This window comes from Littorina saxatilis, linkage group LG2 (genome assembly GCF_037325665.1).
Source record: "Littorina saxatilis isolate snail1 linkage group LG2, US_GU_Lsax_2.0, whole genome shotgun sequence".
Taxonomy (NCBI): domain Eukaryota; kingdom Metazoa; phylum Mollusca; class Gastropoda; order Littorinimorpha; family Littorinidae; genus Littorina; species Littorina saxatilis.
Genome location: NC_090246.1, coordinates 74,718,174 through 74,857,404, shown reverse-complemented (window position 1 = coordinate 74,857,404; position 139,231 = coordinate 74,718,174). Strand labels below are relative to the sequence as shown.

At 42.6% G+C, this 139,231-nt stretch overlaps 2 protein-coding genes and 1 long non-coding RNA gene across 8 annotated transcripts; 1 reads left to right on the top strand and 2 right to left on the bottom strand.

Annotated features, from left to right (window-relative positions):
* Positions 1 to 17,773: 17,773 nt before the first annotated feature.
* Positions 17,774 to 64,446, bottom strand: LOC138959720 (DNA polymerase delta subunit 2-like). Its single transcript, XM_070331315.1, has 10 exons — positions 64,091 to 64,446; positions 62,956 to 63,077; positions 62,464 to 62,593; positions 60,701 to 60,821; positions 60,007 to 60,202; positions 43,432 to 43,512; positions 42,442 to 42,599; positions 40,563 to 40,690; positions 40,014 to 40,115; positions 17,774 to 18,984 (listed from the first exon to the last, which is right to left on the bottom strand). Exons 1-10 carry the CDS (start codon positions 64,314 to 64,316, stop codon positions 18,827 to 18,829), a joined length of 1,422 nt encoding a protein of 473 aa, XP_070187416.1. The 5' UTR covers positions 64,317 to 64,446; the 3' UTR covers positions 17,774 to 18,826.
* On the top strand, positions 44,068 to 45,346 carry LOC138959719 (uncharacterized). Its single transcript, XR_011453789.1, has 2 exons — positions 44,068 to 44,849; positions 44,908 to 45,346. It is a non-coding gene; the product is annotated as an uncharacterized lncRNA (long non-coding RNA).
* Positions 64,447 to 69,351: 4,905 nt separating the features above from the next.
* Positions 69,352 to 86,534, bottom strand: LOC138959718 (nuclear distribution protein nudE-like 1). 6 transcript variants are annotated; one of them, XM_070331308.1, is made up of 11 exons: positions 85,703 to 86,534; positions 84,303 to 84,456; positions 83,429 to 83,577; positions 83,042 to 83,087; positions 82,647 to 82,737; positions 79,562 to 79,741; positions 78,969 to 79,063; positions 77,642 to 77,674; positions 76,388 to 76,482; positions 75,641 to 75,673; positions 69,352 to 73,200 (listed from the first exon to the last, which is right to left on the bottom strand). In XM_070331308.1, exons 1-11 carry the CDS (start codon positions 85,780 to 85,782, stop codon positions 73,137 to 73,139), a joined length of 1,020 nt encoding a protein of 339 aa, XP_070187409.1. In that variant the 5' UTR covers positions 85,783 to 86,534; the 3' UTR covers positions 69,352 to 73,136. The 6 variants fall into 6 exon arrangements, with proteins under 6 accessions (XP_070187409.1, XP_070187414.1, XP_070187412.1 ...); XM_070331313.1 differs by lacking the exon at positions 75,641 to 75,673 and adding an exon at positions 75,674 to 75,723 and having other exon boundaries at positions 85,703 to 86,533; XM_070331311.1 differs by lacking the exon at positions 75,641 to 75,673 and having other exon boundaries at positions 85,703 to 86,531.
* Positions 86,535 to 139,231: the final 52,697 nt, after the last annotated feature.

The window sequence follows — 139,231 nt, the reverse complement described above, 5'->3', positions numbered from 1 at the left end:
TCTGAGAAGTCAAAAGGACGGTACTTTTCCGTAGACAATCGCTCATTCGACACATACCAAATTCGATCTTGATAAGAAGACCCTTTCATTGGTCTCAATTTGAAATTAAGTATGAATAAAGCAAACAAAACAATCTTTTTTTTTCAAATATATCCCTGACCCTTATCACCGCTTTGGCACCACTACTCTTACCCTAATGCCATTAAACCTCACTCTGGCACTTGGTCTTGCACCACCATTCTCACTCTGGCACAGGTACGGCACCATTATTCTCAGTCTGGCACGACCATTATCCCACTAATACACTCCAAGTCCTATCACATGTACACTCCTATTCATGTCATATATACACTCCAGGTCCTGTCACATGTTCACTGTGACAAATGGATTTGTACATAATTTAGTCTAAAAAGTATTTAACACATGTGTACAGATTGGCTTGCCATACTTGTGGTTCACATGAGTGCAGAAATCACCTGTTGAGATGAGGTGACCTATTTTTGTAAAGTATATCTCCATTGGCTGCTATTGACCAATGAGAGAGAAGATTGTTAACAGGAGGAAGCCATTTTGGATTGTGAAAGACAGAGCATTACAGACATTTGGGGAGAGCAGACGTGTCTCTGGGTGTCTCCACGTTTAGTTGTAATGTTGCTCACCAAACATTGAGGTCGAATGCTGTACGACTCGTGTTGTGGAAGAATCATGTGTGATTCTATGCTGTGAATATACAGGTATTTATTGAATTGTATTTTGCTCAGTAATATTGACTTGTGAAATGACTGTGAGAGTCATGTTGTAAATTGGGTTAGAAAGCGTGAGCTGTTGTCAGCCATTGTTGAAAAGAGAATGTTTGTATGTTCTTTTGTAATGAAGTCATTTGTGAATGAGCTGTTGTACATACTGTAACAGCATAAGCTAGTTGACGGATAAATGAATAGTATTGAGAAAGAATGGCAGTATTATTTTGTGGAAAAGTTTATCTAAGAATTGAGACTTATGGTAGCATAAACTTTTTACGCAGCACCCCGGTCGGAGTGACGAATGCACCACTCGGCGGCGGGAGAGAAAGAAGAGACGGGCATTCCCTCCTTGGCGCCACGGATCCGTGGATTGTGGGCGCAAGGTTGTATCAGCGCAGGAGTTCTGGAAACCGGTGGAACCCCACCCCATATTCACCACGAGCTGTATTCTGTCGTGGGTGATTTGGATCCAGAGTATGTACCCGCTGAATAGTGAGTAGTCATTGTATGTGTGAATTACCACTGAAGAAACATAATCGTCAGAAGGATTACTCTCTTAATCTTAGACAACATGTGATAACCGGCAAGGTGCTGACTTTCTTTTGTGCATTGTTGATGGTGAATGCATGTTAATTTATTTTTAATATACTTTCTTATGTGATAACCAATGTGCTATATTTTCTCAGGACAAAGAACAAATGTTTATTTTGAATGTTTTATGTATGTTATTATTACGGACACAAACGCTCAGCAATGTAATTTCTCTTTTAGAGATTAATAAAGTTATTGTATTGTATTGTATTGTATTGTATTGTGTGAGACGAGGACGTCGTCAACTAAGAATTACGTGACATGTGAAATGTGCGTAAAGTGAAACTGTGTTAAACAGGAAACATAATCGTCAGAAGGATTGTGTGAGACGAGGACTTCGTCAATCATGAGACAGTTAGTCTCCCACGCGTTTTCAAGCTATTCTTCTTATACATGAATGCAAGTGATTTGTAGACTGCATGAGAGATAACATATTTGTATTTTTGTGTTAATGTTACAATATAGGTACGAGGGCAAAGGGCATTAATTGTGTTCAGTCTTTGTGCCTTGTTTGAGTGTTGTGTGTGTGTGAGACGGGAGTTTGTAAACAGAGTAGCACACGCATTTTTCTGATAGGAGCATAAATACACACAGACACTTACACGAAAAACCATCCGTAACATTTGGTGACCCCGATTTTCTCTGTGTTAGGTAAAATTGTAGTTGTTTCCCTTGCATTGCTAAATTGAATTTTTTCCCCAGTGTTAGTCTTTGAGATAATTTTTGGGTAGGTCACGCACAAAAGAAATTTCATACATTTTAGGTTTGAGTGATTGTGTTTAGTGTTTAGACCGTTTAACATGTCTCGTTATGTGTTTAGACCGTCTCCAGTTTTACGGTAGTGCTTATTGTACAGTTCTGAGCACTGGGGGCTTAACTTCATTACATTTAGTCAAGTTATGACTAAATATTTTAACATCGAGGGGGGAATCGAGACGAGGGTCGTGGTGTATGTGTGTGTGTGTGTGTGTGTGTGTGTGTGTGTGTGTGTGTGTGTGTGTGTGTGTGTGTGCGTGCGTGTAGAGCGATTCAGACCAAACTACTCGACCGATCTTTATGAAATTTGACATGAAAGTTCCTGGGTATGATATCCCCATACTTTTTTTCATTTTTTGGATAAATGTCTTTGATGACGTCATATCCGGCTTTTCGTGAAAGTTGAGGCGGCACTGTCACGCCCTCATTTTTCAACCAAATTGGTTGAAATTTTGGTCAAGTATTGTTCGACGAACCCCGGACTTCGGTATTGCATTTCAGCGTGGTGGCTTAAAAATTAATTAATGACTTTGGTCATTAAAAATCTGAAAATTGTAAAAAAAATATTTCTTTTATAAAACGATCCAAATTTACGTTCATCTTATTTTCCATCATTTGCTGATTCCAAAAACATATAAATATGTTATATTTGGATTGATTCGTTGATGACACAACCATTTGTCGAGGATAGCGTAGGCACCCGGTCTGCTCCCCGCCTAAAAAAGGCCAGTGCCGTTCCGTCTTCGAGGGACTGCGTGGGTTTCATTTCGGAGTTTTCCTTCTCCTAGACGAGTTTCCTTCCATGGATGATGAGCCTCCTCTACCCTCGTTTTGAATTCAGAGTGGTCTTCTCTTAGGATAGCTGCCTGCCAGGGTTGACGAGCCTATCCTGCCCGGCTATTTGACCCATAGCTGGAGGTTGGTTCGTGGGCACCTGGGCGTTTCCACACACCGGTGGGCCCGCATGCCGCACCTCTAGGGGCCAACCTCCTCCGAGTCCTTGTAGTCTAGCCTGGGGCCTTGCGGTACCCAGTTTACGCCTGTCGCCGCGATGGAGGCACTACATAGGGCTTGTTGTGGAGAGGTTATTGTACTGGCAGGAGAGACTGACGCATTCTGCTCTCTTTTCGCATTGTCCTAAAAAGGACAGACGGTGCTAGCCAGCGGTGAGGGCTGAAAGCGAGAAGTGACAAGCACAAGACACTTCGCCAACACACTAGACACGTCACACAACCGTTTGGCAGGCTTATATTTGGATTAAAAACAAGCACTGAAAATTAAATATATAAAAATTATTATCAAAATTAAATTGTCGAAATCAATTTAAAAACACTTTCATCTTATTCCTTGTCGGTTCCTGATTCCAAAAACATATAGATATGATATGTTTGGATTAAAAACACGCTCAGAAAGTTAAAACGAAGAGAGGTACAGAAAAGCGTGCTATCCTTCTCAGCGCAACTACTACCCCGCTCTTCTTGTCAATTTCACTGCCTTTGCCGTGAGCGGTGGACTGACGATGTTACGAGTATACGGTCTTGCTGCGTTGCATTGCGTTTAGTTTCATTCTGTGAGTTCGACAGCTACTTGACTAAATGTTGTATTTTCGCCTTACGCGACTTGTTTTTCTTCCTGTGGGGTCTTTCAAATTCTTTTTCACTGCTCTTTTCTGTGCTTTACTTAATATTTTTGTAAAAAAATTTTTGCTTTGGAATTGGGAACTATCTTTCGTTTGTAAACCCTTTGCCCTTATTTTAAATTGTGGATTGTTCGCCTTTGATAAAAAATTTTCATTTAAGTTGTTTGGCTGTGCTGACTTTGAAAATTTTTTTAATTTTTTTTTTATTATTTTTATTTTATTTTGTTGACTTTGTAAGTTTAATGTATTTAATTAAAGTGATTTAATTAGTTGTGGTATATTGAGATATACTTTAATTAGTTAAAGTTTTTTACATTTTGATTTGTTATTTGAGACTTAAACTGTTGTAGATTTTGTACTTAGGATATTTTGGGTTTAATTTATTGTGCTGTTTGGAGTGATTGTTTCACTTCATAATTTTTTTTGGAATTTGTTTTTTATTTGCCTCCAACTAAAAAAATGTTTTTGGTCGGTTGGACTTCATTTAGTTAAGTTTTCTAGCGTTGTATTTGGATTGTTTTGATATCATTCCTGGACATTTAGTTGTTTTTTTTAAGTGGCTGGAACTTTGTTATATTTTTTTGAATTCCTTTTACAAATTAAGGTTTGTGTTTATGTTTGTACTTGTATACATATTTTGAAACAAGCTTCATTTGACTTTATTTGACTTGGGTATTTGACTTTGATCAGACTTTCTGGATTTGTGCGTGAGATTTGCGCCAAAGCGTGTTTTGATATGGTTTTGTATTGACTAATCTACTTTGGGCCAGATTTTGTGTGGTACGTGACAGTTTTCAAGTAGATTGTTTGGACTTGCATCATTGTTTGAAACTTTTTCAATTTTTTTTTCTAAACTTGGACATTGTTAGTGTGACTTTGATAGTTCAAAGCTTGCACTATGGAGAACGATGATGATTATGATGTGTTGTTTGACAAGTTTGTTGAACAGGCAGAGACTCTGGGTCTTGCTGCAGAAAAACGTGAGAAATACGTTAAAGAATGTTTTGACCGTTTGGAGAGAAAACGAGAAAAAGATGACAAGCAAAAAGAATTAGATAGACAAAGGGAAGAAAGACAAAAAGAAGCAGATAGACAAAAAGAAAGGGAAGATGTACAAATGGAAGAAAGACGAAGTGAAAAAGAAAGGGAACAAAAAAAATGGAATTAGAACACCAGTTGAAGCAAAGAGAACTTGAGATTAGGCAGGCGGAAATTAATGCTGGGTCGCGTACACCGCAAAATGGTCGGGATTCATACCCTAGTGTTGGTGCTCGCCCTGTTTATCCCAGGCTTCCTACGTTCAGAGAACAACATGATGACATTGATTCATACTTGTTCAGGTTTGAAACACATGCAAAAACTCTGGGCTGGGAAGAATCAAAATGGATCACTTACTTGACAGCACTGTTAGAAGGTAATGCGTTGAACCTGTACCATAGCCTTGCTGCTTCAGATGATCTGACATACGAGTGTCTTAAAGAGAACTTGCTGAAAAAATGTCAGTGTACGTCTGAAACTTTCAGACAAAAACTCAGAAATATTCGACCAAGCGAGAAAGAACCATTCCAGACTTTTGGAATAGAGTTGCAAAGGTTGTTTGACCGTTGGGTTGCGCTATCAGGAATACCAAAAGATATTGATGGTTTGACAAACTTGATTTTGGGAGAACAGTTTCTTGAAAGTGTATCAGCCGACTTGGCAACGTTCATACGTGAAAGAGGTCTGGTTACTCTTGATGAAATGGTCAAAGCTGCCGAAAGTTACCGTTTAGCGAGACCGGGAAAAAACTTATCACGCAAGTCTGGACCTACCATTTTCTCTGCGGGTTCTTGTGTTCAGGGAGAGTATGCTGCCGCTGCTTTCTCACAGGACAATAATCACAGAGGTGGTCAGCAGTCGCGTAGGTTTGGCTCTGGTTTTGCTGGACGTGGTGGTAACCGGAATAACTGGAGTTATGGAAGAGGAACTTCTGATGCTCAGACACATTCACAAGGGGATGCGTATAGTCCTCGTGGAAGTAGACGTAGTCGTGCAGGTGTACGTAGAGGTGGTTCATTCCGACAGAGTGGAGATACTTGTATGTTGTGTTTTGAGAAAGGACATTGGTCAGTACAGTGTCCATGGCGGAACAGTACAAACCCTTGCCTGAGATGTGGTGTTGGGGGTCATGACAAGAGAACTTGTCCGTTTCTGATAGCAAGATCGGGTATTAAAAACAAGCATGAAGAGTCAGGGAATGCGGCTGTTGCAGAGGTCGTTTCTCCAGTTACACAGGTTGTTGGAAGTTTGCATTTGGAACATGGTTGTGTCAACGACAGTGCATGTTCAGTTCTTCGAGACACAGGTTCTACGGTTTGTGGAGTTCGTGGTCGTTTAGTGACTAAAGATCAGTCTGTAGGTGGAACTGTCACCTGTAAAACGTTTGGTGGGGAAGTACTTACGTATCCTCAGGCGAAAGTTGTGGTTGAGTCGCCTTATATTTCGGGAGAGTTGGTTTGTTGTGTCCTGAATGACCCTGTGGCTGATCTGATCATAGGCAACATTCCGGGAATTTCAGAGGCTGCAGAGTGTTCTCCTGTTGTTGAGGTGGTTGAAGCCGTTGCTGATCGTGCGCAGGAAAAGGGAAGAGATCTTCCTCATGAACCGTTGGTTCAGGTACTTGAGGATTTGACAGTTATACGTGAAGAACTCAGTCAGTTAAAGGCAGACGTTAGCAGTTTGAAAGATGGTTTGTCACTAGCTACGAGTGGAGAGTCTAAGTCAGTTGAGACTACTGCTGCTGTAGTCAAGTTTGATCATGGTGGCATTAGCAGAACTTTCTCAGGAATTTTTTGCATGATTTTTTGGCTACTTACGGGCTTAGCATCAGAAAGCACGGATTTCAGTACTTGTGAACTCATGTTCGGTCGCTCACCGATGAGTCATATTACTATGTTGGAAGAGTCGTGGACTCAAGGTAAGAAAACTGATGATGCTGAAGAAAAACCTTACATGTTTGAGCTGGAAAGCATCATGACTGGAAATTGTGAGTTGAAAAGAAAACTCAGCGGAATCTTCCAAGAGAAGGGAGAAGTACTTTGACAGGCATAAAATAGTGTTTGCTACGTATTTGGGATTGTACCAGTGTATCAGAATGATTTTTGGTCTTGTGTTAGCTCTGACAGTTTTTGCTCGCAAGATGCGTATGTTGACGCTTCAAGAAGTTTCCAGCATGAACTTCTTTTATTTTTTTGTGACAGCAAGTCAGATTGGACAGTTATTGAAATGTATGTCACGTTCAGATCACGACCAGTTTGTTCCGTAGTGAAAATTGTATTGCAGTGATTTAGTTACCCTCATTCAGCTGTTATCCTAAAGAAAAAATAACCTCGGTCGGTCATTTTTTCCTGGGAGGAGGGGGTAATGTGACAAATGGATTTGTACATAATTTAGTCTCAAAAGTGTTTAACACATGTGTCCAGATTGGCTTGCCATACTTGTGGTTCACATGAGTGCAGAAATCACCTGTTGAGATGAGGTGACCTATTTTTGTAAAGTATATCTCCATTGGCTGCTATTGACCAATGAGAGAGAAGATTGTTAACAGGAGGAAGCCATTTTGGATTGTGAAAGACAGAGCATTACAGACATTTGGGGAGAGCAGACGTGTCTCTGGGTGTCTCCACGTTTAGTTGTAATGTTGCTCACCAAACATTGAGGTCGAATGCTGTACGACTCGTGTTGTGGAAGAATCATGTGTGATTCTATGCTGTGAATATACAGGTATTTATTGAATTGTATTTTGCTCAGTAATATTGACTTGTGAAATGACTGTGAGAGTCATGTTGTAAATTGGGTTGGAAAGCGTGAGCTGTTGTCAGCCATTGTTGAAAAGAGAATGTTTGTATGTTCTTTTGTAATGAAGTCATTTGTGAATGAGCTGTTGTACATACTGTAACAGCATAAGCTAGTTGACGGATAAATGAATAGTATTGAGAAAGAATGGCAGTATTATTTTGTGGACAAGTTTATCTAAGAATTGAGACTTATGGTAGCATAAACTTTTTACGCAGCACCCCGGTCGGAGTGACGAATGCACCACTCGGCGGCGGGAGAGAAAGAAGAGACGGGCATTCCCTCTTTGGCGCCACGGATCCGTGGATTGTGGGCGCAAGGTTGTATCAGCGCAGGAGTTCTGGAAACCGGTGGAACCCCACCCCATATTCACCACGAGCTGTATTCTATCGTGGGTGATTTGGATCCAGAGTATGTACCCGCTGAATAGTGAGTAGTCATTGTATGTGTGAATTACCACTGAAGAAACATAATCGTCAGAAGGATTGTGTGAGACGAGGACGTCGTCAACTAAGAATTACGTGACATGTGAAATGTGCGTAAAGTGAAACTGTGTTAAACAGGAAACATAATCGTCAGAAGGATTGTGTGAGAGGAGGACTTCGTCGATCGTGAGACAGTTAGTCTCCCACGCGTTTTCAAGCTATTCTTCTTATACATGAATGCAAGTGATTTGTAGACTGCATGAGAGATAACATATTTGTATTTTAATTTTTGTGTTGATGTTACAATATAGGTACGAGGGCAAAGGGCATTAATTGTGTTCAGTCTTTGTGCCTTGTTTGAGTGTTGTGTGTGTGTGAGACGGGAGTTTGTAAACAGAGTAGCACACGCATTTTTCTGATAGGAGCATAAATACACACAGACACTTACACGAAAAACCATCCGTAACATTCACTCAAAGTCCTGTCACATGTACACTCAAGGTCCTGTCACATGTACACTCAAGGTCCTGTCACATGTACACTCCAGGTCCTGTCATTTGTACACTGAAGGTCCTATCACATGTACACTCAAGGTCCTGTCACATGTACGCTCAAGGTCCTGTCACATGTACACTCAGGGTCCTGTCACATGTACACTCAAGGTCCTGTCACGTGTACACTCAAGGTCCTGTAACATGTACACTCAAGGTCCTGTCACATGTACACTCAAGGTCCTGTCACATGTACACTCAAGGTCCTGTCACATGTACACTCAGGGTCCTGTCACATGTACACTCAAGGTCCTGTCACGTGTACACTCAAGGTCCTGTAACATGTACACTCAAGGTCCTGTCACATGTACACTCAAGGTCCTGTCACATGTACACTCAAGGTCCTGTCACATGTACACTCAAGGTCCTGTCACATGTACACTCAAGGTCCTGTCACATGTACACTCAAGGTCCTGTCACATGCACACTCAAGGTCCTGTCACATGTACACTCAATGTCCTGTCACATGTACACTCAAGGTCCTGTCACATGTACACTCAGGGTCCTGTCACATGTACACTCAAGGTCCTGTCACATGTACACTCAAGGTCCTGTCACATGTACACTCAAGGTCCTGTCACATGTACACTCAATGTCCTGTCACATGTACACTCAAGGTCCTGTCACATGTACACTCAGGGTCCTGTCACATGTACACTCAAGGTCCTGTCACATGTACACTCAAGGTCCTGTCACATGTACACACTCTAGGTCCTGTCACATGTACACTCAATGTCCTGTCACATGTACACTCAAGGTCCTGTCACATGTACACTCAATGTCCTGTCACATGTACACTCAAGGTCCTGTCACATGTACACTCAAGGTCCTGTCACATGTACACTCAAGGTCCTGTCACATGTACACTCAAGGTCCTGTCACATGTACACTCAAGGTCCTGTCACATGTACACACTCCAGGTCCTGTCACATGTACACTCAATGTCCTGTCACATGTACACTCCAGGTCCTGTCACATGTACACTCAATGTCCTGTCACATGTACACTCAAGGTCCTGTCACATGTACACTCAAGGTCCTGTCACATGTACACTCAATGTCCTGTCACATGTACACTCAAGGTCCTGTCACATGTACACTCCAGGTCCTGTCACATGTACACTCAAGGTCCTGTCACATGTACACGCCAGGTCCTGTCACATGTACACTCAAGGTCCTGTCACATGTACACTCAAGGTCCTGTCACATGTACACTCAAGGTCCTGTCACGTGCACACTCAAGGTCCTGTCACATGTACACTCAATGTCCTGTCACATGTACACTCAAGGTCCTGTCACATGTACACTCCAGGTCCTGTCACATGTACACTCAAGGTCCTGTCACATGTACACGCCAGGTCCTGTCACATGTAATTCATGCTACCTGTCACATGAACGTCATGCTTCCTGTTACACTTGGTTTATGCTTTGAAACGAAATTATGCCACGTGACGAGGTTTGATCTATCAGAGGAGCAGAGACGTTAACCGTTCTGAGTTTGATCTGAAAACAAGATGGCGAACATGGATTCGATTTTCTTCTACGCAGATTGGCGAACTGTTTGACTTGTACAGAGGTCATGAGGCATTCTGGAACACATATTCAAAGTGGTAAGAAAAAGGACGCAAACATTTGCACCATGACGTAAGTCAAGCTGGCTGGTAGGAGAACCACATTACGACAAATGCCATGGATGTCACTCGTCAAAATCCCACTTTACAAAACAAAACAACATCAACAAAATATCGTCAGGAGATGGGGAAAAAACCACTTGAAACCTAATCCAAGTGTGGCTGGATCTCCAGGAAAGGGGTGATGGGGAACGTGAACCATGGTGTGGCCCTTCCCGCGGGACAGGACGTTGTCCAGCCAGCCTGCGGCCGCCAGATAATGGAAAAGGCTGGACGGAAGGTTAGAGTTGCACCAGTCCCCAGTCCTACAATATCCCCTTGGGGCTGTTCCTGTCACTGCTTTGATGCACTGTTTTTCCCTTCCTCTGTGTGCTGCTTTTGTGTCCAGCGTAGATACCTCCTGCTTCCCCACAGACTCATTTGCCAGGGTGGACCAACACGCAAGTAAAACGAATTGCGGCTTGAAGAAACAGACATTTTGACCACAGCATACATCTATATCTATACACGGCTTGTGGGTCTGTGTGTTCGCTGTGTTCGCGATGCACGGCCAAAGTTCTCAATGGATCGCTTCGCCGGGTAGCCGGCTTCGCCGGGAAGAAGTAGAGCCGAATACCGAATACCGCGCAAAACACTGGAGAAGATAAGGAAGAGTTACTGGGAATGGATGTACAGAAAAACCAAAATCGGTTCAGCGCTGCGCGCTGAGCGCACGTGTTGAAAATTTTCATCGACCAGATTGTGTCCGGGGTCTACCTGAATATGCCCACCAAATTTGAAGCAGATCCATCGAGAACTTTGGCCGTGCATCGCGAACACAGCGAACACACAGACACACACAAGCCGTATATAGATATAGATGTGTGAATAGAGATTTTTTTATTTCTTTCCCGTCTGTCCTCTTGTTTTTGGCTCACGTAAGTGTAGCCTATGCGATCGTAACTTTGTCTGTCTGTGCGTGCGTGCGTATGTGCGTGCGTGCGTGCGTGCGTGTGTATGTCTGTGGTAGAAACTCTAACATTTGAAGACGTCACATTACATTGACGTCACATTATGACGTAAGAGGGTTAGACGTCACGCGAAGGAAGTACTGAAAGTCTCGGTCATTATTATTTTGAGCGGGCCGAGACTGTACATGCAGACAGACAGATCTAGATCTAGTGTCTCGCTTTCTTGCACAGTTTCACCTATGCTCTTTCTGTGTGTGTGTGTGTGTGTGTGTGTGTGTGTGTGTGTGTGTGTGTGTGTGTGTGTGTGTGTGTGTGTGTGTGTGTGTGTGTTACTGTTTGTCGATTTCTTACGTGAGCCTTGATGGCTTCGCCTCTTGTTCTTGAATGAGTGCAAACGTTCCCACGCAGACACAGTTCGGGCGCACCATGTGACAACATTCATAAAGTTTTTTCTTGACGCAATTTACATCACAAGTTTGTTGATCAGCCTGGAACCTATATTTCGGCAGCTTTCGGATGGTTAATTCAAATACGTCAAAAGAGGAACACATATTAAGTAGATTTTACAAAGGACCCAAACAAAACCTGTACGACCCCCCCCCCCCCCCCCCCAAAAAAAAAAAAAAAAAAAAAAAAAAAACGAAAAATATACCCGACCGTGGCGTAACCCGAGATAAATTCATCCTGTTTCAGTGCATCAAAATGTGGAAGTTGTACAAATGGTGGATGTAGTCTTGTAGTCGGTTTTTTTTATATTGATAAGAATAGACATATGGATGAATGACAATTACAAGTTCATGTTCGAGATCCGCAGAGACTAACCACCTGGCAGTTATCCTCAGTTTTGCGTTCACACACACACACACACACACACACACACACACACACACACACACAGACACACACACACACACACACATCTATATATATATATACGACTTGTGTCTGTCTGTCTGTGTGTCTGTGTCTTCGCGATGCACGGCCAAAGTTCTTGATGGATCTGCTTCAAATTTGGTGGGCTTATTCACAGAGACCCCGGACACAACCTGATCGATGAGATATTTCAACACGTGCTCTCAGCGCGCAGCGCTGAACCGAATTTGGTTCCACCTCAGCTACCCGGGCCCCCATACTGACACACCAAAGCCGCTACACCACATCACAACGCCAAAGTTCTCGGTGGATCTTTTTCAAATTTGGACACCGTATTCAGCTACACCCCGGACACAATATCATCGATGAGATATTTCAACACGTGCTCTCAGCGCGCAGCGCTGAACCGATTTTGGTTTTTGTGTTCATTTCACCATTACAAGTAACTCTTCCTTATCTTCTCCAGGTTTTCAGCGTTTACCTCCCTTCCTTCGTATGGTGCACTATAGTATGAGGGGGCAACTTCGGATATTCCCGGCGTTCTGTTACTATTTTTAGAAGGTCACCGCAGTGTCCAGAACGTAAATTGGACCCGTAAATTATCCTCACTGTAAAAGTGCAAAGGTCGAATCAATTTATAGCCACGCGAAAAATACACTGTCATCTATCTCTCTATATATACGGCTTCTCTGTGTTTGTGTGTGTGTGTGTGTGTGTGTCTCTCTCTATGTGGGCAACACCTGTGGATTGTTCAGTTCTGTTTGTGATGTGGTCTGGCGGCTTTTGTGTATTTGTATGTACTGGCCTTCCTTTGAGAAGCCATAACAGATCAAAAGGGCTTAGAGATAAGCTCTAAATTGCTCAATCCTGTTTGAGTGGAGTTCGCCTCCAAAGGTGATTAACACGGTTACATTCGTCGACAAGGATGGGACTCGATATGGTCAGGAATGGCATTATGCCCACTGAATCATTTTCGTGCTGTTCCCATTCCACGAATCTGGGAGGGACCTAAGCTTGGCGGGTCCATTGTTCGGACCCGGCAAAGCCGGCGTACGGCTCTAAGTATTTCATCCCGGCGAAGCCGGCTACCCGGCGAAGCGGGTATTCCTCTAGTATATCTATATATATATACGACTTGTGTCTGTCTGTGTGTCTGTGTGTCTGTGTCTTCGCGATGCACGGCCAAAGTTCTCGATGGATCTGCTTCAAATTTGGTGGGCTTATTCACAGAGACCCCGGACACAACCTGATCGATGAGATATTTCAACACGTGCTCTCAGCGCGCAGCGCTGAACCGATTTTCGTTTTTCACTGCACGTTACTATTTTTAGATCTCCCTTCCTTCGTGCGCCGGCGTCAATCCATATTCCCGTTTGTACGTTACTATATTTAGAAGGTCACTGCACGTTACTATTTTTAGATCTCCCTTCCTTCGTGCGCCGGCGATGCCGGCGTACACCCGGCAAAGCCGGGTCCCCGGCGACGGCCGGGTATTCGGCTCTACTTCTTCCCGGCGAAGCGGGTAATCATCTAGTATATATATATATATATCGATACAAACACAGGAACGCACGCATGTACACACGAAAGCAAGCACACACGCACGCACGCACGTACGCACACACACCCTCTCTCTCTCTCTCTCTCTCTCTCTCTCTCTCTCTCTCAGTGTACCCAGCGCAAAGACCGTGAAGCACATAACCCTACGATCTCCAATGCATCATTTGAACATCATTTTTTCATTATGTTAGCAAGTCAACAATGCTGCGTGCACAGGAAAAACCAGACCACATCTCCCCAAGCGCGGTCGCAGGTGTTGAGTAGAACCGAGTGGTCATTACGCTGTGTCCAGATGAAAATGTATGGGCGGTCAAGCGGAGGGTATAGAGTGGGTGCGACGCTCATTAGCTGGCGACATTTCTAGTTCTGTACTCTCTCTCTCTCTCTCTCTCTCTCTCTCTCTCTCTCTCTCTCTCTCTCTCTCTCTCCTAGTTCATTGGGTTGATGGAGTAATTTTTTTTTTTTTTTTTTTTTTTTTTTTGCTTACCGCCCAGCCGACCACAAAGGGCCATATCAGGGCGGTGCTGCTTTGACATTTAACGTGCGCCACACACAAGACAGAAGTCCCAGCACAGGCTTCATGTCTCACCCAGTCACATTATTCTGACACCGGACCAAGTTAGCAAGTGTACACTACATTGGGGTGTGCACGTTAAAGATCCCACGATTGACAAAAGGGTCTTTCCTGGCAAAATTGTATAGGCATAGATAAAAAATGTCCACCAAAATACCCGTGGGACTTGGAATAATAGGCCGTGAAAAGTAGGATATGCGCCGAAATGGCTGCGATCTGCTGGTCGATGTGAATGCGTGATGTTTTGTGTAAAAAATTCCATCTCACACGGCATAAATAGATCCCTGCGCCTTGAGTCCGAGTCTGGAGATACGCGCGCGATATAAGACTTCATATAACATATGCATAACACCGGACCAACCGCCAGTCCTAGCACTAACCCCATAATGCCAGACGCCAGGCGGAGCAGCAACTAGATTGCCAATTTTAAAGTCTTAGGTATGACCCGGCCGGGGTTCGAACCCACGACCTCCCGATCACGGGGCGGACGCCTTACCACTAGGCCAACCGTGCCGGTTTTGATGGAGTAAGGGTTTTAGGAAAACGAGTAGAGTGTAGTGAGGGTGGTGGCGGAGTAAGGGAGTGGACAGTATATGAGGGAGTGGGGTAAGGGCAATGCCAGACTGTATACGTACATGTGTGCGAGCGCTCGTGTATGCAGAGTTCATGTTCCTGTGTCCGTAAGCGTGTGGTTTCGTCTCCCCTTTTTTTTCTGACCGCACCTGCGCACGCTCCAAAATGAATGTCTTCTTGTTGTATCGATTTTCTGTAGCCCAATTATAACCCTGCTAACACTGACACCAGGGACTCACACACACAAAAAGAGAGATAAGCTTCAGCCAGAAAATTACAGCTCCATTTCCTACTCCCATCTTCCCATAAGATGTACACCAGAGTGGCTACAAACCAATTTGTAGTCCTGGACAAGCGTACGGGGGGTCGTCCCAAAGTTTTGCTTCGCGTGCACCAAGATATAAACCCGGTCGCTGAAGTCTCCAAGAGTGCCTCCCCCTGAGGGTGGTGGCGCTAGCAAGGCGTGAAATCCAAAGCAGCGAGCTACAAACGAGTAATCCCGCGATTGGGTCAAATTTATCGCTATCAAATCATTCCCGTCTGGTGGGCTCTTAAAACACAAACCACTCCCCTATGTCTGAGTAAAAAGAGCCTTAACTAATTTGTTACGCCGTGCCCTTTCAATAAGCTGCAATCGAGCTTCTTGTCAGAGATGAGTTGGAGGGGTGTTCAGTAATAGATCGTTTTCCCAACAGAAACGGCATCGCCAACAGATCATGTGCCAAATCGTGTAGAGACTGTGCCTTGATCTGACGGTAGAGCTTTGCTATTCGGTTGTGCAACTTTCTTTCTATCGTTACTCAACATAATACAGGCCTCGGTAACATCCCGTTCTTGCAAAATTGTGAATATGTTTGAGCGCAGGAAATGTCTGCAATTGACTAAATATGCATTAACCCATATCGTATGTACAGACGGGAAAAAACCCACCGAGAGTCAGCTTCATTCAACACCCGTAAGTCAGTTTCGAAACTGAGCAAGACAAGTGTGTACAATAACCCGACAGATCATTTGCTATTCAAACATTCGAAAAAGGTCGAATACACTACCGCAATATTTAGTCCTTATGTCGGTAATTAAATTTCGTTTGGATCTGAACGACAGCGTATATGTGACAAACATGGTAACAAAAAAGAATAAAAACACCAAGAAACAAGTCGCGTGAAGCGATATAAAGACATTTAGTCAAGATCAACACCACAAACCAATCATCGCCGAGACTACATTCAGATAGTCTCGGCTAACCATACCGAAGACCGAGACGGGTCATCCTCGCCTCCGCGAACCACGCGTCCGTTTAGTACTTACTGAACCTACTTCCTTTCATTCTGAACATATCTTTAGAGTAAACATGACATATCTATATATTTTTGAATTCAGGAGAAGATGAGGAATACAACGCAATCAATTTTAAATCTATTTGCGAAAAATCAATTATAATGACAATTTTAATGAGCAAACTCATTAATATTTAAGCCTCCACGCTGAAATGCAATACCAAAGTCCGGTCATCGTCGAAGATTACTTGACCAAAATTTCAACCAATTTGGTTAAAAAATGAGAGCGTGACAGTGCTGCCTCAACTTTCACAAAAAGCCGGATATGACGTCATCAAAGACATTTATAAAAAAAAAATGAAAAAAACGTCTGGGAATATTATACTCAGGAAATGTCATGTAAAGTTTAATGAAAATCGGTCCGGTAGTTTTCTCTGAATCGCTGTACACACACACACATACACACACCACGACCCTCATCTCGATTCCCCCTCTATCAAGTTAAAACATTTAGTCAAAACTTGACTAAATGTAAAAAAAAGAAACATTTAATGAACACCCCTCCCCCCAAAAAATGAAAATTTGACATCCCTTATTTTTTGTCCGAGTGTTCCTTGCAGGAATATTTCAACATCAATGGCAAATGGAAATGGAACGAAAACACTCCGTTGCATCAAAAATACTCGCCACCTCGGCTGACAAGCCGATAACATTATAGCGACATGCGAATTTGATCAATTCTCCAAACGGAAAGGTTGCGCCAAAAATCCTGAGATTTCCTTGGCATCTTTTAGCCTCCGTCAAATCTCGAATTTGGCTGCCGGACAAGAGCTGTTTTCCGCTCTCTGATTATTATGATTTTTGTTCTCAATGAATGCAAAGAATGGGGACTCCTTTCTTCAAAGGAAACCGAGAAACCAGCAGGGAACTGAAAGACAGTTCCAGAAGAATCAGAAAGATGGCTTTTCGCGAGGTAAACAGAAACAACCAAACAAAACAGGCATACAAACCCGATTCAGACTGCACAGTTCCAGAAGAATCAGGAAGATGGCTTTTCGCGAGGTAAACAGAAACAACCAAACAAAACAGGCATACAAACCCGATTCAAACTGCACACGTTCCAGAAGAATCAGAAAGATGGCTTTTAGCGAGGTAAACAGAAACAACCAAACAAAACAGGCATACAAACCCGATTCAGACTGCACAGTTCCAGAAGAATCAGGAAGATGGCTTTTCGCGAGGTAAACAGAAACAACCAAACAAAACAGGCATACAAACCCAATTCAGACTGCACACGTTCCAAAACCAATACTGAAAATACCACACACAAAAAGGTATAAAAGAATGTTGCTTTCAAAATACCACACACAAAAAGGTATAAAAGAATGTTGCTTTCAAAATACCACACACAAAAAGGTATAAAAGAATGTTGCTTTCAAAATACCACACACACAAAGGTATAAAAGAATGTTGCTTTCAAAATACCATACCAAACAGTGACTGCTATGTATTGTGTTTTGAATCGCATATTCCATGAAAACACTTTTTAATTGTAGAGTCATAAATACAGATACTTTACAAACACAGAAGACGAAAAAAAAGTCAGAGAAAGATAGAAATGTCAGACGTTGTCATGCGATAACTAGCTGTGTACGTGTAAATCCACTTTTTTTCACACATTCTCAGGCGATGTTGGAAAGTCAAACACACACAACCGAAAAATGAACAGAGTACAATATAACACTTTTACGAATAGGAACAAAAGCAGAAAAAGCCACACACACACGTACCAAGATATTTACCTTGATGTAGTTTTTATTCTGTTCAAATATACACTCGATCCACCGTAAATACGCTTTGGAAACCTGACCAAAAACAATGATTTGCATTACCATCTTCACTTAGACAACTTAGCATTACAATTTCATGGACAAAAAAACCCACATGTTATCAATCTATATTTCACAAAATCTTGATTCTTAGAGCATTTCCACAATCGGCAGCTTGTTAACTAGGAAGAACAAGTCGCGTTAAGTGATATTAAAACATTTAATCAATCTGTTTGCATGGAATTAAAGGATTAATATTGAAAACCAGTCATCACCGAGACGACATGCAGGAAGGCTTGGCCAGCCCAAACCCGAAAACCTAGACGGGTGGCGCTTGTCTCCGTGAAGCATGCAAACTTACCGAATAAAGCAATTTTCTACAATTCTGAGCACATTTAAATGATTTTTAAAGTAAACATGACATATCTATATATTTTTGGATTTAAAAAATGATAAGAATTACAATGCAATCATTCTTGAATCTGTTAGTGGAAAATAGATTTAAATTATAACTTTAATTAACTAAGTAAGTTGTTTTTAAGCGTCTGAGCTGAAATGCAATCCCATAGTCCGGATAGACTCAGATAGCTTGACCAAAATTTCAGTCAATTTGGTTGAAAAATGAGGTCACCACAGGGCCGCTGCAACTTTCACTAAAAGCCGGCTATGACGCCATCAGACATTTAACGGGAAAAAATGAGAAACACTTCAGGGGATATCATCTGTAAGAATTCACGTGAGAAGTTTCATACAGATCTGTCTAGTAGTTTTCCTGTGAATTGCTACAAACATACGCACCACAACCCTCGTCTCGATTCCCAGTCTATCTATGTTTTTTTCTCCAAAAAAACCACTTTATTTTGTTAACAGCGTCGTCACCAGGAGAAAACAGAAGAAAAATATGAAGGGCGCACAACCTACTGCAGTCATTCTCTACCATCTCCTTCACACAATCCACTTTTGTGTCATAAAAACCGTTGGTCCACCAAGAATTTGACTGAAGCGAAGACAGAGGATCGAATCATTTGTCCACCTCGGGACTGGAGGAAGAGGCAGCGGGCAGCTTGGCGTGAAAGGTCAGCGGTGTGCACTCAAGCGTAGACAGGTTGACCATGACGGCCGTGGAGGTCTGGCAGAAGCGAGGAACCGTGACCAGTAGCACCTCCTGTCCTCCCGGCCCTGCAAAAAGAAAGAATGACCACAGAGGGGTTAAGAGGGCTGTCACACATGCGACTGAGTCGCGCGATTTACTCCGTCACACAGCCGACTCAGTCGTAGAAAACAGCTACGACAAGTCTGCGACTCAGTCTCATGCGATTCCCTCGTAGCTTTGAGGTTTAGAACATGTTCTATTCCTGCGATCCAGTCGTCGGTCAATCGCAGGGGCAGAGCCAACAGAGCCAATCAGAACGCGTTGCTGCGGCCTTGACGCCGTGACGTAAAATAATGGCGGAGAGTGGCGTACAGCGTCTCTTCGTCGATTCAAAACTTGTTGGAAGAACAGCTTTTTACTCAGATATAAAGGAGACGTTTTAGGCGTGTACAGCGGTCGGAAAACATTAATTGCAGCTGTCTGGGAACTTTATTTCTTGCAAAGGCGTAATGCTGAAAGGAATTTTTCAGAAAGGTAGAGCGACGTTCGAACATTTAGCGTCTGCTCTCGCAAAGCGCGTTTGCCGTGTTCACTATGACACATCACTTCCGCCCCGCTCGCGTGGAGTTATCGTTCGCCAGTCGTTCGTCTATCGTTCATCGTGTGACGGGTCAATGGCCTACGATGTGATGTGTGATCGGCCAAAGACTGAATCGCAAGACTGAATCGCAACGACTGAGTCGCCTGTATGACCGGTTTCGTCGTTTGTGCTCTCCTCTCTGCATTGTACATGTATGACTAAATAGTGTATTACAGGGGCGGACCTAGGGGGGGGTTCCTGGGTGCCCGGAACCCCCCCCCACCCCCCATCCGTTGTTTTTTTACCTTGTTATCTTCCACGAGAGGCCTCCGATTGACCTAAAAAAATAAAATTCCTTCAGCATCTGGGGGGCTTTGCCCCCCAGACCCCCCACCAGGGCTTTGCCCATGGACCCCACCGGGGCCTGAGCGGCCCCTGGACCCCTGCTCCAATTTGGAACCCCCCCCTTATCCACAACTAGGTCCGCCCCTGGTATTATGATGATTCTTCGGTAATGTTGTAAGGCGTGGAGAGTAGAGACTGAACTATTCTGTGGGTTCGCTGAAGAAGCTTCCATCGCTGTTATAACTCATTATAATTGGAGAGTATAATTCTGCATATGCTTACAAAAAAAGTGAAGTTCGGTCTTAATTAGACTTGCAACTGCAATATAATGCAAATTTCAAAGGTCGCGTGCGTCGTTTTCACCGTATGATCCCTGACTTAGCTCCTGCACAGTTTCTGCGAAATACACCGTTGATAAGCTGTCGAGCTAAGTTTCGGGTGAGACCTAAGCCGACCAAACAACAATAACAACTACAGCCACATGGGAAAGAGATGGTTGCAACAACAAAAAACTAAACAAAACAAGTCGCGTAAGGCGAAAATACTACATTTAGTCAAGCTGTCGAACTCACAGAATGAAACTGAACGCAATGCAATTTTTCAGCAAGACCGTATACTCGTAGAATCGTCAGTCCACCGCTCGTGGCAAAGGCAGTGAAATTGACAAGAAGAGCGGGGTAGTAGTTGCGCTGAGAAGGATAGCACGCTTTTCTGTACCTATCTTCGTTTTAACTTTCTGAGCGTGTTTTTAATCCAAACATATCATATCTATATGTTTTTGGAATCAGGAACCGACAAGGAATAAGATGAAAGTGTTTTTAAATTGATTTCGAAAATTTAATTTTGATCATAATTTTTATATTTTTAATTTTCAGAGCTTGTTTTTAATCCAAATATAACATATTTATTTGTTTTTGGAATCAGAAAATGATGAAGAATAAGATGAATGTAAATTTGGATCGTTTTATAAAAAAAAATTTTTTTTTTTTTACAATTTTCAGATTTTTAATGACCAAAGTCATTAATTAATTATTAAGCCACCAAGCTGAAATGCAATACCGAAGTCCGGCCTTCATCGAAGATTGCTTGGCCAAAATTTCAATCAATTTGATTGAAAAATGAGGGTGTGACAGTGCCGCCTCAACTTTTACAAAAAGCCGGATATGACGTCATCAAAGGTATTTATCGAAAAAAAGAAAAAAACGTCCGGGGATATCATTCACAGGAACTCTCATGTAAAATTTCATAAAGATCGGTCCAGTAGTTTGGTCTGAATCGCTCTACACACACACACACACACACACGCACAGACAGACAGACACACACATACACCACGACCCTCGTCTCGATTCCCCCTCTATGTTAAAACATTTAGTCAAAACTTGACTAAATGTAAAAAGCAACTCTAATTTCAGTAAAACCATCTCAACGCGGGGGGGAAAACAGTCTACACTCAGCCAAAAAAATGTGCGCAACCCATCGTAATTACCAATGCGGTGCAGATTTAAGTATCCTAAATTTAAAAAAGAGAGAGAGAGAGATAGAGAGAGAGAGAGAGAGAGAGAGAGAGAGAGAGAGAGAGAGAGAGAGAGAGAGAGAGAGAGAGAGAGAGAGAGAGAGGGGGGGGAGAGAGAGCAAAAAGAGCAACAATAAAGAAAGAAAAACATGGAAGATGAAAACTGTCCAGTCGAAACCAAAAGCAAAACATTTAATATCCCTGGCGAGGGCTTCGCGCATTCCAGTCTTTTGTGGCTACAGCTTGGTTCCCAGTCACTCGGGGGACCCCTGATTTTACTCCGGTCATATTTTGACAAATATTGCCTCAACATCAACATAATTCCTTTACAAGCTATTTAAAGTTTTTTGAGTGCTATATACATACAAGAATCACATATGCAAAATATAGAAAAATATTGTGGGGGAAAATCGTATTTTTTTGCATGTTTAGTATTATGTGCGTACATGATTTTTCCAAAATGGTCAAGCACTACAGAAAACGAATTGTGGGCTGTTACTGAGGCCGTGGTGTCTCATAAAGCTTCACATTAAAGGCGTTTTTGATAGTGGAAAAGGCAAAGTAGGAAATAGTTAGCTGCAACTCTTGTAAAGTCAGATTGTTTCCGTGCAAAACCAAAAAGACTAGTCACATTTTATACGAAAATTATCCGATTCGCCCATGCTATGCCACCGTGTGCAAATATAAAATAATACAAGGCATTTTTTCTTACTTACATATGTTTCCCCAAAGCAGAGTGAGCAGCTTCAAGAAAATGAGTGTTTTGAAAACATCGTTTTAGGCAAAGTCGCTTCATACCCCCCTAAATATGAAAGAGGCGATCAAATACTAAACTGAGGGTATGACACCCGACAGTTTGTTTATTTCATATGACGACGATACATAAGATAACAAAATACTGTCACTTGTTGATTCGTCTTTACACTGTTATTGTTAGGGGTTTAAGCCATTCCTTTTTTTGCAATTCAGTAGAAAACGTCACCACAGCTGATCGACGTCGTCCTCCTCGTCGTCACAGGGCTATGCAGACAAGAGCGTTTCGACGTCAAAACAACGCTGGCTTTGTGGTATCTTCGTCCAACGTAGTCCACGTAGCTTGCGATCAGCTGGTTGTATGTCACCCACCTTCCCCGTGCCAAACGGTGCAAAAGAAAACCGCCGTTGATGACGTAGTGTACGTCGTGGACGTTTTCCTCTTCATGTTTGGCGAGAAACCAAATGTGGGCAGCCAGAATGTGCTTTCTGGCTTCTCGTGGCAGATCTAAAGGCTCAAACAAAGATGTTGGAATGTTAGAGAGCTCAGTCATGTTCAAAGGCTGATGGCAGCAGCTCTGGAGTGGCCTCTAAAATCCTGACTAGTCGCTGGAACATTGTTGGGTCAACATTTATGGCCTCGCCTTGAGAGGACACCACAGACTCAAAGGCTAGGGTGACAGCCTGATCACTCTTCTTGAGTGTGAACGGTCGGCAAGCGAAGACCCTACTAACCATGTCTTGAATGACGATTTGTCCCAGTAGTTTTAGTGTGTCCACATTAACAGATTCGTTTGCGACTTTTCCGCTGAAGAGAGTTTTCCGTCTCCGCTAAATGAATTCCTCCTCTGGAAAAACTCCAGAATTTTCTTAATGTCCGCGTGTTCCCTTTTCTGTCTTGACTTGCTTGAATCCTTATGCTGGTCACTTGTAATGAAAGGCACACCTGTCTCACGCTGCATGCCAAGTATTCACACCAGTCTTTCACTTTCACCCATGCCTGTTCCCCTCGTCAAACCTCAATTTGTCTTTAAGCTGCGCATCAGAAGCTGTTCAATAACGAGGTCTGAGGACAGTCCTGCCCAGTATCGATCGCTGCGCCGGATGTTGTGGTGGCCTTTCATGAGCTGCTGATATACAGCAGGTTGTATTCTTTGTAGCTCAGACATGTGCTGAAGATACTGCCAAGCACATTTCAAGTAGTTGGTGTGTCCAGACGCAGCAAAGTGTGGCAACATTTTCAGGACACTCTGTACATGCAGACTTCTTCTTCTTCTTGGCGTTCGCAGAGGTTACACGATCAGTCCAGCACTGGTGATAAATGTTGTCGTTTTCTCCAACTCCTGTCGACTGCCGTATAGTTTGGTCTGCAAGGGAGTTGCCAGCTGGTGACGGCCACACTTCTTTTCGTTACTCATCTAGTAAGGGACATCGCTGTAAGATGTGTTCCGCTGTTTGGTCTTCTTGACCGCAGGCACAGGTTGGTAATGGCGCCAGCTTGAACTTTCGGTTCATGTGAGCATTGAGCCTGTTGTGGCCAGTACGCAGCCTGATGAGGTTGACTTGCAGCTCTCTGGACATTGTGTGGTAGTCATCTCTGTTTGTCCTTGGCCTCATCAATGCCTTGATGATTGTCTTCTGCTCACTAAAGCTGACACTGTTTTCAGGTTGGTCTTCCACGGCTCCTTCTTTCGCCAGCTCATCTGCCCTTTCATTTCCTGGTATCCCACAGTGTGCTGGTATCCACTGGAGGACAACTCTTCTGGTTTGTCTGACCATCTGTAATGCTTTGGCCAGTGGTGGGTGTTTGTCGTTCTCTAGGGCCTGAAGGACTGAAAGGGCGTCGTACATGCAGACGAAAGTTGCCTGTTCTCTCATCTTTGATGGACTGACAGAGAATGTCTACCATCATGTCAAGGTTCTGTAGCCACAGTTGACTGGTTCTGCATATTGACAACTTCTCTTTGTGTGCAAGTAGCTGATGTTTGATGTCTGAAAGAATATTCACGAATTCCTCCTCAGACGGAACACTATGATTTAATGTACCGTAAACTACCTTGTATATACCCAGTATCGAGTAAACGCACACCCCCTAGCCTGCTTTTGGTCAAATTTTGTGCACAGTGTACAGTACCTAGTAAACGCCCACCTCCCAGTTTCGATCAGTAGAGTAGACAAGGAAAAGGAAAAATATAAATGTCCATCATCGGAAATGTTTTGGGGAGTGGACAGAAAACGGGTTCTAGAGTTGTTACAGAATCGCTATACATTTTTGACTGGGAGGTAAAAGAAGAAACAAAAGCTTCATCTTGGGCGAAAAGTGATGTCTGAAGAGGTTGATTTACGTGTTCTTTGATTTCTTGAGTAAGAACGGGTAGAGGGCCGCGTCGTCAAAGATATTTTGAAGTTATGAACTTGTTAAACAGACACTAAAGCAATAAGATTATCTTCGTGGTTTGCTTGCAGAATTCCCTGTGTGAGTGTGCGTGTGTTTGTGTCTGTGTGTGTGTGTGTGAGAGAGAGAGAGAGAGAGAGAGAGAGAGAGAGAGAGAGAGAGAGAGTTTTGTGCAATAACGCATCCTTTGAACACTTCTATGCCAAATGACCAAATTATCGTTATTCTAGCTAAGGAACCGCTCCTGCAAAGGGTATAGTACCTAGGAAACGCCCACCCTCAACTTTTGGGCGAAATTGGTGCATAGGAGAGGGGGGAGGGGGGGCGCATACAAGGTAGTTTACGGTAATTGCGAATGAGCTTTGCCGCAGCCTTTAATAATCGGGTCTCGGGATCTGCGGATTTAGGTTGTTTGTAAAATTGGCGAAGAATTTCGCTGCCTGTTTTTTTTTTAAAAGAAACATTCGGCGTTCCTTTCTTCTCTGACAAAAACAATTTTAACGCCATAGTAGTCTTCCAATTGATTCTTCGTGTATTTAGAACCATATTCCTGGTCTTTATCAAAACCGAGTCAGCTTTCAATGAGCTGCAAGAGATCAGGCACTGTGACCTGCTCAATGTCGGCTTTGTCCAAGTACTCAATCTAGACAAAACAGCACTTATATCAAGTGAAGGAGTATATTCAAGAAGTGTTTAAACCATCTCATACAACATTACTTTACTTATTTTGAAAACTAGTAACTGAGAAGAAATACAGTTTTGCCATAGGTCGGCTTCCATACAAATGTTGTTTTCGGAATAATGATAAAAGCCTTAAATTACAGTTTAATGTCATCCATTTGTATAGCATTAAGATGAACAATCAATACCCATCTCAGAAGTATACACATTCAGTAACTCTGCTTCAGTTAGTTGTTTAAACAGACAGTTTTTTTGCAAAAATGAACCAGCAGCAGACGACGGTTTCGCGCCAGCGCGCGTAGTGCGGCGGTACAGTAACCTTGACCTAGATGTGTCAGATCGCCTTGTGTCGGCTATGGTCGGCGAAGTTGGTCACAATTTTTCAAAATGCAAATTTTATTTTCTTTGATTTAATTTTAGTACTTGTTTCCCCCATTATATAACTCTATATTCCTGATATGTGTAAACAACATATAACAATCTATTAAATTATTACATTAAACATTGAAAAGGTATTATGTTGAGGTTAAAACTAAATATGACCGGAGTATTTGGCAGGCGACACAAAATGAGGAAATACGACGAGAGTGCGTGAAAATATTGGGAGGTAACATGAGTACGCTCTCATTCCAACAGGGCTGCTGGCCGGGGAGAAATACTAATGATGAGGTTGCGAGCATGTTTCAAAGCCGAACAAACACGACTCGAAGCTTCAGTGTGAAACTTTCGCTGTTACAATTTTTGTTTATTCTCTCTCTCTCGGTCTCTCTCAGTATCTCATCATCCCTCGGTAATAGAGTTTTCGAGTTCGAGTTCTCTCTTTCAGTTCTCTCTCTCCTGGGTCGATGGCCTATCGTGTATGACACCCCTGTGTGAAGGAAATCACGAATAACATTGACAGGCAAAGTTGATAGTGATAGCCTCCACGCTTTGAGAGCGCTAACGAGAGATAGTAGCGTGACGTAGAGAATCGTCGCGATATACCCTTCGTGGTTGAAAACGACGTTAAACACCAAATAAAGAAAGAAAGAAAGAAAGACGTGGAGAAGTGTATGGCACGTAATGTGAATTCAGCTCACTCACCGAGAGAGTTGACTTTGTAAATCGCAACGAAGTTATCGTTGCACTTAACCACTGTCCAGCGACAGGGAGGGGTTGTCACGGGAATCGACCGGGAGAAAGGAAGCCCGAGTAAAGCACTTAACAGGTAAATGGAATAAGCATTTGAATATCGTTAATGTTTATCGCATAAGTCGAATCGACTAACACTGTAACTTTAAACATAGCAGACAGATATCTAAGACAAGATGTCCGCTATTTATGTTGTGCAGTGCGTCGTGTAACCGGTGTAAAGGACGATAGTGACCAGATGACAGAATGATGGATCTGAGAAGTCGCCGGAATATCAACCCTTTAGACTCGCATAGCTGAGATTCGACGGGATTTCTAGAAGCTAGTGCACGGTTATTTTTGTCCGTAGAGTTGGACCATAGTGGTCACAGGGCGGTAGAAACTGAGTAGACCGAGGTCACCAGTAGCAGGAATTAGTAGTAAAATACATTTCCTAGTGAACAGCAATAGAAGCTGTGTAATTCTGCGTATGACCAGAATTAAAATATGTCTACAATATCTTAACTTACTTAAGAGATAAGGAATATTTTAGTAGACAGAGCAGACGGTGTTTTAAGTCTGCCGTAGTAGAAACTATAACTGATTATTGTTGACTACACACGAGCCGTGAGTAGATACCTGTAAACTAGATATCGATGTGCCTGTGAGTACACGGACTGGTTGTGTAGTTTTATACCTAAGTAAAGGGTAGATAGTTTTGTCATTGCAATTTTGTACGAGATTGTCATCTCGAGTGTTTTTTGCCTACCAAAACTGTGAGTACTGGATTTTTGAGTACCTAACATTTATGTTCATGATTGTGTGTATTTGTGTGTATGTTGTCATAGCTGATTAATACAGTGGAGGGAACCTAAATTCGGAGTTGTGTTTGGTTTCTGTATGACAGCATATTAGCTCATTTGCATTCATTCACACCCTGTCGCTTTCTCTTACACACACACACACACACACACACACACACACACACACACACACACACACACACACACACACACACACACACACACACACACACACACACACACACACACACACTCACACAAACACACATACTCCCCATCTACCATCTGTCATAAAATGTAAGTATGCGTCAGTAAATAACATGTGATCCTTTTTTGATTGACCGATTGCCGATTGACAATAATAAGGAGGCTCTGCTAAAAAGACGACAACGCTTTCAGAGATTTGAAGGTTGGTTTGGGCGCTTCACCGACATCTTGGCTAGTGTTACATTATCCCAAATCGTCACTAAGAGAGACGATTCATTCTGGCGGGTTTGGCAGCAAGTAACGCGCAAATCAAGATCCGAACTAAAAATAAGATTTTACCTGCGTCATCGTTAAGGTGCTGAAGATATTCAAAACACAAGGTGAACTTCTACTTTTCAAAGCAAGAACTCAGCGATCGCTCTAGGGAATAATATGCTACTGCAAAATTAAATCTCAGTGAACCAAATTAACTCTCTCGCTGTCGAAAGTAAAACTATGTAGCAACTTCCCTTGAATGTAAATTAAGGTTCGCGGAAGCTTTCGAATTCATACGGCAAAATCATGCTTTTGATCCCAGTTTTGCTGTAGTTACAGTTAGAAACAGAGAACAGGACTGCGTTGTTTTTTTAGATTCTGATTGCTTTGAAACAATTGCGTGCACTGATTTTTTAACGAACAAAATGCGTTAATAGTTTGTTCACGCCTCCAGGGGTGCTTGTCACCTTTCATCTCTCCGATCCTTCTTTTTATATTTAGTCAAGTATTGACTAAATATTTTAACATCGAGGGGGAATCGAAACGAGGGTCGTGGTGTATGTGCGTGTGTGTGTGCGTGCGTGCGTGTGTGTGTGTGTGTAGAGCGATTCAGACTAAACTACTGGACCGATCTTTATGAAATTTGACATGAGAGTTCCTGGGTATGAAATCCCCGAACGTTTTTTTTCATTTTTTTGATAAATGTCTTTGATGACGTCATATCCGGCTTTTCGTGAAAGTTGAGGCGGCACTGTCACGCCCTCATTTTTCAACCAAATTGGTTGAAATTTTGGTCAAGTAATCTTCGACGAAGCCCGGGGTTCGGTATTGCATTTCAGCTAGGTGGCTTAAAAATTAATTAATGACTTTGGTCATTAAAAATCTGAAAATTGTAAAAAAAAAAATAAAAATTTATAAAACGATCCAAATTTACGTTTATCTTATTCTCCATCATTTGCTGATTCCAAAAACATATAAATATGTTATATTCGGATTAAAAACAAGCTCTGAAAATTAAATATATAAAAATTATTATCAAAATTAAATTGTCCAAATCAATTTAAAAACACTTTCATCTTATTCCTTGTCGGTTCCTGATTCCAAAAACATATAGATATGATATGTTTGGATTAAAAACACGCTCAGAAAGTTAAAACAAAGAGAGGTACAGAAAAGCGTGCTATCCTTCTTAGCGCAACTACTACCCCGCTCTTCTTGTCAATTTCACTGCCTTTGCCATGAGCGGTGGCCTGACGATGCTACGAGTAAAATGGCATTGCGTTTCATTCTGTGAGTTCGACAGCTACTTGACTAAATATTGTATTTTCGCCTTACGCGACTTGTTTTTTTTAAACTGTGTTTTAAATCTGTTACTATTTATTCATTTATTCCTTACGAAGCATCCTTGGCATCCATCACGAGTGGAGTTATCCACTCAGCTTGTCTCTCGATTTTTCGCTTTACTTGTTTAGCGTGATAATTGTCCAAGCGTCTGTCTCTCCGTCTCTGTCTCTCTCTCGTTTTGACTAATAAGAGGGAGAGAAAATCTCTCAAATGTTAGGCGGTATTTTTGTAATAAATGCTTTTATATGTTTTGTCTTGTTTTGTTATGTTCTTAGCAGAGGATTCATACACAACAGGACTCCAAGTGTCTTCAAATAGCCAGCTCCTTTTACGTCGGATGTCATTCCCAGCTTCCGTTTCTGATTACGAAGCGCACATTTACACGATGCGGGGCACAAAAACTGGCGTAACACGTCCCCGGTGTGAAGATAAATACTGCTATTCACGACTTTCCGGCCTTGAGTGAAAAGTAGACACAGGTCCAATCAATGCATCTAATTACACATCCCCTTAGAGCGGCCTTCAGGTTTTGCAGTTCCAGCCATATTCAGTCGAAACAGATTTAAATCTGATTTGACTATAGCGGCACAGTATTGCGAGACAAGGCGGTGGTTAGTGGAGGAACAAGCGCATACTTGCTATCCGCGCCCATGTAACATTTTCCCTTTTGAATCCACGCACAGTACTTTTGAGAGGATTTGAGAGGATTTGAGAGGATTTGCAGTCGTTTGTATCTTAAGCCTGAGGCAGGAGTGGTCCGACTGGACGAAGATTTCTGTTGTGCATCCTACGTGTCATTTATCGTCATCGTGTGCGCGCGAAAAGAACTTGGTTGTTCTTACTGGCGCATATCCATTATCGGTACACTAACAAACACGTGTAAAGAAAAAAAAAATTCAAGATTGTCCTTTACAATTTCTAATGCCAGCCCTCCTGCAGCTTTTGCGACTCATCTGATGCAGAATTGTTTTAAGTGGCTATGGTGGGTTTTGGTTTTTTTAACGCGTGAAAAATGTGACCGTTGGGAAATACGAGTGGCGACGGAGAACGGAAGAGCTGAAGACGAAGATAATGGCAGCCTACTCAGGTCCACCAAGGGTCAGACACAACAACAAAATCGTCAATATACACTTTCTTGCCATTTCCTCCCCTAAACCTCACGTTCCATTCCCGATAAAAAAAAAAAGCCTGTACTGTAGTCAAAGGACATTACAGACCAGTCAATTCGCAGCATCTCTTCGGGGAGGGATTATCCGCAGACCTGTCAATTCTGCTTCCTCTGGCGAAACCTTTTGGGAAAATGTGATTTTCTGCTATACAGCTACACGTGAGTACAAAAATGCCATTGTGATTTTTGTATAATTTACATACCGCAGTACCTGAAGAATACAAAATAAAAGGTCACTGTAGTTTTCGTTAGTGTAACATTTTAGGTGTTACACAAAGTAAAAAGAATTGTACGTACCAAGAAGAGGCTCTGTGGACACATACCAGTTTTGGGAAACCAGATACAAGGCGAATGTAGTTCAGCGGTAGATGTTGCAGTAAAAAAAATTTTAAAAATAAAAAGAAGAAATACAAGGACTAGACAGTTCAAATCCCGTATCAAGTGTCAAAATTGCTATCAACCGCAAAAAGTCTTTACCACGCGTTTCTTGTGACCTACGTGGTGCTAGATTCGCCTCCGTCGCCTTCTGGTATACTATTAGATTCGCAACTTGATAAATATAAAAAAAAGATTTGTTGTTTAAACAGAGAGAGAGAGAGAGAGAGAGAGAGAGAGAGAGAGAGAGAGAGAGAGAGAGAGGGAGAGGGAGAGGGAGAGACAGACAGAGAGACAGAGAGAGACAGAGAGAGACAGAGAGAGAGACAGACAGACAGACAGACAGACAGACAGACAGAATGGCCAATGAGCTTTACTGGCTATTGCAGAATCATCGATGTCGACGCCTGCATCCATAAATATTCATACAGTCACAATCTTCTTTTTCAATGTTGCTCGCTTTCTCCCTCAAAATCACAGCGACTTGTTTCTTCGTAGACGCGGGTACAGCCGCAAAAATACAGAGCGCAGCAGCCACCATTATTATAAGCAGATGATCTCTTTTTTAGGAAGACAAAAAGCCTGTAGTGACAAGACCCAGTATTACCCCAGATGCGCCCACAGAGACAAGATCCGTTTAACGGCACAAATTTAGCGCCGATTGATATTAAACGAATCTTTAGTAATGGGAGTGCAGGGCAAACGACAGCCTGGGAGAGCTTCTATTCAAATGCATGGTAATCGTGTGCGCAAAAAAAGGCAAACGCGTGCTATTTCAGTGCCCACTGACACACAGAGCAGCAAGCGGTTTGCAGATTATCATTGAAACCTTTGGGCGGTGGGAGGGAGGTGGACAGTGACGCATGTTCTGACGCATTTCACTCCCCCCCCCCCCCCCCCTTCCCCGTTATCTTTTTCACATTGTTCTTATCTCCAAGGTACAGACCGGGGACCTTTTGTTTCTCTCTCTCGCTCCCTGTGCCCCTCTCTCTCTCTCTCCCTCTTCTCAATTGTGCCCGTCCTCTCTCTCTTTCTCCCTTTCACTCTCTCTCTCTCTCTCTCTCTCTCTCTTTTCTCTCTCTCTCTTTTCTCTCTCTCTCTCTTTTCGGGCGGGTGTAACTTGAGACGGCCACGAGTAGTGCTTGAACGAAATTCGACAAGCGTAAGCACAGATAGCCTGAAGGAAATGTGTTTCTCAAACACAAAAGAAAGAAAGAAAGAAAAGAATGAAAGAAGAAAAAGAACAGGAGAGTGATGGACTGAACATACGTAGGACACAGGAGAAGTGGGTGGAGGGGAGGGGAGCGGGGGCGGGAGAGGAGTTTTATGAGGGGACATTTCACAATTTTGCTCAAAACTGTTCTTCCCTTGCCGATGGCAGAAAATCCTCCGCACTTGCACCGAGTTCTGAGTGTCATGTTAAACCACTGGTTGTTCACATCACGTTTACCCGGATATACAACATAACTGTTACACACTCTCACACACACACACACACACACACACACACACACACACACACACACACACACACAGAAATGAAAAAGAAAAAAAAGAAAGAAAAGGACTGTGGAGCCGTAACCTATGACACAACACCGTTTCAAATAAAAGAAATCAATCGACCCAGAAGTACCAGAGATCTATTATAAGCCTAGTGTGGACAAACAGACAGACACAGTGAAACCTATACACCACCGTATATTTGCAGATGGTGTAATAAACTATCGCTCGATCAATGCGCGTCTTTCTGTCTACATGTTTCAAACTAAGCGAGCAAATCAAAACTGTTTCACCTCATGCGCATGCTGTCTTTTCTCTTTCTCTGACAACCGAAATGCTTGCCTGCACTGATCGCTCTTCCATTTAACACAGTCAGAATGAGATTGTTGACAACATTTGTGATAGAAATATCGGTAATTGTAGCCCGAAATAACACTGTCGGTCGGTTCCGGTGTGAAGCTGACGCGTGTTTAGTTGAAAAGTTCCCGGCCTTGAGCATACAATTCATATTTGTCCTGAAACGTGTTTTTGTGTGTGTGGAAGAAATGAATATAGTGCTAAGATAAGAACTCTATCTCTTTTCCCCTCTTTTTGTCCCCCTCCCCACCACCTCTCTCTCTCTCTCTCTCTCTCTCTCTCTCTCTCTCTCTCTCTCTCTCTCTCTCTCTCTCTCTCTCTCACACACACACACCAGCCAACCCGTGTATAATTTGTCCTTCCGGAGCTTCCCCACTCTCCAAACCCCGGCCACGTCCCATAATGCTGTTCAAAGCCACTTTTGTATTTTATTAACATCGATCATAGTTTAACTCTCGTTTTCCTTTCAACACTTCCTCCCACTCTCCTCTCTCTCTCATTCTCTCTTCACCAGCAAACCTTGCCCCCACACCCACCACCACCACCACTCAGCCTAATACTCAGCAACTCACATCCCATACATCACCTACTTTTTTGATCCCTAACAATTTCCGAACACAAGCCCACAAATCAACACAAGCCACTCATTTCAGCCAGAAATGGCAAGTCCCAAAGAACGGCCGTTCTTTTCACGGACAACACAACACAACACAACACAACACAAATCAAACGGCACCGCAGACGCCGCGGGCGGCAAAGGAAAGTAATAAATGATTAGCAGTAATAGCCGCCACACACAGAGACAGGCGTCGTCATCATCATCACTCTCAACATTTCATTCTGCGACCGTTGTGTGCACACGTAGAAAGCCCTAGCCTGGGGGTGCACATTTTTCACATCAAACGGTTGGACTTCTAGGCTGCACTATCGAACAGTCCTTGATAACCTTCTCTTCTTTTTTTTTATTTTTTTTTTACATTTGTCAATTTTGACAAAATGGTTTCAAAAAGAATGGGATTGGGATTGGGAGGAGAGGGTGCATGTGGGCGTATGAGTGTGCGTGCGTGAAGAGCAATTACTAAAAACGACTGGACATATATTTATGAAACTTTACATATCATGGGAATTCTTCCAGATGATTTGCCAACACTGTTGTTGTTTTTGTTGTTGTTTTTTTTACTTATGTATTCATTTGAGTCAGCAGTGTCTCAGTGGAAGGGTTTCGGCCCATCAGGACTTTGTAGTTTCAGCGTTTTTAATTGGTACCATGGTTTTTTTCAGGTTAATATTCGGGGTACCTGGCGGTCACGTGACTCATATAACAGAAACCTTTAATCCGAAAAGTATGTAAGATAGCCAAGTTGAGTGCCTTAAATGGCATAGCAATAAGAAAAAGAACAACAGAGAGAAGAAATAAATCACAGGAAGGCCCGTAGATTACTGTACACAAGGTTCCACGGTCTTTCACTATGCTCGCACATATTTATGAAGATTGCACTAAACTTAGTCATTGTAAGCAAAGCCAAGACAATCAACTCGCCAAGAAAAAGTGAAGGTGTAGGTGTACACGCTAGAACAAACTGGTGAGAGACACACAGAGAGACAGACAAACAATCTCCATTGTAGTTCAATCAAGATGGGTTTAGAATGTAACAGATTCTGTGATTTGTCAGATTATGGGTGTTCAATTCGGATGAACACAGGAAATCTGCTCAATGAACACCTGCTGGCGAGGCGCATTGATACACACTCAACCTGTCTCTGTTAGTGGTGAGGGTCAATTCTAAGTAGTAGTTGCTTCGCTCAGTTGGGCTTCAAAGAGGCTTGAGTCGGGCATCAAACGACCATGATGACCTCGAAGTTTTACATGAAAGCCTATCAATGTGTAATTGACGTTTACAAGCTTTTTGCTCGTATCGACCAGGGTATGAAGCAATATACACCCATCTTTAGAGACAGGCAAATATCACAACAACCAAAAACAAGAGTGAGGATGACAAAAACTGCAAATATATGCAAACAAGCGCTAAATAGAACCCACCCAAAAGACAGAAAAAAAATACTTCTCTTTACATTTTAGCTCGCCTAACAGAGAAACCGACCACAAGGCCAGACCTCTTTGACAAAACATGCAACCGCTGACAAGTCAAGCTCTCTTCAAGACACGCTGCACTTATAGGATTCTTCACAAGACATTTTAATTACTCAGGGGAGTGAGATGGAGCATACTGAGCCGTGGCACAAAGAGATACTCAAAGCCCCTTTTGTCTGATGTGTATGAGATAATTAGTAACCTTATAGGGGTTCTTAGGCTGACGCTTTCAACGGCGAAACCTGTCAGGAACTTCGATTTCCCCCCCCCCCCCCCCCCCTTTTCAGAAAGTTAAAAACCTTTCACAGCATTTGTGCTGTGTCTTTCTCTCTCTCTACATATCCTTTTTGGGAACAGCAAAAATGTGTAGGTTTGTAGCATTGATGCTGACAAAACAAAAATATGTCTGTGAATGCATTCCTTATTTTTTTTATTAAAAAGAGTATAAAAGCAAAACAACAAAAACATGTAATTTGCTTGTATTTTCAGGTCTTCACAAATAAGAACAGAAATGCATTGCTGCTAAAGTTGATGTATCCCGAAAGCATGAAATTAAGAAACCATGAAATTTAAACCAGAGCAGGTTTCACAGTAACGGCTGATCTCACATTTTCACAAAAATATCAAACTTTAAGATAGAATCGCTTCAATTACTTTTTTCATTAGAACTATCATTAAAGAACACAAAGAAGTGACTTAAGAGATAGCAAATGCTTGGTTGATGATATTTGGTGGTACATTGTACCTACCCTGTGAGATCCCTCTGACATAGCTGCCAACTTTTCTGAGATAAAAATAGGGAGGAATGAGCCGAAAATTTGTTGAAAAAAAGGATGCAAAATGGTGCAATCTGGTGCATTCTGAGGATTATAATTGCCAGTTTCTGGCAGCAAATTTTGTCACAAAAAAGGAAGAATGAGCTGGAGAGAGAGTAGATGTAGTGACTTACCAATGCACGTCAAGCTTCCTTCTACAGTATTTCATACTACTTGACAGTCACATCTTCCAATGGTGTGGGGGAAGATATCTTTTGCTATCACAGTTCACAACAGCACCAAAATTATAGTTCATGTTAGTTACTTCCTTGAGTTTATTTCACAATCCAAAAGTCACAACACACTACACCTTCCAGGGGTATGAAGGAGATTGCTGTTGCCATCACAGTTCACAACAGCATAATTTTACAAGAACTTTCGGGCTGACTTTCGGCCGCTGGACCGTTGTTTTGTTCATTTTGTGGTCGTCTGCTGCTGCTTCTTCTTCTGCTTCTCATCCACATTCGATTGAAGCGCATGCGCTAGCCACAAATCTCGCCTATTCTCGTTTAGTTTCACAGCGTTTGTGTGACGAAGCCTCGCGCTGAACGAGATTTCAGAATGAAACTACGCCGAGTACAGGCGCTTGAAAATACACTCCAGTCATTATATAACTATACTCGAAAAAAATTTTAATCGTGAAACTTTTGCACTATTCGGGAAAATCCAGGACTGGACATAAAATCGGGAATTTCACGGTTTTGTAGGGAGGGTTGGCAGCTATGCTCTGATGAGAGGACACACAGAGAAAAGGGCAACTTCTTTTAATAATAATAATAATATGGGAGATTTATAGAGCGCTTGACGTTCTCTAAGCGCTTTACAATGAATTGGTGAGAGGTCAAGGCAGGTGAAGTAGCCCGCACGTTGAACATCTCTCATGCTGGGTATTTTCGTGTTTCTATAACCCACCGAACTCTGACATGGATTACAGGATCTTTTCCGTGCGCACTTGGTCTTGTGCTTGCGTGTACACACGAAGGGGATTAAGTCACTAGCAGGTCTGCACTTAAGTTGACCTGGGAGATCGGAAAAATCTCCACTTTTAACCCACCAGGCGGCAGCGACAGGGATTCGAACACACACCTTTTCTCCATAATTGATTTGTACACTTACCCTGGCATATTACAAAATTATGACGAGCTTACCTTAGTAAGTGAAGTCTAATTGTAGTTTTATCAACCATAATGTAGAGAGGAAAGGGATTACGTGAGAGCGAACGCAGGAAATCCTCGGAATTGTGGGAGATAAAATATGTATCATTAAAGAATGTATGCAGTGAAAGGACATTTGAGGTGGGTTGCAAGAGAATCTCTGACAGAACCAGGTACCACTGCATAAAAATACAAGAAAAGGAATCTCATTACAAAAAATACAACAACAAAAACAAACAAAAAACACAATGACATTGAGTGTAAATTTGTAGAATGCTTGTTCTACCATCATAAAAGTCCAAACTCGTTCAAGTCTTCAAAGAAAATGCTTCGACAGACAAATACAGCCTAACACACTTGACAATGGGAGACGATGAGGGGGAAGGGATGGACCTGGGGCAACCTTGAAAGACTTTCTGCAGACGCACCTCAGTGGCGGACTCTGCTGGCGGCCTTATGCATAGCCCCTTGCCAAGAGGAATAATAATTATGACACTTGATTTTCATAACAAGAAAACAACACTTCCATCAAGCTACAAGACAAAGGGGAACCTCCGTTTTAAGATCCCCAATTTAAGACTACCTCTATTTTAAGACCCTACTTTTTCACATGTTCTGTTCATAACCTCTGCAAATTTACCTCCATTTTAAGACTCCCTCCTTTTTAAGACCTGGTTTTGTCATATTTTTGGAGGTCTTAAAATGGGGGTCCCACTGAACAGTAATCCGTTTCATCCCAACAAACAAGACTGATAACTAAAACTATTCTTCAATCTGTATGCTAGCGACAAACAATACAGTCATCATATCATGCCATCTCAGCCAAAAGCATCAGTTTCCTCGCACTGTGAGCTACAGGCACGGACAGCCAGCGTCCTTGCACCGTCACAGGTTGCATTCTAATGGAGATTGATGGGTGTCATCTCCAAGTTCCAACACATCAGATTAACTGTACGCTGTTCAATTATGCATAGCAGACCAATTTATGTTATCTCAGCAGGATACACAGCCTTGGCTTCCATTAGAATGGGTTTTAGTCAGATGTACGACGAAGGTCATTTGTACATGTGTATGGGTTGAAGGTCATGCCACTGAAATTTTCAAAATTTGCAAAGCTGTTATATATAATATTTTTGTCTATTAGCAAATGTTCCATAAACTTAACCTTCTTGTTTTTTGGGGTCATAATAAGAATAACATCAGCTTTCTGCCATGTTTACAATCTGGTTTTTTTTATTCATCCTAGAACAGATGGTCTTTATAAGCAATATGCTTCTCATTGCTTTATTGTCCTGTAAAACATTGTACAGTCGAACCTGCCCTTGCCACCACCTGTCCGCAAGGGCCACTCCAACAGATCCCAGACATGTTTCTTCTACATGTTATGTTCAGGCATGGGAATTGAAAAAAGTAAAAAAGGCTGAAATTTTTTAAGTAATATCAAAATCGACGGCGCAATGCGCCCAGCCTTACTAAGGGTGTTTGGCGGCATGCCCCTCCCCCCCCCCCCCCCCCCCCCCAGAAAAAATTCTCCAAAGAGCCCAAATTGTCCAATTTGGTGTCATCTGAGCTCAAAGTTTGCCATTAAATTCAGTTTTCAGTACCATTTTCGCCTCCCCAGTTAATGTTTTCGGCGGACACTTTTGCTTTTTCGGCGGAACAACAAAAAAAACTCGGCGAAAATTTGCCTTTCGGCGGACAATTCCCATGCCTGATAATTCACCTTTTCCGAAGTGACCACCTGTCTATAACAACCACTTTTGGTCGGTCGCTTGGGTGGTTAAGGACTGGGTGGCCGAGTGGTAACGCACTTGCGCTCGGAAGCGAGAGGTTGCGAGTTCGACCCTGGGTCAGGGCGTTAGCAATTTTCTCCCCCCTTTCCTAACCTAGGTGGTGGGTTCAAGTGCTTATAAGTCTTTCGGATGAGACAAAAAACCGAGGTCCCTTCGTGTACACTACATTGGGGTGTTGCACGTTAAAGATCCCACGATGGACAAAAGGGTCTTTCCTGGCAAAATTGTATAGGCATAGATAAAAATGTCCACCAAAATACCTGTGTGACTTGGAATAATAGGCCGTGAAAAGTAGGATATGCGCCGAAATGGCTGCGATCTGCTGGTCGATGTGAATCTGTGATGTATTGTGTAAACAAGAAGGGCAAAGCCCACACGACTCACATGCTGAACAGACCTTGATCTTTCTTTCAGAAATGACAAATATCAGTTTAACTCAAACTGACTTGGAACTTGAAGATATGTAACCTAATGTGAGTTAGTATGAAAATATAATGTATTTCCCTCACACATATGTAGTTTTGGAAGAGTTATTTTCAATAGTTCAAGGTCAAGGTCACTTCAAAATATATACATTTCAAATTTGAAGGACCCTTGCGACCTTGACCTTGAAGCAAGGTCAACCAAACTGGTGTCCAAAGATAGGGCTTACTTTGCCCTGTATAGCATACATAGCTAAGGTTGCCATTCTCAATGACTTCAGAAAAAACTGTGAAAATGTGAAAAACAATCGTTTTTAAGACAACAATTATGGCCCCTGTGACCTTCACCTTGAAGTGAGGTCAAGTTGCCAAACATGTTTCTGAAGATCTTGTAACCATACACCATCAGGCCACAATTGGTGTTGATAGACTTAATAGTGTCCAAGAAATATACAATGTTAAAGGTTTCACAGACGGACGCCCGGAAGGACAGGCGGACGATGTCGGTGAGTATATAGACTCACTTTTGTAAGTATAATGTATTTCCCTCACACATATGTAGATTTGGAAGAGTTACCTTCCATAGTTCAAGGTCAAGGTCACTTCAAACTATGTATACAATCCAACTTTAAAGGACCCTTGCGACCTTGACCTTGAAGCAAGGTCAACCAAACTGGTGTCCAAAGATAGGGCTTACATTGCCCTGTATAGCATACATAGCTAAGGTTGCCATTCTCGATAACTTCAGAAAAAAATGCGAAAATGTGAAAAATGGTCGTTTTTAAGACAACAATTACGGCCCCTGTGACCTTGAACTTGAAGTGAGGTCAAGTTGCTGCACATGTTTTTTGAGATCTTGTAACCATACACCATCAGGCCACATCAGGTGTTGATAGACTTAATAGTGTCCAAGAAATATCCAACGTTAAAGTTTTCCGGACGGACGGACGGACGGACGGATGACTCGGGTGAGTACATAGACTCACTTTTGCTTCGCATGTGAGTCAAAAAATTCCATCTCACACGGCATAAATAAATCCCTGCGCCTTGAATATGTGCGCAATATAAATTGCATAAAATAAAAACATAAAAAAATAAAAATAAATCCCTGCGCTTAGAACTGTACCCACGGAATACACGCGATATAAGTCTCATATTGATTGATTGGTTGGCATAGACAGACTCGGCTGTAATTGGTCCAACCACAGAAAAAAACTTCATTAAATCAAAGAGCAGTACTGTGTGTGAATGTTTGTATGCAGACTCTGAGATAATTGTAAAAGTGCAGATGTGAATGTGGGACAGAGCATTTATGCTGCATTTGGTGCTTTGTGGGGCACAGCATAATATGAGCTCAAGTGTGTGTGTTCGCTAGTGCATGCGCATTATTTGTGTCGGTGCTTAGACAAAGTAATAAAACTCGTGCCACAGGACACAAGAAACTACTAACCTTTGTGCAGCTTGTGCTTAAACTCAGGCTGGTTTCCCACAAAATAAATGTGAGGGCACTCTTCCAGCAAAAAAGGGTCTTGTCCATAAAATGGATAGCAGCCTGTAAAAACAAAAGAACACATGGAATCAGGAGAAGAAGAAAAAATTCACCCCCCTCCCCCTCTCTTTGCATCCCCACCTCCTCCCTCCCTTCCTCCTTCATCCAAACCCTTGTTCATCAACTGCAGCATAAGAGAGGTAAGCAAGCATTTCACACAGTGTATTACTGTTGAAAGTCAGGGACCTTCTTGTCTCCCATATCTAATTCCGTGGCACCAGAATGACAAACTGTCACTGAAATCATAAGCTGACCTGTGGAGTTTTGTAAGCTCCTCTGTACAGTGGATCCTTCATTTTATGACCCTCAAATTTAAGACTTGCCCCTTATTAAGAGCTTTTTCTGTAAATAGCCTCTCTAAACTTAAAACCTTTTAAAGACTCCCTACTTTTTTGGACCTCATTTTCTCAGATTGTTGAGGTCCCTAAAGGGGGGTTCTACTGTACTCACTTAGTGTGTCAGGAGCAGTGGGAGCAAGGTGACCCCATTCCAGTGTTTTCTCCAGAATGTCCATAGAATCATCAATGTCACTGTAACGCTTGATGTCGTCCACTGGCTGTCCAGATGTGCCCAGAATCCTGTCACAGCGTGAAGAAAGAGCAAGGCATAACTACAGTGCCACCACCGTACTCTAAACGCCTACACTTGAACAAAAAATGGTGTTTGAGTATGGTTAAATATTGTCTTGAGTTTGATGCAAGCATGATTTTTCTCATCTGTTAAAAGAAGAAGCTGATATTAACAGCTATTGTGTTTTCAGCGTAGCAATAGGGTCCGATATTTAGACGAGACAAATATAATGCCGACGAGTCGAAGACGAGTCGCATTATACTTGTTTGAGTCTAAATATCGGACCCTATTGCTACGCTGAAAACACAATAGCGTTTATATGGCTATTCTGACATTATATTCTGTGTTAAAATCATGTTTTCGTCAGAATGGTCCATGTCGTTGATTGCAGACGACGGTTATAGTGCGCATATCCGTTTGCGCATGAAGCCACAAAAATAACCGAACATTGAAAAACCCACGGACATGTATTACGGAGAAGACTCGAGATAACCGGATGTTTAGCATTACCAGGCATGAAAACTGAAAAAAAAAAAATACTGAAAACCAAATTCGAAGGCGCGTAGCGCCAAGTTTCGCAGGCGCGAAGCGCCAAGAGTTCTAGGGGGGTCCGGGGGCATGCCGCCCCGGAATTTTTTTTTTTTCAAGGGTGCAATTTGGTGCAATCTGGGGCTATCTGAGCCTTAAAATTGGATTCAAACATGGCCCCAAAACTATTTTACTGTAACTAGGAAAAAAAAGGAAAAAAAATACGGAAAAATACGGAAATTAAAAAAAATACGGTTTATTTTTTTCAAAAATACGGAAAATATGGAAAATACGGAGAATTTTCATGCCTGCATTATGTCAATATGCTAGGAATCATATGACGTCATGACGTATCATGCTTGCTTGCGTATATTCTATGTTCGAAAGTCTGACTTCTGTTGGGGATTTGCGTGATGAAGACTGCGGTAAATCTGTAGATGATAAGAGAACAATGATTGTCTCAGAAGAAACGACTAAATGTTTCAGACCGGTAACTTCATTTCAACATTGCACTATACAATGGACGTTTTATGTGACAGGAGAGTTTGCTGATTTTGTGTTAAACATAGGAAAAATCGTCTGCTAGAATCAGAGATAGGTCGCTTGAGATTGCAGCTTCTTGAACTTTGCAAGGTTTGTTGCCTGTTAAAGAACTGGATTTTACACGTAATGTATGTCATGTACAGTAAGCAACAAAACACACACACACAAAGCAAATGGCATCGTCTGTCGACTAGTCACAGAAACAAACCTGGCGAGGTATGCGTGTACTTTATACACATGGAAGAAACCAGAACCATGCGTCTTTGTTATTGCCGATATCGTTTGGATATCGGCAAAATATTACCAACTTCCGTAGCGTTATCCTTTGATGATCGCAATAGGGATCTGTGAGACCATCCAATCACAGCCCCCGAATTTCCCCATGTGTCTATCAGAATAGCTATATAATATCATAACAGTATCACAATATCAACCAGATCAATGAAAATTAACAACAGGACTCATCAAAGATGGACATTGTCCATATCAGAGAAGTTTAAAGGGCAATGGGAAATAGAACAAGTCAACATTGTAGGTATACTTTACTAAATCCAACACCAATCCATCCATATCACTGTCGAGGTCTGTCCAACACAAGCGCCACCATTATGAATCATGACATCGCCAATGCCCGGAACCATTTCCTTTGTCAAACTCTTGTCAGCAATGCTACGGAACTTCAACTTACCTGACCCCGTCCACACTACAATCATGTGGATTTGTGACGCTGACAAATGTTGTGTTGACGGCCGACTGGGGGAACATGCAGCGATGAAGGGGCTGCTGCGGAAGGATGTGATTGGACGGATCAAACTCTCCTGCCATCAGAGCTACGTCCACATTACCCTGTGGGAAAACACAAACCAACAAGAAGAGCAAACGCTCGATCGAGTCACTTTCGCAGTTCTGAATATTATATGAGGCATCAGATGGACAGGAAGAAATTGCTATTCACAACACAATGAGTCACGTTCACATAAAATTTGAGCCCGGTCACTTTTATAGTTTCCGAGAAAAGCCCAACGTTAAGTTGTGTGTTGCCGAACAGAAAAGGCTAGTTATCTCCCTTGTTTTTCTGATAACGTTCGTAAAAGGCTACAGATGTAAATACTTTGATGTAAAGAATAATCCTACAAAGTTTCAATCACATCCGATGAACTTTGTCAAAGATATAAAATGTCTAATTTTTCCTTTGACGCTGACCTGTGACCTTGAAAAAGGTCAAAGGTCAACGAAACCATCGTTAAAGTGTAGAGGTCATTGGAGGTCACGACTAAACAAAATATGAGCCCGATCGCTTTGATAGTTTCCGAGAAAAGATATAAAATGTCTAATTTTTCCTTTGACGCTGACCTGTGACCTTGAAAAAGGTCAAAGGTCAACGAAACCATCGTTAAAGTGTAGAGGTCATTGGGGGTCACGACTAAACAAAATATGAGCCCGATCGCTTTGATAGTTTCCGAGAAAAGTCCAACGTTAAGGTGGTGTCTACGGACGGCCGGCCGTCGGACAGACTAACACTGACCGATTACATAGAGTCACTTTTTCTCAAGTGACTCAATAAAAACTGTTAATAAAGACAGTGTGGTTATAAATAACTAAAGACAGTGTACCACAGCAGAACTTGTACAAGGGTATAATGAAATAGGTTACTTATTTGTATTCTGCATGTACTTACTGACAACTGGAACATAATGTCATCCAGATTTTTCATGGCTTCCACACTGCCTGCCGAGGACTTCTTTGTCAGATATTTTGCCTGAAATAAGAGAAAACAGATGACCAATGAAACTATTTGACATTAAACTGTGACACGTTATCAACAAAACTATCTGCGCAATAATACACACACACACATACAGTGATACACACAAATGAAAAGAAAAGCTCAGCACTGAAGTCGCCCATGACATTACAACTTACAAAAAGCATGTGACTTACAGTTACATCAATCAAAAGATTAAGTTTTGTGATACAAGTATGTATATCTATCATAAAACATGCACTTGAGCTGTACAGAAGACCTACAGACCACAGTTGAGGTAGGATGCACTGTGGTGCTTGCATTAGCAATACATTATCATAATGACATCTTCAAAATTAAGCCAAGCTGTCCCCTCTGGCATCAGGCTGCATCTGTCAAACGCTAGACCACAGATAGACCAAAAACAAAGATCCAAATGAACCACAATCAGCAAAAACACTGCACAGTTAATTGCTTCCTGGAGTTTGATCAAGCAATTTGAGTGTGAGCTTGGGAACGACAGTTACGGTACACATGCACTGCATCCGTGTGAACTCGTGGTACCTCTATACTATCGGGGATCCATTAAGGTTTCCGAGACCGAGTTTCATTTCTATTGAATTGGTCTCGCGGAATAGCCGATTCTAAAATTTGCATAGGTAAAACGATTGTTTTTTTTGGTACAAGCCTCTGGAGTAAATTTTGTGATTAATGTTTTTGTGAACAAGAAACAATTGACGGGTGGCTTTATTCCATCTCCCTTTTTCCCTCCGCCGCGATGTAAAGTTGAATAGTTGAAGGTGACGTTAGGCACTAACTAAAGAAAGTGGGGCTGCCTGACACCCCTCGAGTTGAATGGGTTAATCTTGTGACACCGGTGCACAGGATGTGAACGCTAAAACTGTGCTTTTGCTTGGAATCTTTGAGGGAAGGAGACGTGTATTTGGTGCGGCGTGTTTTTAATGCTGTTGTGTGACATGTCTGTCACGGCCGGAAATCTTTCCGGAATGTGAGGATTCTTTTGCTGGTAGGTTAAAACAATTTTCTTTCCGTAAATGGGTAGGCGGTGAAAAGAATAGTATGCTGCTTGGGGGGAGGATTTATTTGAATGTTTAAGTAGATTGTTTTGTGAGTTGGAATGGTGGGGAAGATTTTTGTGTGTGAATGCTTTAGAAGACCGTTGTTTGAGAGAACGGTATATGTATTGTAGGCATGTTATTTGGTAGGAATGATGTGTTTTGTTGTTTAATGAGTTAGCTTGTGGTAGTTGAAATTGTTGATTTGTTTACGTATGCTTACGGCGTGCATTCTGTGTTTACAGGATGGCCGAGTGTGCGACGGGGTTTAGTTAGGTCTTTTCTTTTTAGTTAGGTCTTTTTGGTTTAGTTAGGTCTTTTTGGGTTTAGTTAGGTCTTTTTCTTTTTTTAGTGGGTCGTAGATTTGTTTTTATAGACTAGGTTTTGTTAGTGAAGAGTAGTTAGATTTAGTGGAGAGATTTTGGTCAGATTTTGTTAGAGTTTTTGTAGATTTGGTTTTTTTAAAAAGAATTGTTTTTTTAGGTTGTTTTTTTAGATTTCGTTTGTTTTAAATTAGAGTCTCATTGTGGGTTTTTTGGGATTAAAGTTGAGAGTGAGGATTTAGAGTAGAGTGTAGTTTGGGGAAAGGATTTGGTGTGTTTTAAAGGGTATTTTTAGGGGAAGTATGTAGTTTTAGAATGAAGAGAGAGAATATTGGTTTTTTTTTAAGTTGTTTAGTCCTATACAGTGAAAGTTGTATTTGAAGATAAACCCCCGTTATCCCACATTTTCCCCATTTCATCGTATGGAATAAAAGAACCTGGGTAATATAACTTGTGTCGTCTGCTTTAGTGTTTGAGTTCAGTACGGAAGAGGAAAGTAGATTGGCACACGGTTACATTTGGCGCTGCGGAGCAAGGGTGGGTAGTGGGTGTTACTGTTAGGGCTATAGGATTAGTGTAGGTTAGGGGACCCCGTCGCACAGGGAGAGGATGGCAGGCATGCAGTCCGGACGCGGGCTGGTGTTGAGGAGACGGGCGTGTGAGAAGTTGGAGGGAGTCCGGGCGTGACGTCGACGGATGCGGCTTTGTTGTCAACATTGCCATTTAGTTTGTTAATCCGGGGAAGAAAGGATTACAGTGATTAATATTTCTTTTTACTCTGTTAGTCCACAGAAGGACTTCAACGATTAACATTTCTTCGGACGTTTGTGAAAGACTGTTTGCACACCGTGCAAAGAGACAAAGTTGGGGAGTGGACCAGCCCTGGAAGAGTGTGGTTGATTATGTTGATTTGATATTATGACTGACATGTGTAGTTGTATGTTTGATATGCTACATGGTGATGTGATGTGATTACTAACACTTTTGGTTGTGTTGTATGTATGCTGGGTGGTGTGGGTTTTTTCTTGGTTGCCAGTAAGAGCTTGGTTTAACTTGTATTACACACGTGTTGACAAGTTTCGAATAACCTTCTGGTTGAAGAAACGTAATACCAACACAGGTCAATGTTATAAATACCAACCTTTTAAAATACCAACCTTTTAAAATACCAACATGGATGAATCTGGTTTGGAATTTACTTCGGCCGCTGATTTTTCACAGACACCGTTGGGGCTGGGAAGGGGAAGGATTGTAAGAGAAGCAGGGGATTTGCGGAGAATGGCTACAGAGTTGGGTAGCATGAGGGAAAGTTTAGAGGCAAGATCCGCACCGAAAGTTGTTGTTTCAAAACCCCCCAAAGTCAGGAAATTCTACGGAGATAGCAGAGAAGATGGAAGGTACTCTGTTAAGGATTTCATAGAAGGGATTAGTAGTGCTGTGAAGGATTTCGGGAGAGAAGAACAGATTCGCTATGTGACTCAGCATGTAGAGGGACTAGCCAGGGTTGAACTGAAGTCATGTGGTCAGTCATACAGCAGTATCGAAGACATTTTTACAATCTTAGTGGATGCATTCGGCGACAAACGCCCATTACCAACTCTTATGGCATGTTTTGCTGAAAGGCGACAGGGAAGTCGAGAAACGGTCCGAGCGTATGCCAATGATTTATTCACACGCTTTAACGCGGTGAAAGCCAAACAAGAGGAATCGAGACGCGCTGTGTCCTCTGAAGACCTGCTTGTGGATCATTTTGTTGAAGGGATTCATGACAGATCGCTGGTCCTTGATTTGAGGAGGCACATACAAAACGGGTCGGTCTCATTTAGTGAACTGAGGAAATTAAAAATTTTAGTAATAAATTTTCATTTGATTAATATACTTACCCAACTCACATATAGCAATTAACCCATAGTTCAGTGCTGATACCGCTGTACGCGTCCCCTTAGCAACAAGGAAGACGCCTCTAAAAAAGAGTGACCGAGACCCGTAAGGGTAACCAGGCCAGCCCGTAAGGGAGGCTGCCTTCCATATGCGCGCGCATATGCCGCCATCTTGTCATTCTACACGAAGCCCAACTCACTACTTTTTTAGACCCCCATACCCCCCACAGCGGGGAGGCGGGAGGGAATAAACGATGTGAGTTGGGTAAGTATATTAATCAAATGAAAATTTATTACTAAAATTTTTAATTAAATTACATATCTTACCCAACTCACATATAGCAGATTGCTACTATAGGAGGAGGGTACTTACCAACTTAAGACCGCAGGACCTGCCCTGCAGCCACGAGAGCCGGCAAAGCCGCACTTCCATCTTGCCGCCTTGCAGCAATGTCTCTCAAATAAAAATTGATGAACACGTCCTCAGATTTCCAATAAGCCGCCGCCAGGACCTCTGATAGGCGCCCTGAGCGAAGCACGGCCACAGAAGACGCCCAAGCCCTCGCTTCGTGCGTCCTGGCTGACGTAAGAGGAAGCACCGCCCTGACCTCGCCAGACTGGCGTTGCCACCATCCATACGCTTGCTTAATGGTCAGTGAAACCCATTTAGTCAAGGTGACCTTCGAGATATCCTTCGCTCGCACAGTGTTGAGGGATATAAACAATAATTTCTGAGTTTCCGAGCGAATCGGCGAAGACCTAGACAGGTAGCTGCTTAACGCCCTGACAGGACAATTTGACAGATCGGGGTCTCCAGGAGCGAGTATATCGCTCAAGGGTGGAATACGAATGCAAGGCGAAGCCTGACCGGGCTTTTGATTTTTAGCGAGAAAATTAGACGTAAATCTCAAAGAGTAGGAGCCATCCCTCTCCAGGGAAATATCTTTAGCGAGACCAGAAAGTGCGTGCACCTCGCTACCCCTCCTAGCCGTGGCAAGCAAGACCAAAAACAGAGTTTTTCTCGTCAAATTAGGTAAACTAGCCAACCGGAGAGGCTCAAAGTCCTCCGATGCAAGGAAACGGAGAACCACAAACAGATCCCAGGCAGGGAGCTGTGATCTTGAGAGAGCTGCGTCAAGGGCAGCTCCCTTAAGCACGCTTGAAATGACACCGTCAAGATTGATCTTGCGACCGAGCTGTCTAAGAGTGGAAGAAATCGCAGACCTTCTAACTCGCAGTGAAGAAGGAGAGACCCCCCTACTAGCCAACCAAGAGAGGTGGTTGGCTACCTCCATGGACCTTGGGGAAAGATGTTGAACCTTATTCTCAGAGCACCACTTGGCCCATGCAGCCCAATGAGAAGAGTAAACGGAGCTAGTTGAGTCTCTGTGTGCTTTCTGTACCAGTTTCAAAGTTGTGGCCGAGGCCCCGGCACGACGCAGAGCGATTCTGACAGAATCCAGCCGTGAAGCTGCAACGCTTGCGGATTCTCGTGCGGGACCCCTGACCTGGGCTGTAACAGGTCGCCCCTTCGAACGCCTAGAGGAATGGGTGGGCGCACTGCCAGCCGCAGAAGGTCCGGATACCAGTGCTGGCTGGGCCAAAGAGGAGCAACCAGCACCAGCGCTGGCTTTTCCAGATCCACTTTTCTTACTACCTTCCCTAGCAGGCAAAACGGAGGAAAAGCGTAAGCCTGCAGATTTGACCAATCCAGATCCAACGCGTTCACCGCCCACGCCAGAGGGTCCGGGAACGGTGAGACGAAAAGGGGAAGCCTGGTGGAGAATCTCGTTGCAAACAGATCTAAGCAAGGCTTGTCTACTTGAACCCAAAGGCGGTCCAACGCCTGGTGGGAGAGGGTCCATTCTGAGTGCAGAACCTTGTCCCCCCGACTGAGGGCATCCGCCAAAACATTGAGCGTGCCCTTCAGGTACTTCGCTGAGAGAAGTATGTTGTGCGAGCTGCACCAAACCAACAGACGGCAAGCGCTCTCCGACAGCTTCTGCGAGCGTGTGCCCCCCTGCCGATTTATGTAAGCGGCCACAGTCGTATTGTCCGTGTGGACTTGAACATGACTGCCCCCCAGAAGAGGCAGGAAAGCCTGTAAACCCAGAGACACAGCCTCCAGCTCCAGCACGTTTATGTGCTGAGGAGCTAGGGAGAGATCCCACAGACCTGAGGCTGTCTGATCGGCCAGATGAGCACCCCAGCCTGTCATGGATGCATCTGTAACAAGAATGTTCTCCGGCGCCGGAGGAACGATCGGAACACCCTGAGAGACCCAGGGGAGCAGCCAAACACTTGTAGTGTTGCTGAACCAACTCCCCAGTCCTATGCGAACATTCCAGCCCTGAGAGGCTTGATCCCACTGCCTCCTCAAAGCCGCCTGAAACGGCCTCTTGTGGACCCTGCCTAGAGGCACAAGGGGAGCCATCGATTCCATCTGCCCCAGTAGGGAGGACAACTCCCGGGCCGTGGACACACTCTTTCCTTTCAACGAGCGAACCAAGTTCTGAAGCTTGTCCACCCTCTTTTGAGAGGGACGGACTAACCACTCCACCGTATCGAAATCCATGCCCAGGTAAGTGAAGCGTTGGGATGGTTCTAACTCTGACTTCCCTAGATTGACTGTAAAGCCCAGCTGAGCCGCCAGGTCGAGAACCCTCGCAGTCTGAGTTCTGCACATGTACTGGTCCTGATGCAGATTCAACCAATCGTCTAAATACGCCCGTAGGCGTACCCCCTCTTGTCTGACAAGGGAGCAAAGCTGGCGAACGACCAGCGTGAAGATCCAGGGGGCCAGGGAAAGCCCGAAGGGGAGTGCCCGAAATTGAAACACTTTCTCGCCCCACAGAAAGCGCAGCCATTTCCTGTCTTGAACATGCATGAGCACATGGAAATATGCGTCGGTGAGATCCACCGACGTGGCCCAATCTCCCGGACGCAGAGCTTCCCTTACAGAGAGAGGAGTCTCCATGACAAACTTGACTACCCGTAGGTATTTGTTCAGGGTGGACAGGTCCAAAACAGGCCTCCATGCCCCTGAGGCTTTGGGCACCACGAACAGCCTGCCGTAAAAGCCGAGGGACTCTCGATCTCGAACTTCCTCTATCGCACCCTTCAGGAGTAGGGAAGCCACCTCCGCATGAACGGCTGACTTGGCTTCCGGGTCCACGGGATATCTGAAAGGCGGAGGTATCCTGGACAGAGGTGCCTTCCCCTCTGCCCAGAGGAGACGGAATCCCGAACGCACTATTCCCAAAATCCACCGGCTGGACACCAGGCGTGTCCAGGCGGCCAAGGCCCTGGAGGGGCCACCCGCCGCCACCACGGCGGGGGTTACTGGGAATAGTGGCTCGGGAGACCCTCATTGGGGGTGAGGCTTGTGCCCCGACCCCCGAGAACCCCCAAAGGAGCCTCTCTTCTGGTAAGGCGCGCCTCGCCCCCTACCCCGAAAAGAGGTGGACTGATTTTGCACCTTGCCCCCCCCAGACGAAGAAGGCTGAGCCTTACTCTGGGAGGTAGGCTTGCTCTGAACCTTCTGAAAGCCGTGGTGAGCAATCCTTGCAATAGCCAGATCCCTAGCGTCCTGGGTTTCCTTCTGCAAAGCGTCCAAAGAGGAAGTACCCAGCAGCGACCCTTCCGTAAACGGGGATACCTTAAGTCTGTCAATGGTACCCCTGTCTCGGATCTTTGAACCCGCCAAAAAGGCAGTTCTGCGGGAATGTACAGCATGCCCGTAAAGCCTGGCTGCCAAGCTCAATTGTTCCTGAGAGACCTTGGCAAGCGTCGCCAACAGAGTTGTCACATCCTCCTGGGAGGCGTCGTAACGGAACTCAAACGGGTCTAACGATGAAGCGATAGACCTAGACAAAGAGCGTTGGAGAGAACTAGAGACGGAACCCAACTCGAGCAGAGATCTACCCGTCTCCTCCAAAGCCTGAAGAGCAGACTCCGTGTACGGGACTGTTCTATCCCTGGCATACCCGTCCTCCCGCAGAGAAAGCAGTTCCGGAGTCACCGGTAGAACTGATCTCGGCAAAGCGAAAGAGTCAAGTAGAGCGACGGGACGAACCGACAGTTTAGAGCTCTTTGAGAGCGCAGAACAAGGAACGTGTTGACCCGCTTTAGCCAACCAGGGGCCCACCACCTCCGGCGCCTCCCCATGCTGTGACAACAGCGGAAAGGCATCGGACATAGCTCGACCTTTCGCAAAAACCTTCGACATCTCGACCGCCACAGAGGGGGACTCCCGGAATCGGAACGAACTTTTCGGTTCCTTAGCACTCCTGAAATCCCCTAAGGCAGAAGGAGGATGGACAAACTGAGATTTGTTCACCGCCACCTCCTCCTCGAGATATTTCGAAGCCACTCCAGCCGCCAGAGCCACCGCATCTGGCAGCTGCCGTGGCAAAAAGAATCCAGCACCTTCAGCCTGAGAGGCGGCACCGTCATCCAGGTAGCCTTCGTGCCCTTCCATGCACTCCGGAGACTGGTCCCCGTACTGACTAACAGAGTCAAGTCCAGAGCCAGCCATACTACCACCAACTTCCTGCCCCCTGGGCGGAAGCAGATGCCCTTCAACCTGACCACAGTCGGGAAGAATAGGAACATCTGTTCGCTTGTCAGGGCCCTTAGCACCCACTGACACCCCGACTAAGCGGTGGATATCAGCCGATGTTTCAGAACTTTCACCTGGGATGAGACCCGAGGCTACTCCCTCAAGACAACGCTCACGTGGAGTGCACATACCTTGTGAAGAAGAACGGACACCGGCCGGAGACCCCACGGGAGCCTGAGAGATCCCATCCTGAGACGCATGCACGTCCGCCCTCGTAACAGTAGCAGAGGGAGGCAAACGCACACTGGCCAGCGACGACGAACCCCCGACACCTGCCGGCAGCGCACGTATCTCCGCCTTAGTTGACGAAACTTCAGCCGCTAAGGCCGAAACCTGAGAGCTTAATGTCAAAAGCAAAGAAGCAAAATCCGCAGATGCAAGCCCAGAACCTACAGGCGAGACATCCCCTACAACATGCTTAACCCCGAGCAAGGGCTTCTCCGTAGGTTTAGCAGACGAACCGGAAACTCCGGGCACGCCAACAACAACATCACTACATTTTTGGGATTCTGAACCCGAAAGAGACACGGGCGTATCGCCGTGCGTTTTAGAACTTCTAGAACTTCTAGAACTTTTCTTAACAGGAGAGGGCGAAGCAGCTACATGTTTAGATGTTGACCTCTTCCCGTCCGCATTGTCGGCCATGATGAAAACAACTCACAAACAAATTTGGAAAAAATTTTGTAAGTCCGAAAACAAGCCAACAATGCCGCCAAAATTCAGGTAAAAAATGGAAAGATCTCACCTCAACAGCAAATGCGAAGTCCGGAGACAAGAAGACACCAAGGGGAACACAAACCAGGTCTGGAAGACCAAGCAAGTAGGCTGAAAACACAGCCGGAGCGTACCAAACACGACCAGCTCCACTGAGCGCTGAGAGTAGAATGACAAGATGGCGGCATATGCGCGCGCATATGGAAGGCAGCCTCCCTTACGGGCTGGCCTGGTTACCCTTACGGGTCTCGGTCACTCTTTTTTAGAGGCGTCTTCCTTGTTGCTAAGGGGACGCGTACAGCGGTATCAGCACTGAACTATGGGTTAATTGCTATATGTGAGTTGGGTAAGATATGTAATTTAATTGGCATTAGAATGGGAAGAAATACGTACTCCAGTTCCAAAGAACGCTACAGCCAATACAGTCGCGACTCATGACAATTCAGATTGTTTTGAAGAAGTCAGGAAGATGGCGAGTCGCCAAAAAGAGTTAGAACAGGAACTTGAGGCACTCAAGGTCGGGCTTTCAGAAAGACGACCTCCCAAATATAAGTTTACATCCGATGGAAAACCCATTTGTCTGAAATGTGGCAAGCCTGGTCACGTGATCAGATCATGTACTCAAAAAGGATTAAACCAATAACCGACTGTGTAAAGAGCCGTACACAGGACGGGGATGAAAAGGGCTCAGTTCTTTCTAGAATGGTGGGCGAACAACCTGTTGTTGTGGTAGAAATGGGAGGTGTGACGTTGGAAACGTTGTGGGATACCGGTTCACAAGTCACGATTATCAGTGAACATTGTTTTTACAAACATTTTAGCGAAGAACTGGTAAGAGACACTACACTTGTACGGTTGGTTGGAGCCAATGGGTTGGAGGTTCCCTACATAGGCTACACTATACTGGACGTTAAGGTTGGGGAACAAGTTATTCCCGAACGGGTCATCCTTGTTCAAAAGGAAGTTTCTGGTTCGGAGGGTTGCGAGCCGCGAGTCATACTCGGCATGAACGTCATCCGTGACGTGAGAGATCATGGGCCTGTGAATATTAGAGTGGCAGACATAACGGTAGACACTCCAGCTTGTGTGGGGTTGGTGAGGGTGCCAAAGGGCGGCATACACATGTCCGCTCGCTCAATTTCCACTGTTTGTTTGAGTGGAGGGTATGGAAAGAAGGTGACAGAACAGGGCGAGTACGTCATAGAGGCATTAGAGGGTCCAACCCGGGAGAAGTGTTTACTAGCCCAGACTCTGGTAAAGGGAAAAGGTCCGTGGAACGTCCAGATCGTTAATCTGAGTGATGAAGATGTCTTTTTGACAGAGCGAACTCCGGTTGGCACGGTTCATGCAGTTCATAGCGTTGTTTCGCCAGGGGTGAAGGCAGAGGAGATTGCTGGGAAGGTTGTGGTGTCGTGTGATACGATATCTGCAGAGAGTGATGTGTCAGACTTGAAGGTTCCCGAGAGTCTGTTGGGCGCAGCAAGTAATGAAGAGGAACGCAAACAGTTGCATGATTTGTATTGCGAGTTTCCAGAAACATGGGTCAAAGATGATCTGGATGTAGGTTATTCTGACTTAATTAAGCACAAAGTTCCTTTGCTGGACGATGTTCCAGTAAGTCAGACATACCGTCGCATTCCCCCAACACAACTTGAAGAGGTTAGAAAACACATTCAAGACTTGTTAGAGAAAGACATTATACAGCCCAGTACTAGCCCTTTTGCTTCGCCTATAGTTTTAGTGCGGAAGAAGAACGGAGAATTGCGCATGTGTGTGGACTATCGCAAGCTGAATGCGAAGACGAGACGTGATGCATTTCCACTGCCAAGGATTGACGAGTCTTTGGATGCATTGAAGGGAGCGAACTACTTTTCCACATTGGATCTTGCTTCAGGGTATCATCAGATAGCAATGGACGAGGAGGACAGACAAAAGACTGCTTTCATTACACCATTTGGGTTATTTGAGTTCAAGTGTATGCCATTCGGACTCTGTTCCGCTCCCGCTACTTTCCAACGACTCATGACAGCAGGGATGAATGACCTGATCTTCCAGATGCTGCTGGTGTACTTGGATGACATTCTGGTCTATAGTAAAACCTTCCAGGAACACATTGAGCGATTGAGAGCAGTGCTTTCTCGACTGAGAGAGCTTGGACTCAAACTGAACCCGGACAAGTGCAAGTTCTGTCGTACTTCAGTGCAGTATCTGGGCTACACCATTTCACAGGGTGGCATCGCGACTGACGCGGAGAAAATCAAAGCTGTTGAACAGTGGGCAGTTCCTCAGACGCTTAGGGAATTGAGAGCTTTCTTGGGATTTGCATCGTACTACCGCCGATTCGTGCTAGGGTTTGCACAGATGGCAGGGCCGTTGCATGCACTGGTCGGGAAGGTACATGAGGGTGTGAAGGGTAAACCCGGAGGGAAGACTGTTCGGTTGGGTGGAAAGTGGACGTTAGACTGTCAACAGGCTTTTGAAAAGCTGAAACTAGCTCTCATCAGTGCTCCAGTGTTGGGCTACGCTGATTATAGTCTTCCATTTGTCTTGGAAACAGACGCAAGTTCAAAAGGTCTGGGGGCAGTGTTGTCTCAGACTCAGGAGGGAAGAAAGAGGGTTATAGCCTACGCAAGTCGAACACTTCGTCCATCAGAGAAAAACATGCAGAACTATAGTTCCATGAAACTCGAACTGCTGGCTCTCAAGTGGGCTATCACCGAGAAGTTCCGTGGATATCTTCTGGGAGCTTCATTCGTGGCTTATACTGACAATAATCCTCTCAGCTACTTGAAGACTGCCAAACTAGGGGCTGTGGAACAACGTTGGGTGGCGCAGTTGGCTCTTTTCAATTTTGAGATCAAGTATCGTTCTGGGAAATCCAATGTGAACGCGGACGTCCTGTCAAGGAACCCATTTGAGAGTCCAGGTACGGACATCGAGGAAGAAGTGGTGGCGGCTTGCTCTGTCTCTGTAAACATGGGCCGGGATCAAGGGTTGGCAACAACTGCACATGTGGGCATCGTTGCTGGGACTACAGATGAGTCGGGAAGAGAGCAGTTAGGGGCAACACAAGCTCTACCGACGATTGAACCCGCAGATCTGCAAAGACTTCAGGGTGAAGATCCAGTCATTGGTCTTTTGTTACAACATTTGAAGAAAGGAACGAGACCGAGTATACAAGAGAAACGAGATTTGGGAAACTCAGCCATTGCTCTGTGTAGACAGTGGGATAAGCTCGTGGTGGAGAAAGATTTACTTTGCCGTAGAGTCACAGATCCAGTTAGCAACAAACCGTTGTTACAGATAGTTTTGCCAGAGTCTCTCCAGAGGCCGGTCTTTGAATCTGTGCATGGGACAGGTCATCAGGGAGCAGAACGTTGTTTGCGATTGTTGAGACAGCGCTGTTACTGGTCAGGAATGTTCGCCACAGTGGGAAAGTGGGTTCAGGAATGTGAGCGTTGCAGCTTTGCCAAACTGCCTTCAGTGCGAGCTACTGCTCCAATTGGACATTTGTTAGCTTCTCGGCCGCTTGAGGTTGTGGCTATGGACTTCACGCTTCTCGAAAAAGCGACGGATGGTAAGGAAAACGTGCTGGTATTGACAGATGTGTTTACAAAGTTTACGGTGGCAGTACCTACCCGCGATCAGAAAGCTGTTACTGTAGCAAAGGTTTTGACGAAAGAGTGGTTTCAGAAATTCGGCATCCCCATGAGACTTCACTCTGATCAGGGTCGAAACTTTGAAGGAGAGGTGATAAAAGAGCTCTGTATTCTCTACGGTGTGAAGAAGTCTCGGACCACTGCGTACCATCCGCAGGGGAATGCTCAGTGTGAACGTTTCAACCGGACGATGCATAACCTTTTGAGCACACTTACGGATCAGAAAAAGAAACAGTGGCCTGAATACCTCCAAGAGTTGGTGTATGTCTACAATGTAACGCTCCATTCTTCCACTGGATTTTCTCCATACGCTTTGTTGTTCGGTCAGGAACCGCGTTTACCGGTTGACTTTTTGTTGGGGATCGGTTTAGAAGAAGAAGGTGGTTTGCCGACCACTGAGTGGGTTCAAGTCCACCGAGAACGGTTGTTACAGGCACATCAACTGGCGAACCGGAATCTACAGCAAGCGGCACATGAGCGAAAGAGGCACCTTGATAAGAAAGTCAGAGGAAAATCACTTCAGCTTGGTCAACGTGTCTTGTTGCGGGATCACGGTATGGGTAGACGCAAAATCCATGATGCATGGAAGTCAGAGATTTTTGTTGTGGTCGAAATACCCGATCAGGATGGTGGACCATATGTCATAAAACCTGAAAACGGAGGTGCGCCGTTCCGAGTAAATAGGGCAGAGATAAAAGAACATTTGACTCCTGTGCAACAAGCCCCTCGGGCATCCATTGGGTTGCCAGAATTTCAGTTCCGGAGACGTGAATCTAGTTCAGATGACACGGATGAGTCAAGTTCTGAAGATGAAGTTACAGGAAACGGGGTTAGATGGGCAAACAGTTCGTCTGGAAGACGAAGGGTAACTAACTATTCCCGTCAGCGTCCCCAGCGACAGGGTGCTGGGACGCATTCAAACTTGCATCATTTACCACGAGGACCGTCCGCTTCGGTTCAGTCGGTGGTGGTATCTGAGAATTTTATGCTGTCTCTAGTCGACAGACTGCTCAAACGTACTGAGTAGAATGTAACTAGATTTTACAAATTCTATGCTGTCTCTAGTTGACAGATTACTCTAATAGATGGAGTAGGATGTAGCTAGATTTTACAAGTTCTACGTTGTTTCTAGTCAATAGACTACTCAAACATATTGAGTGGGGTGTGATTAGATTTTAGATTTTGTATTTTTGAGATTAGTTGGTTACTGAACTTTAATTTGTTTGAGTAATGGCGTCTCCAGCCTCGTACGCCTCAGGAGCAAAGTATGCTACCTGTAAGGGATTAGATGACCTTTTTCTTCCTTTGTGCTCTCTGCTATCGTTTAGTTGGTCTTTACTGTCTTCTCTGCTCCCACTTTCTAATTCTCTTGGCTGCACTGTTTAGGGATTCTTTGGTTTGACAATGGCGTCTCCAGCCTCGTACGCCTCAGGAGCAAAGTATGCTACCTGTAAGGAATTAGATGACCTTTTTCTTCCTTTGTGCTCTCTGCTATCGTTTGGTTTGTCTTTACTGTCTTCTCCGCTCCCACTTTCTAATTCTCTTGGCTACACGTTTTAGGGATTCTTTGGTTTGTGTATGGCGTCTCCAGCCTCGTACGCCTCAGGAGCAAAGTATGCTACCTGTAAGGAATTAGATGACCTTTTTCTTCCTTTTTGCTCTCTGCTGTCGTTTGGTTTGTCTTTACTGTTTTCTCCGCTCTCACTTTTACTGTCTCCTCTGCTCTTGCTTTCTATTTTCTTGGTGGTATTTTGTAGAATTTGAGTTCTGGCGCTTATTGATGTCTTTGTTTGAAGACAGTGTGTATACTGGTTTTGTTTATTAGAATTAATATTAGTGGATTTTTGAAATAGATTCTGAAGGATTGTATGGTTGCCTATGAATACTCCTGTTGAATGGTTTAATTGTGATGAGTGACATTAGGTTATTGCTGATTTTTGACTAAAGGTTTGATATTCTGGGTGAGTTTTAAGGACTTCCAGTTTTTTCATTGCCTTGGCAAGTGGTCATTTTGTTAGTTGATTAGAAGATTGTGTTGCCAAGTACAGTTGGGATACAAAGAGGGGACATGCATTGATAAATCGTAAAGGTTGTCAGTATTTTGTTCTGATGTATGCTCAAGAGAGATCAGATGCTTTGATAAATCGTAAAGATTGTCAACATTTTGTTCTGATGTATGCTCAAGAGAGATAAAATATTTGATAAGTCGTAAAGATTATCATTATTGGTTATCTGGCAAGTGGTGAACATAATTCTTTGTAAAGTGAACCATGGAACTGCCTCTGTTAAAGATGAGTTGTGATTTTTTGTCAACTTGTGTGAGTTGGATGTCGACAGGAGATATGATTATTGGCACTGGAAGGATTATGTGAAATTTGTATTTCAGAACCTATTAGTTTTAGAGAAATATTGTTATAGTCAGTTGATGGTTGTTTTTGTGTGAAAGTTTTTGAAATGATTTGAGGATGGAGAATATTATGTTCTTGGGAGGTTAAATATTTTTTTGAATTTTTCTGATTCTGGCATGTCGCCAGGAGACGACAGTCTAAGTTGGGGAGGATGTGAGCTTGGGAACGACAGTTACGGTACACATGCACTGCATCCGTGTGAACTCGTGGTACCTCTATACTATCGGGGATCCATTAAGGTTTCCGAGACTGAGTTTCATTTCTATTGAATTGGTCTCGCGGAATAGCCGATTCTAAAATTTGCATAGGTAAAACGATTGTTTTTTTTGGTACAAGCCTCTGGAGTAAATTTTGTGATTAATGTTTTTGTGAACAAGAAACAATTGACGGGTGGCTTTATTCCATCTCCCTTTTTCCCTCCGCCGCGATGTAAAGTTGAATAGTTGAAGGTGACGTTAGGCACTAACTAAAGAAAGTGGGGCTGCCTGACACCCCTCGAGTTGAATGGGTTAATCTTGTGACACCGGTGCACAGGATGTGAACGCTAAAACTGTGCTTTTGCTTGGAATCTTTGAGGGAAGGAGACGTGTATTTGGTGCGGCGTGTTTTTAATGCTGTTGTGTGACATGTCTGTCACGGCCGGAAATCTTTCCGGAATGTGAGGATTCTTTTGCTGGTAGGTTAAAACAATTTTCTTTCTGTAAATGGGTAGGCGGTGAAAAGAATAGTATGCTGCTTGGGGGGAGGATTTATTTGAATGTTTAAGTAGATTGTTTTGTGAGTTGGAATGGTGGGGAAGATTTTTGTGTGTGAATGCTTTAGAAGACCGTTGTTTGAGAGAACGGTATATGTATTGTAGGCATGTTATTTGGTAGGAATGATGTGTTTTGTTGTTTAATGAGTTAGCTTGTGGTAGTTGAAATTGTTGATTTGTTTACGTATGCTTACGGCGTGCATTCTGTGTTTACAGGATGGCCGAGTGTGCGACGGGGTTTAGTTAGGTCTTTTCTTTTTAGTTAGGTCTTTTTGGTTTAGTTAGGTCTTTTTGGGTTTAGTTAGGTCTTTTTCTTTTTTTAGTGGGTCGTAGATTTGTTTTTATAGACTAGGTTTTGTTAGTGAAGAGTAGTTAGATTTAGTGGAGAGATTTTGGTCAGATTTTGTTAGAGTTTTTGTAGATTTGGTTTTTTTAAAAAGAATTGTTTTTTTAGGTTGTTTTTTTAGATTTCGTTTGTTTTAAATTAGAGTCTCATTGTGGGTTTTTTGGGATTAAAGTTGAGAGTGAGGATTTAGAGTAGAGTGTAGTTTGGGGAAAGGATTTGGTGTGTTTTAAAGGGTATTTTTAGGGGAAGTATGTAGTTTTAGAATGAAGAGAGAGAATATTGTGTTTTTTTGAAGTTGTTTAGTCCTATACAGTGAAAGTTGTATTTGAAGATAAACCCCCGTTATCCCACATTTTCCCCATTTCATCGTATGGAATAAAAGAACCTGGGTAATATAACTTGTGTCGTCTGCTTTAGTGTTTGAGTTCAGTACGGAAGAGGAAAGTAGATTGGCACACGGTTACATGAGCAAAACAAGAAGCTTCAATTCTTAGGCCTAAACTAAAATTCCAGAGTTTCTGGGACACTGACCGAACCTTTTTTTCCCCCACAACCCCAGAACTTTTGGGGGGGACCCTTCAAAAAGTTATAAAAAAATGGCAAGTTCTGGCCAATATAAAGCCACATGCACCCGAGTTAACAAAATAATAATAAAGATTACCAACCTACTGACCCTAATTATTTTGTCCTTGTCCTCAGAAACAAACATTTATTTTATTTAGCCTTACCTTGCTGAGAGAATCCCTGTCCTGAGTGGAGCGACTCAGAGAGTTGCCAGCAATGATGATGCGAGCAATGCGAGCGGAATCTCTCTGCTGATCCCCGTCCCCGAGCTGCCCCGTGAGGAGGTCAACCATCAGCTGCAGAGAGAAGAGGCGTTCGTCTGGCCCCCCCAGCTCCAGGCCTGACACCAGAACTATGTACCTGGCATTCAAAAACAGATAGACTGCTAACATTCCAAAATCCAGAATCCAGAATTTCCTATCCAGGTAGAAATTTTGCCTCTTGTTTGGGAGCCATGATGACAAAATCTCACAATATTCGATGTGGTACAAGAAGCGAAGTCAGGCAGCACATGCTAAATAAAAGAAGGTCTCTGGTTGGTTGCTCTTGCCATACAATTAAGCCAATCAGATTCTCTGGCGGACTTCTTTAACCTTAGTGAGACCTCCAGGAACGCTAGAGAGAGAACCCTTGGCTCAGTGATACGGACTTGATATGGGACCGACTAATCGGGGCCTGCGCCCAACTGGCACACAGCACAATAAAGCCATGCGTAATTTTTATAGATTTTTATAATGCAGGAATAATGCAAGGGCACACCAGCAAAATAAAGCACTGCCCCTACCAATAATTCCCTTCGTATCTCATATGAATGCAATTACTGCTGCAGACGTAAAATAAACTCTACACTGCTCTCACCTATCCTCTGTAAGTGAAGGGCGTGGCACCTGTTCTGGCAGTGCCTGTAAACAGTAATCTTCCACAACAAACTTGCCTCTGTCCTCATCTGGCTCTCGACCGAGTACTGCCACTATAACACCTGCACACAGTGTAAGAATTGCAGAATAACCAACATGCAAGTGCTGGGAAGTCAAAATTAAAGAACCAATCCATTACTGCTAATTGTGTGCCTGCAGTGCATGCGTAGGTGTGTGTATGTGTTAAGGTCACTGTTAGGCCTAAAAAAAAAATAGGTGTGGTTACGGTAACCCGACCTACCCTATTTTTAGGGGCCGACCCTATAACTTTTTATTACATTTGTCAAAAAAAAGAGAAAAAAAAAGAAAACGCGTGCAGAAAACGCAATGAAAGCGAAAGCGCCCGAGTCGCACACTTATTTCCCTGTCAAGTAGGTTTAATTTGTATACATTAGAAAAAAAGTTTAAAAAAAAAAAGTGATTGCCTACCTTCCTACCCTATTTTTTGGGGCTATGTTACCGTAACCACACTTTTTTTTTTTTTTTGCCTTAGTAAACCAGAAGGGGTCTAATTTGACCCATACTGGGTGCATTTCCTGAAGGATCACTTCCTGTTGGTGTTTTTCTTGTATACAGGGAATGCACCTCTGTGCAGTTCCTGGTCAGAAATGGGTCACAGTCACACTCAATTAGGCTAGAAGGCGTTCGGTGTTATCGTTTCGAAAATGAATTGCATAGTGATATCCTTAAAAAAGTTAATCAAAATAACTTAAGGAATTAAGATCTCTACACAATTCATCTTCCTAGTTTTCTGTATAACATTGATGTATGGGGGAAGAAAATTTTTCAAAATGAAATTCAAGGGAGGCAACTAATAGATGAATGATAGGAAAATATTACACATTCAGTGACGCATATCTTTTCAATAAGACACAATTCAGAGGAGATCTTTTTTCTAAATCATTTTTTTATGTGTTTTCTTTGTGAAAATAAACAGATCGGGTAGTTGGAACAATGTGTAAGTTCATGTTGATGTGTTCTAAGAGAGATAGCCCAGTACATCCTCTACTCGCTCTAGCCTAAATCTCCTGTCCTGCCATAAACTGCATGCCGAGTTCAGTTTCCCTTTGAGTTTGATAAGCCACTTTGATCAAAGGCATACATGAATTACTTGACTACCCAGCAGAAGGTAAACATGTGTAAAACAGCCGACAGTTCAGCGATACCCCTGTATGCTGGTCGAGTGTTACGCTACGGTGACATCAAAGCTACCACATGTTGTGATTAGGAATCATTTACTATTTAGTGGGACTAAAGTGAAAATGCCATCTTTTCTGCACTTTGGATTGAATTTTTGTATCAGAACGTTTTAAGATCAACAAACTTTTGAGGGTGTAGCAAAGTGTCATGTGAACCTCCAATGAGAACAAAGAAAACCACCAAGAACTACACCCAGATGCATCCCTGCATTCAGGAAAACACCTCCAGGAAGTGCAACTACTTTCGGTCGAATAAGACCCCTTCTCCATCAGTAAGTGTGTGTGTGTTTGTGTGTGCTTGCAAGTGTGTTTGAAATAATATGCAATTTCCTGGAGCAAGGAGCAGACCCCAACATCTGTATGAAGAATATGAATAAAGCAGTCTCACAGCAGTCACATTTCAGTAAGCTTTTTGATTAAATTATGATGAAATCAATATCAATCTATCCCTCTAACAGTTAAAAGGGATGTTTGTGTGTAAATTATTGTAATTGTAAACACTTACCTGTCACAATATTTGGACAAGACAGCTCCCCATGGCCAATTAAGATAATGCGTTGAAGCTCATCTTCCAGAATCAGCTTGTCCGAGTCGTCAGTAAACCTGGTTCTGATTGGCTGTGGCATTAAATTATGCTGCAAAAGAAATTAAAACATGCTACTTATAAGGCAGTTATTTTTAATACAAAGTAAATTTCAGAGCAGAGACAGCGCAAAGAAACAAATTTGCACTTTTATAAACTAAACTGTTATACCTTTACAGACACACACAGTGAGAAATAAATTCAAGGTAGACATGGATAACACAAATGTTGATACTGACCCTTTGCAACATTTGAGTCTTTTTGACTTTCGTTTCACTTTTCACAGAATTTTGTATTCTCAAGTGACAATAAGTTAAATGAAACGAAATGTAAAATTCACTAAAAAGAATGTCAAACAAGCTTTGTGAGACACAAATAATTGTTTTCTAGATAAGCTCATGCAAGCAGTCTTACGTCTTCACTAATTTCCTTCAAGATGTTTGGCTTGAGCTCCATGTGTTTAAACAGCGTCCCCACCACAATGCATCTTGTGTCACTCTGTAGTTCGTGTAGTTTACACACAGGAAGATCAGCATCTGTCAGGAAAAATTTGCAGTGTAAAGCTAAGACAACAATGGAACTGTATCAATCAATGTACATTCCCTATCATGATCAATTAAAACAAAAAGGCCTGATAAGACCCAAAATGTAGATAAAATATATTTCTACTTCTTCTACTTCTAGTTCCTCCACAAACGTGCACCTTCACTGATTCATAATTGACAGTTCTGCCAGTGCCATTCATGATTCTCTGAAGGAATCATACACATACAATTTATAAAAATTAAAATCCTTCTTACAGTTACACTCAAAAGTAGTACTGACTACATCATCTATATATATATACGACTTGTGTCTGTGTGTGTGTGTGTGTGTGTGTGTGATTGATCGCCATGCACGGCCAAAGTTCTCGATGGATCTGCTTCAAATTTGGTGGGCTTATTGACAGAGACCCCGGACACAACCTGATCGATGAGATATTTCAACACGTGCTCTCAGCGCGCAGCGCTGAACCGATTTTCGTTTTTCACTGCACGTTACTATTTTTAGATCTCCCTTCCTTCGTGCGCTGGCGTCAATCGATATTCCCGTTTGTACGTTTATATTTAGAAGGTCACTGCACGTTACTATTTTTAGATCTCCCTTCCTTCGTGCGCCGGCGATGCCGGCGTACACCCGGCAAAGCCGGGTCCCCGGCGACGGCCGGGTATTCGGCTCTACTTCTTCCCGGCGAAGCGGGTAATCATCTAGTAGTACATGTAGTACTTATACTCAGTAGTCTACTACTACTAGTACTACATTTAGTTGAAGGCTAGATTGAGCTTCTTCCAGTTCCACTCTCTGTGATGGTCCTCGGAAGGACGAAACTTCTAACTCCAAGAGAAATTAAATGGATCTGAACTACTGGTTGTGGTGGGGATCGAGTATGTCATACTCATTTGGTTCTTTCGCAGTACTACCACTACCAGTAGTGAGTACCACTACCATTAGTTCTGTCCAAAAGTGACACTGACAGGGACACTGTATCCTTATGCAATGATACACTTACCCCATTTCGCCTTGGCAGCTTTTATTAGTTTCGGACGAGACGTCCATAACCTTTCCGCGTACAGATGGGCGTACTGGCGGCCAAAGTCACGTTTTTTTACCAGAAATCTGGATGACTGGTCCGTCACTTCACATTCTACTCGCTCGTAAGTCTCCATGGCTTCCTCACCCCCTTCTGACATGAACTGGCCCACATTGCTAGCCTCTGGTTTTCCTGTGTATATCATTTTTCGGTTGGAGTGGTTTGTCTGTTTTTGCACTTGAAAGCTTTCTTTGCGGATTGACTATGCACTGTGAATTCGCGCGCCATTCGTGTACTCTTCTCGCAGTGAAACCATTTTCTGTCGTAAAGGGAAGTCACCCACATTTCTAAGGGATGGTTCATGTGTAGGCCTACCAAGACTTGACGCACTCCGAGTGTATAATTAATATTAGGAGCGACGAGTCTGTATACACTCCGACAATGAAAAGCTCTGTTACAAATCTGTATCCAATGAAAGGCCCCCTTGCAAAACGTTAGGAAGTAGCCAATGAAAAATCAGTGTGACGTATGGACTTCAGTTATCTCTTTTTCGGAGTGTCAAGGCTTGGCAAACAATGTACAGTACATTCACATTGTAAACAACCGTTTCTAGGTCGATACACACTCCAAGTGTGTTCCAAACTCCGACAATAAACTGCCGTGAAACATCAGTTTCGTGTGTGTTTTTGTCTGTGTTTGTTCCCAGCGTACTTTTCATTCCATGAATCGAAAGTGAAGCGTACCTTCGCAAAATTACGCTCCAACTGTTGATGCAGTTGAGTGTCTGGCCTTTTAACTTAAGTACACCCTGAAAATGTCATCTACGTTACAGCAAAGGCCGTGCAGCATCAGATTGTTTTCGTTTCTTTGTACTCTTATAATCAACTGCTCTTCGTTCCTATCACAAAGAGGTGTCGAATGGCAAATTCGCTTCACGACCGAAAGTTTACGCCGGAGTGTATACAAGATTGACACTCCGAGTGGGTATAGCCAGTGCGATTAACCAAATCCAACCAGAGGATGCTCGAGCACTTGACTTGTGAGATCTCCCTTCACCTGAAGCACGGGGGCCCGGTAGCTCAGTTGGTTGCAAGAGCACTTGACTTGTGATCGAAAGGTCGCAGGTTCGAATTCGGGCCGGGACGGACATGGGTCAACTTTATGTGCAGACGCAGAGGCGGAAGCCATGTCCCACCCCCGTTTCACCACAATGGCACGTAAAATACCTCAGTCATTCTGCCATAAATGCTGATGGCTGATACCACCTAAACACGCATCAAAAGCCGTGAGGGCGTAAAACTCGAATTATCATATAACCCATATCTTGTCCTTAACGAAATATTTAGCCTGTAGGACAGTAAGCATTCTCTCTTTCTTTTCAGTACGGATGTCCACTTGCATGCATACCACGGGAGCTTGTTTAAGCACCAGTCGATTATTATTTACTCCTTCATCCTTACTGTAGTGCATAGTTGTAAGGATACAGTAAGGATGAAGGAGTAAATAATAATCAACCGGCGCTTTGATACAAGCTCCCGTGTTGCATACATTGCATTGGGCGTCGCGTTTGAAATCAAGAACAAAGACACAATTTGCTTTGAAGTTAACAGTACAGTATCTCATACTGTGAGCATATTCAATGATACTTGGTAATCTCCATTATGTTTTTGTTGTTTGTGAAGTCGCACACACACACACTCTCTCTCACACACTCGCACACACACACTTACACACCCCCAGAGAAAGTTTGTGAAAACGTTCAGGACATTTAATTTTCAAAGAATCATGCTCTTAAAAATAGCATATACTGCTAAACGTCCCACTTCCACTTATTTTTGATTTAAAAAAAATGATAACAGCAACAAACAATATCATAATCTAAAATAAGAATAAATATAAGACTGAAAAAGAAGATAAAATGGAAAAGGTTAGTGAAGCAACCAAAACAAATTTTTAAAAATCTAGCCATCCTGGAACGCCGAAGAAGAAGAAGAAGAAAAAATCTAGCTGAGCAACTTGACCGGTCTGCTGTTAGTAATTCATTAACCAAAGCAGGTTTGGCCTTCTTTGGAAGGAGTTGGCTCCTTGTCAAATTTGTTTTACCTTTTGTCTTGCTTTAACAAAACGACCTATTCCATGATGGATCACACATTTTCACAAAATGTACAATGTGGCAGGAAAAAATAGAAACTGTACCTTGACACAAAATTACTTCCTACATATATAGAGCGCATTCCAATCTTAAAAACTTTCATGCCAAGATTATATGTTGTCAAAGCGTTTCTGATTATTTCACTGCCTAATAAATTTGAAATATATGCATCTGTCTAAGCTTATTCATTCAACCACACATATAACCAATAAGAAGACCATCATCTGAGTGCTACATTCGCGTACGTACATGTAATATGTTCTGTTCACATATCTGGTTCTCACATCACTAGTTTTAGTTCAAGTCCTGCTTGCAGAATTCACTCTCACACAGCACACACTGGAACTAAACATGTACATATAATTATGAGTAATTGTTTTATTACAATAACTTTAATATCAGAATCTTTTTTTTTCTAAACACACATGTTGCAAGTTATCCGTTGCACACTGTGCTGAGCAAGACTGGCTTCAAAATAAACCGGGATTTTTTTGTTGTGCAAAAAGGTGTAAAGCCATGAATTATTAAAATCCAAAATAAATAAAGAATTTAATAAATAAATAAATAAGTGACAAAATAAGGAAATTAAACAAATATATAACAAAGGAAAAACCTGTTCTGCCTTCTTTTGTGCATGTATTTTCAAGAATTCCTTCCTTTAGCTGTAAAGCAGTACTGATTTTCTCCAGGCCTATCAAGATAATCAAATCAAGTGACATCTATGATAAATTGAACAAATTTCATGGAAAATGCATAAAGCTGTTTATTTTACCTTTTCTGAAATGCACAGAATAACGGGTGAAAACCTGAGCTCAATTTTTTTTTAACAGCAAAGTAAGCTCTTAGTCTTACTGTGCATATTTCAAAATTCAATTCCAGACATAAAACACTAAACGTTGTTGTTTTTAACTTCTGAAGCACCACAATTATACACAGAGAGGATTTCACTAAAAATAAAGGACGAGTCATCTCAGCTTTATGATTACATTACTTGATGAAAGTTCATATACTAACAAAAAATGTTACTGCTTATTCACTCAAGCAAAAACAAAAAACAAAACAAAAAGCAGATGATTATTTACATCTGGCAAGCCAGTTGAAAGAACGCTATATACATGATCAACAATTTGCAGTGAAGCAGCGCTTTACAAAGGTGGTTGGTATGGAATTTGTTTTCTTGAGACATGTGAGTCTTATTTACAAACTATAAATGTACAAACTTCCACGCATAATGACACAACACACTCGATCATACACATACTTTTCAATACACAGAGAGAGAGAGAGAGAGAGAAGGGAGCAAAAAGAACAGATGCACACACTTCTTTTTGGGATGAGACTTTCTTTCTTTATTTGGTGTTTAACGTCGTTTTCAACCACGAAGGTTATATCGCGACGGGGAAAGGGGGGAGATGGGATAGAGCCACTTGTCAATTGTTTCTTGTTCACAAAAGCACTAATCAAAAATTTGCTCCAGGGGCTTGCAACGTAGTACAATATATTACCTTACTGGGAGAATGCAAGTTTCCAGTACAAAGGACTTAACATTTCTTACATACTGCTTGACTAAAATCTTTACAAAAATTGACTATATTCTATACAAGAAACACTTAACAAGGGTAAATGGAGAAATAGAATCCGTCAGTCGCCACTTACGACATGCTGGGGAGCATCGGGTAAATTCTTCCCCCTAACCCGGGGGGGGGGGGGGGGGGGGGGGGGGGGGATGAGACTTGAGTGTTCTCTCAAAGTAACAGAACAAAAGTACACTGTACTTCACACACCCTATATATTAACACTGTGAACTACAAGCTACAGAAAAACTTTTTTTTTAAATGAACTAAAGCCAATTCAAAAGAAGTTTCATTTTGACGAAAGTACGTCAAAATCAATTCCTGCAATGCGACTTTGAAGCATGCAATAAGTGAGCACTTTTTTTACTCTCATGCCGAATACAAAAGTAGGATGTTGATAGGTTAAAAAAAAAACCAAAAAAAACATTTTGATTTTTGTTTAACACTTTCGTGACGGGAGGTGACTATATTAGTAATAGCGCTGCAACGCCCACGGACGGGAAGTGACTATTTTAGTATTAGACATACAAGGTACACGACTCGTGATTGCTTCCCGGTTTTTGAAGCTTGCAGTAAATTGAGTTGTTTCCCTTGATACACGTGGTTTTTCTCTTCCGGCTTGATCAAATTAGTGCAGATTTGCGTGGTGTTTTCGAACAAAAAAAATGAATCGAAGGCGAGCCTTGTCACGGGAGGAGATTCTCCGGATGTTGGATCTTGAGGATCCTGTAGATCATGATACATCGTGTCGTTTTAGCCTCAAGAAAGCGATAATAGCAGTGATATTGAGGAAGAAACAGTCCCGTTGTTGCTAGTACGAGTCGGCAACTACACGTGGTAGGGGGTGATACCAGGCTAGACGAACATGTATCTCGGAATCGTGCAGGAGCTATGGGGGCGTGGCAGCACTGATAACAATGGATGGCTGGAGCCTTCAAATCCTTTTGGAATTGTTCATAGGTGTACAGTTGGTACATTGTTGTGAAAATGTGACTTATATTCAATATGGATTACCTAGACATCATTTGGTGAGTGTTACAGTTTTGTTTCATTTGAGTCAGGATGCTGTGAGTGAATGCGTGATTTGCTTGTTTTTTTCTTTGTACTGTCTCCTTATTTCTGTGTACAATGTTAACAATATTTCAGCTAATTCATAGGTTTTACACCTTGTTTGGTTATAACATTATTTATAATACTTTCTGTTAAAAAATAACTTTTAAAAAAAGCAGTGGAAAATAAAACACACACAAAAAAACGTTAAAAAACACAAATTATCCCCCTTTCACCCCCCTTTCACCCCCCTTTGCTAAAACAAATCGCGTGACAAACTTATAAATAGCACGACTGAACTGGGCATCCATTTTTGAATTAGTACACAAAATTTGGTGGTGATTGGACTTAATTCAAGCTTGCTAGACAGATTTCTTTACAGTTACTGATTTTTGGGAAGTTTCTTGGTGGCAAGCTTGGGCAGGCAGGACGTTAACGCCGTGGCAGTGCTAGTCACAATAGTGTTAAACTTTTATTTTTTAACATTATCTTGTTTTGTTCACTGCCTATTTGAAGCTGAATTTAAAACAGTACAATCTGCAATTTGCTGGCATGATTGCTAGATGAGTTAAAATGACTTGCTAAAAATGTTAAATTCATAGATGTGCTGACAACTTGTGTGTATCATTTCGGTTTTTACACACATGTGCTTCTTTACACGCATGAGCAATCTTCAGCAAAGTAAGTTGCACAGAGAGCCCACAGAGAACAACAAAAGCAGCAGAGGTAGAATCATGACACACTGGCAAGTAAAGCTAGCTTGCAACTACAATCATATTTTCACACACACACACACACACACACACACATGCCAGCATGCAAAGAAACAAATACTTGCAGCACAGAGAAACAATTGAATCCAGTCCAGTTATAAACAATTGTACTTAATATTGTATTTTGACAATGTCACAGTGGAAATCATTCTAAATATTCCATTCTGGCATTCACAACAACCAAAATGTTCAGTTCAGGTCACATGCACGCAAATATTAATAACAGAACTATAATGCGTTCTAGAGTAAAGATCAAGTTCGTCATCAAAATGTGACACAGTAAGCACACGTTTCTTTTTATAAAGACACAGTACAAAAATGAAGACAAAGAGTCTCCTTGCTTCAGTCATTAATATATATCTCCTTCTCAATAAAAATGTCCGCTCTATATCACCTCCATAGAAATGTCTCATCAAATCAAAACATGCAACATCTCCAAAACCAGAGCAATTTCACAACCCTCTAACACCTTTTAAATGTCTATCCAGTGACCGCGCTAGCCATATTCCAAACTGTTCTTTCTTACAGAACCTCACCCCTACCAATCCTGGTTCTCGTACAAACCAGTCAGTCTGTTACACCAACTAAACCAAACCAAGCCTATATAACACTGTGATTTCATCACATAATGTCAGGAAGAAACCAGTTAACATAAATAAAAAGGGATAGTATGACCGTTATCCGATCTTGTTCCTGAAATGTTGAGTTTTGCACAGATAACATATCAGTAATTTTTTAATTACGCAATCCATGTTTTTACTGCTTGTTAGGCACAACCGGGCTAATTCAGGATTTCACACTGCACATACCAATCTTTGTTGGTTTACGCTCAGAGTAACTGCCACTGCGTTTTTCTAACCTGTGAGTGTCTATTTGCTGAAAGACACTGTGCACAGAGAATTTATCAACCAGGGACATCTGTCATAAACTGATCCTAATAACCCCTCCATCCAATTCTTGTGGATACATTTCATACCCACATTTCTTTTGAAAAACAGAACAGCAAACTCAGAGAGACCCAAAAATGCTCTAACAAAAAGTATTGTGCAGTTTCAGTGTCAGTGAGTTGATAATGAACTATTCTAATTAATCAGCTTTTGGTTAGCTTTGAAACAATTTCCCATCTATATACAGCAGTCCCTCTCATGAACGGACACCCTTGGGCCATAGCAAAACTGTCCATACATTGCAAGTGTCCGGTCACGGGAGGGGTGACCACACCACCCCCTCCCCCATACACTCACACAGAGACACACAAACAACAGGATTGAGTCTATGCTAATCACTTCTTGTGGCTACTAAACAATAACAATAAACTCCTAATACTTCTTTAAACGTTCTGTAAAAATGATTTGTATGAAAAGTGTTGAAAAGAAGAGATAAAAAAAATCCTCAAGGCAGTGAACACACTCACCGTGCACTGACATACAAAAGCAGCCACACAAACACAGCACAGAGGAGCTGTGCAGATGCTTTGCAAGAATAAGCTTGAAAACCAGTTTGAATAAATAGCAGCAGATAGAGCTGCATGTCATAATCATGTAATTTATTTTCTTCTTGTCTGGCTTTATTGACTGCATGCCGATCATGTGGCATGGCAATGACTTTTCACTCTTCAGTCAGAAATACACTGTACATAACACAGCTCCCACTCTCCCTCACTAATGCCTACCCTAAGCCGTGACAACTGATGCTTGGAAATTGTGTGGAAGAGTACACCTCTCTATTTCTCTCCAATGCTCTTCCTGCTGACATGCAGTGACACCGGACACCCTACAGAGTTTAGCCAGCTACCCCTCCACCCCCCCCCCCCCTCTCTCTCACTCCCTCCAGCCATGTACTGTTTTGGGCTGTGGCCAGAGAGGCCAGCTGCACTGTTCACTCAGAGCAAAACCAGTTGACTGTGTCTAACTTTTGACAAAGCAAGACAATTGAAGGGTTCACAGATTAGGCAACCGACTCACTGGTCAAGGCTGAGGGGAAACAAGAGTATCTTGTCAATGAAAGAGGTTACACACAGACACACGATGCTGAGAACTGTGGCCGGTTTTTCACTCTCTTTCGCTCAGGACCTTCATCGACTGTGGTTTCTGTTGTTTACGTCTAACAGACAAGAATAAAGAGCACAGTGCAGTTTCATGTTGGCATCTTCGCATGTACTCCACTCCTGACCAAAACTACCCCCCCCCCCCCCCTCCTGATGGGTACACGTGCACTCAAGTTATCAGTGACTGTCATCACACCATTGCGGCTGTGATCTTTGTACCTAGAGCCGGACTGCTCTGTTATCGATTTTGTTGTGGTGAAAATTTGAGGATGGTCTGTCCGTACATTGGAGGTATGACCTGCTGTTGGGACCGAAAATGAGTGTCCGCGTCCACGTTTTGCAGGTGTCCGTTTAAGGGGGGGGCAAATATAGAAGGAAAACACTCCGTGCCGAGCAAATGTGTCCGTACATGTCAGGTGTCCGCTCACGCCGGGGGCCGTACATTGCAGGGACTGCTGTACTAGGTTTTCTATGTCTGAATCAATTGTTTGTTTGTTTGTTTGTTTGTTGCTTAACGTCCAGCCGACTACGCAGAGCCATATCAGGACGAGGAAGGGGGGGATGAAGGGGGCCACTTGTCAAGCGATTCCTGTTTACAAATGCACTAACCCATTACTTGTGTCCCAGCAGGCTTTAGTAAAACTAAATTAATACCTACTGGAAGATTACCAGTTTCCAGTATGTTAAAATAGGCTTAACCTATCTACTGCTGGACTTACATCAGAACACTAACAGATTAAACTATACATGAATCGCGAGACAAGCGGCAAGAGAAGAGATTTTTGGAAAAAATACAGGTGAATGAGCAAGAAGGCAGAAAAAAGAAAAGAATTCATGAAGAAAAAGAGAGCATGACAGGAAAGAGGAACCAAAAATCTACCTAACAGCAAACTAGAAAGCTCCTGCGGTTCCAAAAACAGGAGGGGCTTTTAATTTCATAACCGCAGTGCCCCACTGCGGGAGTCTGAATCAATGAATTTTTTCATCCGTAATGATTACACCAAACACATGGTGATCTTTACAACATTGCATTCACACAATCCCATCACTAATCCCTCCCCTTCAGAAGGGGGAACTTCTCCAACCTTCCTATCTCCCCACACCTTCTCTCTTCCCTTCACCCCTAAGCCATTAAAGAGTGAGAGAATTAAAAACAAAAACTAAAAAACTCCACCAAAACTGTGCCAAGGTCCATCATGCAAAACATGAACACACAAAAAGCAGCAGTGGACAAGGAACAATGGATTTTGCAGGAGCAGGCAGACAACGATGACTGCTTTCACACAAAGAGAATATCCTAAGATGAGTATGTTCCTGGCCACATCCCCAATAAATGCACCCCTGGCTGACTAGTAGTGGTCGTACTTTGGTAGCCCTCTCCGCAATGATGAGTGGTTTTACTGTTGTCTGCGCCCTCCTTCCCAGTACATTACATCGAGATCTTCACTCCTTGTTGTGATGGTACAGATACGCCACGGGTTAATCTCTTAGTTCTGGGGACAAAGAAAACAAGACAAGAGGTAAAAACTAAAATATAAGCCATATAACATTACTCTGCGCAAAATGACCAAATACACACAAGGTACTGGGCATGCCCAGTGAAAACGAATACAAAGTTTGCAAAGTCACATTAAAGATGTATTGCCAGTCAATTTATCTTTGTTTGTAAACCAAGTAACCATTCATTCTCAATTATCTTTCATCCCAAAATCACAACTCCTTAAAACAGCTATAACATCTTTCTGCTTTCCTGTAAATGGACTAATGTGAGCCTACTCCACACAAGATGAAGCAACTTAGGAACATAATGTTTTTTTACTTAAAACATTGAAATAAATAAGGCAACCAGATATGCATGTAACTGTTGTTGTTTTTTTTAGCAATATGACACAAGTCTGGGTCCACATATAGCTCCAAAAGTATGGAACAATTTAAAACATTGTAATTTTAAAGCAGTTCATGCCTGTATAAGTAACACAATGAATGTAGTTAATTACACACTCTACAGTTCCATGAGCATCATGTACAAGACACAACTCACTTCCACAAGGGACATTGACAGTGACATATAAGACCAAACACTAATTTACAGGAAAGCATAATGAAAGGAGGAGGGAAAAAAGGTGAATAGATGTTAGGAAATAACTCTATCGTGGTTTTTATTGGCTGTGGAAGAGTAGAAAGAGTTGCGCCCCTTTAAAATAGTAAAATGAGTGCAAACTGCTGAACAGCAAGTGGTCATGGCATTACAGTGGATTATCAGCCCAGATGTAAGTGTTGTGCAGTGTTCTCTTGGCACTGTATACTTTTCTTTAACAAACATATACACTTAGGCCTAAAAAATATTTTAAAAATGCAGTGTTTGTAGTTCCCCAAAATTAATGACCCTTTTTTTCCCTCGACCATAGAACTTTTTTTACCTATCATAAAAAAAAAACTAATAATAATATTTAAAATCACCAAGCTCCATATAGCAGACTTTACTAGGAAACTTTCCATTCTACGACTTCTACGGTTCCGGCCAATAAACAGCCACATGCGTCAGGGTTAAAAAATTTAGTTTTTTTTAACCCTTTCGATGCCAATCAAAACTTGCGTATGTGCATTCCTGACTGCCAGGGAATATTGGAGTTCGGGGTGTAATAATTCACAAAAAATTCTAGTTCCAAACTGGCAGTAGGTAGGTAAGTAAAACCTATGTTATTTTTAAGGGAAATTGAACCAAGAATCTGTTTTTAGTGTCTAATCATGGAAACAATAATTAGTTTGGCTTATAATGATGTTTAAATATGAACTTTTGAAAAATCAGTCCGGCGCATCTTCCAGTGCCTGTGGATCAAACACAGGTGGCTGTTTTGCTCGCTCCAAGAAAGGATTATAATCACTATCATCTGCCTGTTTCCAACGAATCGTCCGAAAGAAGATCTCCCCCTTCCCCTGTCAGTATCCATAATCATTTGCACCCCCTGTAGCGTCAGTCCGGCTTTGTTTTTCCCTACTACGGCCCGGTCGACTTCCACCGTTAGCCATTTTGACGAGTCGAGATTTCTCTCCCCTATCCTGTCGCCAAGGCCGAAAATAGCCTTCAGACGCAAAACCGCGTCACCATTTATGTTTATTCATGAGAATGAGGTATCCTACCAAGCCATTGGCTGCTATTTTTTTGTCAGCATTGACATCGCACTTCTGGAAAATCCCGGAACGGTGAAGACGGGTAAACCCGTCTTAAGGCGCTGCGGCTGCACAAGCGCAGGACGGGTATACCCGTCCTAAGGCAGGCAAGTGGTTAAACTATTATTTTTGAATATTTTTAAAAAAGTTACTGACTTGTCGACCCTAATTTAGTTGCGCCTTGTCATCAAAACATTTTGGTTGGGGGGGCTGTTTGGAGCTCACAATGCACTGCCACAATGTTCATTTTCCTACAACGATTAGTGGCTACATGCGTTTGCCTCAGTTTTGTAGGGGCACAACTCTTCCACAGCAGCTGCTAATAAAAATTAAAAAAAGTTATTTCTGTGATTCGCCTATTGAACATGAAAGTTGATTTGCAGTCACTGGCTGTTCATGTCTCCAGGCACATTCTCATGCAATAGAGAAAAGGAACATGAAACCATTACACATGAAAACGTGACGTGAACTGTGGAGTTAAAACAACTTTGCATTCCAAGCCATTCGCAGGCTAAAAATCAAGTTATGGTCACACAGAAGAAAAAAAGCAGAAGAACAGGTTACAATAACAGTAACACAACAGTGGGAGGGCATGTGACAAGACATCAAGACACCAGCAGAAATCAAGAGAAGGCAAAACGAAACTGGAAACAATGTACACAATGTCTCAAAAAAGGGGAATGACAAGAGGCCAGATCAGAGACACAGAAGAAGAGTTAATGGAGCAGCCATGACAATGCGACAAGAGGCCCATTCCAACACCTGTAAGTCCTATATCCTCTCAAATGCTCAGACCTGTGGAAGAGTCACCTGTTGTGTAAACACTGCTGCCTCAATCATGTCACCTAACCAACAGCAGTCACAGTTCATCACAATGTCACACAACTTTTAAGTAAGCTTGGAAATTCAACCTGCCCTATACTGAACCCTAACAAGAGTTTGGGCTTGACAAAACTTTCAGTAGTTGTTAGCAATAGCACACGCCCAAAGCCTTTTTTGCAACTACAGGATGATTTTATGGAGCACAACTCAGATTTGCTTCTAACTTAGATTCAATCCAAGCCATGAATGAATTCTTTTTAAGTATTATGAAGGCGTCATTCAGCCTTCATTGAGGAAAATTCTGCCACTGGTCCAAGTCACTTCGTCAGCTTTCAAATTCAAAGCGCTCATTGATGAAAATAAGTAATTTTTAAATGTGTTGTTGGAGAGGCAAGACGTTTTACTAGTATAAATCCCAAAATGTTACATGTAGAAAAATATACACTGATTCAAGTTTATCAGAATGTTCACTTTAACGATCATTACAGCATATACTCCTGCAAAACAAACATCAGTTTTGAGGAAATTGAAAGTTCAATCATGAGAATACTAAAAGTTATGGTATTACTATCATATTAATTTGACTAAAACATGTTCTTGTCCGTTGTCTTTTCATCTTCCAAATTCTGCATCTGAAAGTGATTTCAACGCTGTGAGCCAGCTTCTACAAAAATGTCTTCAACATACCTCGGGGAATTCATAGGGCTGTTACCCCCAATTTTCCCTGAGCGTGGTTGATCCTTGACAAAGTTGCGACAGGTGGCAAGCTTAGCTTCTAAGGCCTGCAACATAAAAAGTCCAAAGACAACAGTAGAATGTCAACTAAAAAATTAAATTAATCAACCCTGCATCTTACAGCTAAAGCAAAACCATGGCCTCTAGGCGCTACAAAGGTCTTTAACAGAAGAAAGGATAAAATGGCAGGAAAAAATTAAATGCTGCAAACCAAACCTTTTTTCAGTTACATTAGGTTGTAATACTTATATTGTCAAACCAATAAAAAGAAACATAATGTCCCCAAAATGATTATTTGTCATGACAATAAAGAGAAATTTGAGAAATAAAGCAAAAATTCATCTCAAAATCAGGAGAAAAACAAACTTAAAGGAAGGAAACATTCTTACATGATGCATCAACTATGCTTATAAATAAATTGAATAGAAGAATACCTACAGGAGTAATAGATAATTTTGGCATTTTAATTACCACTCATATTATTATGATATATATATATATCCATTTTCAGTTGCATCACGCAAACAAAAGCTTCATGCCATTCCATTAAGAAACTGCATGTACCATCAAGAGTTATTAAAAAAATGAAACGGTTTTTGACTACAGGTGCTACTCTCACATCAATTTTTATTCTTTATAAAAAAAATAATAATAAACAAGCAGTAACCCTTTACTAATGCCAAGGACAGACAGGGTGTGCAGTTTTACTGACGTTGGTGATTATTTTTCATGATTGGGGGGGGGGGGGGGGGGGGGGGGGGGGGGGCAGATGCTATAAAAGCCAGCTGCTCTGTCACACAAGTCCAACTGCAATGCTCACAGGGGCACAAAAATAAGCAATATTAGTTAAAGCGCCTCAAACAAGAACCATTTTCTCTTAAAACAGGAATGCCTGTATAGTTTCTTTCTCCCAGAAAGAAAAATGCATAACATACATCACAACTTCTCCTACACTTAAACTTCTCTCAATACTTGTACACCAAAACATACACATCAAAAGATTCATCACTTACTTCTAAGTTCTTCTTCCATTTAACAGAGCAAATCTGCTAATGCTACAACAGCAACAGTCAGCACTACCAAAAGTACTGGCTGAACACTTTCTGATTTTTAGTGTGCCATGCAGAAATGTCTCCACAAAACAAGGGAAACACATGTCCATGCATGTCACAAACCCACGAGGCAGAGCACAAGTTTGCTATTTACCGGCTCAGATTCAGCTTTTGCACTGCCTGAAATCTGACAGTAGCATAAAAAATTATCTACATTAAAAACTTATAAGCTAGGGAGAAAAATCGTGTAATGTAGTAAAATGTACTCATGAAAACATCTGTGATTGTGAATGAAGTATGAATACCTATAAAAGTTAGCAAAGCTGACTGTACGGTATACATATCATTTCATATACCTGTACCACTCAAGTCCCTTCTTATTTGACCCTGAGCCCGAAGTTGGCTTTGCAAAGACTTTGCAAAGTCGTTTTAATTTTATAAAAATTCAGAGACAAAGTTTCACGCAGCAAGCTTCATTAAGTAGATTTCCTAAAGTCGACCTCACCCACTTAATATCAGGCTTAAGAGGTAATTTATTTTCATCTTGCCCGTCTTGAGCAGTTGAGCTGTTCTAACTTTGACAACTACAAATTCTCCGACTCTTTCACTGAACAATTGATTTTCAGGCCAGTGATTTCACAAGTTAATATTACTCAGTCCAACAAGCACAAAACCTGGTATGTCCTACCAGCACCAAGATCAATCAAGGTTTGAACAAGACATTGTTATAAATTGTATCGTTGGCCTTGTTTCTGTAAGTTCCGTCTGCTTGGCTTTCAGTTTCAAGTTTCACTTTTTAATCTCTTGAACTGCAAGCTCTTAGTTTAACTTTCTCAACTACATGTACAGCCAAACTTCACATTGGCTTTCAAAACTCCCATTCCCTCAATGCCCTTTTCTTTTCTTTTTTCCTTTGCCTTCCAAAATGCAAGCTTCAAGTTCAAACTCAACTGAGTAGGGTAGTGTGAAAGCTGGCAAGTTGTAACATGGGAGTAAAAGGTAAGTATACACTGTGCAATTTTGACAAGTCAGTGGTGGGGTTGCAAACCAAAATAACAAGGAGGGGACATATTCGTTACCTAGCAGCCATACTTCATTACCTAGCAGCCAGAGGAACATTAACTGGAAGAAGAAATTAGAAGGAAAAATTGGTTCTCGGCTTTCAAAATGGTTATCAAACAGAGACAACTTGCAATTATTCTCCATCAGTATCCACTGAACATCTTCAGCAACTAAAAATGCTGAAGTGCTTGTTCAGTTGTTGCAGCTATTTACACCTCCATCAGTTTTGAAATCATGAAAATGTGCACTGTTAATTTACATGACACTTTGAAAATTAAACCATCACACATAACAACAAAAACACATATCATAAAATGGAAATAGGAAAAATGACACTTGCATGCACTTTTTAATTCTATAGACAGGCAAAAACTATGCCCATCAAAAAAAGGGTGGCAGATGTACCATGAAATACATACCCCAACTTTCCGTAAAAGATCTCCAACGATATTGAGTGCAGATATCCGCGCTGAAGGTGTAAGAGGTGTTGCTCCATTGCTACTTGGTGGCATGCCTGCAATTTAAACATGAAACTTTTGAGCTACACACTGGTAGTGCTTTTCTTCTTCATTTTCCCTTATGTTACATTATAAACGTGTAAACTTTACAGTCAATGACACTGAGGGTCTAACATTTTGCTGATACAGTTTATTTCAAATGAAAATTACCAACTGCATGCGTGGACGTTTCTCAAATATTCCGTTCAAGCAAGAAATGCGAATATGGTCGTCACTTAACATGTCGCAGTTAACATTTTATTTTTTTCTTTATTTTTTAATTAAATCTTGCAAATTATTATTGTTTTCACACACCAGTTGACTAATTTTGTAACAAATTATTTTTGTGCAAAACAAAGTTCTCTCTCAGTTTTATGAACATAGTAATCGACACTAGACTGAAATTGCAACCGAATCACACACACAGAACTAGCCCTTCTCTCTCCCAGAGACTCAAGAATAAGTGTGGCAACTCTAACGCTTCCTTCGTTGTGTGTGAACACTTGTATGCGTACCTTTGGAGGTAGGTGTGGTGGGTGTGCCTTTGGGTGTTGTAGGTGTGGTTGGGGAGGCTGCTTGCTGCTGGTGACCATCATAGCCACTGTCCGCCATCCGCGCACCAGTGTCTGGTGATTCTGATATACTATCTAATGGCTTCACTACTCGCTGTGTCACGTCTATCTCTGACTTAAGATCTGAAAAACAAAAGATAAGAAAAGTAGCAAATTAATCAACTGTAAATTTGTTAACACTAACCGAAGTTGACTGTAAGTCTATTTTTAATTCAACAGGTGCAAGCTTAAAAGTTAAAAGAGGCACACAAGAAGAACCTGTCTGAGAATTTCTGTCTTAACGCGACAAATTGTGGCTGTTTTAATCAATATATTCAACATATAAACACTCTTTACTTTAGTATAAAGATAAGAAATAAATTCCCAAAGGTATTTTTCGTTTCTTTTATCACAACCTTTAGCCTCCGGGCAATGCACAGTTATTGTGTTTGTATTATACATCGGAAAAAGGATTTCCATCGCTGAAAATGTTCGAAGACAAAATAGGCAGAAGTGAATCAAAAGTACAATACCTGAGCTCATAATCATATGTGCACGTCCTAGATACTGGGAAATACTATGGGTTGTCAACTTTGAATGACTGTCACAATATCTCTGAGCAATGGATGACAAAGGGGATGCTTTGATGTCAAAGGGGATGGATTTGACTTACTGTAACAACCAAGTTTGGGTTTCCAAACATTGCTGTGGGTTTTAAACGATTTAATTTTTAGCCAAAATGCCCCCAAAACAGCACCTAAAACTGGGACAAAAATACACCAGTCTGTGTTGCAGCTGTACATAATGGAGAATAAAGCACTGTGAATTTTATTGTGATGTTTATGGGTCAGCTGAAGGATTATTCTCGACATACACACTCAAGAATTACATCCATTTTTCTTCTTCTGGGAGTTTGATCGGTGAAGAAAACGCGTTATCGTGCGTTACATTGGTTTCCAGTTTCGACGTCAGTACGAAGTATGATCCCCCTACCACGGGAACCCTTCAAATAGTTCACTTTTAGGATTTAATCATTTCAAAGACATTTTCTTTTCATAACACAACACGGAGTTATGAAACCCTTTCATCTGAGCTTTTAATCACAGATGTTGGTAACCTACTCCTCTTTCGTTTCTTTCAGTAACGCACGACAACGCAGCCAGCGTTAACATGTAGTCTCGGTTGTCCCGTGAAAGTCGTGCGTTGGACCAAAACAGCCCAGTGGAAATTTCCACTGATGACGTTGTGACACGGGTCACGTGAATACTAACTGAGAATTTTGCTACAAACACGCGTCGGTTTCCGGAATGAAACGCACGCTCGATGTCATCGTATCCTCACTGTTCGAACGCCGATTTCGAATCACAGTAGGCCTTCCCAACTGTTTGATGGTAACTGAAGTCTTCCCTAATGATTTTGATACGTAGTCATTGTTACTGTTTCCAATATTTATAAGAATAAAACAAGATACAATGCATATTTCAAGCCACAAGCATGCTCACAAGTGGCGCCATGTTGAAATGTTCGTTTCTTCTGTAACATACGATCGACGATCGGACAATGCACTTATTTAACAACTGTTTTAAGAGCATGTTAAAAACTATTTTGCATTCTCTTTTATATGCTTTTTGAAAGAACTGAGTGCTTTGTTTCACTTTTATTGGGTTTTACTAAATGATGTTATTCCTGTTGTGCGCTACGAAGAACCGGAAGTTTACAGCGAAAGCAAGGTCAGATCGTTTCCTGTGAAACGCACACAAGCTTCGCTCGATGTTTTAGTATGAGACAAAGCACAAACACACACAAAATATGCGCCTAAAGCAACATTGCCTTACTTATTGTTACTCACTGTATTTAATTTTAGGGATTCTTGATTAACTGATATTTTGTGTAGCTTGATTTCTTAACATTGCCTGTTATGGTTTCCATGTAACTCACGCCAATATTCTCTCTGCATACTTACTATCAGTGAGCACACTACCAAAATTTTTTACTTGCTAAAAAGTATCTATCTCATCTCAAAACAGAAAGGGGTAACATGAATGCAAATGGCTTGCTATGACTGACAAGTGAAACTTTTGTCCCTGGAAATTGCGTGGGTTACGGTTTCCACTTTAGTCTCATATCTGGCCACCTTATACTTACCAATAATTTTAAACTTTTCTGCACAAAGCAGTTATATATTAATATTGTCTACATGCCATCTCGGAGCCAGGGAGGAACAACCAGACAACCCAGTCAGCTTCGCTGAAAAGAAAACCCTCGTGAAGGCAGCAATGCGACCACAATCCACGAGAGACGCATATCATCTCCTAGAACGATGGCAGCAAGTAGTGATCATGCGACTACGTACTGGTCACTGTCGCCTCAACGCCCACATGTTCAGGAAGCTGAAGCTGACCCCATCACCAACCTGTCCCTGTGGTCTGGAAGACCAGACTCCAGAACATGTCTTAATGACATGCCCCCAACTCAAACCAATCAGAGACAAAGTGTGGCCAGCATCAGTCCCTCTCCGCACCAAACTCCATGGGAGCAGACAAGACCTGGAAGCCACGACGTCATTCGTCTCGCAGACTAAACTGATGGTGTGACGGCGAACGCAAGAAGAAGAAGAAGAAGTCTACATGCCATAAGCAATCAGTGAAATAAAATTCCTTTTGTTTGAGATAAAAGCCCAAAGTGGAAACCATGTAACCCACGACATCAAACGTACTACACGCATATACATGCCGTTTCAAGAATAATGCTTAAACATAAGGCCTTCTCATTGATGAATTAATTTGAAGGACAGTCTGTTGTACGTGAAAAAGTGTTTTTTACTCCATTTAGTCATGCTTTTTTTTCTGGTGTCCATGTCCCATAGTTGTGACCCAGTATCTAGGATGTGCACATATAATCAGATCAATCTTACTGCTTACGTATACGCTTAATAAGAAACAAACCTTTCTATTATTTTCAAGATGCTTTCTAGACAATTGAAGGATGGAAATAATGAAAGGTAATTTTAAAAATTAAAGTAAAAAAACACAGCAGCTAACAAAAATACCTCTGGCTTCATCTTTTAATCGCTGAACAGTTTCTAAGAGAGTCTCTTTGTCGTCCAGCTCGCTTTCCAGAAAGGCGTTTCTCTCGATTGCCTGCAAAAGAAAATGATCATGTTAGTACTGTCAGTGTCACCAAATTGTATACATTCACAGAACTTTTGTGGCAATTACAAAATTATCTTCTCTGCTTGCATTGCAAATATTCTAAAGGATACCGACTAGACTAGTTTATTCAAAACCATGCCTAAACACACACACGGCCACACACTTGTGTACATCCATATACACTCATACCCTCCTATCCTTTACAACATGAATCCAGTCATATTACTTAGTATAATGACGCCTGTCTCTCAGTCTCACAACTTTTTGTTGCATGAAATAAATGTACTCTCACCTGGTTTAACCTCAGCTCAAAGTCTTCAAGGGATACAACTGTTGCTCTGCAAATAAAAATAAATGCTGTCATGATTTTCAGATAGCAAACACAGAACAACACATGATTTTGAATAAAAATCGAAAAATCGAAAATGATAACCAATACACTACAAATTAAAACATGTCTCTACCAAAGTTCTCATTTCAAATCAGGGATTTGACCCTAAATTACCTATACAATTAGTCTTAATCACGTTAATGAAAGGACAAAACTTCTATTATACAGGGTGGTCCAAAAAAAGTGTCCTATTTTCTTTTTGATCTCATTTTTGACTGCAAGTGCAAAGAGAAATTTAGACAATTTCTTCACCAAACAATAGCAGAATGATGGCAAATTATGTCTTGCCTTTTAGCTCTTTCCAAGTCATCATTGGCCTGCTCTAGCTCTCTGATGTACTTTTGGAGCTCGTCTTTGTAGGCTGCCACTTGTGCAAGTTCATCTTCTAGCTGTGCTGCCTTCTTGTGGCTTGTTTTCTGCAGACCCTCAAGCTTTTCCTGAAAAAAGACTCTGAGATAATTTCTTATACATCCTCTCTTCTTTCAAACTTCATTTGTATGGCATATTGACATAGACTGCGTGAATACTGAACATGTTCTACAGTAAAGGGGATACAAACATTCCCTAGCAGTAGCAATGACATTTTTGTCAAACAGAAAAAATTCAGAAACATCAAAAATGCAGTAAATGCTTTTTAAAGTAACTTTAGTAAGCCATGGTGCCAGTCTGTCAATTCAATATCTCCAACTACTTCACTGACTGCACATCTTTCCTCAACTTTGACCCATGTGACTTTTGTACAAGAAGAGCAATTCGTCAGACCAAAATAGTATGCATCGTTGATCAAAGACCGAGGCCTGACAACAATTGCTTTGATCTTGGCGCATAAAATATCTGAGAACAAGCACGGTCCATTGTCTCTGAGTGAAGGTAATTTCCCCATTGCCCTCTTCCGCCTTGTACTTTGTTTAAATTGTGTTGAATATAGCGGCAGAGCCTATTTAATGGACTTTTCTGTAAAAAGTGGAGGTTGCACCTAGGTTAGCGTCCCAAAAATAAAGTATTTCATACGGAACCTGTGAATTTGTCACTTTAATTTGCACTTCTCTCTCCTTATGTCTCCTTCACTCTGTGTCTAGTTTGGCACATCTGTAAACATGTTCATCAAGGGTGCAGCTGTATTGAAACCACACCAAGTTTATTTGATAATACCAAAACTTACTCGTAAAGACTCGACTTCTGTCTGAAGTCTAGCACCGCTGGTTTCTAGTTCCTTGTTGCGCTTCTCCAGCTGCTTCAACTGTGCTTCAAGTTCGGCTTCCAGCTCTCGGCTGCTGATCTGGAACTCCTCGAGCTCTTCCTTTGTCTCCTCAAGCCTGAAACATTGCAAAGACACAAAGCACATCATTCACTATTTTTAAATGAAAATGAAATCTGCGAGTGTAAACTGTTATAATGCCAAGAAAAGTTTCAATGTTTCCGATTCCCGGACCAACCCTTTTTTTGCTCCCAATCCTAAGAGCTTTTTTTTACCTTTCATTTTCAAACAAATGTCAATTGAATTTGACAAAATTCGATTTTGTAGACTTTACAAGAAAAAATTACTCTTCTCCAACATCTAGGGGACAAACGTTTGAGCGGCAATGTGGAAATTTCTTGATGCTGTCAATCCATCGCCGAAGAAAAGACATAATTTAAAAACAGACGATAAAAGAATGCCAAAAAGACAATAAAAACCGTAAAGGAAATTTATGAAATGAAAACTCAAAAAAGAGTTTGCTGCAGGAGTGAAGGAGAATCCAGTTTGGCTTACAAGTGTCCGACAAAACAAAATAATTATTGCACACGGCGGTCATGGTGTCAATTGGCGCAAAAGGAGAGAGGCACTCAGGCAGCGGAAATCAGCGTTTGCGGAAGGATCAAACAGATTCAAGCTTGAAAACATGATCAAAGCCCATATTTTATTATTTGAGTGAGAGTTAATGTGTAATTGTGTGACAGGGGGTACGTGTGTCCGTGTGGTAATATGTGTGTCTGTGTGGTAACTTCCTAGTTCCATGCTTAACTTAGCATGTAAATTGTGTGGTGGTTGGGGGGGGGGGGGGGGGGGAAGGTCTGTAACTTTCTGTTACACTTACAGTACACTCAGATACTGACACAGACAGAATGTGAATGTAAATGTTGTTTTGACGTCTTATTTCTCCAGCAGCTGGCTGCTTTCATGGTTAATAATTTATTGAACCAAGATTAATTATTACAACATGTAACCTGAAACATTACAATGTTTGTCATTATGTCTTCTGTGAGTGTGAGTTAATGGTAGTTATAAATTGTATCGTAAATGCACATGTAGATGTATGCATCATATTAGTAGTAATGTACATCTTTTGTGTATGCATGTGTGTGCGTTTGTTGCGCGATGTATGTGGGTATACTATGAGCCGCTGAGGTGGTTGAAAGAATCGGGCTGGGCTGGTTGGGGGCCGGTTGACATTTTGCTGCACTGAAGTACAGGTACACCCCTGCATGCATGACATTCTTAAGTCAACTAATGTTACCCTTCTGCAGATACTACAACACGCAAAACAAGACAACTCAATGAGTACCAGTCTGAAGACTTACTCTGACTTGAACTTTTGTGCCAAGCTCCTCCAGTATACAATCTCGTCATCTTTGGTGGCAAATCTTTTTGAATCATCCATGGCTGTTGTGTCGAGTTTCACAAGACAGTAATCTCCAACTTATAGGTAAAGTAAGATACGTTTATGTTGCGTCTGGGTTAGTGGGTATGCTGCTCTCCAACACTTCAACTTCAAGAGTTCCACTTCTAGTTCTACACACAAATAGTGAAATACGCCCTTGCCACCCTTCTCTTTCTTTGGGTGTTGATCGAACAGTCACCCGTGAGGAAGGCAGTAAAAGTCAATGGAAGTTTAACGGTATGCAAAGAAGACTAAAATCTCCATGATTTTACGTGTAAATTATGAAGAACGCTACATTATCTTCATTAGTCCAAGTGTTTGCCAACAAATTATGATCCAACATTATCTGACCATAATGCACAGCCTACATACGCCGTGTGACACACTTTTGCTCCGATGCATCCACTGGCGGCTTCAGCGAAAGAAATGTGTCTAGCAAGTAATCTACTGTCACACTCTAGGCTCTATAAACGTGAAACAAAGCAAGGGCGTCGAAAAAACAGAAACTGTCATTCAAAACATTGGTTATCTTCCATCTTGGGTCTGAGCGGAAGTTGTAATGTCAACATGGCGAATAAATAAGTCCGCAAAATATTCCTCCGCCGACTTATTTTCTTTTTATTTAGCAGGCTTTTTCAATCAATGATATGCCTGGTGGTTGTAATGCACATCTTTGACATATATGAAATGTTTCAAATCAAAAATATTTACATTATTTTGCCCTTTTAACAAAGTTGGCAACGACACTGATATACGATACATCTCCACGTCAGTTCTCCGTGAATTGCCTCCCTTCGTAGCTTTTCTCTTGTCTCTCTCTCTGATGTCTGTGTGTGTGTGTGTGTGTGTGTGAATGTGTGTGTGTGTGTGTTAGACGGAAAGAGGAAGAGCGAGAGAGATGGAAAGAAATACTGTTAGACCGACCGACAGATAGAAAAAGAAAGACAGAGGAGAAAGAGTTCTAGTTCCATCAATTAAAAGCGGCGAACACGTCCTTTCCAAAAAGGGGCGTGGCGCGTCAGTGTTTAAAACATCCCTATTAGTTCTTTATATTAGTGTATTGTTAAATGTACGGAAGTATGCGAAGAAAGAGGGTCACAGGAGTTTGTTTGTTTGTTTGTTTGTTTGCTTAACGCCCAGCCGACCACGAAGGGCCATATCAGGGCGGTGCTGCTTTGACATATAACGTGCGCCACAGTGACAAGACAGAAGTCGCAGCACAGGCTTCATGTCTCACCCAGTCACATTATTCTGACACCGGACCAACCAGTCCTAGCACTCACCCCATAATGCCAGACGCCAGGCGGAGCAGCCACTAGATTTGATTTGGTTGTTTAATTTAGGAGACGTTTTCCGGGGAGTCTTGTACGTTGTAAAGTTTCATATGTGTCGGTGATTGTTTGACCACACGCGCACATTCAGGAATCGGCGGAAATCGACATTTTTTGGCCTCGGACATACACGTACACGTGTACAGGGTTGCTCGCGCACCAACGCACACCGTGCACACGATCGACCCCCGTCCCCCACCCCCACCCCCACATAAATACACACGGTGACATACTCTGTCAGTGATACTCTATCTCTGTCTGTCTGGCTGGCTGGCTGGCTGGCTGGCTGGCTGTCTCTCTCTCTCTCTCTCTCTCTCTCTCTCTCTCTCGATCTCTATCTCTATCTCTATCTCTCTTGTATGCTTCTTTAGTTTTTTTTTACATTTAGTCAAGTTTTGACTAAATGTTTTAACGTAGAGGGGGGAATCGAGACGAGGGTCGTGGTGTCTGGATCTGGATCTGGATAACCCGCCTGGGTTGGTGGTTGGCGGGTGCGCCACAGAAGCCGACGACGTGTGTGTGCGTGTGTGTGTGTGTGTGTCTGTCTGTCTGTCTGTGTGTGTGTGTAGAGCGATTCAGACTAAATTACTGGACCGATCTTTATGAAATTTGACATGAGAGTTCCTGGGTATGATATCCCCAGACGTGTTTTTCATTTTTTTGATAAATGTCTTTGATGACGTCATATCCGGCTTTTCGTGAAAGTTGAGGCGGCACTGTCACGCTCTCATTTTTCAACCAAATTGGTTGACATTTTGGTCAAGTAATCTTCGACGAAGCCCGGACTTCGGTATTGCATTTCAGCTTGGTGGCTTAAAAATTAATTTAATGACTTTGGTCATTAAAAATCTGAAAATTGTAAAAAACAATAAAAAAATTATAAAACGATCTAAATTTACGTTCATCTTATTCTCCATCATTTTCGGATTCCAAAAACATATAAATATGTTATATTTGGATTAAAAACAAGCTCTGAAAATTAAAAAAAATTAAAATTATTATCAAAATTAAATTTTCGAAATCAATTTTAAAACACTTTCATCTTATTCCTTGTCGGTTCCTGATTTCAAATACATATAGATATGATATGTTTGGATTAAAAACACGCTCAGAAATTGTTTACCTGTACCAACAGGTGTAGAACTCCCTGTTTCTTTGATATTGTCAATGTTTCGGCTCGTGTTGATCCTGGGATCAACTGAATTTCTTGTCTATATCTAGCCAGGCCCACCTCAAGTTTCCGTTCTTTCACACTTTTTCATTTAAATCCGTCCTTTTGCTGCTTGTAGCTGCTTCTCATTTAGGTTACGTTCAATTTACAAAATCTCTACTCTTTTTCTTAAAATTTTTTTTTTAATTCGTTTTGTTTCCTTATTAATCTGGTTGTCGCTGTTTTCTTACCTTTTGCTAGCTCAGCGGCCCGCTGGTGTTGTTGTTGTTGTTGCTGTTGTTTCTGCTACTGCTGTTGTAGCTGCTACACCATGTCGCGCGCTGTTCATGTTGTTGTTTATGCTGTCTCTCTGTCTCTGTCTCTGTCTCTGTCTCTCTCTGTCTCTCTCTCTGTCTGTCTCTCTCTCTCTGTCTCTGTCTCTGTCTCTGTCTCTCTCTCTCTCTCTCTCTCTCTCTCTCTCTCTCTCTCTCTCTCTCTCTCTCTCTCTTTAGTAAATTAGGATGCAGATCATCAGTTGTAAAACACAAAAGAAGAGTATGTTAATCATGCTTAAATCCGCAAAATATAGCGCTGCCATTGAGAAGAATCCGTTACGGTTATACTTACGCCAGAAAGTAGAATGCAAAAGGGAAATTGAGGACTTGAGAGTTGTTATTTTTGCAAGTTACTTTGTGCTGTAGCTGTATAGGCCTATAGTACAAAAAGTACGACTATTTCAACTCAAGTTTTTGTAACTTATATCCTTTTTTGTTTTGTTTGTTTGTTTGTTTGTTTGTTATTTTTTTTTAAAAAGGTAAATGAATAGTACGTTTAGTTAGAGATATAACGAAACATTCGACAGAACTTTTACCTATCGGTTTGTCCTTGAGTGGTGGGACGTGTTTGCCAAGTCAAAATTAAAAATAACATTACAAGGGAGACGACAAATGGACGCTCATGATTCGGTTTGTGTTGGAGTAGCTTCCCTTGTAACAGGCCCACGCACAGAGAGCTTAATGAACTTTCTACTGTTTTACGGTATGACTCTGTGTGGGTATGACTCTGTGTGTGTGTGTGTGTGTGTGTGTGTGTGTGTGTGTGTGTGCCGTGTTTTTGTATGTGTGCGTGTGAGAGAGAGAGAGAGACTGAGAGAGAGAGAGAGAGAGAAATAGAGAGAGAGTGAGAGAGAGAGAAAAGTCTATCTCTTACGTTTTAGGGATGTTCAACTTGAGTTGTTGTCTTTTCCCAACTTTTTCCCCTCAAAACATTCAAGGGTGGCGGTGCCGTTGTCACGATTTCATCTTTCGCCTGTGTACATATTTCCCCCTCGACATATACAAGACTGAAACACGGTTGTTTCCTGGTAAAATTAAGAAGTGAAATTATTTATGGACGAAAAGCATGTCAGTTTCTTGCATGTGAAGAAAATTGGTGGTAAAATTTAATAGATTTCACCACCAAAATCGAATTCTTCGAAAACGTGTACTGAGTGGTTACGTCCCTTGAGTAAGAAGAAAAACATTTTAGGATGAATCAAATTTCTAAGTTAAATAAAACAAATTGGTCGGACAAATTTGGCCCCATGAATGTAAGGTACACAAGGTCGCTCATCAGTACTATCGAAGGGTGCTTTTTGTTCAGTGTAGAGTTTATACTAGATTAACGAGGCCGAGAAGCGAAATATCAACACGGCGAAAGATGAAAACGTCACACCGTCTTGGCGGGGGACACGGACATGAAAGGGAGAGGGGGTAGTTGCCGGAAACGGCCCGGGATGGGGGGAGAAGTTGGGTGGGTGTGGTACATAATATTCGGGCCAGAGTAAGAGCCAAACACCATTACAATGACTAAACAAGAAAAATGTTCATTCAAAATGAACAGCGTCGATGCAATGTCCACCAAAGATTTATTTTGGGAAGTGTTAAAAGGTTAGGGTCAAAAGTCAATGAATTGCATGTTGTGCTAGATATATAAATTGTTTATTTCAGTCAATGCTTGCTATGCATTGATCAAACAGCCACAAGAAAAAACAAGTCGCGTAAGGCGAAATTACTACATTTAGTCAAGCTGTGGAACTCACAGAATGAAACTGAACGTAGTCCGCCGCTAGTGCAAAAGGCAGTGAAAGTGACGAGCCTGTTTGGCGCGGTAACGGTTGCGCTGTGCTTCATAACACGCTTTACTGTACCTCTCTTCGTTTTAACTTTCTGAGCGTGTTTTTAATCCAAACATATCATATCTATATGTTTTTGGAATCAGGAACCGACAAGGAATAAGATGAAATAGTTTTTAAAACGATTTCGGAAATTTAATTTTGATCATAAATTTTATATTTTTAATTTTCAGAGCTTGTTTTTAATCCAAATATAACATATTTATATGTTTTTGGAATCAGAAAAGGATGAAGAATAAGATGAACGTAAATTTGAATCGTTTTATAATTTATTTATTTTTTTACAATTTTCAGATTTTTAATGCCCAAAGTCATTACTTAATTTTTAAGCCACCAAACTGAAATGCAATACGGAAGTCCGGCCTTCGTCGAAGATTGCTTGGCCAAAATTTCAATCAATTTGATTGAAAAATGAGGGTGTGACAGTGCAGCCTCAACTTGTACCAAAAAGCCGGATATGACGTCATAAAAGACGTTTATAAAAAAAAAATTAATAAAACGTCCTGGAATATCATTCCCAGGAAGTCTCATGTCAAATTTCATAAAGATCGGTCCAGTAGTTTAGTCTGAATCGTTCTACACACACACACACAGACAGACACACACACACACACACACACACACACACACACACCCACACACACACACACACACACACACACACACACACACACACACACACACACACACACACACACACACGCGCACATACACCAAGACCCTCGTCTCGATTCCCCCCTCTATGTTTAGACATTTAGTAAAAACTTTTTAATTAAAAAATAGAGCTTGTTTGAAACAGGTAGAAAGGAAGAGTTGATATTGAAATATCTGTACGTGGGAATGTGGTGAAAAAGAGTGCTAAAAGTAGTAAGTCGGCCTCAGATCCATTTCAAATATTTATTGCAGAAAAACAAAATACAAATTAAAAACAAAACCACAGAACCATTACCAGGTGTCATAGGAATGTTTGAAAACAATAGTTTTAATTTTACACTGTAAATACAGGAATCAGAATTAAACACCTCAAATTGGCACATGCATAATGAATCACCTGGAATTGCAACAGGGAGATACTGAAGTAATTGGAAACAAACACTTGAAATTGACAGAGAAACAATTGAAAATATATTACTGACATGAGCGTACAATATTTTAATGGAAGTGCATTTTTAGCACGAAGCATCCGCAGGAGGATGCACTAACAATTACATAGTGCCACAAAATGTGTACGGACATTTCACAACCGTGCATTATTAGCACAGAACACATACATGGGGGCGCACAAAACATTATTGTACCATGATGATGATCGGGATTGTTGAAGATCTTTTCTTGTGCAAGGCGCCCCTGTATGACCGCAACTGATCCAACCGGCCGCATCTGAACAAACGACGTCGAAACGGCGCGAAACACGTCCTCTCGGTTGGTCTCGGATTGACTCGGCTCCTCTCGGTCTTTTTTTTTGTGTGTCTTTTTTTCTTTTCCTTATGGTCGGAGTGGTATCTTAGATTAAAAAAAAACACCCGAAAGCTGTGTTTAATCGTTTCGCGTAAATTGTACATTTTTTTTCAGCTTTGAAATTGTTTTGGCTTGGAGAGTCCGCGCGCTTTGGCTTGGAGACTAATTCTCCACAGGCACGTTCTTCCCAACCACAGATACCAGCGTCGTCCGCGACGCTGGAACAAATTACGACTGTAAGAGATGGGCAGAAAAGCTAGGTTGGGTTTAGGCCTTGGTAATTCTTACATTGCCACGGTGGTCTGTGCTGGCAGTGGTGGTTGTAGTGGTGTAGTTTTGATGTATGGTGGTGGTGCATAGTGGTGGTGATGGCTGTTGTTGTTGGTGGTTGTGGTAGTGGGTGGTGGTAGTGGGTGGTGGTGGTGCTGGTTGTGAGTGTGTGTGTGTGTCAGTGTGTGTGTGTGTGTGTGCGCGCACGGTGTATGTGTGTCTGCGTCTGTGTCTGTCTCTGTGTCTGTGTGTCCATGTGTCTGTCTATGTGTCTGTGTGCTAGTGTATTGCATATATGATAAGACTATCCCGGCCTACACTTGTTCAAATACAAAAACAAAAAAACACCCTGGCTGAGTTGGATATTTTTTGAATGAATTTTACTGAAAGATTTTATCAACAAATTCCAAATGTGTACAGAGAGCATCCAGGTTGTTCATTTTTGGCATGTGACCAAGTAGAATAATGGTACCCCCCCCCCCCCCCCCACCCATGTAGAAAGCCTGGTCAGATCTGACTGAGACGGTGGGCGGGACTGTTTCCACGAGCAGGAGCGTGCCTTTAACTTGACGTTACCAAGCCGCGTGGTGTATGGATTGCGTCCAAACATCATACAATAGGATTTCATAAACAATGTTTCTGCGCAGGCTCGATGGAATGTCCAGCCGAAATCAATGTTGTCTTTAGTTGAAAAGAACAACGCAATAAAAATCACCAGGGCAGTTAGATAACTACATGTACATGAAAGCCGCACCATTCCAGTCGGGTGACTCGGGGTCAAGCCTTTGGGCAGTCTGTAACCGGGGAGTGGGCAGTACTTGAAATTTGCAAGGCTTTCGATCACCGCTGTGGTCAGCATTTCTCGACGCACGCATTCCGGCCTGAGAGGCAAGGTCAGTAATGTAGGCTGGGTCAGCAACCGATCGTTCGGACATCAAATCAGGTCACCCGCTTCTTGCGTTGACCACAGTCCGGTCACCCTACAGGCGCACGAAACATTAATTATGTTAATATGCATTTCCTGCGCTTGGGTAACTTGCCAATGACGGTCATGACTGTGTGTTGTTGGAAACGCGCGGTATTAAAAGTCGATTATTACTATCGGACAAACCCATCAGGTGCTGAAAGACTGACCGACTGTGTGTGAGTGTGTGTGTGTGTGTGTGTGTGTGCATGTGTGTGTGTGTGTGTGTGTGTGTGTGTGTGTGAAATAAGCAATTTGATCTGGTTAGTCCTGTCTTTATGTGATCAACCCGAGTAAAACATTAGGCAGATTACTGCTGACGGATATATACCAAAATGATGTAGTCCGTCTGTCACAACTGAAAGCACACACACACACACACACACACACACACACACGTGACGGCACACACACTCACACACACACACACGCACACATACACACAAACACACAAACACACACACACACACTGTGACAGTACGCACACAATCAGACCACAATACAATCAGACGCTCCAAACTTCGTCTCTTAGCATTTCTTAAAAGATGCACAATAATCAAAACAAACCCCACAACACTGACTCAGCTGAGCTGGATTAAGTGCCTATGTACCCAACACCACCCCCAAAACCTACGCTGGCAGCATAGGCAGGCAGTACCTTGACATCAGCAAAACAGCCAAAGTAAACAGAGAGGCGTGCTGCGCAGAATTACACCTGACCGCAACAGCCCAACACACAAGCTAGACATAACTTAGTAACACGCACCTATACTGGTGTACGTTGTACATTGTAAAGTATACAGTGTAGTACAAGCTTAGCTAAGCAGTTTCATACCACTCGTACACGTTTGTTGTAGGTCTACAATGTTCGGTACACTATGCGTGCGAAGCTAAGCCGCAGTTTCATAACATCCGTAACTATTGCGTGGTGCAATACAGGTGGGTATTGCACGTTGGGAGGTTCAGTCTTGATCTGTAGAAACTGAATATTGGAGATTCGCTTGGGATGCAATTAAGTAGAGGTCTGTTTGGTTAGAAAAATAATGATAATTGTATCCATGGCATAAAACCACACTCACGAAGAAAGACTGATACCAACAGCAAAAAATAACCAAAACAAAACAAAACAAAACCCACTATCGTAGACAAATGGAAAATTCGCCCTCAACCTGAAACATTCTCTCTCTCTCTCTCTCTCTCTCTCTCTCTCTCTCTCTCTCTCTCTCTCTCTCTCTCTCTCTCTCTCTCTCTCTCTCTCTCTCTCTCTGTCTAACCTGAAACATTCTCTCTCTCTCTCTCTCTCTCTCTCTCTCTCTCTCTCTCTCTCTCTCTCTCTCTTTCAGCTGACTAGCATTGCTCAGTGTTGTGAACTAGAAAATGTCTAAACACTGCCATTTAATGTATGCATCGCTAAATGCGTAACACATTTATCTGCTTGTTCAAATAATTATACGGCGAAAGTCTGTCTTTCTTCTCAGCTCCCTTCTTTCATTTTCTTTCTTTCTAATTTTTTTTTGTGTTTACCTGTAGGCGAAAGGAATGTAGGTTGGGGTGTGGTTTGTGGGGTGGTTCGTGGGGGCCGGGAGAGGAATAAAAGAGGTGGGGGTTGAAGGGAAGCCAGATGGTGGGCGGGTTGGCCTGGATTTAGGAGATAGAAACTGCATTCGAGCAAAATGTTAGCGAGATGCGCACTTTTGCGTCGTGTGCAGTTGTTTGTCAGATACACATAAACCAACGACCATTTGGAGAACAAAATACTCGAAATCGATTTCTTCTATTAACTGGTTGGTCATCGTACAATATCACATCCAACACATGAGTATCCAGGTTTCCCAATTGCTTCGTTTCCGGCCGATTTATGTGGAGCACGTGATGCCGCACAAAAAATATTGGCGGTCTAGAAGTGTCGTCTGCGCAATGATCGCGGCGGCTTTCTTGACCGCCAAGGACGACCACGCACGTTGTGAGACGTCATTTGAGACCTCAATACACAGTCTTCTCGTTTGACGGACCAGCACTGGTTTATTATTCGGGACGAGTTCTGATGACTATTGACAAAATACAATCACATTATTCCTCATGCTTATACTGAGTTCATGTATGCCGTGGCCGCATGTCTGGATTTATCTCTTTCTCGCGAAGCAAATATAGTCGTTCAAACGATAGAGAGAAAACAACAACATCACTCAACAACAACAACAACAACAACAAAACCAACAACAACAACAACAAAAACAAGTCGCGTAAGGCGAAATTACTACATTTAGTCAAGCTGTCGAACTCACGGAATGAAACTGAACGCACTGTATTTTTTCACCAAGACAGTACAGCTTCGTCAATCCCCGCGAGAAGGAAATCGCTCACCTCCCACGTGCAAAACGCAGTGAAATTAACACGCCAGAATAGCGCGGTAGCGTATTGTGCTAAGCAGGAAAGCGCGCTTTTCTGTATTCTTGTTAACTTTCTGAGCTTGTTTTGAATACAACCTATCATATCTATATGTTTTTGGAATCAGGAAATGATAGAAAATAAGATGAAATCATTTTTGGATCAATTTCTTACATTTTAATCGTAAGACTAATTAATCTATTTTCGTTAATTGTGATCACATCTTAAGAGTAAACATGACATATGTATATATTTTTAGATTCAGAATGTGATGAAAAATACGATGCAATTTTAAATCTGTTTGCGAAAAATCGATTTTAATGACAACTTTAATGAGCAAACTCATTAATTAATTTTTAAGCCTCCAAGCTGAAATGCAATACCAAAGTCCGGGCTTCGTCGAAGATTACTTGACCAAACTTTCAACCAATTTGGTTGAAAAATGAGAGCGTGACAGTGCCGCCTCAACTTTCACGAAAAGCCGGATATGACGTCATCAAAGACATTTATAAAAAAAAAATGGAAAAAAAAACGTCTGGAGATACCATACTCAGGATCTCTCATGTCAAGTTTCATGAAGATCGGCCAAGTAGTTTTCTCTGAATCGCTCTACACACACACACACACACACAGACAAACACACACACACACACACACACACACACACACACACACACACACACACACACACACACATACACACACACATACACCACGACCCTCGTCTCGATTCCCCCCTCTACGTTAAAACATTTAGTCAAAACTTGACTAAATGTAACAAGAACAAAAGAAAACCAATAAAAGAAACAGATTCCATGGAATGTTGTGTGTTCTTTTGCCTTGCCATTTCAACAGGACCCCCAGTGTCATACAATGAGCGGGACGGTATGTTGTGACTTGGGTCGCACGTTCATATATAGCTGTTTACACTCCCACACAAGTTCACCCGACGATCAGTAGAATGCGCTATCAAAGACATGATTTGAACTAGTAATACATTGAAAAAATAGGTTATCTCATGCTCGCGTTATCAGAACGGCCGAAATGAACTTCAGACTTCCACCTGAAATCATCTCTGGTTTCACTCGTTGCTGGACTTGACTTCTGCGGACCTTGGATGATCAACTGTACAGATGATAACAACTCAAACCACATGGTCCATGTTTTCATTTCTTCTCAAGTGTGTCTTGTGACTGTAAAGTCTGATTAAATAGTGTGATCGTATGTGTAGTCATTAGAAGAAAAGGGGAGAAAAACGAAACTGAGGAGGGGAATATAATTATGTAAAGCAAGGCCAGAAAAGACAGGTTTTTTTTCAAAACAAGGAAGGCAACTCACTTTGTCTGTCAAGGATTAAACTAAACTTAACTTTATTTTTAAAATTTGAAAAAGAAGGAACAAAAATACAAAAGATACACGAAAAAGAAAAGTCGCAACAAAAAAAAAACGTCACCAGAAACAGCCAACAAGCAATATGGTTCACATTAACCGGAATTGGTTGGCATTTCACCGCCGCATTTTGTGTGCAAAATACCATAACGAAATTCTTCCCATAACTTGAGCGTAGTCGAGTGCAGCTTGTTGTTTTTACCTCATTGGACCGTGGCTGAACAAAAAAACAACAACAAAAGAACAACAACAAAACATTCCAAGCACCTATTTCACCCGGAGTCAGAAACTAAACGGTCAGTAAAGTTTGACCTGAGCTGGATAGCTGTAGGCTGACTATCTGTGGGCGTCTGTCCGTGACCTGAAGCCGCGCTCATCATAACAAAAACAGTGAGAGACTTGACCGATTTACACCATGTTGTGATTCCCCATGACTTTTGTTTTGTATGCACAGCCAAATTTTCACAGGCATTCACAGCATTTCCGGTGGCTGCAGCAGGGCCGCACTAAACTGTAGGCCTACGTCCCTGCGTCTTATTTGCATTAGATTGAATTCACAGACATAGAAATGTAGTTTACTCCGTGACTAAAAGCCAAAAACGTTCTAGAAATTCTTGGAGGGGTCCCCCAAAGAGCGTGTCCAGGGATGCGCTCAATTTGCCGGCATTATTATGCGTACCCGCGTCCGTCGGTACTGATGTAATCGTCTCAGTCAGTGCTAGGTTCCATACACAATGAACAAAAATGTACAATTAGTTGGATTTCGAAGAACAGAAGATGTTCTGCCCGGTATGTACTGACACAAGAGTTTACAGAGCGATATGAGTAATAACTCTTTTGTGAAAAGGTCAGTCTGAGCGGTTCCACAGCGGAACTTCCAAAACGGTCATCCTGGTGCAGTTTGGAGTTTCTAAAGTTCCACTAAGGGGCTTGGACCCCTAAAAACTATGATTTAATGTCCCGCGGGGACCCTCTAGGTTTAACATCTATGGGGAATCCTTCTGTAGAATAACACAAACTTGAACTGTGGACTTAAATGTTGAGTTTCACTGACTGGCAGCTTTCACTGAGGTCGATGTCCGGTTTCTTGGTCTCATTCCGATTTCGAGTCTACCAGTAACACAATTACATCTCCCAGCAGGAGGTTTTCACTTTAATCAGCTTATAATATTAGCATGTCACCATGTGCCCAATCATCTTGACTCCGTTTCAAATTACGTCAGTGGCACTGTGACTAACATAATTATGTGTTGGAGCAATTAACAAATCGTTTGTGTTTAAGTGTTTTTAATTGTTTGTTTGTTTGTTGGTTGTTGGTGTTTTTTTGGGTGTTTTTTTGTTAGTTGTTTGTTTGTAATGTTTTGTGTGTTTGTTACTTGGTTGTTTTTTTGGTTTTTTTTTTGTGTGTAGTCTCAGGCCAAAGGTGCCACAGACTTTAAAGCAGTTGCCGGCGACACAATGGGTTGGCCTTCCCTACGTGCGAATCAGTTTGATTGACCCTCTAATCCAAATCACTTGCGCACGATTTGTAACTAATCCTAACCTTGGCGCCCAGTCTATTTGTTGACTGTGTAACTTAGTCTATGTTCTATTTATGACTGCCGTTAATTGACTGTAATAATGTCGATAATGCAGGAATGGTGAAAACCGCGGCACTCTTTTTTTATGTACATGTACAAGAAATGTGACTGTTACATCGCCGCGGGTGCGAAGCCGGTTCCACTACCCACATGCATTAAATTAACTCTCATAATAAGACTTAGTATTTCATAAAATAAGAAGAAAACCGATGAATATATCGTTTGCTGAAGACGATTTTTATTGATTATGATGTAGGCCCCTAATCATTCGCCGTGAACCCCAAGACCACTTTACGACCTTGGGAGTAGCTCTGTACTGACTTACATGGATACAGTTGTTGTTGTCGTTGTCGTTGTTGTTGTTGTTGTTGCTGCTGATGATGTTGATTCATTGAAACAAAAAATTTAAAAGCAGGAAATTCAATGAATAAGTTCTTACGTTGACAATTTAGGCTGTTATACCATGAAGAGTACAAGTTTAAGGAGTCCTCTGGCAGACTTTTTCTATTAATGGTAGGTCATTGATCGTCCGTTGGTATCATTTCGCTTTCGTCTGTGTCGCTTTGACCTTGTGTGCTGGATTTATTGAGAGCTGCAAGCTCTGTCTCTGTCTGATCGGTCCCTGTCACTGTTTCTGCCCCCCCCCCCCCCCCCCCTCCCTCTCTCAGTCTCTCTGTGCATGTTTCTATCTCGAAAGTGAGCTTTCTTGTTGCTGTTGCTGTTGCTCGTGGTGTTGGTGTGTGTGTGTGTGTGTGTGTGTGTGCGTTGGTTTGTGTGTGTGTGTGCACACGGTGTGTGTGTGTATGTGTGTGTGTGTGCGTGTGTGTGTTTGTGTGTGTCCAGTCTCATACATCACCGAAAATCATAATATGATGCACAGCCAAGGGGCATAAAGTCGTACCACCCTACGCGCTCATCTGTGCTCAAAAGGATCCGGTTGTGACGTAAATGAAGTGCTAATTATGCACTCATTTTCTTCATCGGTGTCATGTTTGTGCAGTTTTGAATTCGAAACTTCAGTTATATAAAACTGCATGATTGATGTCGATTAAAAAAAAAAAAAATTAACACACACACACACAATTTGTTATGACTTTCTTGATCTGCATATGATAACAGTTTAAAAGACTTTTGTGAATTCGATCTGACATTTAACCAGTTTGTTTCCTGTTAAATGTCGTTGCAGCCGACTTCCTTTACTTGATTATTTTAATGTGTTTAGTCGTTTACTCGTTTGTGTTCTGCCTGTTGAACATTCTTGTTTTCTCTCTGCAGGTCGTGTGTGTTTTATATGCGTATGTGCGTACTTGTGTGTGTGTGAGTGGTTGTGTGTGTGTCCGTGAGTGCAAGTGTACGTGCGTTTGTATGTGCGTGCGTGCGTGCGTTCGGGTGTGTGCGTACGTGTGTTTGTTTGTATGTGTGTGCGTGCGTATGTGCGTGCGTGCGTTTGTGTGAGTATTTGTGTGCGTTCGTGTGTGTGTGTGTGTGTGTGTGTGCGTGCGTATTTGCGTGCGTGCGTTTGCCGTGTGTTTGTGTGCGTGCGTGCGTTCGTTTCATCGTGTGTGTCACAGTGTGTGAATGTGTGTGTGATTGTGTGTGTGTGGGTGTGTTTGTGAGTGCGTGTGTGAGCGTGTGTTCGTGCATGCGCGTGTGTGTGTGGTCACCTCACACCCCGATCATCGCCGGTTCCCACTCAACGCAGCTGATCTAATGTTATTTTTAGCCTTGGTCCGGCAGTGTCCAGGAAGAAGTCTGGAAGAGTTATTCGATCACGAAAACAGCTCGTGGAGTCTGCGTCTGTTATTGTGGTACAGGTACCATGTGGCTGGGAGTCGGGGGGGTGGAGGGGGGGGGGGGGTGAAGTTCTGGATATCTTCCAATCACACAGCCATTCGCAGCAAAGCAGGTCAGACCAGGCCAGTCGCTGAACAAAACTTACGAGGAGCGGAACTGATGTCCGCCACGAAAAGTTGTTGTTTTCCTTCGTGAATCAGTTCCGGTCTGCACACGGCCACAGGCAGAAGCAGACAGCGTTAATTCGTCTGGAATGACAGGTATAGTTTGGTTTCGCTGACTGGCTGGGGGTAGAGTTGCCTTGGACTGGGTGCAGTGACATTATTAGCATGTTTCAACTCGTGGACCTCTCCATACACACACGTCATTGTCACAGATGAGTTGCATAGATGAAGGCTGAATCCTTCCTGTGAAAACAGGTACGAGATCTGCCCAGGCTCAGTTTACATAATGATAAGATTATCCCTCCATTTGACCCGGAAACAAACTTAAAAATCAACAGTACGTCTTGACTGCCGCCTCAATGCAGAGTTGGATAAAGTGTTTTATTATGCAAAAAAAGCAAAAGAGATCTTTATCCAACAAGACTAAAACATCACATTTCCAATGTCAAATGTTTACCTAGTATGGCGGCGGCTTCTTCATGAAAACATTAGGGAAAGGAAAGTACACCCAAAAACGATCAAACCGAAATCAGTTTTGCACGGCCGCAATCTGCGGTCACGTCAGGAATCGAGGTGTCATTTGAAACTAACTATAACAACAACATTGGACTCCGACAGGGAAGACTTGCAGAGTCTGCGAGTGTGTTGCGTCGTGTTTTGCGTTGATAGCGCAATGACCCTCAGTTGTAGGCGGGAAGGGTTGTTAGAAGCTTGTCAGTTCATTCATATATTAACCGACAATCTCCCGTATGGCTGGCACAAAGGCCCGAAACAAAGTCTTTATTATTCTAGTACTGTGCCATTACTTGGAGAGAGGTGCGAGAGAGAGGGGGGGGGTGTTGGTTTGTGCGTGTGTGTGTTTTGTGTGTCGGTGTGTGCGTGCGTGTACGTGTGAGTGTCAGTGTGTGTGTGTGTTTGTGTGTGTGGGTGTGTGTGTGTGTGCGGGTGAGTGTGTGCACATGCGCGACGCCCAGTTGGGTGAGCCCCCCTGACGGTAAGAACATTTTACATTTCAATAGTAATTTTTGGGTCTATCCTCGTGTCTGGAAACCGAATTGTCTCCAACGAGGTACATCAGGTGGCCAGGGGAGGGGGGGGGTCCAGAACCCAGGACCCCCCCCCCTCCCCCAACCAGGTCCAGCCCTGGTGTGTGTGTGTGTAGGTGTGTCTTGAAAACAAGGCCTTTGTGTCTTGAAAACAAGGCTTTATTTTTTTTGGCCTTAGTTAAAGCATCGTTTTTGAGCCTTTGTGCCAACCATACTTGCGGGCTTCGAAAGCTAAATATTTCAGTCACACTAGCCTATCACGTGCACCACGCAAGCTCACTTTTGCCGGGCCTGACAAGGATATGTCCTTTCATACTTAAAAGGTGACAATCAAAACAAAAAATATCAAGCTAAACAAGTCGCGTAAGGCGAAATTACTACATTTAGTCAAGCTGTGGAACTCACAGAATGAAACTGAACGAAGTCCGCCGCAAGTGCAAAAGGCAGTGAAAGTGACGAGCCTGTTTGGCGCGGTAGCGGTTGCGCTGTGCTTCATAGCACGCTTTACTGTACCTCTCTTCGTTTTAAGTTTCTGAGCGTGTTTTTAATCCAAACATATCATATCTATATGTTTTTGGAATCAGGAACCGACACGGAATAAGATGAAATAGTTTTTAAATCGATTTCGGAAATTTTATTTTGATCATAATTTTTATATTTTTAACTTTCAGAGCTTGTTTACAATCCAAATATAACATATGTATATGTTTTTGGAATCAGAACATGATACAGAATAAGATGAACGTAAATTTGGATCGTTTTAGAAAATACTTTTTTTTGTTACAATTTTCAGATTTTTAATGACCAAAGTCACTAATTAATTTTTAAGCCACCAAGCTGAAATGCAATACCGAAGTCCGGCCTTCGTCGAAGATTGCTTGGCCAAGATTTCAATCAATTTGATTGAAAAATGAGGGTGTGACAGTGCCGCCTCAACTTGTACAAAAAGACGGATATGACGTCATCAAAGACGTTTATCGAAAAAATGAAAAAAACATCCGGGGATATCATTCCCAGGAACTCTTATGTAAAATTTCATAAAGATTGGTCCAGTAGTTTAGTCTGAATCGCTCTACACACACGCGCGCACAGACAGACAGACAGACAGACAGACAGACACACACACACCCACACACACACACACACACACACACACACACACACACACACACACACACCACACCCTCGTCTCGATTCCCCCCTCTACGTTAAAACATTTAGTCAAAACTTGACTAAATGTAACAAAAAGTTGAAGTGAGTTTGAAACAAGTCGCGTAAGGCGAAATAACAATATTTAGTCAAGCTGTCGAACTCACAGAATGAAACTGAACGCACTGCTTTTTTCACCAAGACCACACGTATACTCGTAGTTTCGTCAGTCCACCGCTCGTGGCAAAGGCAGTGAAATCGACAAGCCATGCAGAATAGTGCGGTAGTGGTCGCGCTGAGCAGGATAACACGCTTTTCTGTATGTGTATTCTTTTTAGCTTACTGAGTTTGTTTTTAATCCAAACATATCATATCTATATGTTTTTGGAATCAGGGACCGACAAGGAATAAGATGAAATTGTTTTTAAATCGTTTTCGGACAATTAATTTTAATCATAATTTTCTTATTTTTAATTTTCAGAGCTTGTTTGTAATCCAAATATAACATATGTATATGTTTTTGGAATCAGAAAATGACGAAGAATAAGATGAAATTGTTGTTGGATCGTTTAATAAAAAAATAATTTTGATTACAAGTTTCCGATTTGTTTGTTTGTTTATTTGTTGCTTAACGTCCAGCCGACTACGCAGAGCCATATCAGGACGAGGAAGGGGGGGATGAAGGGGGCCACTTGTCAAGCGATTCCTGTTTACAAATGCACTAACCCATTACTTGTGTCCCAGCAGGCTTTAGTAAAACTAAATTAATACCTACTGGAAGATTACCAGTTTCCAGTATGTTAAAATAGGCTTAACCTATCTACTGCTGGACTTACATCAGAACACTAACAGATTAAACTATACATGAATCGCGAGACAAGCGGCAAGAGAAGAGATTTTTGGAAAAAATACAGGTGAATGAGCAAGAAGGCAGAAAAAAGAAAAGAATTCATGAAGAAAAAGAGAGCATGACAGGAAAGAGGAACCAAAAATCTACCTAACAGCAAACTAGAAAGCTCCTGCGGTTCCAAAAAACAGGAGGGGCCTTTAATTTCATAACCGCAGTGCCCCACTGCGGGAAAGTTTCCGATTTTTAATGACCAAACTCATTCATTATTTTTAAGCCACCAAGCTGAAATGCAATACCAAAGTCCGGCCTTCGTCGAAGATTGCTTTGCCAAAATTTCAATCAATTTGATTGAAAAATGAGGGTGTGACAGTGCCGCCTCAACTTTTACAAAAAGCCGGATATGACGTCATCAAAGGTATTTATCGAAAAAATGAAAAAAACGTCTCATGTCAAATTTCATAAAGATCGGTCTAGTAGTTTAGTCTGAATCTCTCTACACACACACGCGCACAGACACACACACACACACACACACACTCTTTAAAAATTGAAACTGGAAGACATAATAACATACCAAGAGAAAATCGTTTATGTAATAAATGTAACGTTATTGAAGATGAAATTCACTTCCTAGACGGATGTCAAAAGTTCACTGAACTGCGAAATGATTTTATAAAGGATCTATCAAATATAGATATAAAGTATTCCAACAATAAACCTAGTGAAGTATTTTGCGAAGACAGAATACAAATTCGTCTAGGAAAGTTTATTTCAGATTGTTTTAATCGCTCTTTGTGTCAATAACCAATTTGGTTCCGACAATAAAATATATTCTATTCTATTCTATTCTATTCTATTCTATTCTATTCTATTCACACACACACACACACACACACACACACACACACACACACACACACACCACCACGACCCTCGTCTCGATTCCCCTTCTATGTTAAAACATTTAGTCAAAACTTGACTAAATGTAAAAAAAGAAGTCCCAAGGAGAAGTGATGTTTGCTTCAGCAACCTATCATCCAACAAGGTCGTCTGGAAGATAGATAGCTAGATAGATAGATAGAGAAGGAGAGAGAGACTGAGATGGGGGTGGGGGTCGTATAAGGTGACTTACTTTTTTGGTTTGTTTGCTTGTTGTTGGTGGTGGTGTTGTTGTTGTTTTTGGTTGTTGTGTTGGGGTGTTTTTTTGTTTGGGGGGGGAGGGGGAGGGGGGAGGGGGAGGGGGGGGCGAGGGTGGGTGGGGGGGGGGGGGTTAATGACATAAGTATAAAACGTCCTTTTTGATCTAGAACTGACTCGCCCAGAGAGGGACAGTGCTACATAAAATATTATCGAAATATCACATTAAGCAACCCATCAAAAAGAAAGAATTTCAAACACACTTACATGCAGAGGGGGCCATGTGTGTGTGTGTGTGTCGGGGCGCGGGGGTGGGGGTGGTGTCCTTTGTACACCTGCTTCTATTTTCGTCTTACATGCTTCTATTTTGGTAGTCTTTGGTTTGTTTACATGTCTGGAAAGAAACGGCAGCAGGAATCAAGCTGATAACCGCACCCTCTATATGATTTTAGCATCTGTACCTTCAGTGAACTTACAGCGTATCCCGCGGGTGCAACTGCACGCTAGCTCGTGAGGTCATAAAGACAAAAACGTAACGAAACTGAGGGGGCCCAGATTCTAACCCGGATTGGGCTATTAATTATAATCTATCGCAGCAAAAAATTGTTCGAGCTAATGACGTGCTGCAGGTAAAAGGTAATCAAAACATTCCAGGTAAACGCCGATCTTATTTAGCATGATTTGCAGCAAATTAAGCATAATGGGCCCAACTCAAAGATGTGAGTAACGTTCTTCTTGGTCGGTGTGTTTTAAGTGTCACTTGAAAAGGCCAGCAAATTAAGCACAGGAAAACACGTGACAAGAACAATATGTGTGCTGTAAACAAACATTTTCAAAAAACTAACGTTTCTAACATCTGCCATAATCTAAAAATCCTTTTCTACTAACACTATTTTGGGGCCTTGGCCCGTCAGAAAACAAGCGATTGGAAGATACATGAGAATGAGCCGCTTTTTATGGGGGATTTAGAAGTCAACATTTGACCCCTTTTTTTCTCTCCTTTTTACATTTAGTCAAGTTTTGACTAAATGTTTTAACATAGAGAGGGGAATCGAGACGAGGGTCGTGGTGTGTGTTTCTGTGTGTGTGTGTGTGTGTGTGTGTGTGTGTGTGTGTGTGTGTGTGTGTGTGTGTGTGTGTGTGTGTGTGTGTGTGTGTGGTCTGTCTGTCTGTGCGTGTGTGTGTGTGTGTGTGTGTAGAGCAATTCAGACTAAACTACTGGACCGATTTTTATGAAATTTGACTTGAGAGTTCCTGGGAATGATATCCTCGGATGTGTTTTTTCGCTTTTTTCGATAAATACCTTTGATGACGTCATATCCGGCTTTTTGTACAAGTTGAGGCGGCACTGTCACACCCTCATTTTTCAATCAAATTGATTGAAAGTTTGGCAAAGCAATCTTCGACGAAGGCCGGACTTTGGTATTGCATTTCAGCGTGGTGGCTTAAAAACTAATGAATGAGTTTGGTCATTAAAAATCGGAAACTTGTAATTAAAATTATTTTTTTATTAAACGATCCAAAAACAATTTCATCGTATTCTTCGTCATTTTCTGATTCCAAAAACAAATATATATGTTATATTTGGATTGTAAACAAGCTCTGAAAATTAAAAATATGAAAATTATGATTAAAATTAATTGTCCGAAATCGATTTAACAACAATTTCATCTTATTCCTTGTCTGTCCCTGATTCCAAAAACATATAGATATGATATGTTTGGATTAAAAACAAACTCAGTGAGCAAAAAAGAATAGACATACAGAAAAGCGTGTTAACCTGCTCAGCGCGACCACTACCGCACTATTCTGCATGGCTTGTTGATTTCACTGCCTTTGCCACGAGCGGTGGACTGACGAAACTACGAGTATGTGGTCTTGGAAAAAAAGCAGTGCGTTCAGTTTCATTCTGTGAGTTCGACAGCTTGACTAAATGTTGTTATTTCGCCTTACGCGACTTGTTTTTGTTGTTGCTGCTGTTGCTCGGGTTTTTCCCAGAAAACGTTTTCTCGTGCTCTTGTGTAACTGTCTACGTGAGTGGGCGTGCAAAAAATGTTTGTTCGGGCGTAATAAGAACATAACTGTCCGCCTTAACCATTGCACTATCCTTCAAAACGTCTGTGCTCAAGTGCACATTGTCAAAGCAATATGTATCAAATGCACGTGGTAAGACAACCACATAAGGGAGGTAACTTTTGTAGTGATGATAAATTCGAACTGTCAGGTATGAACCACTCACATATAACATGTAATGAATTAGTTGAAAGCAATTAATGTATTGATTAATTAATTAATTAATTAATTAGCGATTTACAGCGGCTTAGTAGGTAAGTATTGACTTCAAGCACTTACAGGAATAGCAACCGGCCTACACACACTCATGATACAGATAATGAACTTATCTCAAGAGACTCGCTTGCTGATTGCCTCACTGTCACCACTGGGTCTCTCGTGAACGACGAAGAAGAAGAAGACCACTGGGTCGAAGTTCAGTGAATGTAAACTTTTTTCCATTTTTTTTTTATAAATCGAACGTTCCAATAACCTACTATTCTTGTTTATCGATTCTTAATGTTGGAACGTTAGCAGTCTATATGTTTTTGTAGTTATGTACATCAGCTCGGTGCCTGAAGTATGTCAGAGTCTCCCAAGTTCTGTTTCGTAACTGTGGGCCGGGAGGGGGGTGTCGATGTCGGGGGGAGATTTTTGCGGAAAGCTGAGGAGAGAGAGAGAGAGATGACTGATCCATTCTCAGTCATAGACTATTATCATCCTCCTAAAGTAAGAATGTCGTGTTTGTGTCACTGCCAGTCCCCGCAATGCAGTATCCGAAAAGTGGCTTCATTTCTAGACCTTTTAGATGGCTTCATTTTTGTGCTCTTGTCTGAACAAAAACACAGGCAACCTTCTGAGCCCCACTGTCTTACTTTGCCAGCCAGTGGCTTCTTACGTTCTTCTTTCTTTCTTTCTTTATTTGGTGTTTAACGTCGTTTTCAACCGTTCAAGGTTATATCGCGACGGGGAAAGGGGGGGGGGGACGTTCTTCTTGCCATTGTAAATTATAAATGAGGCTTTGGAAGAGAATGAGGTTCCACAAAACGCGTTTCATTTGGAGGCTTCAACTCCGGGACGTTTAGAGCAGGAGGAATGAGAATGCGGTATGGTAAACGTAACACTACATGCGGCTTGCTAATATCGGATTTACACTCACTTTTCCCCCATCTGCATCCAGTCTACCGCGGCAGCATCATGCGACTTCCTTGCTAACACCGCGCTGGGCGTGTGTGATGTTTTCACTTGCAAAGTTGTACAATCACAAGACTTGACGAGTCACCGTGACCGAGGTAGCGTGACCTTGCTTCAGGCGGCGTGCCGCCGTTATTACGCTGTTGGGGGAAAAAAGCAACTGAAAAGACATCACGATGTTTCGCGACCGCTTCACTCACTATAACCGTGCTTAGTGCGCGGGGCCGCGCGGCATTCCCCACTTGTTTACGTCGTGGCTAGATCTTTGCGCTACAGTGCAGGGCGGGCTTCTTTTTCAATTCTCGGTCGCAGAAAAGGCTGAAATAGGGTAAAATATGCACCTTGACTTATGCCTGAGTGTCCGTTTTGAGTCATCGTGTGCAATGATGAAAGTCATTTGTCACACTGCATCTGATATTCGCGTTCCGGCACTGAAAAGACACAGTTAATTATCATCCCTAAGCTAGTCACTGATCGCTGACAGCCTACCACTGAATGTGAATAAGTCGAACCCTGATTCTCAGATACTGTTCAAATAATTGTTGTGCCACGAAAGTCAGTCTGGTGGGATGACTGAATTTCTCTCAACAGAATTCAAACCTTTCTTTGATAGTTTCATTACAAAAGTCTGATTAAAACCGATACTGATTTGTGTGAACTGTACGTGGTTCAGTCGGACATGTTTATAACCGTCATTCCACAATAATCATAATGACTATAATGATATGCGGGTCATTTTCTTTGAATGGACTCTCAAGTTCAGTTTGTGAGATAAAATATCAGCCTCCTCAGTCAATATGATTAGGAAATGTTTGGGAATGGCACCCATTAATGGAATCAAAATCTATGGCTAATTAAACTCTCTTCGATCCAGAAAGAGAGTCTAAAAGGGTACCGGTCAAAAATATCAGCGCCGCACAACTTTCAACAATGACCGGTGTAACACAAGAACATTACTCCCACGAGATTTTTTACTCCGGAGTAAAAATTTCGTACGAAAATTGTACTCCCTTCACGAAAAACTTACTCCTCCATAACACGAGAAAATTACTCCCCACGACAGGTGTGTTCCGAGTCACATTTCGGTCGAAAATGTTACTCCCCTGACGAATAAATAACGAATAAAAATTAAAATTATTCCACCCTAACACGAGCAATTTACTGCCCACGCCAGGTCACAGTGTACGCAACTTTTACTGACTCCCCTGTCCCCTGTTTGTCTTGGTGGTGGAAGGGGTGGAGGGAGGGTAGCGCGACATTTGTTTGCGCCAGATCACGTATTGGCATTATCCCTTCGCCCGCATCTTTGCCCGGCGTACGAGATTTTTACTGGAAATACAAAAATTGGGGAGTCAAAATTTCGTGGAGGGAGTAATTTTTTCGTGCCTTGGGGAGTTCTTTTCTCGTACGAAAGGTGTACTCGGAGTAAGAATTTCGTACGAAATTTTTACTCCGGAGTAAATATTTCGTGGAGTAAGAATTTCGTGTTACACCGGCCCCTCGGAATCTCGGTCGCTTCGCTCATTCAGTTCGTTTAGGTCGCTTCGCTCCCTTTACTGACTTAGCCCCCCCCCCCCCCCCCCCACCCAAAAAACAAAACAAAAAATCTGATCCGGCCCTGCAGATGGACTGACTATGTCAGTTTAAACACTACCCGACAGGACTTTTGAGGTAGCTGCCAAGTCACAAAAGGAAATCACCGAAACCGAAAACAAAAGCTGGACTGACTGGCGTGGGGAAGCTAACTCAGCCCCATGTACCCTTTCACAATAAACAAAATACTAGTAATCAAAATTATAATAAGGTAACAAACAACAAACTCAAGTTCCTGAAGGGTTGCCGAGTCAGGTGGAAGCGTTCTTTCTTTCTTTGTTGGCTGGTTGCGGGTTTTCTCCCCAGAAATGCACGACCTCCTTACTGAGAAACTATTAAAGGTTGAAACATAGAAAACCTTATGTATGAAGCTTCTTCTCATACCTTCTTATGTTAAAATGTTTTATACTGGACATTTTGTTTTTAAGTTTAAGAAAGTTCTTGGCGTCACCGTGAAAAAAATTGACAATCATTTTTGCAAAATGGCGACATTTTCCGCGCTTTGAAATACGTGTCGGCTGTATATTCGACGACTGCCAACGCCGAAACAAGATCCAGGTGTGTGTGTGTGTGTGTGTGTGTGTGTATATACTAATATATAGGCGGGGGGGCGGAGGGGGAGGGGGGGGGGGGGCAAAGAAAAAACCCACCTTGAGTTAATAGCTTTATCACCGTCCTCTTCGTTTTTGTATCACAGCGAGCTTTCGTTAGAGATAGAACCTGCCGCTCTACCGGCCAGTGAACCCATGCCAAAAGGAAAAATATTGCCTCAAAGGTGCAAGCGCACAACATGTCAAATTACCGTTATATTATGTGCAGTGCATTCTGCTGCTGTGAGCTGACCTAAATACCATTCGCGCATAAAGTGCAACCACACTTAGGCCTCACGCACAGTGAATTTTGCAAAACAGGTGCTTTTTTCCAGTGTTCACAAACAAGTGGGATTCTCTCTCTCTCCCTCTCTCTGTCTGACAGAGCCCTGTCTCTGTCTCTGTCTCTCTCTCTCACTCTCTCTCTCTCTCTCTCTCTCTCTCTCTCTCTCTCTCTCTCTCTCTCTCTCTCTCTCTCTCTCTCTCTCTCTCTCTCTCTCTCTCTCTCTCTCTCTGTCTGTCTCGCTGTCTCTGCTCTGTCTCTCTGTGTGTCTGTGTGTGTGTGTGTGTGTGTGTGTGTGTCTCTCTCTCTCTCTCTCTCTCTCTCTCTCTCTCTCTCTCAGTCTCTCTCTCTCTCTCCCCCCCAAAACTCCGACAAGCCTACATCTGTTGGCAGAACTTGATTACTTCATATTAATTTTGTTATGCATGAACTTCAGCTTATACATGATGAGTCCACAAAGTAGCACGTTTGCATGTCAAATGATCTGACTTTTGTGCTCTTTCAAACTGATAAGATCGGCCCGAGATCGCATCAACAGTACGAGGCGGTTTGACCAAAAGATATTCCACTGCTACGTATAGGTTACAACACGAGTGGTTTTTTATATGGCTTGTATTTCAGTCAAGACCCAGCGGATGAATATCATCGGGAGACACGAGCCTTTGGCGAGTGGCTCTCGATTGATATTCCCGCTGGGTCTTGACTGAAATACAAGCCATATAAAAAACCACGAGTGTTGTAATCTGTATATCCCATTCTACCATCAAACACAAAGTGTAGACTACTAGCGGCACTGTTGCGATCTGTGGAGTATGAAACAGTGTTTTCAGCGAGACTTGGCCTTTTTGCAACCTTAAACTAAGTGACCGTCGCTGAAAAAAATAAAACGAATGAGTGCATCTATAAGTACGCGGTAACACTACTTTCAGACCGTTTAAAAGCTTTAAGTAAAGGTTCATAAGTTGCAAGAAAGTAATGAAGTCGTATAGAAATCCATTTAGTTGAAGCGCACAATTCTTTTGCGTTTCAGGTCGGCGGAACGGGGAAACCGGTTTGGCCCCCATTTGGCTTACTCGACTCGATTCAGAATCGATTCCACGTTGTTTTTTTCGAACGCATTATTATACAATTAGTCTTATTGACAGAGAAGCAAATTTTAGGGAACACATATGTAGATTTAACCATTTGCTCCCTATTTGAAATGTATCTACATGATAAACTGTTTTGCGAGTGTGTTTGCATGAACCTAAACTGGTATGGGTGCGAGGAAAACAGGACCCAAGTCTGTCACCGCCGCTTGATTGCATTTTGAAAGAATATGACTGGATTACGGAAAAATACACACATGTTAAGTTCTTAGATACCTTCATCGCCAATGTGGACTTACTGCAGAGCCAGGCAAAAGAGTAGACTTGCTCGCAAAACACGTGAAACAGCTGATGATAGCGAAGCCCAACCGTGCCAGGTAAGGACGGTCTGACAGATTCTCAAAAGTCGTCTGCTAACGAAGCAAGGGGAGGGTACTCGTGTTTTTGTTTTGGTTCGCTAGCATCTGGTTATCTTGTAAGTTGAATGTTCGTTTTTTCCCACCTGCATTGCTTTCATAATGAAAGAAACGTTTGCTTATTGCATCTCATACATCAGATCAGTTCTGAGATTCATTTTTGCGTGCAACTGATATGGTTTTCTGAGCCGTGCAATACGATTTTGGAACTTCATACAAATGTGTCACATTGTTCGGCGCGAGGTCAAAGGTCGGGAGCAAAGTAGTTCTTCGCCCAAATCGGAATCTGCACTATCATATATTTTTTTGAGTCCATGATGTATTTATTGAGCTATAAAAATACAACATATATACCCATACTGAAGTAACAGAGACAAAGAAGGGAGGTCATGGGATATGCTAAAATATCTTTGGTTTGACATTCAGCGGTAGCCACACTCACCCAATTTTACCCTAATAGACACTTACCTTTTGCAATATATCTGAATGTCCGAAAAACAAAACACCCCCGTCCGTCATCATCGCTGACCTGAAGAGAGCGTCACAGCTATGTTCAGGGAGATCCCTTTACATGAAAGCGTTCGTGTCATTGACAATTTCAAAAGGGTCCCCTTTTGGAGGGAAGGTAAAAGTCGGACCATTTGACCAAAAGACCGGAAACTTTCTTGAATCATCGTGCACATACTGAAGTTCATGCATACCAACCATAAAGATATTTGCTAAAGTATATTGACTGGAAGAAAAAAAAACTTCCGTTTTAAAGTCACACTTGTAAATCGCGTGCAACATTCATCAATGACATGAACACATTTGTCAATGGAAAATGACTGATCCTGCCTGTAATTGTCACTGATTGTCGCATGGTGGTGTTTGTATACCAGTTCCTTCAGATAACTCCAACGATGCAAGTCTGGAGGCTTTAAATCGGTTGAGTTTGGCTACCGCTCAATTTCAAATAATATTATAGGCTGTTGAGGCGATCCTCGAATTTAGAATTTTTTTGCTTTTTTGTTAACGAGCACAAAAGTCAGACCATTAATTTGAGATGCAAATTTGCCACTTTGTAAACGTATCATGCATGGGCTGAAGTCCATGCATACCAAATATAAAAACACGAGGAATACCCGGCTTCGCCGGGGTGAATCGCGAGACAGAGACAAACAGCGTGGCGGTTCACCACAATCACCTTTGAAGGCGAAGTCCTCTCTAACGGGATTGAGAATTTTAGAGCTTATTTCTAAGCCCTATATTAACTGTTATGGCTTCTCAAAGGCCAGAACATACAGACAGACAAAAGCCGCCATGCAGACCCCATCACAAACAGAACTCTACAATCCACAGGTGTTGCCTCCACACACACACACACACACACACACACACACACACACACACACACACACACACACACACACACACAGAGAGACACAGAAGCCGTATATATCTATCTATATATATATAAATATATAGAGATAGATGACAGTGGATTTTTCGATAAATAGATTCGACCTTTGCACTTTTACAGTGAGGACAACTTACGGGTACATGCAAGGAAAGCCCACAACTTCTAAGGCGAGCAACTCTGCAGAGTCTGCTGTGAAGGGCGACGGTAGTCTCCCTTGTCACACTCGACCCCCTTTGAATGAACTTTGTCCCCAAAGTTCCGAACCATGGACCCGCCAAGCTTAGGTCCCTCCCATGTTGGTGGAATGGGAACAGCACGAAAATGATTCAGTGGCCTGAACATTTCATGTCGAGTCCCATCCCTGTCGACGACGCCAAATGTAACCGAGTGCCGAAACACCACAATCACCTTTGAAGGCGAAGTCCACTCAAACGGGATTGAGAATTTTAGAGCATATTAATTTCTAAGCCCTATAATAACTGTTATGGCTTCTCAAAGGAAGGCCCGAACATACAGAGGGTGTGACAGTGCCGCCTCAACTTTTACAAAATGCCGGATATGACGTCATCAAAGACATTTATCGAAAAAATGAAATAAAATGTCTGAAGATGTCTTGCCTAGGAACTCTCATGAAAAATGTCATAAAGATCGGTCCAGTAGTTTACTCTGAATCGCTCTACACACACACACACACACACACACACACACACACACACACACCACGACCCTCGTCTCGATTCCCCCTCTATGTTAAAACATTTAGTCAAAACTTGACTAAATGTCAAAATCAGTCAGTCAACAGATGTAGAAGTTATTGAAAATGTATGTGGGTTGCATTTATTGGGTCACCCTGTACTCTCATTCAATTTTGGTCTATTGGGAAATTGATATGTGAGGCGATTAAACTTTAAGACCCGGGAATTCGCAAACGTTGGCGAGAGGAATAATCCATTCAAAAATGTAAAGTGTAGACATTTTGCACTTGTGGCGATACCAATATCAGAATGACTGTCTCAGCTCCTTTGTGTGTGTGTGTGTGTGTGTGTGTGTGTGTGTGTGTGTGTGTGTGTGTGTGTGTGTGTGTGTGTCTCTGTCTGTCTGTCTGTCTGTCTGCCTGTCAGTGGAGGGATGTGTGTGTGGAAGGCGGGGGCGTGCGTGCGTGCGTGCGTGCGTGCGTGCGCGCGTATGTATGAATGAGTGCCCTCGCTCTAAAGAATATGCGATTGTGTTATTATTGAATACTTATGATTGGTTTCACTTGTTTGTACCTTTGGCCTAGTGGTAAGGCGTCCGCCCCGTGATCGGGAGGTCGTGGGTTCGAACCCCGGCCGGGTCATACCTAAGACTTTAAAATTGGCAATCTAGTGGCTGCTCCGCCTGGCGTCTGGCATTATGGGGTTAGTGCTAGGACTGGTTGGTCCGGTGTCAGAATAATGTGACTGGGTGAGACATGAAGCCTGTGCTGCGACTTCTGTCTTGTGTGTGGCGCACGTTAATGTCCGAAAGCAGCACCGTCCTCATGAAATGGCCCTTCGTGGTCGGCTGGGCTTTAAACAAACAAACAAACAAACCTTACCCATGCAGTTTATACAAATATGTCTTTTGTGATTCTGTGCACAGCGGACCTGCATGCTAGAGAAACACAACGTAAACCGGCCGCGGAGACTGCTTATTCTGCCAGTTCGCTAACTCACAAACAGGTCTTGCTACCACAAAACTTAATCAATTAGTACAAATAAAATTCAAAAACGTATAATTCAATTTCAGAGTGACTTTAGCGTCCAGAGAGCCACTTTACTGGGTTCTTCTTAACATGTACGCTGCAACAGGTAAACCTTAGTATTAAAAACGTTCTACTTGTTGCTGTAATGCGTCTTAAGTAAATGAGAATAGTTGTTGTTGTTTTTCTTTTTACAGAGTTGACCGAGAATTAATAAGAGAATTAGATCGATGCTGAATCGGTTTCGGATGACGCACTGGGTTCTCAAGACAAGAAACAAACAAGAACCAACAACCTTGGAATTCTGTTTTCACTGAACAACCTGACGCTGCAGTTTTTTTACAATCTTCTTCAGCCAATTTGCAGAAATGGGCATGGATGTTTCGGCAATTTTTCTTTTTTTTTCAATTTTAAGACAGTCCTTTGCATCACCTTTCGCCCGACCGTACAACAAAAAGATGGACAGATGTGGTGAAATGAAGGAAAGGTTTTCGTTGAATTGAAAGAAGTTTTGACGTCTTGCCGACTGCTGACTCCAAACCAAATCCTCCGAAAAGTGTATGACTAGGTACTCGGACATTTTAGTGCATATAGGCCGACTGACCCGTAGCTAATGATGCACTGAAGTGCATGATATGACAACCCCCCCCCTCCCCCCCCCCCCCCCCTATAGGGAAATTACTGATCAAGACACAGTGTTTTTATTTTCTTGTTTGTCACACCACAAACGTCATCAAACCTTATCCACGCTATAAACTCCAGCTTCAGTTTCAAATTTAGAAGTGGCCGCGTACGTTAATATACTTTTATACTTCATTTTTAACATTGCTCGTTTCCTCCAAGTTTTCGTGTTTTTACGTTCCAAAGGCAGCTGAAAATATTAAAATAAATCAGTTATAACTATTTTCATGCTTCTGCTGACGTAGCGGTCACACTGCGTGACGTCTCTAGGATGTAATGATATTATTGTTGTCTGCCGGTACGGTGCTGTACGTTCATTGGCTCTTTGTACATCTACGTCACTCCCAGACGTGTACCCCTACAAGGATACGACAACAGTCTGCGACCGTATTGATCTATCCACGGAGATGCGTGGACCAGGATGCCCTGCTTTCGCCGCTCTACAACCGACGGCTGAACAAGCCGGCGGCGGCAGCGGTGTTGTCGTCGTCGTAGCACGACGCTCTAGCGGGCTACTGTGTGTATGTATACACAGCCTTGTGACTGCCTTCAGAGACAGAGACCCGACGCTGTTTTTCCCGCCACTGAAGAACTGGTTCAGTATTGGGTCAAATCAGTACACCGGCTGCGGCGGCACTGCTGAACTGACGCAACCTTCGCTTAAAGAGGTTATCCAACATTGGTTTTTTTGCAATTTCAGGGCATTGCAAGTTATTTAATGCCCATAATAGGATTAGAGACCCGCAGAGCATAAACTGAGAATAATCGGTCCAGGGTTTTACCCCTAATAGCAAATTTGTGTCTGTCATATTGTGTAGTGACTGGTATAACTTGAAATTCAATGTGAAAGGAATTACGGATGTACTTTGCTGTCAAATCATTGATGCTTCTGTTAGTCACCGTTTACGTCACGCAGTCAGTTATAACACCTAGCGGCCGTGTCACACCCAAAGCGTTAAATAATGAATGAAATAGAAAAATAACCTATGTAGCAGCAGTGGCCATGGGCCAAGTTTTGACAATGCTGTAATACGACTAAAACGACACCAAGACTGAACTGAGACTGGCGATCACTATTGTGTATTCAGCGTTCTGGTGTAGGCTCACGACTGCCATTTTGACCTAAACAAGCCTCACGTAAGAGTGTCCTCTAGGACTCGCTGGCAGTATATTAACGATGATGGAATATGATGAGATGTTATTATGAATGAGGCGATGCTGAAGGCAAAAGTTGACCTTTCAGTCCGGGGAGGAAGCAATGGGTGCACGGCATGGGAATTCGACCAATCAAAAAGCGGCCAGCGTAACACGCCTTCGTCAGCAGCCAATCCTCTGGCACCGCATCACACGGTGGTCTTAATTATCTATCCACGCCTTGTTTAATTAAGTGACCTTGACATTATGTTGTATGGGTTAATAGGCTAACTAACTTAATACATAAAAGAACTAAACAACTATTGCATCAGTACACATAGAGGACTGGGTGGCCGAGTGGTAACGCACTTGCGCTCGGAAGCGAGAGGTTGCGAGTTCGACCCTGGGTCAGGGCGTTAGCAATTTTCTCCCCCCTTTCCTAACCTAGGTGGTGGGTTCAAGTGCTAGTCTTTCGGATGAGACGAAAAACCGAGGTCCCTTCGTGTACACTACATTGGGGTGTGCACGTTAAAGATCCCACGATTGACAAAAGGGTCTTTCCTGGCAAAATTGTATAGGCATAGATAAAAATGTCCACCAAAATACGCGTGTGACTTGGAATAATAGGCCGTGAAAAGTAGGATATGCGCCGAAATGGCTGCGATCTGCTGGCCGATGTGAATGCGTGATGTATTGTGTAAAATAAATTCCATCTCACACGGCATAAATAAATCCCTGCGCCTTGAATATGTGCGCGATATAAATTGCATAAAATAAAAATAAAAAAATAAAAAAATAAATCCCTGCGCGGCTTAGAACTGTACCCACGGAATACGCGCGATATAAGCCTCATATTGATTGATTGATTGACATAGTCCCAAATTTTGTGCTAACAGTGCATGATGTGACACAAAGGTTGTTTGGTTGGTTGTTGTTGTTTCGTGTCCCTTCAACCTATTTCGCAATTCAGGACAGATTCAATGTTGTTTTCTTTATTAGTTTACATGATGGTCTTCTTGTTGCCAACTATTTACATCAGTTTAGGTCTATCACAGTGAAGTAAAAAATATTAAAAAAAAGGTTCTAAAAAGATCATATCTTTCCACACTAGTTACTTCAAATTTTGTTAAAAATCTTGAACTCCTTTATAAAACGAAAATTTGAAAATCTTGTTCGGGTGGAACGTGCCCAAGACAGGCCCGGAACAAATGGAGGCTATCGTACACATCACGATGAGGGCCAAACTAGTTTTGAAAAAATCTCAAGCTGTTCAGTGTTAATCAGGAGCTGAGAATGTGCAATGCCCTCTTTTGTCTGAACCTATTGCTTTTGACTTCGAAACTTGGTCGAAGATTCTTTCTTTCTTTATTTGGTGTTTAACATCGTTTTCAACCACGAAGGGTTATATCGCGACGGGGTCGAAGATTGAGACAGTCCAAATCAGGGTAACCGTAAAAACTTAGCATACTCTGTTGTGTCTACAATCTCCACTCACAACAATGACAAGATCTTACTGATGCATGACATATGAAAACAATCAATAAAAAGTGTGACGACAAAAATAGGACGATTGATTCTCTGTAGGCTAAACTTGCTGCAGTTCTTCAGGGCTGGATCGGGAGGGGTCGGCGGTCATGGATACGGAAGCCCTCCCCCCCCCCCCCTAACCCTTTAAATGAAATGTACCTTTCTTCTGAATGAGAGACCCAAAATACCCCTTTACAATTTCAACAGTACCCCCCACCTCCCCCACCACCCCAAATGATCCCTTGCTTGATCAGCTCCTGTACACCTGCCTCAGTCATGTTGGAAACCTCACCCTCCCTTACACTGGGTCCAGCTCTGTTCTTCGTGGTCAAAGGACTCGCAAAGTGACCTGTCCGACGGATCTGGACACGACGAGGGAACGATGAAACAACTTCTATTTCAAGAAATCAGTCCCCCCGCGGGTTAGGGGGAAGAATTTACCCGATGCTCCCCAGCATGTCGTAAGAGGCGACTAACGGATTCTGTTTCTCGTTTTACCCTTGTTAAGTGTTTCTTGTATAGAATATAGTCAATGTTTGTAAAGATTTTAGTCAAGCAGTATGTAAGAAATGTTAAGTCCTTTGTACTGGAAACTTGCATTCTCCCAGTAAGGTAATATATTGTACTACGTTGCAAGCCCCAAGAGCAATTTTTTGATTAGTGCTTTTGTGAACAAGAAACAATTAACAAGTGGCTCTATCCCATCTCCCCCCTTTCCCCGTCGCGATATAACCTTCGTGGTTAAAAACGACGTTAAACACCAAATAAAGAAAGAAAGAAAGAAATCAGTCAGCATATTGCAGTATTCTACAGAGCACACCGATTCATTAGTTAATCCGTCAGTCAATCAACCAATCAATATCAGTTAGTTCATCGATCAATTCATTACCAGCCAATCCCCCCACCCAGAAATCTATCAACTTTGAAACCAGTGTTCACTTCTCCTAAACCGAGAGTGAGGTTTTGGAAGGAACAAACTACAAGACTTAACTTGAAAGAGGTCAAACAAAGGACTCAAACTTGACAAGTTTGCGTCCGTTGACCTCAATTTCAAAAGAAGTAGCCGAGGACAACTTGGACTCAACCACAAAAAAAGAAAGAAAGAAGAAACAAAACTTGACTAAATATAAAAAGAAAGAAAGAATATGAAAAAGAAGAAATCTGAAGGGGCATGAGCATGTGGTCTTCTGTATTGCGTATGACAAAAATAGGTCTCCAAGAAAACCTCCAGAATTCCCCCCCCCCCCCCCCCCCCCCCATTACCAGTCTCTTTCATCCTCTCAACAGTGCCATGTGCGTGTGACTGGAGTCTAGGATATGAAATCAATTATATTTTCCCTTGTCCATCCGCATCGCGGTGAAATGCGAGTGACACAGACCGGATCCTAACGAACAGATAAACAGATAAATCCTTTATCAGCGTCACAACGTTGACTTTCTGTCACTAATCACTTAACAAGTACAAAGACATATTGGAGCGTGTTTTTTAACAGAGGAAGGAGGGGAGAAGAGATGCCGGAGACAGTCAAGGTCAGTAAACAGAGAGATAAGGTGGAGCGAAATAAAAGTTTAAAAAAAAATTTAAATAAAAAAGTTCTCAGACAAATATACGAGTGCCTGTTGAAGAGAACAATTTGTGAGAGTGGTGATGACATTAAATTATGTTCACATAATACGCACACATGCGCACGCACCGGCACAGACAGACAGACAGACAACCACACACACACACACACACACACGCACGCACGCACGCGCGCACACACACACCTACACATGCCACATACAACACCACCACCAACACCACCAACAACAACACTATAACTTCTTCTTCTTCTTCTGCGTTCGTGGGCTGAATCTCCCACGTACACTCGTGTTTTTTGCACGAGTGGAATTTTACGTGTATGACCGTTTTTTACCCCGCCATTTAGGCAGCCATACGCCGTTTTCGGAGGAAGCATGCTGGGTATTTTCGTGTTTCTATAACCCACCGAACTCTGACATGGATTACAGGATCTTTTTCGTGCGCACTTGGTCTTGTGCTTGCGTGTACACACGGGGGGTGTTCGGACACCGAGGAGAGTCTGCACACAAAGTTGACTCTGAAAAATAAATCTCTCGCCGAACGTGGGGACGAACTCACGCTGACAGCGGCCAACTGGCTACAAATCCAGCGCGCTACCGACTGAGCTACATCCCCGCCCCAACACCATAGCAAATACGATCATGAACATGCACACCGTGTCTCCAAACTGAATACTTTTTGATTTCATTCTTACTCCTTAATTTCATTCTCTGAAATTACACACAAGATCACCGGGCATTATATAAAGTTAGTATGTAACCTAAGGCTAAATGCAGCCTGTTTACTACCTCCTGATGTAAATCAAGGAAAATACACCTGATTATTGGACACCACTCCGAGTAGCAGTTAGTTGTCTTGTCTAATAAACAAGAAAAGTGTATCCTTTTATTTAAAGTAGGATTTCACGCGTGTTATGTCTTTTGCGTGCATAAGTGACACATATACACGCACACACATACACGCACGCGCGGGCATACACACACACACACACATACGTACCGTGCACGCATACGCACTCACGCACGCACGCACGCACACACACACAAACACACACACGCACATATACACACGGCGCACTGCAAGCACGCGCACACACACACACAGACACACACTGACACACACACACACACACGCACGCACACGCACACACACACACACACACACACACACACACACACACGCACGCACACTGAGATTGATAGTATAATTTAGTTTTGACGTGTTTAATCATCTCTGAGGATGAAACAGATGGTGCACGGCATTGCCAGTAACAGCCTCGCTTGAATCGTTCGGCAGTCAGTTTTGTGTGCGACAATTGCTCAGCATTGTGAAAACTGATCTTCTGACTAAATAACTATAATTAGACCCATCAGGCTGTAGGGTGTGTCAGCATCAACGTCACAGGAGTGTGTGTCATTGTGCTTCAGTGATGATTACGTTCCTAATAATGATCGCGTAGCCGCGCATACTCTTTTGTATCCTTAGCGGATTATGACTTTATTCAGTTATTCTGCAGAAAAACAGAAATGTTGGAGAAAAACTGTTTGTTTCTGCAGCATTTCTGCATAATGTCATCTTTCGCCGAAGCAGCGTTTTTTTCTGCAGTAAAACAGATTTACTGCAGTAAAATTGAAATCAAGAATGCTGCAGTAAAACGGTGATGTTGTTTTACTGGAGAAAACCTGTTTACACTTTTTCTTCAGCATTTTGGCATTATTCAGTTATTCTGCAGAAAAACAGAAATGCTGGAGAAAAACTGTCTTTTTTGCAGCATTTCTGCATAATGTCATCTTTCGCCGAAGCAACGGGTTTTTCTGGAGCAAAACATTTTACTGCAGTAAAATTGAAATCAAGAATGCTGCAGTAAAACGGTGCTGTTGTTTTACTGCAGAAACCCTGTTTACACTTTTTCAGCAGCATTTTGTAGTGGCTCATTATAATGTTGGAGCACGCGAGCCCCCCTCTGTTCAAATTAAACAATGGCACCTGTCAGCAACATTGTCACATTTTCCCAGACGAACGCAGTAGTCCACTTCGTGTTCGATTTGCTTCAGAAATTGTTCACGTTCGGCCGCCATTGTGAAGTTGAATATAATGCCCGTATGCTACACGCCTTCTGATTGGTACACTGCGGAACATCCCAGGGGGCGACGAATACAAACGCTACTTTACAAGGTCGTTCGTTTTTCTCCAGAAAAACTGTCAAAGACTATTCTGAAGAAAAAGTTAATCGCAATAATGCTGCAGAAAACCAAGTAAACATTATGCTTCAGAAAAACTGTTTTACTGCAGTAAAAAAAACGTTGCTTCGGCGAAAGATGACATTATGCAGAAATGCTGCAGAAAAGACAGTTTTTCTCCAGCATTTCGGTTTTTCTCCAGAATAACTGAATAATGTCATAATCCGCCAAGAGCCAGTACAAAATGCTGCAGAAAAAATGTAAACAGGTTTTCTCCAGTAAAACAACAGCACCGTTTTACTGCAGCATTCTTGATTTCAATTTTACTGCAGTAAAATGTTTTGCTGCAGAAAAAAACGCTGCTTCGGCGAAAGATGACATTATGCAGAAATGCTGCAGAAAAGAACGGTTTTTCTCCAGCATTTGTCTTTTCTGCAGAATAACTGAATAAAGTCATAATCCGCTAAGGATACTTTTGTACTGACACACCCAAATACGAAAGCACTTCGGTGTAAATCTTGTGATCTTGCTTGTCGCATGTGTGTACTTTCAAATCAGAAAGCGAAACAGGATTTAAAGGTCTAAACACTGAATTTCTAGTTCCTAAAAGTTTGTTGAGCTGACTGACACTGACTGATTGAGTGTGGCATAGTATATATATATATTTAATAGTGACAGTGACTGAGTGCTTGCTCAGTTGACCGGTTCAGTGCCGGCTGACTTTCTCACTGACAAACTCGGACTGACTAAATGACCTAAAAGGACGCTAGCATTTGGATATAACACTATACTATTTGATTCACACTGGTCATTTTGAAAAAGATCGCACATGTGTACACTGACATGCTCTCATAAAACCCACAGTTTCGTGTTTCACATTCGTTGTAGATTATTAGCACAGAGGGTTGAGGCCGGGAGAGTTTGACTGATTCGGTGTCGCCGGGTTACAAACCTTCAAGTCTGAATAGCAAGGTGGCTGATCACCGATATGATTTTGGTTCAAGAGCAGAAAAAACTGTGATAACGCGGAAACTCTTTGTTCGCCTTGACACAGCAGCTGTACTTGTTTTTGCTGAGGCCACCTCGATTCCACTCCGCGCGGAGGCTTTTTAATTTTAGAAACTGTTCAGGGCACGAAGTTCAAGGTTAAAGCGGTAGCTGGGTTGTCCAAAAATGCGAACACAAACACTGCTACGACTTTTTTTTTCAAAAACAAGAAGCCCGTTGGTGCAAGGGCGCGAAGGCTCAGTCACGTGTGGATTCTGTTCTACTCCGGCTGAACATCAGTGCAGAACTGAGTACCCGCTGTTAACGTTGTATACAATTTGGGTGATTCACTGCATACACCTGGTCATAATCAGTAGTCTGCACCATAGACACTTTCTTGGAGAGCTTCTTCTGTGTGGGCGGGGCCCGGGTAGCTCAGGTGGTAGAGCACTGGACTTGTGATCGAAAGGTCGCTGGTTCGAATCCGGGCCGGGACGGACACGGGTCAACTTTATGTGCAGACCCAGAGACGGTATCCATCTCCCACCCCCGTGTCACCACAATGGCACGTTAAAGATCTTGGTCATTCTACCATTAGTGCAGATGGCTGATACCACCTAAACACGCAAACATCAAAAGCCGTGAGGGCGTAAAAACTCGAATCGTATAAACCAATTCATGTCCAATATAGGCAATTAAGACCTGACGGACAATAAGCCCCTTAAAATTTACTTCTTCTGTGTTCTGTTTTTCCAATAAAAACAAATAAATCGGTCATGCATCTGAGGCCTATTTTGTGTTCGAAAAGAGTCGATGTCAAGTAAACAATATTTTCAAAAGTTTGAAAATACAAGGTTAGCTGGCAAATTTTATTCTACCCAATTCTACACCCCCCACCCCCCCCCCCCCCCCCCACCCCCCACCCCCCCACCTCCCTCTTCTGAAAAAAAGAAAAAGTTACATTATTATTTGTTGTCAATCATTCTATGTTATAAGATCCCTCCCTCCCTTCCCCCCACTGTGTCTCCGACTTAAAATCGCTCCCTGTGTTTGCGTCTTCATGATTTTTAGACAATACTTCCTGGTTCGATCTGACTGTCTGGGACTTGAAGTGGTGACACTGAGTTGCAAGAACACAACAGAAAGGCTTGGGGACTGACAAGAAAGACAGAGAGTGTTTATTTGGTCAGTGTGCGTGTGTGTGTGTTGTGTGTGTGTGTGTGTGACTGTATACTTCTGCGAGTCGTTTTGTTCTTCCTTACACACACACACACACACACACACACACACACAGGCGCCGGCACGCACGCACGCGGCAACACTAAAGTCCTTGAAAAACATCTGTGACGTATGTCCTATGACTGGAAGGTGGACGGCCGCAAGTCTTAGTAGTAATTGGCCTGTCTGAGAAGAACATTGACTTATTTTCCTAATCTCTCAACCTAATTTTCTATGGCAACTAGAAGTGTGCTGATAGCCGATGGTGACAACGTTCCGCAGCCTCAGCCGCATAACTTGATTCCTTTTCTAACAAAACAAAAAAATAATAATAAAAATAAAAATAAAGAGATAACAACTTAGAGTGTCTCCCCAAGGTCCTGTCGTCTAATAACTGTCGTAGGTGCTCTATATGTTGGATACATGATTGTGTTGCATCGTGTGTGTGTGTGTGTGATCGTGACAAGCTCTGATCATCCTGAACTCAGGTCAAAATGAGTTCGGCTCATTCTCTCCCTGACAGGATGCCTTGAGTTTCCTTGTCTGGCAAGGAAACCGATTTTTTCACATATTTAGAGCTTTTTGTAATTTATTATTGATATAAGCAGATTCGCGATCGTCAATAATGATTTTTCATGGTGTTTTGTAATTTTTAAATTACAAAGGAATTGATATGTAAGACAGTTTCAAGGGAGCTATTTTTCGCGGCTGTATTTACTGTGCAAACAACTCTAAATATGGCAAAAGTGTCACGTGATAATCAACCGTTTGGTTTCGGCGCTCACTGGAGCAGACGATTTTTTCTGTAACCAGTTGACAGTGATGAAACCATAATTATACTGTATTACGGTCTCCTTCCGGCAGCAGTCCCAAAATTTCGACTTGTTTTGACCTTAGAACGATGTCTTTATCATAACTGTGAAGAACAGAACGGAGATCACTGTCGAAGTCGGCCAATCTGCAATCATTTTCGTCAAATTTAGATCAATGCTCGCGAAAAACATATGGGAGATAACTTTGTATTCTTGTTTTAATAGATTCGCGTAGGACTGTAGCGTCCGGTCAGAGAGAACTGGCAATAGCCGTGGAGCGATGCTTATCAGAATGAAGCTCTGATATGTTGGATAGTAAAGCAATGGTGACATCGTGACAAGATAAGTATGCTCTTATCCCGATCGTACAGAGACTGAGTCGGCGGATCGTGACAAAAATCAATTGGCATCAACTTCAGGGCTTTCTTAGTTTCTGTTACTTGCTCGTATTCTCTCGATGTATATTTTGAAAATCTTGAGAGTGGCATCATCTCAACCCAACTCACACCGGCTTTCACAATAAAATCGTGGCGTTTGTGATTAAAGACAAGCCCCCCTGTTTATTTTCTAGGTAATTTTCGGATAGTGTTGACAGAAAGAGAGGGGTAAGTGTAAAATGTGGCCCACTGAGTAGAGTGGGGGAAAAGGTGGGGGGGGGGGGGGGGGGCAGTGAGGGCATGAAATGGATCGATACTCAGTCACAAAAAAATATCTCTTCCATTTCCTCCAACTCACCAACCCCATCCCCTTTTTCCAAATCCAACCCACCACATTGGCACATCTCTCTCTCTCTCTCTCTCTCTCTCTCTCTCTCTCTCTCTCTCTCTCTCTCTCTCTCTCTCTCTCTCTCTCTCTCTCTCTCTCTCTCTCTCTCTCTCTCTCTCTCTCTCTCTCTCTCTCTCTCTCTCTCTCTCTCTCTCATTCCAGCTTGACTGACCATGTTTTGCACATACGGCATTGACATTAATTTTGTGTTTTGCGTTCACTTTCTGTGACATTTTCGTTTCAAGTTGTCAGTTGTTCTTCTTGCTTGTGTGTTTTTTTCTAATTAATCTTCTTGCTTTTGTAAGACGGCACATGCATTACAAACTTCTGAGCTCTGTATTAATCCGAAAATAGAATCCCGCTGACCTTCCCCCAAAATCCCAATTCATTGCAAAACAAGATAGATTATAAGTAAGGAAAGGAACGTTCAATTATAGACAAATGACAGCGGAAATAAAGATTCCTAGTTTAATACGTTTTCACCACAACACAAAAATGTTCAAAGCAACTAGATTGTGCGTTTTCAACACACGGACACTAAACACACTCTGATTATTTTGATGAGAGTCCGTCCAGCCAGCACCCTCCATTTTTTGCCACTCATGGCTTCCCAAAGCATTTTCCCAAAGCAACAGATTCCCCCTTCCTATCCCCATCAACACTGCAACAGGCAAGCAAGCAGCCGGCGAGCGTTGTCAGCAGCACGCATGGAAAGAAGAGTGACAGAAAGGGAAGCAACCACGCCGTGTTGCTGGGGAAAACCCAGGAGCTCGAAAAACCGCGCGTAGCAACGTGCGCTATGCTGATTACCATCGTGTGTGACTGTGTGCTTACGACTGCAAGTCTCAACGCACCGCTCTTTACACACTATAATTATTATATACTGCTGACACAAGCGCATACAACGAGTCAAGTATGCTGTCCGTGTGGTCGAAATTCGGTGAGTCGGCAGAATTTTCGCTGACTGATGGTGAGGTTAATGACTGATTCGGGTTGGTGGCAGTGGTGAAATTGATCAGCTATATATATGGGGGGGGGGGGGGGGGGGGTTGTGAACTGAGTTGGGGCGGTGGTATGAGCAGAGAACGAGGTAGGGGGGTGGGGGGGGGGGGCATGTTCTTCTGTCTTCGCCTGTCTTCGCCTGTCTTCGCCTGCACGGCATGTCAGTTGATGAAAAAGATGATGATGATGATGATGATGATGATGATGATGATGATGATGTGTGTGTGTGCATGTGTGTGTGTGTGTATGTGTGTGTGTGCGCAGGGCCGGACTAGGCTAAGAGGAGGGGTGTGGGGGTTGCCAGTGGTGGTTCAGGGGGATGTTCCCCCTGGCGGGGTCAAGGGGCAGAGCCCCTTGTGGGAGTCAGAGCCCCTTGTGGGGGTCAGGGGGCTTCGCCCCCTGAAGCTGATGGGTAGGTCATATTCTGAGATAGGAAAATGGTCGCTCGATCCTTGCATGAAACGGCATAAAATAAACAATAATAAAAAATGTTTTAAATATAAGTGAGGTACATGTTTATGCCGGGGGGGGGGGGTTGCGCAACCCCCATAACCCCACCCCCCCCCTGGTAATCCGGCCCTGGTGCGTGTGTGTGTGTGTGTGCCGTGCGCAGTCAGTTGTGATGGACGGATATTCAGTTTTGTCGGGAAAACCCACCACACTCCCTTGGCAACGATCACCGGCCTGCGGCGAGATTATCTGCGTGCTACGATCGTCAGTACAAAACGCCAACGTAAGTTAAGTCGGAGAAATTCGGTGAGTCGACAGAATTAAAGGCTGACTGTGTTCGTTGGGAGAGGAAATAAACGATAGGTGCGGTTTAGGCAGTGCTGCATTGAGTGAGGGAGCCGGGGAGGGGGGAGGAGGGAGGGGTGAGAGAGAGAGAGAGAGAGAGAGAGAGAGAGAGAGAGAGAGAGAGAGAGAGAGAGAGAGAGACTGGCAGGACAGACAGACTATGTGTATGTGTGTCTGTCTGCCTGTTTGTAATTGTCAGTATCGATGTACTTCCGTCTGTGTTTCCTATGTATTTCCGTCTGTCTGTCTGTCTGTCTGCCTACCAGTCTGTCTGTATGTCTGTCCGTCTGTTAACGGTTTGTGTTTATGTGACTTTACCTGTGACACAGTTTGTTAGTACGGTGCTTGTTACTGAGTTAAACGTTGCATTTTTGTGAAGTGTCGGCTTCCTATGACACACACACACACACACATAAACCGGCACACACACGCACACACACACACACACACACCGTGCACACACACATAAACACACACACACACACACACACACACACACACACACACACACACACACACACACACACACACACAATCAGCTTATTACTGATCAGTAATCAGCAGGTAGGCCTACTTTCAATCGACGTCTACTCCTAACCCATCTTCCCCTTTTAAGTTTTCCCTCTCCCGTCTCCTGCCTTTTACGTTATTCTAGGAAATACCCGGGTAAACCACAAAAACTGGCTTCATTTTATGAAAACATTTTGCCTGATCATTAGCTCGCTGCTGACGTCTTTAAAATGTCAAAGGGTAAAGTGCTTTCGTCATGGCTACTTATGTCATCCGGATACAAGAAATATCCGGAATCCTTGTCAACATCCTGGAAATAATCATTTTTCTTCCAAATTTCACAAGGATAGAGAGAATAATTATATTATACTATTTTTGTTTTAGGATATCTTATATCTAATGTTTGACTAAATTATATTGTCGAGGACCGGGAGAGAGAACTCTTGATTAATTTGTTTTTGTGTTGATTTTTCTTAATTCGTGTATCTAATCGTTCTAGACACTTTTCATTGATGAACAGTTTTACAATCTCTTCGTCGTCTTTCTCCGCCCCCCCCCCCCCCCCCCCACACCACCGCCACCTTTCCATCATTATGATTTGTATTCATAGGTTTGTCTTAGTAATAACAATTTTACTGTAGCGACTGACCCCTGTCCTGGTTAATCCATTCGCCTATTTCCTCCTTCTCACCATTCTTCTAAAACTGGCAAAAACAACCGCTTACCCGACTCTTTGTAATGGCTTTGCCCACTCATCCACTGATTCCCTGTGGTGTCCCTGCCCTTCCCTGACCAAACTACGTGAACTCGTTCACAGCTACAGCCGTTTTCGTCCGAGGTCAGTGAAATGCGATATGATTATGATTCCAGAGAATTCTGGTTCCAACGGTAAAAGACCAAAAGCTCGTAAAACTAAAAGCATAGGAAGAACGTCACACGGGAAAGTAAACAACAAACAATTCCACAAATCAAAAAAACAACCCACTTCATTAGAAAAGAAGGAGAAGCAAGGGGACAAAACGAAGAGGTGTTGGACACATTTAAAGAAAAGAGTGTTTTTGTGTGTGTGTTTTCTAATGGTCGGAAGAAAATGTCAATGATTATGCTTCAAACGCAGGAAGTAGGTCTACAAACACTTGTTTGCACAAGGTTCTCTCTGTCTGTTTGTCTGTCAGTCTATCCTGTCTGTCTTCTCTGTCTGTCTCTGTCTGTCTGTCTGTCTGTCTATCTCTTTCTCTCTCTGTATCTCTCTCTCTCACTCTGTATCTCTCTCTGTCTCTCCGAGTCTCTCTCTCACGGCACAAAAACACACATACATACTCTTTGTTTGTGCGTACGTGCGTGCCGAGTGCGTTTTTGCCTGCGTGCATGTAAACTGCATTTTTGGGGGGAGCGCCCCAAAGCAGTTTCCTGGCGTTGAAAGCCCTTTTTGATAAGCGACTGCTAAAGTGCCGCATGCATTTCAATCATTCTTCCGCGCCTACGTACGAGGCCCATTCACATTCATGTATACCCATACCTCCTTTTATCCGACGCTCACCGTTGCAGCGCCTCTTTCTTCTTCTGTGTCAAAAAACAATCCAAGGATAAAGCTCAAATTGTTGGAAAATCATAAGCACCAACAGCAGGCACTGCATTTTGAGTGTACGTATCGCGTACGTTCAACTGATGTCGGTCACAGACCAATATAGATATATATGTTCAGTGGATCTACCCCCCTCTTTCGCCTCCCTTTGTACCTTCCCTATATATTAATCCGTCTATACCTCTTTTCCGAAGGCCCTAATAGAGGGGTTCCAGTGTACTTCTAAATACTGTGACAGCGTTTACAGGAAAAGTGCAAATAATTGTGACACACTGACTCGGCTGGGATTTTCTGTGTTGGCCCGTGAGCAGAAAACTAGGCTACGTACATCTCATATTCCCATTCACACCGCTGTTCCGGCTTTCTACTTGCAGTGCGTAAAGTAATATGTGTTTTTGCGATCGAAACACAAGTGACGGCTCGTAATTTGCATAATTATATAGCCCAGCTTTGTACCGTGGGCAAAATCGAAATGTAACGGATTGTTGTGTGTGGACTGGTTGTGTTCTTGTGGGGTAGAAAGGTAAATCTGACGATCTGACTTACAGGAAAAATTCTTTATCAGTTTTCTTTCTTTTGTTTCGCACTGCCTGTTAATCTTGTGTGCCGTGTGTGTGTGTGCCGTGTGTGTGTGTGTGTGAGTGTGTGAGAGTGTGTGTGTGTGTGTGTGTGTGAGAGTGTGTGTGTGTGTGTGTGTGTGAGTCAGTGTGTGTGTGTGTGTGTGTGAGTTGGCAGCAGTATAACATTGCGCAACATAAGTGATATCAAAGCTGGCCCCAAATCTGGGTTTGGGCTACACTATAGGGGAATGGAGGAAAAAAATAATTGCACGCAAGGACAGACAGGCAGATGCCAGCCAGCCACACATACAAACAGTTAGACGCAGACAGAGACACACAGACAGGCTGACAGACACACCTAACGAACACACACAGCGACACACATGCAGACACATGCAGACAGACAGAAGGAGAGACAGACAGATAGGCACAGATAAACAGATACAGGCACAGACACATACACTAAAAGTAAATCCGAGTTTAGTTCATTCAGTCTATTCATGGACAGCGCAATTCATCACTCTGTCGGTTATTTCAAATTGTGCTCACTTCAAATGAAGAACCCCTATTTTAAAGGCCCGGCAGGAGTATATAAGGAGCCTGACCTTCTGCGTTGGCAAATCATTTCAAACCTCTTGCAGGCAACGGACAAATACTGCTCCTACATTTTCTTTAATATCTCGGTTAAGCATGAGTTACGGTGTCAGATTTTTTGTTCACACAGCTGGTTTTCACACATTTACCGCCCTATGCGCTTAGATAAGGTTAATTCTCCATAATAAAGAAGATATTTGTAAACAAACATTTCAATGGGGATCTTGTTCAAAGAAAAGGGCGGAGTCAACACTCTCCGACGTCACAGATTTACACCATGCGTTCCAAAAATAGCAAAACACGTGGCATGCGGCAATTTGGTTCCAGAACATGCTGTCTCAGGTGCATGTGTATTTGTTACATCGGATATGAAGAAAGAAATGCAACTAACCTTTACCACCAGTTGTGGCCTTGATAGGGTATTCCTGTGGGGTTGGGATAAAACTCTCTCACTAATTTGAGCACACAGTCGGGCATCATTTCTCGGCTAATGTTTACCCGTGTTGGACTTGTCTTGATGTAAGGAAGACGTCTTTTTCGCCAAGTACAATGCACAATTCCAAGCACCGCATCGGTCTAGCATGGACCAATACTTCTTGTAGAGTACTTTTCTAACGCCGGAATTCCTGCGGTGTGGCAATTGGCCTGTACCTAGCCACCTCTGGCGATGATTTGTCACACAAGGGCTGCAAAAACAAAAGACACACTGGCCTACCCCAGAGGAGAGCCCTGTACTAGGACCCGTGTCTCCGCTTTCACCAGGATCAGATAACCACGTCTGCACCCTAACGGTACTAGAGACAGCCTCTCGAGGTCACACGATGATGGCCCAGCACCTCTTGGTACACAAGTCGAATCTTTTATTACACACCTTCGAGTTTCAAATGGCCACGGATTCTCAGTAAATAGTCTCCTTATTGCGTTCTCCTGGTCACTGTTAATGTTGAGAAGTGTTAAATCAAATTTCGCCATTTATTTCCACAGACAGAAAGAGATGTCAGTGCAATACAGCTTACAGACCGCAGCCTAGCCCTTACTAAGTTACTATCACCATCGGATGTTGGAATGTGAAACACTCAGGGCTTCGAATTCCCGCCTTCATCTGTCGACAACACTGATTGTGTTAGAGGCTCTCGCTGGGTGGAATAACAGACCGTGTTCCAAAGTATGCGTATACACTACGCAGATTATCACCGTTGACTTCGTCTACATGGTCCCGCTAACTATAATTACTGTCCCTGAAAGTGCCTCACAGGATGGGCAAGTTTACTTTCAAAACAGAAAGGGGTAATCTAAACTCGGTTTGTTCTAAGTGGACATGGGAAACAAAGGGTCTCGGATCTTGGGTCGCCCCTGGCAACACAAATGGAAGAATCCAGGATATGCAAATGATCTTCTGCAGTTTATTCCAAGGTGGTAGGGGGTTGAAAGGGGGAACGAACGGGAGGGGGGAGGGGACAGTGTTCGGTGGAGCTACTATACTAAGACTGCAGCAATGGTGATGTGAAATCATCACCCACACATTTCGAGGTACCCTCCCCCCTCACCATTCGGTTCACAAGCCTGTTTTTGTCCTTGGTCAGTTTGAAAATGATTGGTTTGTTCAAGTATTCCGCCAAAAAAATGCGCCAAGATTTCCCTCCTCATTTTAGTGGTGTTTGACGCTTGCCCCACTCACTTAGTCAGAGTCTGATGCAAAAATTGACTCGAGAATTCTGTTCATTGACCTTGTGACGTACTAAACTTGTTTATTGTTCGCGGTTTTGGCTGATTCTGTGTTGTTTTTCTGCAATATCAGCGAAAGTACCATCATAGCGGTGACTGAGTTACAGCAACCAAGACTAAGTTTCATTTTGTCCGTTTGACTAGCCTGACATCTACAGCCTTGACATTGTTATTCTGTTTCTCTGTGTGTGACTGATTTCTTTGACACAAAGGTTCTCTGTGTGAAAGTTCAATTGTATTGTAAATATAAACAAAATACGCAATCAATATGCAAGATATCACAAATGTCACGTTCAGAAACGAAAATATGTGAAAAACTCTGAAGAAGCTGTTAAAAGAAGAAATGCTTCTCGCACAGACAGAAAGCCAGATGGTAAAATTCAGTTTAGCGGTGAGAGAGAGGAAATTGATCTTATTTACGCCCAAGTTCAAAAGGTTAAAACATTTTTAGGAGAAGGAAATCCAAACAAAGAGCTTGTGGACACTATCTTGTGCTTTTTTTATTGACAAAAACATTGAAGCTGATTTATTAGAGCGCCCTGATGCCCCCGCGTCCCCAGTGCACTTTGGCCTGTTCGTGTTTACATCGCGTGCCACGCGTTGTGTTATTTTTGCTAAGCCCCGCCCCTTTTTCTGTTGCATTATGGGAGAGGCCGGATTGGCCGTGACGTGTTTAAGCCGCTTTAAGAATAGCAACGCTCGACAATCGTGGAATGAATATGAGTAGGTTTCCTTTTTGGAATCCTGTATGTCAACATTTAGAAATATCGATGACGCGCAGCGCCGTTTTTACCGTCGCGGCGCACGAAACTTCGTCAGCGTCATAGGATTTGCTGACTGTAAGATAAGTTTTCATATCACCCTATAAAAGGGACCCTCATATTTATTAATGAAGACACGATGTGTCGGTGTCGTGTTCATAATGAACAACAGGGCCGGACTACCGGGGGGGTTATGGGGGTTGCGCAACCCCCCCCCCCCCCCCCTAGCCTAAACATGTACCTTACTTATTTAATTTTTTTTTATTATTGCTTATTTTATGCCGTTTCATGCAAGGAGCGACCTTTTTCCTATCTCAGAATATGACCTACCCGTCAGCTTCAGGGGGCTTCGCCCCCTGACCCCCACAACGAGGGGGGGGGGGGGGGGTGGGTTCTAGGGTTTCCGGACCCCCCCCCCCAGCCAAAAAATAAAAATATTGAATGAGGTATGCATTTCTTTATTTTACATTGAGTTTCAATTTTTGGGGTATTAATCAGTGACAAAATCTGCTGCCTGAAACTGGTAATGATCATCCTCAGAATGCACCAGATTGCACCATTTTGCATCCTTTTTTTCAAAATTTTCCGGGGGGGCATGCCCCCGGACCCCCCTAGCAAGCTCGGCGCTTCGCGCCTTCACACCCATATCTTCACAATATACTTTTGAAAAAAACAGTCAGAAAATGAACTGATCCGCCCCTGCCGCCAGGGGGGACATCCCCCTGGGCCACCACTGGCAACCCCCCCCCCCCCTCCTCTTCGCCTAGTCCGGCCCTGAACAAAGATAAGAAAATGTATAAACATCTTTTTCACTCGTCTGATAAAAATATGAAATTAAAGAAATTAAAAAATAAGTGAAGTAAAATGAAGTCAGAATAAGAAACACCCTTGTTTGAATGACCTCTTGTGCTGGGCTTGAAGTAAAAAATTTTTAAAAAAAATCTAAACTGATCTGCGTGGTTTACCTTTTCGCGAAGAAGATAATCGACTTTGCTGTGTTAATTAAACCACAAAGCCACTCGTAACAAGTAAACTCTTCTAACTCTTGCATTGACATCATAAAATTATGGTACTGTGGTAGTGTATCTAGGTTTACCTCCCAGAAGGGCGTATCCTAGCTGATAAACCAAAAAAGAAAGTAAATTAAATAAATGTGAAAAAAATAAATACAAAAATAAAATAATAGATAAAAAAAAAATCGAAGTGCTTTTCAGACGTTAGGGTCACAGTCATAGATAATTTTCCTGAATCGCTCGTTTATGGCAAATAACAGCCAGTTGATAACAAATAAAAAGACTGCGTCACGTCAGCAAAGCATTCAGATAAATAAAGATAGAAAGAAAGAAAGAAACAAACAAACAATAATTAAAAAAATATAAAAAAAATATAAAAATAGGGTATGAGGGGGATGTCACAGTCATAGTCACAAAGACCCTGATTCTATGCATGTATCGTTATAAATAGCAACCACTAAATTAACAGTCTATTGATCATTTTACACAAAGAACGTCTCACAAGCCAAGCGGATGGCACAGTGCCCAGGTCATACATAACCATTCAACCACCGACTCTCTCTCATACACATGGATGAAGCAGCAGTTTTGGCCGTGTCCGGGTGAAACAGCTGACGTGACTGACTGAAATAGCACGTTGCCTTGGAGTGGGCCCATGTGGCGTCAGCAAAAGAATAGCATACTCAGAATCTATCGACTTGATACTAAGTTGAGCGTTCTCCGCAGTTTGTACGTTGTTTGGCAAGGGGAAGTATTTCAGCTGAAGGGTGTGCGAAAAGGCACGGGAGCAGTTATACAGGCTGAGTGAGCTAGAGTGCAGTTTTGAGAAATGTCGACTGAGTGTTTTCTTTTCGGGTGTTTTGGTTTTCAGTCGTGTTAAGCTTTTCTTTTTTTTTCGCGCTTACTTGGATTTTTCGTTTATCCGCTTCCTGGTTCCTGGTGTTGCCTTACTATCATACGTCCCCCGGGGTTTTGTTACGTAAAGTTTGTGCTTCAGTTTCGCGTTTCTTTCAAACAACTGAGTCGAGTATCTGCTTCTTTCTTCTCTGGGCTAATTTCATTTTTTCGATTACCTGGGCTTTCCCTCCTTGAGTACCACGTGTGTCAGTGTGTGTGTGTGTGTGTCGTGTGTGTGCGTGTGTGTGTGTATATATTATATAGTACTAGAGACAGAGACAGACAGAGTGGCGGTTCACCACAATCACCTTTGAAGGCGAAGTCCTCTCAAACGGGATTGAGAATTTTAGAGCTTATTTGTAAGCCCTATATTATCTGTTATGGCTTCTCAAATGCCAGAACATACAGACAGACAAAAGCCGCCAGACCCCATCACAAACAGAACTCTACAATCCACAGGTGTTGCCTCCACACACACACACACCCACACACACACACACACACACACACACACACACACACACACACACACACAGACACAGAAGCCGTATATATCTATCTATATAATCTATATATATATACGACTTGTGTCTGTCTGTGTGTCTGTGTGTGTGTCTGTGTGTCTGTGTGTGAGTTCGCGATGCACGGCCAAAGTTCTCGATGGATCTGCTTCAAATTTGGTGGGCATATTCAGGTAGACCCGGTACAGGACACAACCTGGTCGATATTTCAACACGTGCTCTCAGCGCGCAGCGCTGAACCGATTTTGGTTCCACCTCAGCTATTTTGGTTCCACCTCAGCTACCCGGGCCCCCATACCGACACACCAAAGCCAAAGTTCTCGGTGGATCTTTTTCAAATTTGGACACCGTATTCAGCTACACCCCGGACACAATATCATCGATGAGATATTTCAACACGTGCTCTCAGCGCGCAGCGCTGAACCGAATTTGGTTTTTGTGTTCATTTCACCATTATAAGTAACTCTTCCTTATCTTCTCATCTTCTCCATGTTTTCAGCGTTTACCTCCCTTCCTTCGTATGGTGCACTATAGTATCTTCGGATATTCCCGGCGTTCTGTTACTATTTTTAGAAGGTCACCGCAGTGTCCAGAACGTAAATTGGACCCGTAAATTATCCTCACTGTAAAAGTGCAAAGGTCGAATCAATTTATAGCCACGCGAAAAATACACTGTCATCTATCTCTCTATAGATACGGCTTCTCTGTGTTTGTGTTTGTGTGTGTGTGTGTGTGTGTGTGTGTGTGTGTGTGTGTGTGTGTGTGTGTGTGTGTGTGTGTGTGTGTGTGTGTGTGTGTGTGTGTGTGTGTGTGTGTCTCTATGTGAGCAACACCTGTGCATTGTTCAGTTCTGTTTGTGATGTGGTCTGGCGGCTTTTGTGTAATTTTATATACTGGCCTTCCTTTGAGAAGCCATAACAGTTCAAAAGGGCTTAGAGATAAGCTCTAACTTGCTCAGTCCTGTTTGAGTGGAGTTCGCCTCCAAAGGTGAATAACACGGTTACATTCGTCGACAAGGATGGGACTCGATATGGTCAGGAATGGCATAATGGCCACTGAATCATTTTCGTGCTGTTCCCATTCCACGAATCTGGGAGGGACCTAAGCTTGGCGGATCCATTGTTCGGACCCGGCGAAGCCGGCGTACGGCTCTAAGTACTTCTTCCCGGCGAAGCCGGCTACCCGGCGAAGCGGGTATTCATTCTAGTTACACTCGACTCCACTTAGCTCGACCCCGCTTAGCTCGTCCGCCGTTTAGCTCGTCGCCATATTTTTTCCCCGGGCTGACGTCCTTCTTTGTATCTGTAAAATTAAGCTGGTTAGCTCGTCCGCCGGTTAGCTCGTCCGCCGCTTTGCTCGACCAAACTTTCCAGTCCCAAGGCATGGTGTGACGTCATTTACGCCGGATAGCTCGTCATAACGACATTGTGTCGTCAGCGATGACGTCTTCTGACAGGATGACAGTAACAAAAGAACGTTCCATAAACTGCCAGACTTTTCGAATTGAATGTCAAAGAAGAAAACATGCGCTGTTTATCTGATTTTGCTACTTTGTTTCAATTTTCTCCCACTTATTAGTAGGTACAATGTACACACAAAACTTTCTTTGTATGACTAATTAGAATAATGTTTGGACAATGACACCTGTCAATCATTTCTGGCATCCATCTGTCACTCAGTCCTAGACAAATGCCAATCGTTGGGTAGTCTCACAACGCAGAAAAGATGCAAACGAAACGAAAGGTGCAGGGTCTTTCCTTGAAAAGGAAAATGGAAGTTATTCAAATAATGGAGGACAATCCAAGCAAACTCCTAAAGACCATAGCAGACGATCTTGATATCCCACGAACGACGTTGTCCTCGATCAAGAAAGATAAAGTTAAGATCAAACAGCAGTATAATAGCGGCGAACAAAAAGCATCACGGTTCCGAATCAGAGGGTCAAAGTACGACGACATCGACTGCGCACTGCTGCAATGGTTCACAGAGCAAAGGTAATTCAAGTAACATGTATATCTAAGAAGCGTGTTTATGTTTTAATAATCAGTTGGGTCAGGGAAGGTTCTGTTGTTTCTTCCTTACATGTACATGTAATTATACAACCAAAATTGTGTCAGGAAGTGAGAAGCCCGCCATGGGGGACGTAGCTCAGTCGATAGAGCCGCGTCGCGCCAGTTTCTAACTGTGCCGTGATGTCTTTGCTACTGGTTCGATCCTCATCTTCGGGGTGGTTGATTTTTCAGTCAATCCGGGGTCTACTATTGTCAGACTCATTTCGCGCCTGTATGCCGACATGTGCCTATTATGGAATTAGCACTGACACTGGCATGGACTCCTGTGCTCAGAGTAGATAGAAGAAATTCCTGGACAAATGAAACTTAAAGTAGTTTCTCACAAGTCTATAACTTCAAGTTCTCTCTCTCTCTCTTTCTCTCTCTCTCTCTCTCTCTCTCTCTCTCTCTCTCTCTCTCTTTCTCTCTCTCTCTCTCTCTCTCTCACTCTCTCTCTCTCTCTCTCTCTTCTGCCTATCTCTCTGTTATTTTCATAGTAACACATGTTACAAACCCAATATGCGAAACGAATATAAACTCTATCAACATCTTACCGAGTCTATGAACAGAAATTCGTCATTTGACCATTGCACATCATAGCTCCTACTCCATGGTGATGAAAGGATTACTTCTGGTTTGTAGACACGGTAAAATGTCATGTTGTGAACAAAGGGCTATTCGAGGATGATCTACTAGATTGATAGTTATCTCAGAACCTGATACACCCGTTTACAAGTGTTTATGTGCTTTTAATATTGGTCTGGACGAATTCGCCGGATAGCTCGTCGCAGCATATCCCCCAGGGAAATTGGACTCCGTTTACCTCGTCCGCTGCTTAGCTCGTCGGCCGGTTAGCTCGTCGCGAATTTTTCGGTCCCGAGAGGGACGAGCTAAGCGGAGACGACTGTATATAAATATATAGAGATAGATGACAGTGGATTTTTCGATAAATAGATTCGACCTTTGCACTTTTACAATGAGGACAACTTACGGGTACATGCAAGGAAAGCCCACAACTTCTAAGGCGAACAACTCTGCAGAGTCTGCTGTGAAGGGCGACGGTAGTCTCCCTGTGACACTCGACCCCCTTTGAATGAACTTTGTCCCCAAAGTTCCGAACCATGGACCCGCCAAGCTTAGGTCCCTCCCAGGTGGAATGGGAACAGCACGAAAATGATTCAGTGGCCTGAACATTTCATGTCGAGTCCCATCGCTGTCGACGACGCCAAATGTAACCGAGTGCCGAAACACCACAATCACCTTTGAAGGCGAAGTCGGCCACTCAAACGGGATTGAGAATAACTGTTATGGCTTCTGAAAGGAAGGCCTGAACATACAGACACACCAAAGCCGCCAGACCACATC

Excerpts from the sequence above, each read along its gene's own strand:
- LOC138959720 (XM_070331315.1), bottom strand. The coding sequence starts at position 64,316 with ATGATATACACAGGAAAACCAGAGGCTAGCAATGTGGGCCAGTTCATG. Across the intron at positions 63,078-64,090 it reads AGCTGCCAAGGCGAAATGGG|ATGCTGATCTTCCTGTGTGT; the intron begins GTAAGTGTATCA and ends TTTTCCTGACAG. Across the intron at positions 40,691-42,441 it reads TGTAGTGTGGACGGGGTCAG|GATTCTGGGCACATCTGGAC; the intron begins GTAAGTTGAAGT and ends ACGCTGTGACAG.
- LOC138959718 (XM_070331308.1), bottom strand. The coding sequence starts at position 85,782 with ATGGATGATTCAAAAAGATTTGCCACCAAAGATGACGAGATTGTATAC. Across the intron at positions 83,088-83,428 it reads GACTTGGAAAGAGCTAAAAG|AGCAACAGTTGTATCCCTTG; the intron begins GCAAGACATAAT and ends TTTTATTTGCAG. Across the intron at positions 79,064-79,561 it reads CACCACACCTACCTCCAAAG|GCATGCCACCAAGTAGCAAT; the intron begins GTACGCATACAA and ends TTTAAATTGCAG.